This window comes from Hippoglossus stenolepis, chromosome 3 (assembly GCF_022539355.2).
Source record: "Hippoglossus stenolepis isolate QCI-W04-F060 chromosome 3, HSTE1.2, whole genome shotgun sequence".
Taxonomy (NCBI): Eukaryota; Metazoa; Chordata; class Actinopteri; order Pleuronectiformes; family Pleuronectidae; genus Hippoglossus; species Hippoglossus stenolepis.
This window is the reverse complement of record NC_061485.1, coordinates 19,476,101-19,619,022: the sequence shown is the minus strand read 5'-3', so window position 1 is coordinate 19,619,022 and position 142,922 is coordinate 19,476,101. Positions and strand designations below refer to the sequence as shown.

The 142,922-nt window shown below is 42.0% G+C and overlaps 7 protein-coding genes, 1 long non-coding RNA gene and 1 other non-coding gene across 15 annotated transcripts; 4 read left to right on the top strand and 5 right to left on the bottom strand.

Annotated features, from left to right (window-relative positions):
• Positions 1-12,748: 12,748 nt before the first annotated feature.
• LOC118105394 (keratin, type II cytoskeletal 8) lies at positions 12,749-16,870 on the bottom strand. The gene is made up of 9 exons (XM_035153112.2): positions 16,325-16,870; positions 15,050-15,258; positions 14,904-14,964; positions 14,704-14,799; positions 14,387-14,551; positions 14,170-14,295; positions 13,855-14,075; positions 13,704-13,756; positions 12,749-13,583 (listed from the first exon to the last, which is right to left on the bottom strand). The coding sequence occupies exons 1-9, from the start codon at positions 16,742-16,744 to the stop codon at positions 13,402-13,404; spliced, it is 1,533 nt and encodes a 510-aa protein (XP_035009003.2). The 5' UTR covers positions 16,745-16,870; the 3' UTR covers positions 12,749-13,401.
• A 5,031-nt stretch (positions 16,871-21,901) lies between these two features.
• LOC118105321 (keratin, type II cytoskeletal 8) lies at positions 21,902-25,859 on the bottom strand. Of its 2 annotated transcripts, XM_035152949.2 has the most exons (10): positions 25,549-25,859; positions 25,295-25,512; positions 24,209-24,417; positions 24,063-24,123; positions 23,863-23,958; positions 23,546-23,710; positions 23,329-23,454; positions 23,014-23,234; positions 22,863-22,915; positions 21,902-22,742 (listed from the first exon to the last, which is right to left on the bottom strand). In XM_035152949.2, exons 1-10 carry the CDS (start codon positions 25,712-25,714, stop codon positions 22,555-22,557), a joined length of 1,503 nt encoding a protein of 500 aa, XP_035008840.2. In that variant the 5' UTR covers positions 25,715-25,859; the 3' UTR covers positions 21,902-22,554. The 2 variants fall into 2 exon arrangements, with proteins under 2 accessions (XP_035008840.2, XP_035008839.2); XM_035152948.2 differs by having other exon boundaries at positions 25,295-25,857.
• A 17,623-nt stretch (positions 25,860-43,482) lies between these two features.
• On the bottom strand, positions 43,483-49,351 carry LOC118105478 (keratin, type II cytoskeletal 8). The gene is made up of 9 exons (XM_035153317.2): positions 48,847-49,351; positions 47,028-47,236; positions 46,346-46,406; positions 46,145-46,240; positions 45,890-46,054; positions 45,551-45,676; positions 45,181-45,401; positions 45,035-45,075; positions 43,483-44,596 (listed from the first exon to the last, which is right to left on the bottom strand). The coding sequence occupies exons 1-9, from the start codon at positions 49,282-49,284 to the stop codon at positions 44,043-44,045; spliced, it is 1,911 nt and encodes a 636-aa protein (XP_035009208.2). The 5' UTR covers positions 49,285-49,351; the 3' UTR covers positions 43,483-44,042.
• An 11,829-nt stretch (positions 49,352-61,180) lies between these two features.
• LOC118104825 (keratin, type I cytoskeletal 18) lies at positions 61,181-64,976 on the top strand. Of its 2 annotated transcripts, none has more exons than XM_035152043.1 (7): positions 61,181-61,743; positions 63,033-63,115; positions 63,404-63,560; positions 63,660-63,824; positions 63,908-64,033; positions 64,253-64,473; positions 64,672-64,976. In XM_035152043.1, the coding sequence occupies exons 1-7, from the start codon at positions 61,273-61,275 to the stop codon at positions 64,709-64,711; spliced, it is 1,263 nt and encodes a 420-aa protein (XP_035007934.1). In that variant the 5' UTR covers positions 61,181-61,272; the 3' UTR covers positions 64,712-64,976. The 2 variants fall into 2 exon arrangements, 1 of the variants encoding a protein (XP_035007934.1); XR_004695072.1 differs by having other exon boundaries at positions 61,182-61,743; positions 64,253-64,538.
• Positions 64,977-66,937: 1,961 nt separating this feature from the next.
• On the top strand, positions 66,938-77,033 carry eif4ba (eukaryotic translation initiation factor 4Ba). 3 transcript variants are annotated; one of them, XM_035152040.2, is made up of 15 exons: positions 66,938-67,062; positions 68,791-68,940; positions 69,609-69,811; positions 70,430-70,546; positions 70,808-70,862; positions 71,013-71,231; positions 71,443-71,574; positions 71,814-71,981; positions 72,088-72,415; positions 72,520-72,608; positions 72,783-73,044; positions 73,180-73,217; positions 74,888-75,017; positions 75,407-75,479; positions 76,501-77,033. In XM_035152040.2, exons 1-15 carry the CDS (start codon positions 67,050-67,052, stop codon positions 76,576-76,578), a joined length of 2,055 nt encoding a protein of 684 aa, XP_035007931.1. In that variant the 5' UTR covers positions 66,938-67,049; the 3' UTR covers positions 76,579-77,033. The 3 variants fall into 3 exon arrangements, with proteins under 3 accessions (XP_035007931.1, XP_035007932.1, XP_035007933.1); XM_035152041.2 differs by lacking the exon at positions 74,888-75,017; XM_035152042.2 differs by lacking the exons at positions 74,888-75,017; positions 75,407-75,479 and having other exon boundaries at positions 66,939-67,062.
• A 3,547-nt stretch (positions 77,034-80,580) lies between these two features.
• Positions 80,581-107,478, top strand: LOC118104822 (tensin-2). 3 transcript variants are annotated; one of them, XM_035152034.2, is made up of 27 exons: positions 80,581-81,330; positions 87,495-87,600; positions 87,735-87,772; positions 96,965-96,997; positions 97,113-97,162; positions 97,312-97,495; positions 97,709-97,759; positions 97,889-98,011; positions 98,104-98,168; positions 98,343-98,426; positions 98,512-98,624; positions 98,713-98,773; positions 99,047-99,122; positions 99,398-99,527; positions 100,444-100,509; positions 100,625-100,741; positions 100,901-102,307; positions 102,419-102,569; positions 102,669-103,504; positions 103,623-103,745; positions 104,136-104,228; positions 104,452-104,529; positions 104,721-104,798; positions 105,014-105,182; positions 105,766-105,834; positions 106,146-106,175; positions 106,353-107,478. In XM_035152034.2, the coding sequence occupies exons 1-27, from the start codon at positions 81,205-81,207 to the stop codon at positions 106,495-106,497; spliced, it is 4,602 nt and encodes a 1,533-aa protein (XP_035007925.2). In that variant the 5' UTR covers positions 80,581-81,204; the 3' UTR covers positions 106,498-107,478. The 3 variants fall into 3 exon arrangements, with proteins under 3 accessions (XP_035007925.2, XP_035007928.2, XP_035007927.2); XM_035152036.2 differs by lacking the exon at positions 106,146-106,175 and having other exon boundaries at positions 80,582-81,330; XM_035152037.2 differs by lacking the exons at positions 87,495-87,600; positions 87,735-87,772.
• Positions 96,516-106,487, bottom strand: LOC118104823. The gene is made up of 3 exons (XR_004695071.2): positions 106,304-106,487; positions 97,864-98,046; positions 96,516-97,465 (listed from the first exon to the last, which is right to left on the bottom strand). It is a non-coding gene; the product is annotated as an uncharacterized LOC118104823 (long non-coding RNA).
• Positions 107,479-108,095: 617 nt separating the features above from the next.
• trnaq-uug lies at positions 108,096-108,167 on the bottom strand. Its single transcript has one exon. It is a non-coding gene; the product is annotated as a tRNA-Gln (tRNA).
• A 7,326-nt stretch (positions 108,168-115,493) lies between these two features.
• Positions 115,494-142,658, top strand: LOC118104480 (vitamin D3 receptor B). The gene is made up of 10 exons (XM_035151380.2): positions 115,494-116,052; positions 116,332-116,406; positions 128,063-128,210; positions 129,140-129,270; positions 130,549-130,745; positions 131,652-131,751; positions 132,391-132,571; positions 134,291-134,442; positions 135,630-135,746; positions 136,729-142,658. The coding sequence occupies exons 3-10, from the start codon at positions 128,065-128,067 to the stop codon at positions 136,980-136,982; spliced, it is 1,278 nt and encodes a 425-aa protein (XP_035007271.1). The 5' UTR covers positions 115,494-116,052; positions 116,332-116,406; positions 128,063-128,064; the 3' UTR covers positions 136,983-142,658.
• The last annotated feature ends 264 nt before the right edge of the window (positions 142,659-142,922 follow it).

Genomic DNA, 142,922 nt, shown 5'->3' with positions numbered 1-142,922 from the left:
CACACATGTGGACTCAATTTTCAAGATCAGGTTAGTTTTACTAACTTTGAATCTTCTTTTCTTGTGTGTCTGTCTCGTACTTTACTTCCTGTCTGTGTCTGCTTTCCCTCCTTTGTCATTATCTGCACCTTCCAAACATAGACTGTATTTAGAGATTAAGGACGCGTCTCATCTTCCTCCCACTATCCTGAAATGAAGCCAAAATATCCCGGATTCAAATGTCACCTTTGAGATTCTGCGCAGTAGCGATTGGGCGATGGAGCTGTGGTGTCGAGGTCCCACTGATACATGTGCTGAACAATTCAAATTAAGTCTCAACTGTCAATCATCATGTTTTATTTAGTTTTTACCGCATCAAATAACTAATTAATACCAAACTTATCAGAAACATGAACTTTAAGTTTCCAGCCATGTACTAGGATTTACCTTTAGTCTTGTTCCTTAATCACTTTTGTTCCTCAGTAACTTCTCACGCTGGTGAAATGTTACTTGTGAATCTCCCTCTGTGTTTGTCAGTGTCGAGTATGAGAAAATGACATGGGGAGGTTTTTATTCTCATCGGTTGCCATGAAAAATATCTCGACAAGAAAGAGGGCAAAATGAAAAACCATAACTATTACCCATTCCTCCTCTATAGGATATCTTTGATCTGATATGGGCAGTGCTCATTCTTCTCCCTTAAACACCATGTCAGCTGTTGGTGAGCGGGGCGATCCCTGAGGTTGTGCTCTGATGATCAGACACAGGGAGGAACTGGACAGAGCCTGGTCTCTGGGGGGCCTTAATGAACGGAGGGACACTTTTTATCAGCACATGCCAGAAGAAATCCTCCATCGCCATCACACACCCGACTCACCTGAGGAGTGATTCTGAAAGGTTTTGAGTGAACTAGTAAGTGCACTGAGCACATCCTCTATGTATTCTTCTTTAATGTTGTTGTTGTTTGTTCATTTTACCTAATAGGAGAATTCATTATTTGAATTTACTGCTTTGATGGCTTGGAAATAAAAACATGTGAGTATTTTCACATGAAAATGTATTTTAATTCATGTTAGAGCCATTTATAAAATATTAGTAAAATAGATGTATATGCATTATTTTAGCATGTTTGATTTGCTGAGGATAAGCAGTATCATAGGTACCCCTCAGCTTAATGCTTGTTAAGTGTCAGTTATGACTGTATTGGCTTCTGGTTGGTTAAATGGCTTAATGTGCTGCCTGTGTTCGTTAGATCATTGAATTGAAGCTATGGAGTTTTAACAGCACATTGAACGTGCTTTTATTCCTACCCACACTTCAGGATGCACTTACTGCACTTATTATACCTGTGTCTTTTGCATTTGAAGAAGAAATTTCTTTGTAAACATTTTGAAACGAAGTACCTGGACTACAGAGTTTGGTTGAAACACTTCAGCAGCTATATGCTTGGACCCTATAGCTAAAGTGAGTGTAGTTCAAGAAATTGACTGAACCACACTGGCAATGCAGAAACCTTCTTAAGTAGAATAACATTATCCAGTTCCACCAAGAATATGGGGATGTTTACCATTTGGCTTGAGATTTTCACTGCAGACGATGTGATTCGTCGTGTTGCTGGACCTTTGTAGAATTATTCACAAAAAATAATGCAGACCTTTTCGTAAGATATCTAATGACCTGTATAAATGAGAATAAGTTCCCTTATTCATATGGTTTTGTAGAATGAACCCAATGAATTACTTGTATCTTCATTGTCAAACTGCATGTGGTGCTACAGATAAGATTTTCCTCACAACACAAGTCATAATCACTGTTTTACTGACATTTGTATGCGAAAATACTGAAACAATATTTTAAAAACATGTCCTGTTTCTCTAAGTTCTGTAACTTTCCCCCCAAAAAGCTAAAAAACTAAAGTAAGATCTCATTAAAAGTTAACAAAGCACAGTTTCCTTTTCTATTGCTTTCCACTCACTTAGATTCGTATGCATGGTCTGTTGCCACTGTTGCTCCAGGTTTCAATAGATTTTCACGCAATAGATTGCAAAGTCAAAGGCACCAATCAACATCAGCAGCCTCATTGATTTGTCTGATAATGAGTCCAGATAGCCACTTTACACAGGGTCCCAGGGCATATCACATCAATACTCATTGCATTTAAAAACCTTTCTTCATGCACACTCGTATTAGGGAAATCCATGGTGGCAGTCGAATCTAATGCTGGGAATAATATATTTCAAGGCTCAAACTTTATCAGTCCCTAAATAAAAGTGTTCAAGCTACTGCTGTATCTATGATTTTGATAATGTGTGTTCTTGCTCACAGAAAATAACATGGTCAAATATTGATGATTTATATTGAAATATTAATATTCAATCCTTGTACATTTGTATCATCCTTGGTGAAGTTGGGATGATGGGTAAGACCTCAAAGATTCAATTTTTAAAGTTAAAACGGCTTCTAATAAAGATGAGTGCTTCTGTCATTGGTACATTCTGGGAAATAAATCATTATCAATCATAACGATCAATTGTCCTTGAAGTCAAGAGACCAAATGAGCAACATTACAGTTTTTAGAGCAGAAATAATATAAATTAAGTTATTTAGTTCACCCTAGAAAAGAGTTCTCTGGCTGTTTTAATAAATTCTTCTCTGCAGCATCATTAGTAAATGTCTGAGGTCCATGAAAAAGGCCAGAATACACTGCCAGCACTGCAAATGCATTTGGCTGATGTCCACTACAGTGATGGCAATGTTGAAATGTTCATATCGCTCCTTAACATCTTTGCCTGTGTGTGATCCAATTAAAGGAATTTGTCTTGGCAGCGGCTCATAGCTCAGGTCCTTGTGCTGAGGTGTTGCACTGCAGGGTCTATATGTGAATGGTGCAATGATTAAAGGGTAAACACTCGACTGTACCACCACCAGGACTCAGATAACACTGTGTACCGGAGCCACTCTCACTAACTAATCTCTATTACCCAACTTTTTTTCTCTTTCAACCACTTTATCAGGCTGATTAAACAGCTGCAGATTAACAGTTAATCCCCTGTGATTAAAAAACCTTTAGAGTTGGTCTGTTTGCCCGAATGAAAAGTTTGATCTGCCCTAAACACTAACAAAAAAATGAAGTGTTAGGACATCATTAAACAAAAGAAGTGAAAGCAGCTCACAGGACGTCTTGCAGTTTTCACCTCTGATGTTATAATGTTTAACAAGGACGTTAACTTCAAACATTCAAACTGGGCCTGAAGGTGCTGATGCTGGCAGTGATACCATAGATCAGTCCTTCCCAAAGTGTGGGCCGCGGCCCCCTGGTGGGCCGTGCAGCCACTGCAGGTGGGCCGTGAGAGGTCATCAGAAAATAAATAGATAAAAAAGTTTCAGATTTGTAAGTAAGCAATAAATTACCACAAAACATTTATGATTGATTTAAAAAAAAAAAAAGTAATCATCACAGGTAATGAAACAAAGACATGAGATATAAATTCCACGTTGTTCTTATTTTATCTGACCTATATAGCAGGTGTCATTGTTTTTGCTGACCGTCACATTAACACTTGAACGCATCATTAGCGGGGGAATCACAGGTGAGGGAGAACTTTGTTGTGAGCTGGGTCGAGCAAGATGGAGCAGAGGAAAGCTGCTGATGACGAAGGGGAATCAGAAAGTCCAACTGAATCATTCAAAGCTAAAAAGAGGACTCAAGTGAGGACCTGTCGCTGGCCCAGAGGACAACCCCCAAACCTGTGTGTGTATGTGTGCTGTGCGCTGAGATGCGAGCTAACAAGACCCTGGGACCATGTAAAGTTTAGAAACTAAACATGGACAATATTTATCCAAGCCTCGAGCATCTTTTAAAAATACGCCGAGAGAGCATCGGAGCCAGCTACGCGGCAACACCACCCCTCTCATTGGATGAGTTACAGGTGACACGATGTCACTTCACGCGATATGTGATTCAATATCAAGTATATCGAGATAAACTGCTTGAGGTGTCAGACTAGAGGAATTCCAGTGTTAATGTCAGTTTATGGATATGTGATAGCGACGTTTTTTGGGGGGCCTTAAACGCCTTAAGTATATTTGGTTGCGCCTCAAATGTGTTTTTCTTCTCCCGGATATTCTTGTTGTGCTCTGTTATACAAACAGCAAGAATATATTTTTAACAATCCACTATTTGCACTTCATGTTTTTTTACATGGGTTGCTTTGCAAATTGTTACGCTTAAATGTGGATGTTATTGGATTTGCACTGCATATGCCTACGTTCATATACAATTATTTTAGCTATAAAATGAATAATATGTTTGGTAATAGATGATTATAGCCCTGTGTGTGGATCTTATAGTTGTGATTAAAGGTGTGGGTGGGCCGCACAAATTTTTCAGTTCTCAAATTGGGCCGCGACATTCTTAAGTTTAGGAACGGCTGCCATAGATCATCGTTCACTCATGTTCTCCATCCAAACATGAAGACCACCACCTGCCAAACTGACAACACTCAGTCACAAGTCTTTTGTGTGCTCCCTTAATTGTAATGTGGAACCAACACTAAGTTGATCATATGTAAACAATGGGACATAATCTACACTACCAGGTTCGGACGCTGTGCTATGACACACGTGCTTTGAAATAAATGCCAATATCCGCATGCCACCATGATGGGGATATTACTTGTTCTGGCAAACCTCAGTGATATGCATACCACCACCCAACTGCACCACCACAAGAACCTGTACTCACCACTCTGCAGTCAGGCCGATCAATCATTATCACCTCGTCTTTATTAAAGATTTTGCAGCGTGAGGCAGGTGAAAGGACATGGCTGGCGTGGAGACACAGATGAGAGCAGGTCTTATCTGGACCCTCCAGCTGTGCCCCAGTTACCCATCACTGCCTCCGATAACAGGAATGTAGTTCACAGAGTTTAAAATTAGCCCGTGCATCTATCACTTCCCATCAGCTGAATAGGTTGGTGTCGCAGCCCTGGCATAGGCAATCTGTCTCCTCACATCTGTCTGTCCCGCCTCAAAGCACCATCACTCAAACATACCGCCTTGTCACCGCGGACACAGACAGCGCCCACAGAGCAGAGAAATGTCGCTGCAGGACACGTAAGCAAACACTCAGCGGGGTTAGTGCATGGCGAGCATCTGCAACGGCAACGGAAGTATCACTCAACATGCAACAACACTGAATCGAAAGGGCAAGGAGAGTGAGTTAGTCAAAGATGTCGACAGGAAGAAATACAAATATATATGCTGTTTATACATGTTGCAACAAAGAGCTCCTTAAAAATGTCTCGTTCCTGAGGCCAGAGCTGCAAGAGCAGAGCCGACATCACTGTAAATCTCCCGGTGTTTAAGAGCGGGCGTGTCTGAGCACTGGACAAGAGCTACAACACGTCAGCTGGAGGGCAAAGAGCTGCAGCGCTAACTCAAGGCAGCCTATCACTCAGCTGCCGTCGGCTGTGTGGGTTAATGTGCTGTGACATTACACACGCACCTTATTTTGCAGCACCACTAGACAATGGAATAGCACACCTGAGGTCCAACACCTTTAAATGCAGCCCAACAGCAATTTCCTTTGAAAGTACGTCTTTTTCAAAGTGCCCTTTGTTCGATAAGAGCTTTACTCAATTTGCATATGTGAAAGTATTGTATAGCCTGTTCTTTTTGTGGCTGTTTGATGTCTTTTAGTCTCTTTGATTAACTCAAGCATCTATTCATTTCCTACAGGCTGTAGAAAACTGCAGAAAACTCTCTCTGTGTGTGCAGGCCTGTTTTTAACAGGCCTGCACACACACACACACACACACACACACACACACACACACACACACACACACACACACACACACACACACACACACACACACACACACACACACACACACAGAGATTCTGATATTTTACTTCTTTTCTTCTGTTAATTTCAATGGAACTAAACGTTTTCCTGCAGGAACCATACTGCAAACATCACACAGTGCAATGCTAAAATTATCAGTCATCGCTTTTAGTAATTTAGCACTGATCAAATGCACAGAATGATGCTGATGACCACAAAATAGCCAATTAAGATTTATATCTATGATTGCAGCAGGACTGCTTGATACATAGTATTTCTCCTCAGATACTTGACCATTAATGACATTAATCCACCAATTCACTGACCTTCAGTTAAGCTTCAAAATGTTTACCCTTATCAATGCTGCTAAAACCTTTCTCTTGATGATGTTCTCCTTTACAACACGAACGTGATAATTAGTCAATAGATAATAATAAGACCTCTGTTACACCAGCATTTACTACAGAGCAATCATGAACTAAAATCAGTTTGTTCCAAAAGAATCGGCGTAACTCCACTCAGCTTTGATGTGCTGTATACAAAATAAGGTAAATACAGGACAGTGACACACATGAGCTGTTTTGCAAAGAACTCAGTAATAAACTCCTTTGTGCCACTTGTCTGGTGTGACTGAGCGTTACAGGAGGTTGTGGTGCAACAGAAGAGAGAGAGAGAACCTCAGCCTCAGTCTGTACAAAGAAAATGTCTGATCAGAGTATCAGTATCAGTCTAATGATCTTTTTGAGAGAACTCAGGATGGGTGGGAATAATCACCCAGACAACAAATAAAATGTAGAGTTGATTCTGTTGAATGTTCCTATTTACGGTTATGGTTGTTGTTGTAATATTGCATTTGGTTTGTTATTTGTTTTATTCCCATTATTTTGTTTTATTTTCATTAATAATCTGGTGCGGCACAGTGGTACTGTGGTTAACACTGTCACATTGCAGCAAGAAGGTTATTGGTTAAGTTAATTGGAGACTAAATTGGCTGTGGGTGTGAATGTGGGTGAATGGTGGTTTGTATGTTGGCCCTGTGATGGGCTGGCGACCCGAGCAGGGTGTGTACCGCCTCTCTCCCAATGTCAGCTCCCTTTAAGGGTTAGCAGTATATACACTAGATTAGTCAGCGTGTTTTCATGGAAGGGGAATTCCAGTTTCACAATACTGCAAAGTCACATTCACATTCACCCCTGAAATCAAATAACAGAGCTACACCTAGCAAACAGGACACGCTATTAGACATTTAATGATATTTGAACATTGTGAACCACCTACGTCCCTCAGCACCTTCCACTGTTTGTTCTTCTACATAGAAACTATAGTTCGTACTAAATAATGTCAGGACATTCCATTATGGTAGATATTGCATGTGTCCATCAACTTAATCATGATGAATTAATAAATGATTCAATATTTCTTTAATAAAAAGTAGTCTTGGCTTAGCCTGACACACACACACACACACACACACACATACACACACACCTCATTACTACTTGACAAAGACACTAAGCGATTTGACCCTTACCCACTCCATACGACTCGTCAGTGATCCCAGTCGAGGCTGCTGAGATTCACCAGCATCGATCGAGGTGTCAGAGTTTGTGAAAGGTGTAATGTTTATTGATCGTGGTGCGGGGCTGGGGTTAAGGGTAGGGTCTTTTCCATCACTCCTGAGGATTTCATCCAGTCACTCCCCCCCACCCTCCTATACCCCCAATCAATAGCTAATTATTTTTACTTCTACACGCAGCCGTAAGGGCAACGAAAACAAAGGTCATTTGCTATTGGACACTCAGCCTCCTAATAAACTCTGCTCGGCTGTGCCGTGATTGAGATCTCATGCTCACTTGTGGGTTTTTCTGAAAACAGATTCATAAGAATATTTCAGGCTGAAAAATCTTAATGTAAAGTGACTGAATAGATAGTCTTTAGCATTTTAGAGTTTGTTTGTACATATAAAACATGTTGACACTCTCAAATGGAAATAACTGACCAACATGTCAAAGTAAACTAAACAATGAAAGCTGACTGTATTTAGTTTGGCCTGCAGTGAGTTTTTTATGCTTTTTAGTTTATTCTTTTTCCCAAAGTAATTTCACAATCATGTTGCTCTTGTTGAATACTCAGAAACTACTATTTGCATTCAACAGTATTTTCCTCCTTGCTTTGGTTTATAGATATTATCACAAATAAACACATCATCATATCAAGTTATTATGATGAATTCATGTTCTTACAATGAAAAAGAATAAAGATAAAAAACATGTAAGTTAGTAACACACAAATTGATTTTTTTGGTTTTTTCGAATTGAAGTTATCAAATGTGATGATATAGATTGTTAATTTTAGTTTAACAAATCTAATTCATTCATGTGTTACTGGGTTAGAACTCTGTCACTTGTATCATTGTGTTGTCTTTAGTTTTTTATTTGCCTCGTGTGTGTGTTTGTGTGTGTGTGTGTGTGTGTGCGTGCGTGCGTGCGTGTGTGTGTGTGTGTGTTTGTTTGTTTCAGTTAAATTAAGCCTCCTCAAGCAGTTTTCCGTAGGGCGTTGAATCTAACTAGCCTAAGCCTAAGTCCACTCAGCTACCTCACTGCTCTACTTTATGTCACATTACCGGTCGATTGCAAACACTGACAAATCCTGAATAATTAAATCCATGAAGAAATTAAAGTCCATTCTAGCAACAAACTCTGGGGCTGTGTTTTAGTCTGGATGAGCAGAAACAGAGATGTTGAGAAACAATGATGTAGACAGACACACAGACAGATCGCTTGCTGACTGGGTCTTTCCTGGCATGATGATTCATTACACTCCTATCACATTTCTTCCAGAAGAAAACAGCTGGCATCAGCCTCGGCTACCAGTGTAGAACGCAACATGGATAATTAATTGCAAGCGTTGTTGACCCTGTGGTCTTTGCCGACAGGTGTTATACAGTTAAATATTTGCTTTTCTATAATGATACACCTATCGTGTCCTCTCCCTTCAAACCGTCCAATTAGAAGCCTTCATCAGACGTCCAATCTTCGTCCTCCATTCCTCATCACCAACACTCGTGTCCAGGCTCCAGGAGGAAGTCTCCATATCCAAAGGACCCAAAGCACAGGACTGTCTCCATACTGTCCTATTGCCCACTGGGGTCTAAACACCAAAGTCTGTTCCTCCGGTTAACAATACATTCAATTTCATTCTAATTAACTCTTTTTTCTCCTGATTGAAATTATGGAATGTTGCTTTTGTCCTAGTGGTGGCTTCTGTTACAAAAAGGTAAGTCTGTGTGTCTACTTCAATGCTTTATTTGTTGTGTGCTTGACTTCACACATGTCAATGCATTGTTTATGATGGGGTTCTATAATGTGATATGTGTGTTTGCTCCCCTCGATGGTGTTGTTGGTTCCTTGCACAGACTTTCCCACTATTTCTTTCATATTATCCTCTAAATCACAGACTGCAGGTTTACGTCCAGCCACCATGTTACAAGCTTGCAGGATCACATCAACTGTGCACATAGAACCAACCAGTCTTCTGTATTTGTTTAAGCATTTTAATATTCTTCTTCATGAGATTAACACGAATGGCAGGACAGAATTGAATAATCCAGGTTATTAACCCTGCAGTAAAAGCTTTATTTATTATGTGTACTCTCCTGTAAGGCTGTAGCTCTTTTCGGAGGGGGCACATTACCTGTTTTCTGAAATATATTGTCTGGTGCTGCGGACACAGAGAAATGGTTAAACATAGAACAATAAGACCAGTGATCCTCTTCAAGGACAAACTGCCTATAGACCATTAAACATCAGCTTCTCTGGGGTGTGTAATGACCTGCTCCCCTTTGTGCTGCCAAGCACAACATTATAGATGTAGCCTGACTCAATTACAGATACAAGTTCATTACTGCCTCCTATTCTGTATCAAGGGTGTTAAGACTCTCAATATCATCAGGGGCCAGTTAATGAGAGCTATAGTGTTTTACAGCAGAGCAAAACATCACAACAAATTCACTCTGAAGGAGATTGAACTTTCTAATGGTGCGTTCACAACAACAGCAAGCAAAGACATGGATAGATGACACTTGAATGATGGGATGTGATAGGCTCAAAGATGGGAAATTCATATCATAAGCTTCATCCAATCAAGTTGAAATATTTGAATTTCAGCCACAAAATAAAATTCATGATGCAATGTCAGGAAAGCCAATCAGCGTCGAGATTGAAAGTCACCACAGACACATCCTGGCACAGGTCCTAGCTAGTAGGTCATCAAACTGGCCACTGGTCAGCCCCAGGTAGCGCTAAACTTCCATGGACAAGATGGTAAAATCACCCAAGCTATTGGCGCCTCCCGATGGTCTCGTGGGCTCACAAAACGAAGCTGGCTTCTGCGACATTTCCACAACAGGTGCAACACAGCAATTGTAGTCACTTCAGCTAGTAGTCCTCCTCTCCTGTTTTCCAGAGGAGAATGGGTGAATATTCAGGGTCTGTGTTTAATCCCGTTGCTCATGTGAGGAAACACAAATCATCCTGCGGCTAAAGTGATGCAAAAATGTGCTTCTTGTTTGGTTCTCACATAATCCCTCTTTTCTAACAAAATGAACATGTATACGTGGTTAAACCCATGCAGGCGATTGACTCCTGTCCCATTGCCAGCAGGGGAGTTTCCCTTTCTGTGCTTTTTTCCCCCCGGTGAGTCATGTTCGACACATCACAAACGTGCTGGAAACTCTCTCACCTCGTTGTCTTGCCAGTGTTGCATCTTGCATGATATGAATAAAATATTGCTGTTTTATGTTGTCCCCATGATGTAAAAACAATGGACACAAACTTTCATGTTTCATGGTGATGCACCAACACCTGGAAATTCAATTTGTGTCATAATGTCTCGCAGAAAAAGTGCAGCATCAATGATAAGCATCAAAATAAAGAAAAGAAGAAGAAGATGAAATTAGCATGTCACCAAGGTGTAATGTCTCTGTCACTGTTGATTGGAGCCAGAGTTGGTAAAAACCTGTGTTGTCTGCAGAGTAATTTGACCCAGGAGTGAACGCTCTTTGTTTCCATTTGAGTTGCAGACAACAGCCTGACGTTAGCGTGGGTTTTTGGACCAGTGGAAAAGTGGCTTATGAGTGACAACAGGTCTGAGTTTGAATGAGAGCACTTGTTTCTCTGCAGGAGAAATGCAATATTTGTGAGAACAGCAGGAGTAATTATGTCCTGCAGGGAGAAATTATGCATTACTTGTGATTGCTGTCTAGTGGTGACGCAACTGGTTTCGTGGGAACATGAATGGCATGTGCTTTGCATCATTATAATGACTCAACCAAACTTTTAATTCATCTGGGACCAAATTCAAAAATGTACTGTACGACCGCTGCCAGCACTCTGAGCCTCGGGCGGAGATGAAGAATCTGCCAACAGGTGCCTTTAGAGTGCAATTTTAAAAATACACCAGACACACACGATGTCTTAGCACAAAGGCATGTATTTTACAAACACCCAGAAGTACCTTCTGGGTGTTTGTAGACACTCCCTCCCATCTGATAAAGAGAATAAGGGCACTATTAGTCTGAAGGAATCTGTGTCAGTGATTCCATTCAGGAGTGGAAGAGGGTGGAGGAGTGTGTACTGCTGGCTCTGTATGGTGGCTGCTTACAGTAACACATGCACATACACTTGGCATGAATGCTGGACACATAGTTTATTAGCAGGTATAATGAAGATGTTTCTCTTCAGCCCTCTTCTTCCTCTGTGATTACAGATCCAGTCAAACTTCACCTGCCCACCAGAGGCTTGTCCCTAAAAAATTCTCTAACAAACTTGACATTCTCATTTTAGTAACTGTACAGTAGCAGTAATAAGGGATTTTTTTGTTGGGCCTCTGGGCCTCCACCGTGTCTTGCAGATATCCTCCTCTGACACCTTGTGATGTAAGGAGCCTTTATCTTAAACTTCATCAAGTTGAACTGCAGACACTGGGGGCCACTACTCTGAAACTGCATGCACTCAACTGTGGATAATCTTTATTCTAACATTCTGTAGAGGGGCTGTATGTGTGACTGCAAATGTCTGAGTGAGAGGCTTCTCAGGACTTTCTCTGGAAGCGAGTGGGTATGTTGATGACGTTTCTAGCATGTGACACAAATTTGAGTTCAATAAAAGAACACAAATATCTGTTCAAGAGGCATTGCCATGCACGTCGAGACACAAATAAAGAGAGCTTTTCATGATAAAGGCCAATGTCCCTGTTGATGTAATTAAGTGTAATTAATACGTTACATCCTGCCTCTGCCTGCTGCCCCACCCCTCACCTGAACAGTCCAGAGATTTCTGTGTTGTTGTTAACTTGTCTGAGAATCTCCTGCTCCATTGTTCATGTGTGAAAGGCAAACTGCAGATCTATCGTGCAGACATTCACCAGAGCCCACATCTGAAACCGGCATTAATGCAACGCCCTAAATATCTAATTCTCGATGATCACTGCACTCAACAAGCACATAACAAGGAACATCTCTACATGTGAACATCTCCGAAAGCAAAACTCCTCTCAAACTGAACACGAGTCACTACATCTGAAGCATGTTTGGGATGTGGTAGAACCTGGAAACTCTGCAGCGATTATGTGACGAGATCATCGAATCATTTGCCAAGATCTCTAAAGCAATGTTTCCGACATCTTGTGGAATCCAGGCAACAGAGAGCTTAGTTTTGAGCAGAAGGAGACCCTGCCCAGTGCAAGTGTGATGTTCCTGATAAAGTGCAGGGGAGTGCAAAACCAAGCAGGGGGTGTAAAAGTGGCACACCACTGCCACCATGTGAAATCTCAGTGAGAAAATCTCATCCTGCTGTTAAAGCTTGAAGTAGACATCCTGCTGTTTCTTTCATTTATCACAACAATAATGAGAAAGAGTCAATCTTTTTGGTTCTCAGATTTATTTTATTCAGATTCATTCGATGTCATGTTGCTGATGCGAAGGCTTTTACAAAATAAATCTGGTTTCAACATAGTTTTAGCTTGAAGGCAAGGAAAGGCAAAACCAAGCAGGGAAACATTTGACAGAGCAGTAAAAGGGAACAAGCCAGTGACCAAACACTTCAAAGTATAAATGTAAACGTGTCACGTCACACAAATGTATAATTCTCCTATTCTGTCGTGATTGGAATTAGTCAATGACTTGCTCTTATTATTGATATCAGAATAGTACAGAGCACTGACTTTCACTGTTCTCTGTTTCCTTGCTTAGTTTCAACACCCTTGTTATTTTTGCAATGTTTTCTTATGTCACTGCACAAAAGAAAACAAGTTTCATCTTGCTAACTGACCTGGGCCTTGTGTGTTTAAAGTTTACCTTCAGAAACTCTTGTTAAATCATGCTGAAATACTTAAATACCTTAAAACACATGATGGCAGTGTAACACGATTTTATATATGTATTTCAAGGAATTCGATTTTTGGGATATTCAACCCACTGGTCAAACATTATTAACAGTATTGCTTAGCACCCTGAAGGACCACAGCTTGATGGATGTCAAAAGTTTCTGAAGGAGAAGAGGGACGACTCTCCTTTTTTAAAAGGGCCTCCTGCTGCTGGATGATGTTGATGTGGACTTGGTGATGGTGCCACCACTAACATATCCACCACCATATCCACCACCATATCCACCACCTTGTCCACCACCATAACTACTGCCATAACCAGACATGCTGCTGTTGCCAAAGTTGAGTCCACTATTGCTGGAGCTGAGGGATCCTAGAGCAGGAAAAACAAAAAAGACAGGAAGTGTTAGCATTCATTCCTCCATGACTCAGTGTGGTGTGTTTGATTGGGTGTCACTTATGACGATGATGATGTTTAAAATCTGACACTTACCTGCAGAGCTTTGCTGCACATGAACGGTTGCGGTGGAGCCTCCGCTGTTGATTCTAAAGGTGTAATGAAGTTCAGTTAGTGTTTCATTCAGAGTTGAAAGTGATGCTACAGCCACAAAACATTGAGTGTTAAAGATCCAAGTGTTTCCCACCTGTCCTCCTCTCCTTCCAGCAGTTTCCTGTAGGTGGCGATTTCGATGTCCAGGGCCAGCTTGACGTTCATCAGCTCCTGGTATTCACGCACCTGGCGGGCCATGTCCTGCTTGGCTCTCTGCAGAGCATCCTCCAGGTCCCTGATGCGGAGCTTGGCGTCCGTCACTGCCAGCTCACCACGTTCCTCGGCCTCTGCGATCTGAGCCTCAAGGTTTACCCTCTGTGGGCAAACATGTGAATTACTAACTGCACATCTTACACAATGAAGTGTGTTAATGATAAGGCGTGTTCCCGCAAAGGCTCCTGAAATGTACCTGTCCTTTGACAGCCTCGATCTCATTCTGAAGACGGGAGATCATGCGGTTCAGCTCAGAGATCTCAGTCTTGGTTGAGCGCAGGTCCTCACCATACTGTCCGGCTGAAGACGCCATCTCCTCGTACTATTAAAAATAAGAAACGTGTGTCATGATTATTCAGAAGACAGAAGAGGGGACTACATGGGGATTAACATGATCTTTGCTTTTCACTCACCTTCTGTTTGTACCAGGACTCTGCTTCAGCTCTGCTGCGGTTGGCAATATCCTCATACTGAGCGCGCACTTCAGCCACAATGGAGTCCATGTCAAGGTTACGGCTGTTGTCCATCTCCACAACGACAGAGGTGTCCTTGATCTGGCCCTGCAGCTCGCGAAGCTCCTACAGAAACAAAGGTTGATGTAAGAAAGACAATTATTTATCTCTTTTAGCTGCTTTATACAGCCTCTGCAGGATCATAAGCTGTAACTCAAGTGTTTTTTATGTAATAATGATATAAATATAGTAAATTAGACATAATAGATAATACATACAGCCTCATAGACAGCTCTGAGGAAGTTGATCTCATCCTGAAGAGCATCAGCCCTGGCCTCCAGCTCCACCTTGTTCATGTAGGCAGCATCGACATCCTGGAAAGGAAATTATGTACAAACAAGCATTGTTATAACTGGAGGCCATAAATATCCCGTTTTTCTTTTTTAAATTCTAAAGGAGCATCTTGATGTTTTCGCACCTTCTTCAGGAGCACAAACTCGTTCTCTGCACCTGCACGCTTGTTGATTTCATCCTCATACCTGTTGGAACACAAGGCGACACGTGAGTACATCTCTTTGTTTTGAACATCTGCTTATTATATTTTAGGGCAATGTTCAAACTCACTTTATCTTGAAGTCCTCAACCAGGCCTTGCATGTTCTTGAGCTCTCCATCCAGCTTGACTTTCTCGTTGCCCAGCCCATCGAGCTGTCTGCGCAGGTTGGCGATGTAGGCCTCGAACATGCCGTCGATGTTGGAGCGGGTGGTGGTCTGGTCCTGCAGGAGGCTCCATTTGGTCTCCAGCATCTTGTTCTGCTGCTCCAAGAATCTGACCTGTGCGGGTAAAAACCCAGAGAGGATCGTCACATGTCGCTCTAAAAGTTTTTTTATTGCATTTTTAAAACTGAATAAATGGAGATTGTTGTATGACTGGTGATATATCACTGAGTTGTGTTTGACTCAATGGTGTTAAAAGATTCTCATCATTATTAAAGAAGAGGATCAGCCTGAGAAGGATTTTAAGGGCGTGTCCTTTGTGGTATCTGGTCTTTAAATGCCTCAACTTTATCAGCATGCCTGCATTGATAGCTGTATATCTGGACAGCCACACCCAGAGTCACAACAATTGCAACTCATGAAGCCATATCTTTGTGCATACACTGTTCAAGCAGCTGTAATAGGAAAAGCCATTCATAGACTGCAGATTTTACATTTTTCTTTCTTACATCAATTGACAGTGTGTGTTCTGCCCAGATGTTTTAGCAACCTGTGTACAGTATGTGGCTTTAAATGTTTCAAATGCTACATGGGTTGTTTAGCCATGACTCATCCTACATGCTCTGCTGTACTATGAAGGCAACACAGTCGCTGCAGCCATAAAAAACAAAACAAGGTGTGGCAAATAAACCGCAGAAGACAAAGCAGAACAGTGTTGTGAAGGAAACGCTTTGTTTTCAGAGTTTTTGTCCAAGAATTTAAAGAGTCCCCTCCACAGAAAAGGTAAAGAGGTGCAGACCGTGTGACGTTTTTTGTATTTAAATTGAGTAAGAGCTGATTTTCAGCTTTGTATTTATGTTGCCCATAACAACTAGGTGAAAAGGTGAGGAGTGCAAACAGCAGACTTTGGACTCTGTGGGCAGAGCGTAGAAATATCTATGATCTCTAGCAGTATCTCTAGCTGTCTGCCAGGTGAGGGATTGGCAAGTTATTGCAGTATAATCCCCACCCATGTTTAGATAGTGGGCAGAGAGGCAACCACAGGCTTGGAGAGGGTACATTTTTCGACAGCTGTTAGAAGTAAAGAGAAGTAGGATGAAGGTTGTCAGTGTTAAGATAGTGAGGCCTACAGTTAACTGCACTTCAGACATAAGAAAGTCACACAGAGCTCTCAGAAACCAACCTTGTCGATGAAGGAGGCGAAGCGGTTGTTGAGGGTCTTGATCTGGTCCTTCTCCTGGGTGCGGACAACCTGGATGTTGGGGTCAATCTCCAGGTTCAGTGGGGCCAGCAGGCTCGAGTTGACACTGACAGCGGTGATCTGTGGTTGGATCATACCACCGCCATAACTGCCTTGGCTGGAACCAAAGCCACCATAACTGCCACCCCCTTGGCTGGAACCAAAGCCACCATAACTGCCACCCCCTTGGCTGGAACCAAAGCCAAAAGCACTGCCACTACTAAAGCTAGCACCCGGAGCTGAACCAACGCCATAGCTGGTTCTCTTCGACATGGTGTAGCTGCTGCCGCCTGGTGTGGCATTGGACCTCCTGGTGCTGGTTCCGTAGCCCTGGACAGATGCTGACTTTCTGTAGCTGGACATTGTCGATTCTTGAGCAGTGCAAAAGACTGAAGATGAGCAGGCTTCAAAAGGAGATTCAAGTCCCTCTGAGTGTCTGACTGCAGCCTCTGCCTGCTTTTATGGCTGCGTCGGGCCAGTGGGAGGACCCTCCTCAGCCCCTTCAACCTGTACTCTCACTTTTGCCGGCCAGCCTCCTCTCTGCCTCGGCTTACACGCCTCTGGCCATGAATGAGAGGAGTGGCCGTTCCTGTAAAACAGGTAGGGAGAGATAGTCAGCAGATAAGCAGAGACACACCCTGCACCAGGACAAGCTGAGGAGGAAGGGAGAGGGGGGGCTAGTGAAGTAGAGTCAACATGTGATTATGCAAGGAAAGTTTACTGTCATAAAATCTTTTACATTTAAAACATCCATTGTGGTCAAAGATACAACAAATTACAGACACAAACACGGGACGTGAAATAAAAAAATAAAAAATCCTCCATTCTCAAAATACACAAATACACTGCACTGAATTTACTCATCTGTCTGCACAAGCATTTCCACAGAGGAATTAAACCTATGACCTGTGGTAAAAAAAAAATATTTGTGTTAACCCTTGTGTTGTCCCTGCTTCCCCCGGCTGTTGGCCCCCTCACATAGCCCACCACATATTAGCACACACACGTAGGGCAATAGACAAGTGAGCAGCCCTTGCAGATGTATTTGTTACACCCGCGGCACATGGTGTGAGTTTACAGTCCTTTTCCTGGGGCATATCTGACACCTCTTCCTCTTACTCGCCCGGCCAGGGCTGCTGCTAGGGCTATGGAGGAGGCCGGACACTCGGGTCGGCGTCGTAGTCAACAGCTCTCTGTGCGGCGGCGGCGGCGGCTTTACAGCCTTCACAACCGCGGCGGACGCGTCCGTGCGGGGATCCTCCCTTCGTGCGATGAACGGAGTCACGAGAGCCTTTCCCACCGCTGCTCGAGGAACACCCTACGCTTGTTCCGCTTGCCCGGCATCCAGTCGGGTTGATCTCTCTCCATATCACGAAGGCGTTGTAGGAAGAGACGTCGAGGATGTTGTGGAAGACGACCAGGGGCAGGCGCCGGTCATCCTCCTGCAGCTGTGCGTTCCGATCACCTTGTGTAGGTTGTCCACGCCTCCTTTGTTGCGGTTGTAGTCCAGGACGATGACCGGTTTCCCGTCCTCGCGGTCGCTGACGTCGGCCTCCGCGTGCCGCGTGCTCAGGAGCACCACGTTCCTGTTTTTCTTTGGGATGTAGGACACCAGAGTGGCGGTGGGCGTGAATGCGAACTTGGATGAGAACACCTCTCTTCCCTTGACTGCGAGCAGCCCGTTTGGGAGCTCGGGCTTGTTCTTCCGAACAGTGCCGACCACGGTGATCTTCCTCTCCAGGAGCTGCCGCGCGAGTTCGTAGGAGGTGAAGTAATTGTCGCACGTGACGTTGCGACTGTGCAGCCCCTCCGTGACATCGAGCACTACCCGCAACCCCTGGTTCCGTTCTGGGCGTCCGCCGCTCAGCTTTCCGGTGTACACTTGCATCTTCCAAGCGTAGCTGGATTTTGCATCGCAGGCCACCCACGACTTGATCCCGTATTTCGCCGGCTTGCTGGGCATGTACTGTCGGAAAGGACACCGGCCTAGGCAGAAGAAGAGGAGGAGATGAGAGGAGAGGAGATGAGGACAAGGACTAGCAGCCGCTATCTAGCTATAGCTACATAACATAATAACATAACAACATAACATAATAATAATATTTTAAAAAACGGAAAAAAAGACTAACCTCTGAACGGAACCAGTTGCTCGTCCACGGTCACTTCAGGCCCCGGGTTGTAGAGGCGCGGCAGCCACGCCACCCACATGTCCCAGACCTCTCGCACGGCCGCCAATTTGTCCGTCTCGTCTCGCGGTCGTCGAAGCGCAGCAGTCTGGAGTACGTGTGGAAGAGTTTTAGGGGCATCGTGGCACGAAATATCGCCCGGCCGCTCTCGGCGTCCCACAGGCTGGAGGCGGCCTCGCCCCGGGACCTGTACACGCCCGCTAAGATCAGCAGCCCTACGTTGGGCGCGCAGGTCGGTCTCGTCCATCCCTTTCCAGTCGTCGCCGTATTTTCGACGACCCTCCCGATTCATCATCTCCAGGAAGATGTTCTCTACCGCAGCAGAGGAGGAGGAGGAGGAGGAGGAGCGGCCCTCCTCTCGGCCGTACGCCCTCGAGGACCATGTTATTTCCCCGTTTCTTGACAGGAAAGTCTCTCTTTCCACGAGTCCGGTGATGGTGGTGGTGCCGTGGTCGTGTCCTTCTTCTTTTTCTTCCAAGGATGACGAATCTGCAGCAGCATCACCCACTGGGTCGTAGTTTTCGTCGCCGTCATCGTCGTCTTCGTCGTCGTCTCGGCCTTCTTCTCGGTCTGCTTTTCTGTCCGCTTCTCGGTCTGGCTCTTTCGCGTCCTCTTCGGGTTCAGAGGATTGTTGCTGGGAGAATAGCTGTTGGAGAACCTGTTGGCACACCGGCTTCTCTGTGGGTCTAAATGACCCCACAGAGCACCACAGCGCCCTCTCTGGGGGGTCTAAATGACCCCCCAGGAGAATCGAGAATGACTATCCATTGGTCTCAATGACCCCAGGAGAATTGGATAATGACAATCCTTGGGTCACCCTAACCCTGACCGGCCAGGGCTTGCGGATGATCACACGCACGCACGCACGCACACACACGCACACACACACACACACACACACACACACTCTGGGTCAATCCGACCCAGGAACAACACAAGGGTTAACCAACAAAGTGAGAATTTCATTGTACAGTGTGATGCCTGTTGTTACTGTGTATTTGAGAATAAAGATTCTTGAATTGAGAATTGGTAGAACAAACTTTTATTCTACATTTCAGAGAGGTGTACTACATGCCCTGAGTCTCTTCATGCAGGCACTCACATGCACAAACTAATGCACACCCACACACAAACACCCTCATGGAATCAGACATATCAATCAATCAAGCAAATTTTATTTGTATAGCCCATATTCACAAATCACAATTTGTCTCATAGGGCTTTAACAAGGTGTGACATCCTCTGCCCTTAACCCTCAACAAGAGTAAGGAAAAACAAAAAAAAAACAACCTTTTAACAGGGTAAAAAGAACGTAGAAACCTCAGAGAGCCACATGTGAGCACAGGAGTGCAATAGATGTCACGTGTAAAGGAGAACATCAGCAAGATAAGGGTATTTGCAGCATTGATTATAATAAACACTTTGTAGCATAATGGAAGGTCAATGAATTGATGGATTATTGTCATTAATGGTCGAGTATCTGAGGAGAAATATTATATATCAAGCAGTCTTGTTGTAATCATAGTCCATGGTCAGTAGCCACCACGATCATGATCCACCATCAAGATCGGATGCCACTATAGTCCACAGTCATTGTCCACTGCCGCCATCAGGTTCCACCATCAGCTGCCACCTCGATCGTGGTCCACCACCATTATCAGATGCCAACACGATAAAGGATCCGCCATTATTATCATGGTCAGCCAGCACGATACAGAATCCGCCATACAGGATCCACCATTACGATCATGATCTCTGATCATATGCATTGCTTTTCCTCTAAAATGTCTTATAGAATCGGGTTTGCTTTTTTTAGAACACTTCTCTTTAGAAAAGGTTTTTGTATCGCGGTGTCTTATCTATTTCATTTATTTATTCATTGTCTGTATGGACAATAAAGAATATCTATCTATTTATCTACTTTCTCAGCTATATTTATTTGACAGCTATACTTTTTTTTACTTTTAGATTAAAAATTTCATCCAAAACGTGAACATTTCCTATAAAACAAAATATTATTAATATTCATCAGAGCTACACAGTTGAAATCATCTCTGCCATATTGATAGAAACAAGCCATGATTATTGATATCAATATCAGCTCAAAAAAATGTTAAGTATTATTTGGACGGTATTATTAATTCAGATATGTACTATGTAAAACAATTAGTTCTGCTTCTACAATATCAAAATGCTGTTTAGATGTTAAAAAGGAGCATGCTGCATAATAGTTCGTTAATTGTTTGGTATTTATGTAATGAGACTTTTAATTCATGATGATATTGCTTCTTTCATTCAATGATTCTGTATTTAAATGAGTTACATTTTGATGTGCAGCTTTCTAAATAATGTGTAAATCATGTTAAAAAAATCTATTTCACTTCATCGCCTGCTTTTGCAACATCTCCACTTAATTGTAGTAGAACCTGTGAAACAGAAACAGCATTTTTTCCCTCTTCTCATTGAGGAGGAGCTCATTCAGATATTCTCTGAATGAGCTCCTCCACAGGATTCACCGCAAGCGAGTGGGTATGTTGATGACGTTTCTAACATGTGACACAAATTTGAGTTCAATAAAAGAACACAAATATCTGTTCAAGAGGCATTGCCATGCACGTCGAGACACAAATAAAGAGAGCTTTTCATGATAAAGGCCAATGTCCCTGTTGATGTAATTAAGTGTAATTAATACGTTACATCCTGCCTCTGCCTGCTGCCCCACCCCTCACCTGAACAGTCCAGAGATTTCTGTGTTGTTGTTAACTTGTCTGAGAATCTCCTGCTCCATTGTTCATGTGTGAAAGGCAAACTGCAGATCTATCGTGCAGACATTCACCAGAGCCCACATCTGAAACCGGCTTTAATGCAACGCCTTAAATATCAAATTCTTGATGATCACTGCACTCAACAAGCACATAACAAGGAACATCTCTACATGTGAACATCTCCGAAAGCAAAACTCCTCTCAAACTGAACACGAGTCACTACATCTGAAGCATGTTTGGGATGTGGTAGAACCTGGAAACTCTGCAGCGATTATGTGACGAGATCATCGAATCATTTGCCAAGATCTCTAAAGCAATGTTTCCGACATCTTGTGGAATCCAGGCAACAGAGAGCTTAGTTTTGAGCAGAAGGAGACCCTGCCCAGTGCAAGTGTGATGTTCCTGATAAAGTGCAGGGGAGTGCAAAACCAAGCAGGGGGTGTAAAAGTGGCACACCACTGCCACCATGTGAAATCTCAGTGAGAAAATCTCATCCTGCTGTTAAAGCTTGAAGTAGACATCCTGCTGTTTCTTTCATTTATCACAACAATAATGAGAAAGAGTCAATCTTTTTGGTTCTCAGATTTATTTTATTCAGATTCATTCGATGTCATGTTGCTGATGCGAAGGCTTTTACAAAATAAATCCGGTTTCAACATAGTTTTAGCTTGAAGGCAAGGAAAGGCAAAACCAAGCAGGGAAACATTTGACAGAGCAGTAAAAGGGAACAAGCCAGTGACCAAACACTTCAAAGTATAAATGTAAACGTGTCATGTCACACAAATGTATAATTCTCCTATTCTGTCGTGATTGGAATTAGTCAATGACTTGCTCTTATTATTGATATCAGAATAGTACAGAACACTGACTTTCACTGTTCTCTGTTTCCTTGCTTAGTTTCAACACCCTTGTTATTTTTGCAATGTTTTCTTATGTCACTGCACAAAAGAAAACAAGTTTCATCTTGCTAACTGACCTGGGCCTTGTGTGTTTAAAGTTTACCTTCAGAAACTCTTGTTAAATCATGCTGAAATACTTAAATACCTTAAAACACATGATGGCAGTGTAACACGATTTTATATATGTATTTCAAGGAATTCGATTTTTGGGATATTCAACCCACTGGTCAAACATTATTAACAGTATTGCTTAGCACCCTGAAGGACCACAGCTTGATGGATGTCAAAAGTTTCTGAAGGAGAAGAGGGACGACTCTCCTTTTTTAAAAGGGCCTCCTGCTGCTGGATGATGTTGATGTGGACTTGGATGTGATGGTGCCACCACTACCATATCCACCACCAAATCCACCACCAAATCCACCACTTTGTCCACCACCATATCCACCACCATATCCACCACCTTGTCCACCACCATATCCACCACCATAACTATTGCTGGAGCTGAGGGATCCTGGAACAGGAAAAACAAAAAAGACAGGAAGTGTTAGCATTCATTCCTCCATGACTCAGTGTGGTGTGTTTGATTGGGTGTCACTTATGACAATGATGATGTTTAAAATCTGACACTTACCTGCAGAGCTTTGCTGCACATGAACGGTTGCGGTGGAGCCTCCGCTGTTGATTCTAAAGGTGTAATGAAGTTCAGTTAGTGTTTCATTCAGAGTTGAAAGTGATGCTACAGCCACAAAACATTGAGTGTTAAAGATCCAAGTGTTTCCCACCTGTCCTCCTCTCCTTCCAGCAGTTTCCTGTAGGTGGCGATTTCGATGTCCAGGGCCAGCTTGACGTTCATCAGCTCCTGGTATTCACGCACCTGGCGGGCCATGTCCTGCTTGGCTCTCTGCAGAGCATCCTCCAGGTCCCTGATGCGGAGCTTGGCGTCCGTCACTGCCAGCTCACCACGTTCCTCGGCCTCTGCGATCTGAGCCTCAAGGTTTACCCTCTGTGGGCAAACATGTGAATTACTAACTGCACATCTTACACAATGAAGTGTGTTAATGATAAGGCGTGTTCCCGCAAAGGCTCCTGAAATGTACCTGTCCTTTGACAGCCTCGATCTCATTCTGAAGACGGGAGATCATGCGGTTCAGCTCAGAGATCTCAGTCTTGGTTGAGCGCAGGTCCTCACCATACTGTCCGGCTGAAGACGCCATCTCCTCGTACTATTAAAAATAAGAAACGTGTGTCATGATTATTCAGAAGACAGAAGAGGGGACTACATGGGGATTAACATGATCTTTGCTTTTCACTCACCTTCTGTTTGTACCAGGACTCTGCTTCAGCTCTGCTGCGGTTGGCAATATCCTCATACTGAGCGCGCACTTCAGCCACAATGGAGTCCATGTCAAGGTTACGGCTGTTGTCCATCTCCACAACGACAGAGGTGTCCTTGATCTGGCCCTGCAGCTCGCGAAGCTCCTACAGAAACAAAGGTTGATGTAAGAAAGACAATTATTTATCTCTTTTAGCTGCTTTATACAGCATCTGCAGGATCATAGGCTGTAACTCAAGTGTTTTTTATGTAATAATGATATAAATATAGTAAATTAGACATAATAGATAATACATACAGCCTCATAGACAGCTCTGAGGAAGTTGATCTCATCCTGAAGAGCATCAGCCCTGGCCTCCAGCTCCACCTTGTTCATGTAGGCAGCATCGACATCCTGGAAAGGAAATTATGTACAAACAAGCATTGTTATAACTGGAGGCCATAAATATCCCGTTTTTCTTTTTTAAATTCTAAAGGAGCATCTTGATGTTTTCGCACCTTCTTCAGGAGCACAAACTCGTTCTCTGCACCTGCACGCTTGTTGATTTCATCCTCATACCTGTTGGAACACAAGGCGACACGTGAGTACATCTCTTTGTTTTGAACATCTGCTTATTATATTTTAGGGCAATGTTCAAACTCACTTTATCTTGAAGTCCTCAACCAGGCCTTGCATGTTCTTGAGCTCTCCATCCAGCTTGACTTTCTCGTTGCCCAGCCCATCGAGCTGTCTGCGCAGGTTGGCGATGTAGGCCTCGAACATGCCGTCGATGTTGGAGCGGGTGGTGGTCTGGTCCTGCAGGAGGCTCCATTTGGTCTCCAGCATCTTGTTCTGCTGCTCCAAGAATCTGACCTGTGCGGGTAAAAACCCAGAGAGGATCGTCACATGTCGCTCTAAAAGTTTTTTTATTGCATTTTTAAAACTGAATAAATGGAGATTGTTGTATGACTGGTGATACATCACTGAGTTGTGTTTGACTCAATGGTGTTAAAAGATTCTCATCATTATTAAAGAAGAGGATCAGCCTGAGAAGGATTTTAAGGGCGTGTCCTTTGTGGTATCTGGTCTTTAAATGCCTCAACTTTATCAGCATGCCTGCATTGATAGCTGTATATCTGGACAGCCACACCCAGAGTCACAACAATTGCAACTCATGAAGCCATATCTTTGTGCATACCCTGTTCAACCACACAGTCGCTGCAGCCATAAAAAACAAAACAAGGTGTGGCAAATAAACCGCAGAAGACAAAGCAGAACAGTGTTGTGAAGGAAACGCTTTGTTTTCAGAGTTTTTGTCCAAGAATTTAAAGAGTCCCCCTCCACAGAAAAGGTAAAGAGGTGCAGACTGTGTGACGTTTTTTGTATTTAAATTGAGTAAGAGCTGATTTTCAGCTTTGTATTTATGTTGCCCATAACAACTAGGTGAAAAGGTGAGGAGTGCAAACAGCAGACTTTGGACTCTGTGGGCAGAGCGTAGAAATATCTATGATCTCTAGCAGTATCTCTAGCTGTCTGCCAGGTGAGGGATTGGCAAGTTATTGCAGTATAATCCCCACCCATGTTTAGATAGTGGGCAGAGAGGCAACCACAGGCTTGGAGAGGGTACATTTTCGACAGCTGTTAGAAGTAAAGAGAAGTAGGATGAAGGTTGTCAGTGCTAAGATAGTGAGGCCTACAGTTAACTGCACTTCAGACATAAGAAAGTCACACAGAGCTCTCAGAAACCAACCTTGTCGATGAAGGAGGCGAAGCGGTTGTTGAGGGTCTTGATCTGGTCCTTCTCCTGGGTGCGGACAACCTGGATGTTGGGGTCAATCTCCAGGTTCAGTGGGGCCAGCAGGCTCGAGTTGACACTGACAGCGGTGATCTGTGGTTGGATCATACCACCGCCATAACTGCCTTGGCTGGAACCAAAGCCACCATAACTGCCACCCCCTTGGCTGGAACCAAAGCCACCATAACTGCCACCCCCTTGGCTGGAACCAAAGCCAAATGCACTGCCACTACTAAAGCTAGCACCCGGAGCCGAACCAACGCCATAGCTGGTTCTCTTCGACATGGTGTAGCTGCTGCCGCCTGGTGTGGCATTGGACCTCCTGGTGCTGGTTCCGTAGCCCTGGACAGATGCTGACTTTCTGTAGCTGGACATTGTCGATTCTTGAGCAGTGCAAAAGACTGAAGATGAGCAGGCTTCAAAAGGAGATTCAAGTCCCTCTGAGTGTCTGACTGCAGCCTCTGCCTGCTTTTATGGCTGCGTCGGGCCAGTGGGAGGACCCTCCTCGGCCACTTCAACCTGTACTCTCACTTTTGCCGGCCAGCCTCCTCTCTGCCTCGGCTTGCACGCCTCTGGCCATGAATGAGAGGAGTGGCCGTTCCTGTAAAACAGGTAGGGAGAGATAGTCAGCAGATAAGCAGAGACACACCCTGCACCAGGACAAGCTGAGGAGGAAGGGAGAGGGGGGGCTAGTGAAGTAGAGTCAACATGTGATTATGCAAGGAAAGTTTACTGTCATAAAATCTTTTACATTTAAAACATCCATTGTGGTCAAAGATACAACAAATTACAGACACAAACACGGGACGTGAAATAAAAAAATAAAAAATCCGCCATTCTCAAAATACACAAATACACTGCACTGAATTTACTCATCTGTCTGCACAAGCATTTCCACAGAGGAATTAAACCTATGACCTGTGGTAAAAAAGTTTGCTTCGTGTTAACCAACAAAGTGAGAATTTCATTGTACAGTGCGATGCCTGTTGTTACTGTGTATTTGAGAATAAAGATTCTTGAATTGAGAATTGGTAGAACAAACTTTTATTCTTCATTTCAGAGAGGTGTACTACATGCCCTGAGTCTCTTCATGCAGGCACTCACATGCACAAACTAATGCACACCCACACACAAACACCCTCATGGAATCAGACATATCAATCAATCAAGCAAATTTTATTTGTATAGCCCATATTCACAAATCACAATTTGTCTCATAGGGCTTTAACAAGGTGTGACATCCTCTGCCCTTAACCCTCAACAAGAGTAAGGAAAAACTACAAAAAAAAAACCTTTTAACAGGGTAAAAAGAACGTAGAAACCTCAGAGAGCCACATGTGAGCACAGGAGTGCAATAGATGTCACGTGTAAAGGAGAACATCAGCAAGATAAGGGTATTTGCAGCATTGATTATAATAAACACTTTGTAGCATAATGGAAGGTCAATGAATTGATGGATTATTGTCAGTAATGGTCGAGTATCTGAGGAGAAATATTATATATCAAGCAGTCTTGTTGTAATCATAGTCCATGGTCAGTAGCCACCACGATCATGATCCACCATCAAGATCGGATGCCACTATAGTCCACAGTCATTGTCCACTGCCGCCATCAGGTTCCACCATCAGCTGCCACCTCGATCGTGGTCCACCACCATTATCAGATGCCAACACGATACAGGATCCGCCATTATTATCATGGTCAGCCAGCACGATACAGAATCCGCCATACAGGATCCACCATTACGATCATGATCTCTGATCATATGCATTGCTTTTCCTCTAAAATGTCTTATAGAATCGGGTTTGCTTTTTTTAGAACAGTTCTCTTTAGAAAAGGTTTTTGTATCGCGGTGTCTTATCTATTTCATTTATTTATTCATTGTCTGTATGGACAATAAAGAATATCTATCTATTTATCTACTTTCTCAGCTATATTTATTTGACAGCTATACTTTTTTTTACTTTTAGATTAAAATTTTCATCCAAAACATGTGAACATTTCCTATAAAACAAAGTATTATTAATATTCATCAGAGCTACACTGTTGAAATCATCTCTGCCATATTGATAGAAATAAGCCATGATTATTGATCAATATCAATATCAGCTCAAAAAATTTGTAAGTATTATTTGGACGGTATTTTTAATTCAGATATGTACTATGTAAAACAATTAGTTCTGCTTCTACAATATCAAAATGCTGTTTAGATGTTAAAAAGGAGCATGCTGCATAATAGTTCGTTAATTGTTTGGTATTTATGTAATGAGACTTTTAATTCATGATGATATTGCTTCTTTCATTCAATGATTCTGTATTTAAATGAGTTACATTTTGATGTGCAGCTTTCTAAATAATGTGTAAATCATGTTTAAAAAATCGATTTCACTTCATCGCCTGCTTTTGCAACATCTCCCCTTAATTGTAGTAGAACCTGTGAAACAGAAACAGCATTTTTTCCCTCTTCTTCTTCTCTTTGCAACCTTCTCCACAAACCTTTAACCGCCCAGACAAGTTATACGTTGACAGGTTGCATCTCAGTCACTCACTTTGGAAGCCCGGCCTCCTCCCCATATCTTTTGCCGTGTGTGTGAGGATGTCACCACACTGCCTCCCTACTTTCACACTGAATGTAAACATGTTTACAGGGAGACTGTGTAACTCTTGAGCAGAGAAACAACACATTATTTCTATTACTAATGAAAAGTTACAGCCTTCCTGGGTCGACTCTTCTCACCAAAAGCTTTCTTGACATTTTTGTTGGTTCTGTGTGTATGGCACCGCTTTTTTTGTCCTGAGATATTTGTTTGTTTGGTTTTTGGTCATTTTTTGTACAGAGATTATCTGGAGTTCAGTGCATGCCTGAAGGCAGCCTGTCTTGTTTAAACTATTATACCAGTACTGTCATTTGTTGCCACTGTTAACTGCAAAAGTTAATCTCTTTAAACAACTGACCACGGCTGCTGTTTTAAAAGGTAATGCTACACAATGTCTCTTCCCTCCAGGACTGAAATGACTTTGTTTCTATTGGACAACTTAATATAAGCTCAATCTGCATCTGTCCACATCTAAACAAAAGTGTTCCATAATCATCTCCTCAACTTCGAACTGGTCTGTGAACCTTTCAGCTGCTTTGGACTGTTAGTGTGACGTAGCTGTGGCTCCAGGACAGGACCAGCACACACTGCCACGCCGGGCACAGCTCACAGGTCAACTCACACGACAGCCGACTAAATGCACAAACCTGAACGTGTGCTCAGCACAGTGGTCACAATACTTGATCCAACAAAAGAGTTCTAATGGAGTTTTCTCATGTGGATGCAAATCTGGCACCAGTGTCAGAGCAAAACTTCTAACTCATGTGCATAATGAACTCACTTGGAACATTATGCATGATCATTCCGACTGTAAGTGTTGGAATTTTAACTTTATCTGACATTCCTCAGCTTACTCACAGTCATACAACTCCGACCTCTGCACTTATCAAAGCAAACATTCACATTTAAAGTCATATGCGCCAGTACTACTCCAGTCAGCTTGACACTGCCAAGCATAGATTGATATAAACAAAAGTGGAACTACTAGTATGAAGTATTATTAAGGGTTAATCAAACAAATGCCATAGGCAGAGTTATGTCTTATTAAAGTCTTGTTATAACAGCAAGCAAATACACTGTCTTCAATGCTGGCTACTAGATCCCTCACAGAAACCATTGGCTTAACTATATGCGCATTATCATGCATAGTGCTATGTGTTGCTGGAGCATTGTTGTTTTGGTGGAAACAATTGTGCACATGAATCACTGATGCACATTACTGACCACAGATTTAGTGGGTTGTTTTCTCTCTGGATACATTTCACCACACCCAAGTTGTTCCACAATCAAACACTGCAGCACTTGTTTCTTCCCCCTGTACCTTTGGTGTAGGTGAGGCCTGCATTCTTTTTCATTCTTCCCATTCTTCACATGCACATGCCTCCAATTTCTACCATGGTGTGGAACTTTACTCTAAAGCTCAAATCTCTGCTGTCCGACTGCTATTAGAGGAGAATTTATGTGCTAGTTATATGCTTTTCTTATTAAAGTTTCAACCTATGCAACAAAGATAATTGTTTGACCTTTTGCATTCTCGCACAGACAAAAACTTGCATGTACATGCACACAGACACACAAGCAGAGATACCTGTATCTCTCTGCTGAGCCTACAGCTGAACAAGAGCCCTGAACAGTCACGCGATTGAAAAGTTTGATAAACACGGATTAAGTGTGCGAGGGGTTTCAGTAGGGCAGCAAAGAATCCAGAAGAAATGCTGCTGATGTAATCTGAAAAACAGGGTGGACACGGAAGACAATCATTAAGTGCTTTGTCTGTGCTCGTTTGAAATGTAATCGTTGCTGTCATAAAGTCATAAAGTCATGAATTCAAGCCAAGTCAATTTTAGCAGTACATGAAGCAAGTCAAGGAGCATTTAGCTTTTTTTGCAGTGGTTGGTGAAATTTAATAATATTTCAAAATGTGGTTCTGTGTGCGAGTACGTTCGGCAGGATGAAGATTATTAGCTGATGCAGTGTGCAACAAAGCTGCATCGATCTGTCCATGTGTTTACATTGTTTCTTAAAGCAGTTGCGAATAGGAAATCATCATGACTTTATTTGTAGTAACACTCAAAGGAAAAGATAGAAATCTGCAAAAGATGTCTGTAAAAACACAAAAGAATGTACAGGTGGCTCGCACAAATGCACACACACACACACACACACACACACACACAGGTTTGCTGAATTATCCTTATTAGGACTTTTTATTGACTTCCATTCATTGTGGACAGCCTAACCAAAACCAAAACCATATCCCTAACCTTAACCATGACCCACTCATACCTAATCACTAGTCACCTATTACCATGTTCAGTTGATTATTCTAGCTGATTCACAGTAAAGTAATTGGACAATAACAGTGTCTGAACCTTGAACCAACACCTTACTCAGCTTTTAAAGGGAAGTAAGTGAAAGTGTTTCCACCCCATTCGGCCGCTCACATTCCCCAGTCTTTGCTCTCATGTTGCTTCAACACCCACACAGATAGGATTTACCTTCCCCATACTTGACCTCTCAGTGGAGTCATAAAGTCATATCAGATCAAAGTTTGTGTAGTTGTCTGCATTGAAAAGACTCATTAGTAATGAGTCATTTCGAATGGAAAAAAAACATGAAACAATTCGGTTTCATGCGCTATTTCTTTGTTTTTGTTTTTATTTTTTAACCAAAATGTTTAACTGGAGCTGACTAAAAATTAACAAAATGTCATATGAAGTGATGTCATTTCATATTTGTATGTTTAACCTATGTGAGAGACTTTCTTTTGTGCCTCTGCAGTACGTGTAAACTAGGCGTGGGCATTTTACAATGTGTGAGGGGTCGTTTGGCAGGCCACACCGCTTGAGCATCGGAACGAGCAGGCAGGCGGAAAACCGAAATTCTTCAGACTTGTTCAGCATTACAAGGCATTACAGGTTTTCTGTGTGAGTGAAAGTCAAAAATCCAGGTGCACTGCATGGTACAATGACTGTGAGGGAAAAGAGGGACGCTTGTGTGGGCACAGATTCCAGGTCATGGCTGGAGTTTTAATATGAGTGGTGATTAAAGTGGCATCTGCTCTGAGATTGATGGGGAGGACGCCAGTGAATAGGGTCAGAATTTGTGGTCGTCAGCGCACATTTGATGACTCTGATTCTCGAGCGTTAGTGCGATATGTGAGATTCTCAGGTGACTGAGAATGTCAATGCAGGGCGTGATAAGACAGTGCCAGCAAAAACAGTCTGTTGATATCAAACAGAGGGAGGTATTATAGTGGAGTTACAGTGCATAAACCCCTCATTATAAAGATTACTGCACTTTTCAGAGGTTGGTGGTACCAAAACTACAGGCATTGTTCTGCAGGAGGACTCAAACATTGTGGTTTGAGTCCTCGCGCAGCAGCTGCAGGTTCGGTTCTGACCGGGTACAGATGAATGGTAATGGTGAAGGCTAGAAGTTCATTTTGAAAGCCAGTTCAGGTCAAAGGTCAAACTGTGGGACTTCTGCTCAACATAAGATGATACAAATTTACACTTGTAACACCTGTATATTGTTATGTGTTACATAACCAGACACAAATCTTTCACCCTCTAGCTCAGGGCATCCTTCGACACCTGTGCATAAGACACACTGTAAATGTTGTCAATGCACAGTTTCAAGAGCAAAGAAACAGTGTGCGCTGCAAAATCTATCACTAAACTTGCTGGGTAGCTTTTGTGTGTTCATGGACTATTACATCTTTCTTTAGTCTTTGAGAGACACACTGGTTGTTGAAGTGTGGAGTGGAGATGTTGTCTCATGTTTGTGAGGTGCCATCATGTCTAATCAAGATAATCTGTTACTGTTACACATCGGGCCGGGGTTCAGAGAGATGCTCGGTGCTGTCTCTGTGACTCTGATCAAGTTTAGACAGAAGTATGCGACTCGAGTCACACTCAAGTTAGTCAGTAGCCACACACCCAAAGGCTTCTGGATTCCACTTGTCAGGCGTTTAAATTCCCTCCTGTCTCTTGCCTTAGGTGCTGTATCTTAACTCTCCTACTCTGTTTTTACGGCTTCGCCTCTGGACTCTGAAACCTGTAGAACAGCTCCAGCTTCCCCTAGCTTGGGGGAATTTACTTTTGTTTCTAGTTTATTTAAATTCACTTCTTTAGTTTACACACGTTACATAAAACATGCTGTGTTGTTAATGCAGCAGTCAGGTCTGTGCAGTAACTATTATGCAGGTATTTCTACTACTATTTTAAACAAGAGCACTGCTACTACTACACCCGCTACTACGTACTTATAACAACAAGCATCACATGTACCCTGCATGATTTAAGAAGAACAGAGTTGTTGCAAATCTTCTTAGTCTATGTCGGTCCAGTCACCTTCATATCTGATGTCCACTGTGTTTGGGTGGAGCACATTCTTGTCAGAGGAATCTCCAGACCGTGAAAGAGTGATAGTCATCAACATGTGACACCAACTCTCACTTCTAGAGAAAACAGAGGATAAATATTTAAATCTAAGGCCTTCCAAAACAGTTGAATTTCAGAGATGCTTTAGTACCCATGTCTTATTATGAAAAAGTTCCACAACCACTGGACTTAACATGTTTTTTAGTTACTAGGAGGTGTAGGAACTTTCCTCTGCTTTCCAGAGAATCCCATAAAAATCCATTACCTTCAAATAAACTGAAGTATATAATAGAGTATTATATTAAGTATTACTATGCCTTCCATATTTATGAATTAAAGCTACTATATAATAATAAGTACAATGACACTCAGTAGAGCATATACCTCCAGTAAGGCCCGACAGTCCCCTTAACTGCAATCAAACTGCACCAAATATCACACACTTTGATATCAGTTCCCTAAATATGAAAATGTCCCAAAACACACTTTATTGATATAATTTATTTTTACATTTTGTTCACTTGTTTCTAAATGTGTCTTAAACATGTCATTACTGCACGGTCTCGATCCTGTACGAGAGCAGCATCACGCAGATGCACGTAGACGCCGGCCATTTTGTAAATTTACGAACTCATTGCATATATACATTTTGGGGTTTGTTTGTTTTTATACTTCCATTATGCTGTACACCCTTTATTTTTACTGTTTTATAGGTACACATTACCATACCTGCTATGCTTGAGGTTGCTGTATTTGTTATGGAACCAATAAAAATCATAAGTAAAAAAAAAAGAACTACACAGCAATGTAGTGAAAAAATAAAAAACTGGATCTGCACCAATATTTAACAGGTTCTTCCCTGACCCATACCACACCCTTCCACCATGTTCTGTGGACATCTATTCAATTGTTTTCATGTAATCTAGCTAACTAACAGACAAACAAATGGACAGGGGTGAAACTTAACCTCCTTGACGGAGATAAGTATTATGAGAAATGTTTAATCCTAGAGACACACTGTCGTGAGTATTCATGGAATGTGAGGAATTCCTTCAACCAGCAGAGTGACTGGTTAAACTGGCCTCTGTGTGTATCGGTGCTTTGCCACTAAGGATAACTTTTTACAGGGTTGCTGTGGTACAATAGTCATATACTTGCAGACTGAAATATGCATTAAATCCTTTATTGTTCCAGCATTATGTCAGTGTAGAGGGTTTTATTTATGAGTCTCCCACTTGAATGGTCACTTTAACTCGCAGGGACATAATTGAGAAAAGTCATAAGGTCCAAAGTCATCATATCCGACTGAGTATAACCGGACTATTCATTGTGGACATGCACACAAAAGAGAAGAATTGACACACAAACACACCCCTCCGTGCTTGTTCTGGCATCCTCGTTAGGTTGTGGGTGTGTTCATCGCGAGGGAGTGGAGTTGGATTGCATTTTAATCTAGGCCTAGCAAAAGGTACACACCCTTACAACACAGTGGCTGCAAATGATGCATGGAAACACTGTGTGGGGGCCAAGTGAAGAGAATGTGGCTAACCTGCAATGGATGTGTAGATAAATGGGTTTAGTTAACATAACAATCTCATGAAACTCTACATGTCCCACTAGAATAAGCGCCTCTGCATTGTGGAGTACTGCAAGTACTGCCTCTACAAAGTCAACACACTCCCATACACATTCGCACTGTTTGTTTAAAAAGCACGAGGAGATATTACTTTACAATTCTGGACTTTAGCACCTCGCCACTAGCCCATACACACATACTCGCCGCCTCGCTGTGATTGTGGTCAGGCATGGGAACGCTCGCAGAAACTACTGACGGGATGACTCACCCTCAGACAGGGAAGTTCATGAGAGTCGTCTGGCTGAATAAAAACCTAGCAACCAAGTGGTTTTCTTGTGTGTGGGAGTTTGAAAACACCTGCTTTTAAATGAGGTCATGTACAATGTCTGTCAATGTCTGGTTTCTTGTGTTTGTTTTCTTTTTCTCAAACAGCCGTGCAATATTGGGCAACACCAGTTTTCTCTGTGCTGACAAGAGGATTAAAATGAGTCAGTTTCACAGCTAACCAAAAGAATGTGAGCAAACAGATTTCTTTGATAAAACCTGTGGATTTGATGGACAGGTTGTAATGATGGCAGTGGTACAGCTCAGTGAACAGCAATGTTGACTGGTTTATTGTCACTGTGTGTGAGAAAGCAGATGTCCAAGTTTGTAAGCTCCAGACATTTTAAGTAAATGTTCCCTCCACCTCCTAATAAATTATCCAGAAAATGATAGATTGAGCCCTACAGCAGGAACAAGTCTGTAAAGTGAGCAAGTGTTTCTAACACATGATGCTAAAAAGTAAGAAAAAAATTATATATCAAGGTTAAAAAAGCGGAACCTACGTGTAATAGAAGAAGCCGACAAATATGTCACCTTGAGAAGACAATGAGATTCGAGAGATTCTGGCGAAAAGGGGCGACGCCCGTGTTGATGTGCAGTTAACAAGTACGTGAGATCGGTGCAGTGGAATTTATACGTCATGTCCTGCCTGCATGCTCTACTCAGATGCCACCCTTCACCCCCACTGAATGCTCCGGACATTTTCCTGTACACGTCTGACTCTGACAATCTGCTGCTGTCTTCTTCATATGTGCAAGGAAATGCATGTCCAGACCCAATTTTCGAGACATTTGCCGCGTTTCATGTCTGAAAACAGCTTTTGATATGTGAACATGCCATTTTGTACAGATATTAATGTTCCCCAATACAGAGAATCCTACGTAGGATCCTTCTAAGGATTATTCAGTGCTGAATGCGCCTCACTACCAAGTTTGGTGATTCCTCGACTTTTCATCTTGCACCATAATCAGGCCAATGTTCGAATGCCCGGACCAATACAAAGCCCACTGGAGCTGTTTTTGGTCCAAATACCTGCTTAGTTTTGTTGGACCATAGAAATAAACTTTATTTCAGTGCTGGACAGTCTAGATTACACAAAGGCAATTGTCTAAGCAGGTCTGTGTGTTCTGCCGGCAGTGAACACATTCCTGGGACACCACCCATCCAATCAATCAGAGGGCTCAGCACCACACAGCGCCCACTGTGACTCGGTGCAGCACACAGTCGTGCACTCATGCCTACTCATATATCACCTGCTTGAATAGAAATCAGTTGTATATGCAGATGTAGCTCTTAAAATAAACGGAGGATCTGTCTACAAATCAGTAGTAGCTGCTCATATATCACAGACGCTCCTACAGCGAGTGTCAGAACTGTTGGTTCTTGCAGCCGGTCCTCTCATTAGATCTGGGAGAGTTACAGACATGACATGACGATGATGTGGCTGATTATGTCAGAAGTGCATTAATATGGATGTTTGACATTGCATTTGGAAGCATGTACACCATGCCGATGTCACGTAGCCAATACACATCATGTTGAATGTATTTAAGGTGTGTTTTTTTTTATCTTTGCTTTAGAGTGGGACTTTTTGGGGTAGAACAAACCTTTAAATAGTCCTGTTTCCTGTTATCACATCGACAGATTATTTTCCCACCATTCATTCTGACAATGTCTTACAACCGTCTGTTATTGTTGCTGCTGTGCCTAGCAACCACTATCATGTCATTACATTTACTCACCACCTATATAAATCCCTGTGTGTGTGTGTGTGTGTGTGTGTGTGTGTGTGTGTGTGTGTGTTTGGTCAGATCATTAAAACTGCCTTGATAAGTTGTGTAATAAATATTAAGTTTTTGTAAATATGGTGTAAATGAGACAATATAAATGGAAAAAGAAACACTGGGAAAAACAATTGCAGCCTCTAAGAGCAGACTCCTTGGCACATACTTGCATACTTGCATGTTTGAACAGGTAAAGAAAAGTGAGTACATGTCACTCCACCCTTTTACACCTTGCACACCTCCACAGCTCCACATTTGATTGTAGAAAATGATTGATTTGTGCTTGTAAACCACATTCTACCTACAGGAGGCCAGGACATTATAGCTCATCAGCACTCCAGTCTCCACAGTGTGACACTTTACTCAAAGAAGGTATGAAAGAGCAGATCAGCAAACTTTTAGAAATTCACACTGTAAAATAACAGTAAACAGAGAGGTGTTAAAGACATTTTCTTTTTAACGAAGAGAATACTATGACATGAGTCATGTTGAATCATGAGGCCTTATCTAAAAGCCCACTGAACCCTGCCTTAAAGTTTGTCACCAAATTCTGTGGAAATACCTTCATTAATCCCAGCATAACCCTGCTGACAATCAGACAAATGGTTGAAAAACTAAAGGATGGAAATATATGGGCCTTGGTGGAGGTAACAAAATAAACATCCTTCTATCTACAGAAACCTAGTTTTAGGGAGCTGCCATCAACATATTGTTGGTTTAAATAAAAGTATGTTGTGCTTAGTGGAGGGAAAGTAAATACAAAAAAAAACTGGGTGTAATTTCTTGGTACATTTTTAAAACAATCTATTAATTACAACTTGGTAAGAATCTAAAAGAATCATGGAATTGTGTAAAAATAAGTCAGTTTTTACATGAAAACCTACATGCAGGACCAGAAGAATTGGTTTGACACACCCCTGAATTCTTTACAGTGACAGCTATGTGTAAAAAACAGATGCTAGTCAAAGCTTTTTTGTGTTTGAGTGATTTACACACAGATCACAAAATGGACAAACCCAGAGTTGTGTAGTTCTCTGCATAGCTTTCATAGCATGTTCAGGCCAGTAAACATCAGTGGCCATGTTACCTGCAGCAATGACTGGGCTGCACCCTGCAGTGTCACTCTCAGTGTATTATTAATGTCACCTGCTGTCATTTTAACACATACCTTTGTTGAGAGTGTGTTTCCTGTTGGCATACAATTGAACAGAGAAAATATTTGACACTGCAAACACACCGTGTCAAAAGATACCAAGGAAACATTTATGCTGCAATGCAACAACAAACTAATTTAATTAAATCTAATTACAAAGGAAAACATATGAAGAACAAAGATATGATGTGACTTTTCGACTGTGTCATTATCATACCGGAGGAATGACAGTCGATCAATCCATTTCATCGACATATTGTTTTATTGTGATTCCAAGTAACCTCATGTTACACATGTAACCTAATGTGGTTGGATACGATCTAACAGCTCGAGCTACACACCCAGTGCTCAGGGCAGCTCAGCCCTGTCAGATCATAGCTTAGATACAAAGCTGGAACCAAACAGGTCCAGCTGACAGGTTTCCCCAGCTGTTGCAGTACTGAGATATGCAGTAAATTCAGCAAAAATGTCTTTCCACACCTGCCCTCAGGAGATAACCTGTAGGGGCTGAACGACCTGTCAGTCCGTTTGAGAGGAGACAGACAGATAGCATTGCTAAACCAGCTATCTCCACTGACAGGTCGGAGAAACAAAGAGGGAAATGTTAAGAATTACTTCTATTCACACCGATTACAGAGGTTCAACGGTGTGAATAACACTTGCTGAAGGTTTGACCTTCTAGACCTTCATTTGTTCAAATAATCTCTTGTTATATAATGGACATGCATTTGCTGAAATCAATATTTAGGCTGTGCTACTGTTGCTGTAGCAGACTGTACATGGCCGTGTCGTCACCAACAGCTACTCCCATGATAAATGAATTGGCTCCCAAGTTTCCTGTTTGTCGATTCGTGGTAATTTGCTTGTACTCAAATTAAATGGAGCTTGCAAACATGCGAGGTCAGATGGCAAGTTGCACGGCTGCAGCCACATGTGACACTCCCTAATTCAACGCACCTCTCCGTTTGAGCATTTAAAAATGTCCACCTCTCCGATGGCCATCACTGCCGTGTTTCACAAATTCAACCATAGTCTGTGACTCTAGACTTCCGAGAAATACTACAAACATTAACCATGCGGCATGTGCTCTTTTCCCTTGAATGCACTTTCTACCTGAGTTGACTGACTGGACTTGATCAAGGAGTATACATCATGTGAAAGCAATATAAACTCAACAACTTTGACTCAGAGCCATGACACATGTTTGGGGAAGAATGTAGGACCTGCCTTACTTGATGTGGTACTTCGGTGGTGCCGATGGATGACCTGATATTTGCAGGCTTTTATGTGATACTGGATGTCTTTCTGACCTGTTTTTCTTTTCATATCTATTGCCTATGGTATTTCTCTTGTTCCCATAGTGCATCTATTGACTTTGACACTCCTTTTGCTAATTTATCAGCTGCACTACATATTTCAGTGTTTTGTATTTGAATGGCTCCTAAGCCTCACTAATAAAACACATTGTTACTTTCCCTCATGTTGTGCAAAATGGTTTATGTGTTGTAGGAATAATTGAGGATTGAAGATGCTCTTGAAATTACTTAAGAACTCAACTTACAGATAGCATAAGAGCACAAAACATGTGGTGTGTGACAGATTTGAGAAGGGGTGGTCCAGTCAAGACAGATCTCTAACTTTCTTAGTCCAATGTTTGAATATGATTTTAGATTTTACTTCTGCTTTTGATCGCGTAAACATGCTCAGTTTAGACAAAACTGCACGAGGTAGGGATTAAAGCAACACTATGCATTTGTTAACCTTAAAATAACTGATTTAAGATGAGTTTTGGGATTTGGGAGAATGGTGCTGCTTTGATTCCCACTCCTCAACCTGAAAATCTTGTGTTGCTGAATATAACTTTAGTGAGCAGAGACGATCTCCTGTGAGAGGTGTGTAACTGACTGATAGCCACAGCAGAATCAGGCCCAGCAAGTTTAAGAGAAATGCTGCAGTGTAGATCAGTTAACAAGATCTAAAAGTCATTAAAATCAAGATCGAACTCCAATACTCAGCAAGCAAACTTTAAATATACGTAGACCAAGTAGTTTGGTTTATATGTTGCAGTGTTAGTTCTTCTCATTCAGGAAGCCAGGGATCATGGGTAATATCCTCTGTTCAGTCATCAGAGCTCCTGATAACCATGAAAACCACTAAATCACTCACAGCCCAACAGAATGAATCACCACGTGTGGCTGTAGAGGGCGCTGCTGCTTGGTAAAAATTACATAGAGTTGCTTCAGCAGATGATTCCTTTTTCTGAATTAGAGATTTTCTTTCACAGTGACGGTGGACAGTCAACATTTTAGATTTTCTCTACAGTTCTATACCACCCTAGAGTGAGAGCACTCATCACGTGGCCTTTATTCTGAACGAGGATGTACCCGTCAGTGTTGCGAGTACAACTTAAAGAAACTTTAAAGCCAAACCAATTCAGCAGTTGTGTCATTATAATATGCAACCTGTGAATTCAGTGACAGCTTTGGATGTGCACTCAGTGGCCATTTTATCAGGTACATCTGCACAATACAGTCATCCAATATAACAGCTTTGCCATGAACTCTACTTTTATGCATTCAAGCACTTTTTAGATTGTTTTATATTAGCTGTAACCCTCAAATGTTACTATAATGTTCATTTAATTAATGCTAATAATTTTTTTTTTTTTTTCTATTTATTTTCTTTATTTTCAAATGAGATGTGATTGTCGTGCAGCACAATCTGAAGAGACTGACATTTTCAGAAAGCAACAGCTGCTGTTGTTGTTGGTTTTAATACAGAAAAATGGGCACACCTTCAGCAGGCATTCACAATGGTAAATACTCCACTAATCCTCATCCGTTGGTCACCTTCGCTCTAAGCCAGCAGAGGAATTCAGACCAGTTTGTCAAGTTGAGAGAGCAAAGTCTTTTCTTTTTCATGGTGTAAAAACACTTGTCAGTCTTGTACCGTTTTTATATCAAGCCCTGTATAGATAAATCCTGGATTAGACAAATTGATGCAGTGAATGAACGTATTGCCGCTGGTGTAGTTTAAGTGTTCAGAGGCTATTAAATCAGACAGTTTACATGAGTACCTGAATACCTGGAGGGACATCAAACACTAATAATTATATGCATGTCAATGTGTCTCTTTATTGGCAGTGAAGTTGAATGAAGAATTACTTCAGGATAGGATAAACATTTGTTACTGTACACAGTGAGAAAAGTTGTGAAGCACCTGGCAGCCAAAGTTTGCGTCAGACAATTTAATACGCTTGTTGAAACCTAAGTTTCTAGCTCATGAGCTCATGATCTGACTCACTTCCAGCTCAGTGTTCACTGTGCCCCTGTGGGAAGTTTCTGTAATCAAACACTATGTATTACAATCTGCCATACACACAAGCCTGCACCAACAAACCAAAAGCATTGTTTGAGTTTTAATTTATTAGTGCTGAAGATGACTGAGAGTCTTCCGAGGTAACTTTTATCATAAACTGTGGCCTGCACGCACTTACACACACACACTGACACACATGCACGCACGCACACACACACACACCTACACACGCACATACACAGAGACATCAACACACACATGCACACACATGCACGCATGCACACACATACACATATGCACGCATTTGCATAGACACACACAGGCACACACATGCACGCACGCATGCACCCACGCGCGCACACACACACACACGCACGTACACACTAGGACAAGTGCAGTGTTACCGCATTCGCCTGCAGGCAGAAGAATGAGGCAAGAGCATTACTAGATTTTCTTTTCTGATGGAGGTGTGAACATCTTTACTCTGCAGATAGCCGTGGGGAAGTCAACCATACTATATTAGACAGAGGCTTATTGTGTATATTACATAACTTTAAGTTAAAACTTCGAAGGTGGAATGAGAGTTCATGTGGCCTCCCCATCAATCAATCAATCATATAGGAATGCAGCCAAGTACATTCAATTTTTGTACTCTTTTCAACATGTCCTCACTCCGTGCACTAAAATATCTGTAAGCTTTTCCCCTACAGCATTTATTTGTTAGGCAAGGCAAGTTTCTTGATATAATCAATGCAATTTAAAGTAGAAATAGCACAACATAATATAACACAATTCTTGCCTTTTTAAGTTTTTCAACACAAAGGCCTGCAGCATTATCAGTGCTTCATGGCACAGCAAGATCAGGGCTCAATAGTTCTAATTCGTTCAGCAGAGACAAAGACATCCTGGTTCGGTGTCATCTGCAGAGCCTCCTCGGGGCAGACTGGACAACTGTCAGTGAATCAACACCTGCAATGTTATGATGAGTGAATATGAAACTATTGTAAACAGCAGACCTACTGGCAGCATGGAAATGTCTGCGTTACAGTACCAGTAGCTGAACTTGTTCCACAGCAACGCAAACAACCAACTGAGCTCGGACATGACACTTAAAGGTTCAGGCTCAACCTCAAATGGTTAGTTAAGGAGACAACGTCAAAAAAACGTTGGGTAACATTGTTAAACAAATTAGATCTAAACTAGAAAAGGTGCATTTTACTGCAGAGCATAAACTTCATGCCAAACTTTAGGCCATGCCAGGGACAAAGCTTACAAGCTATAGCTACAGTAAATGTAGTGGCTTAAAGTAGTTAACGAATAAACATGGCCACCGCTGTGGGTAAAATGCTCATAAATGTAAGTATGAAATCTTGCAAAATAACAATGAATCCAGCGGTATATCTTATTTTAATCTAGTAGCAAATGAAAATGTCGCTGTGACAAGCATTTCAGGAAAATCGCTATTCACGCAGTCAAAACAAGCATGTAAACATAAACAGTTCCTAGGTGAAGATTTTCTAGCCCTGTCCGTTGTGGCTCCGTTTGGAGGGGGACACTACCAGCGAAGGGCACTTCATATCTAGGGGTAGGGCCAAGGGAGAGGATTTGGGACTGGGCCAAAATTATTTGAAGTTTAGACCTTGAACTTTTAGCTTCACTGGATTTATCTGATGGCTGTAGTGGTTTTAAAGAAGAAGCTCAAAAATACGATGACCCATAAATTGACACAGCTGCTGCAACATTGACATGCTAACACAATAATACACAAACAATTTCGAAAGATTAACATTTTTGATGGATTTGACCTTTAAATATTACTATTCCAAGCCAAGTTAAAGTTACTCTGATAATGCTGGTGAATTTGTATTTTTACATTTAGTTGATAGAACAAACAAGATGTTGAACATGTCAATTACTGAGCTTGAGAGATGTTAACTTCGGACAGGGCCATGCTAGCCGTTGCTCCGTTTCCACTCTTTGTGCTAAGCTAAGCTAACGTTCTCCAGGTTGTAGCCTTAGGCCTATATTTAGGCCTAGACGGATACAAGAGTGGTGTCAATCTTCCCAAGAGGACAAATGAGCATGTTTCTGGTCATTTGAATTGAAATAAAAACTGAATGGGATTTTTAGTTTTTCTTGTTATGCAGTTATATTTATAATTCCGTCAAAGCAGAGTCAGAGTAGGTCACCACAGCTTTCACTACTCAACCTGTACAGAAAAGTGGAGCATGCTGAGACCATTGGCAAGGTTTTCAGCTTTCACTTTCACCACAGGTCACCTATTGTCTAGAACACTTGTATGGGTATTAACAGAATATGTTCTCTGTAATTATGTGTTTCATGCAATTAACTCAGTAAGTGTTCAGACACGAGTCATGTTCAGGTGAATGTCAGCCGCCAGACATCTGTTGAAAGCGACGGACGTTGGGTGGGATTTCTGCAGGTTTCTGTCTTCACAAGCCCTTGTACGGCCTTGGGTGTGGCACCACCACCCATCATTCATGTTCAAACCTGTTCCTCCAGGGCGGAAAGGGCCCCTAAAGAAAGCATTCACTCTAAGAGAAAAATAACCTATTCCTCAATAAATCACAAATTTCACATCGGTTTCTCACACAAACTCCTCCGTACAATTCTTAGCAATTTTTTAAGAATGCATGACCTTTGAATTATGTCAGGCTGTTCAAAAGAAAGTCCTGGAGCATGTACCTATAGGCCGAGGCAGGCTGAGGCCTGTCGGGTGTTCCAGAGCAAACGTTGATGAGAGGAAAATGAATTTGATTTCCATCAAATTCATTTTCTTTTTAGAACTGTCTTAAAAGTAAAATTTATTTTCATTCGTATGTGTGTGTTTACCTTACTACTTGAAAACTAGGTAAACACATGTATCCTTTTAATATTTTTCTCCAAATGTGCTGTTGCACATTTCCTCATTAAGTGTTTAAGTACTTGAAATATTTCAATGTTCATGGAAATTTCACTTCAAAATACAAAAGACCACGATGTAAATTACTTTTTAAAGAAGATTTATTGTTGACCAAACAGGACCCCAGGTGTTGCAGCAGCAGCACACTGAAAAACTACAAAAGTATTTCTAAGTAGAAGTCACGAAGAGCATTTTATTTATATTTTACTGTTTGGGTACAGAAGTTTTAGAACAAGGAGTTTAGCATGGTGATGTTTTATTTTACTCCAAAGTGCTCATATAAAATTTTATTTAATTTGAAGTTACAGTTTTTACAGTGCTACCTGTTCGTCAAACGATAAAAGGAAACAGCAGAGGAAAGCACATACAGCACTGCCACCTGTTGGCTAAACATGTGTGGTGCAGTCAGACCACAGTTACACTGATAAAACGCCCACACACACAATTTCTCAGCCTTCACAAGTTTCCAGAGACCAGAATAAAATCTCATCAGTTATCACCTCTTCATCAAAGTTATCTGACAGAAAGTAGTGTCTGTGTATTGAGTGCAGGCACTTTGGTGAATCTACCATTAAAAAACTGGAGGGAAAAGCAAAGTGTTTTTTCTTAACAAGCAAGACCAAAAACAATAAACCAGAACTCATCACTCATCAGCCACAGCCTCAGCTTCAGCCTCAGCTTCAGCTTCAGCTTCAGCTTCAGCCTCAACCTCAACCTCAACCTCAACCTCAACCTCAACCTCAGCCTCAACCTCAACCTCAACCTCAGCCTCAACCTCAACCTCAGCCTCAGCCTCAGCCTCAGCTTCAGCTTCAGCCTCAGCCTCAGCCTCGTCCTCCACATGTTCCTGCTCCTTCTGCTCCACTGTAGCCGGCTCCTCGATCACCGCCTGCTCCTCCTTCTTCTCCTCCACCTCTGTCTTCTTCTCCTCCACCTCTGTCTTCTTCTCCTCTGTCTTGATCACCACGGTTTCTGTCTTGGTGATCGTGGCGCTCTTCACCGCTCCTCCCTCCAGGGCAGCGATGGAACCACTGCTGGCTTTGACTCCTCCAAAGGAGCTGCTGGCTTTGACTCCTCCAAAGGAGCTGCTGGCTTTGACTCCTCCAAACGAGCTGCTGGCTTTGACTCCTCCAAAGGAGCTGCTGGCGTAGACTGGGGTGCAGGAGCTCTCTAGGCCGTAGGCACTGTAGTTCACAGCTGCACATGCACAAGTAAAAGGTAAAGATTAACATGGACATTAAAAAAAGGTGCCAATAGAGTTGATATTTTCATGTAATTGTCTGCACATTAGACCGTATTTTACATCTTTTTGTATCAGCAAAGGCTTTGGGGAAGTTTTTCTAATGTCAGAAATAATATGGCCACTCACACATTACATGTACATTATGTTTACTCACATTAACTGGACTTGCAATTAAAAACTGACTTTCCTCCATTAATTTAATGCATTTCAGCCAGTTGTGGTGTCATGCAGTGATGAACTGTTCAGGAATTTGAATGCACTATAGCTCTTTGTGATTTCCTTCTAACACACTCCTCTTTACATGTGGACGTCACATCACAGTCTTCTTTTCTCCGTTTTTCTCACGGTTTTTTCCTATAAAATGGCAAAAACATCTGTGAAACACAACTTACATGTCTGTTTTGCTACATTAACCTTGATTCCTGTTGCTAACCTGTAGAGACAAATAGAGCGAGACAAGAAAAAGCAAAATACCATGAGACAAAGTGAAAAATGAAAGATGCCGTTTTCATTACTTGCTCTGACAGCGACATCTTACCTGTCCTCCTCTCCCTCCAGCAGCTTCCTGTAGGTGGCGATCTCAATGTCTAGGGCCAGCTTCACATTCATCAGTTCCTGGTACTGGCGGACTTGATAGGCCATGTCGTGCTTGGCTCTCTGCAGAGCCTCCTCTAGCTCTCTCATGCGGAGTTTAGCATCCTTCACTGCCAGCTCACCACGCTCCTCGGCCTCTGCGATCTGAGTTTCCAAATTGGTGCGCTAAGAGATGTAAAAAGTGAAGTTGGATGTAATGTCTTTATAAGGACATGTTTTTCTAACTCATTCAGAAATAAAAAAAAGTTATCAAACAAAGCCCCTGTACTGTGAAACATGTCAAAATATATGAAACTGAAATCTGTGTTCCTCACTTGTGCTTTAACCATTTCAATTTCAGACTGGAGCCTCATTATCCTGCGGTTAATTTCAGCGATCTCCGCCTTTGTTGACTTCACGTCGTCACCATGTTTGCTGGCTGAGTGCTGCATCTCTGTGTACTGATACAGAAAGGAACAAGTCAGGCTAACACATGAAAAGGCATCATTATAACTTGGGTATCTTTTAGTTTAGTTTCTGTTCACATGAGACTTTTGAGAAATGAGAAAAAAAGTTTATGCCAAGGGGGCTGAAGAAGAAAAGACAAAAGAGGGTCATTCTACAACAGCCAGATCAATCAACAGCATGCTGTGGTAGTGGGGATCAGGTCTCACCTTGGTCTGGTACCACGTCTCAGCCTCGGCTCTGCTGCGGTTTGCGATATCCTCATACTGGGCGCGCACCTCAGCGACAATGGCGTCCATGTCAAGGTAACGGCTGTTGTCCATCTCGACCACAACGGATGTGTCCTTGATCTGGCCCTGGAGCTCACTGATTTCCTACATAGGAAAACATGTACCGGAGATGAACAGACATGCAAAGACAGATTTTGGAAAATTTTAAGAATCAAAACAAATGTAAGTTATTACTGCGTTGTAGATCTGCCTCAAGAAGTCAATCTTATCAGAGAGCCCGTCCAGTTGGGCTTCCAGGTCCGTCTTAATCATGAAGGCTGCATCTGTTTCCTGCAGAGGAAAAAAAGACGACACTGAGAGGAAAGTTGCCATTGTGTGGGCTCATTGTGCTCAAAGCCAAATCATATTATTTCAAGATCAAGAATCAGAACAGACCTTCTTCATGAGGACAAAGTTGTTCTCACTTTCGTTGCGCTTGTTAATCTCATCTTCATACCTGGAAAACAGAACATTTTTTGTGATGTAACATGCTCAATTTTTCTTTTTTTATTATTACAAAAATCAAGTCGTCAGAAAGTACATTTTCTTGAATTTGAATATAACCCTTGGTAAATATAAATATCAAGACAGTATAATGCATGAATGTGGCATCTACACTGACTCAAATATTCAAACCAAAGAATGCTTTAGTGTTAGACTGGTATTACCTTTTTATTGCAGATATATCAGTATCTGTCTATAAGCAAACCAATAAGTAACATGAAATTCCAGCAGACAAATTGTAAATTAGGTTTGAGAAACTTAGAAACTGTATCTTCATTACATAGTTTGTCCACCAGAGAGCACAGAAAAGTACAATTTTACATTGTAAAATAATCCTGTCAAGTTTGTATCAGTGGCATTGGTGTCAAATTTTTTAGTTTGTGTTTGTGTAAAAAAAACTACTAAAGGTCAAAATATCCTTTCAAATGTATAACGGCTGAATATTTATGCCGTATTGGTCTAAATCTGTCGGTCAGGCTACAAACAGGATATTTCCAATTACTTCCAATTAATTAATTAACTGATCAAATTCGGCTTGGTACAAGATGTTTGGTTCAGATTCATCTCCACTCACTTGGTTTTGAAGTCCTCAACCAGGCCCTTCATGTGATGCAGGTCAGATTCCAGCTTGACTTTTTCATGACCCAAGTTGTCGACCTGCTTGCGCAGGTTGGCGATGTAAGCTTCAAACATGGCGTCGATGTTGGAGCGAGACGTGGTCTGTTCCTGCAGAAGTTTCCACTTGGTCTCCAGTACTTTGTTCTGCTGCTCCAAGAAACGTACCTGCAAAGAGAGAGGTGTGGGAAGAGTATAGAAAAAGGCAAATGAGCACTTCTGTAACTTTGCTTCATTGACATTTTCCAAGTTTCATATTTGTTTGACGATATGCACTTCACCAGTCTGATCAATTAAAGAATGGATATATGATACTGAATAAATATTTCTTATTTTCACATAAAGACTTCAACACTGTGAACTTTAAATAGGCTGGAGGGTCTCATTGAGTGCAAAGAGGGCAGGAGTGACTCAGAAAATATTATTGGCCTCACTTTGTTTGCCTAGGGACATGGACAAAGAAACACGACAACTAGAAGAAACCTGACTGAACTTCTCCGACCTACAGCAACCTCTGGATGTCACATCAATAATTGGTCACCAAATTCGGACCCATACTTCTGTGTTTCAACACAATGTGGCACTGTTCCCCAATTGTGACACAGCTCGCCCCTTTACGAATTTCCTATTCAGCACCCTGACCCTGGGTTGGGTCGGCAAACATGACGGGAGACATGCAGTTCTGTGTGTGCATGTGTCATGTCAATAAGTCATGTGTGTTGAGGAGTGGCAGAGAGCTTTGTTTTAAGACTCTGACTCTGAAATTCCCCTCGCCGTGATTGATTTGCAGGTTAACTTGCATCACTGCTGGTAGCCCCCTAAACAATAGAAATGGTTTATGAGTAACAATGACAGATAACAGAAGAATCTGATGAATCTCAATTAGAGAACAGGCGAGCTGCTGTCTCTCCATGAATGACATGACATTTCTGCAATCTATGTTTGATGGTGGGTGTATAAAAAGGAGTTATGCTACAGTCAAGAAAATGGATTTCTTGAAAATGCATTTCTTGACTGTGACAGCCCCATGAAGTGGGTCTTATTCAGATTGAAAATATTTTTTAAGCAGATAATTATTTTACTGCAGTGATGTACTCCTCTGTGAATGTACCACGCTTATCTTATGTAAACCTTCATCCTGCCACTCCCTCTCTTCTTCTGTAAAAGTTTGTACAGTTTGTGACTATCCACTCAATGAAATTCAAAAACTCACAAAACATATTACAAAATACAATACCAGAGTGTAAGAGTGGATTTATGACATAAAGTACAAGAATACATCTGTCCTTTTGTCTACTTTCTGAAACTCTCTGTTGCAGATTATTGCTCACATGTGGCGGCACAGTATTCCTTCAGCCAAAATCATTCTGCTCCTCACATCAGCCGTGCATGTACTGTGTAGCCAGGTTGATCCTCTTATCTGAGTCCAAGGATCTTAACATATTAGGAGGATAATACATTTCTCATAACAGTCACTCTCCTACATGAAATCTCAGTGCTTAGCTGTTAGTGGACTGAACGTATGTTTTTTATTAGGGATTGTCTCAACAAGATCTCCATTGAGAATTTTGTCCATCTTTCACCTTGAGCTATTTTGGCTTGCAGTGCATTCATTTCCTCTGAAGCTCCTGAGTTATTTTCTACTCTGTGCTGGATAGTTTTTTTTTTAGTACAGAACAAAGCATCATGCATATGTGCTGGTTGTTGCAGTTTTCCTCATGTGGCTCTGACATAAAAGACTTCTGGTAGAATGGCACTGATCTATAATATGAACTGACCTTGTCAATGAAGGAGGCGAAGCGGTTGTTGAGGCTCTTGATCTGCTCCTTCTCCTGGGTGCGGACAACCTGGATGTTGGGGTCAATCTCCAGGTTCAGGGGCGCCAGCAGGCTCTTGTTCACGGTCACTGCTGTGATGGGGGCCACCAGCTCATTGGCCATGCCACCTCCCATACCTCCACCAAATCCCATGTAGCCAAACTCTACCCCGCCACCTCTTTGTGCAGCACCCCCAGCAACATACCCACCGGCCACCTTAAACCCCCCGGCACCCACACTGGCACCACAGCTGCCCACTCCCCCGTAGGAGCTGCGGACAGTATGGCTCTGCCTGGCACCACCATAGCCAGAGTAGGACTGGCTGCTGAAGCCTTGAGATGGGCCCCTGTGAGAAGACGCGGAGGAGTAACTGGTGGTCTTCATGGCTCTGACGGACATGGTTAAAGAGGGAGTCTGTAGCACCGAGGTGGTGAGAGACTCTGCTGAGAAAAGGGCAGTCAGGCAGATAAAACCTCTCTGGTACTCAATGTGCTATTTATCAGAGCAGGGGAGGGACCCTGCTGAGGTGCCATTGGCTGCCTTTCTCAGCAGGGGAGTGAAGGATGGCGGGGGGGTGAGGGACTGTCAGGGAAGAAAATTGCATCATGTTACACATTTACAGCGCACAAACCATGGTGGAAGAAAAAAAAGGAATTACATAATAGTTAACGTGCCAGTTTCTATAAAACCCCTGCAGAAATACTGGAAAACTTGTTAATGTGGACAAGTTTTGTCCACATTAACCATGTTTGGCAAACTTTATTTTCCATGCTTTACATCATATTGGCACACAATGCATTCACAAAGATACACTGTACTTTAAACAGGGAGACAAACAGTGTACCTCCATGTTGTACAGCACATGCACACACTGCAAGTCAAAGCTGAGCTATAATGAACAAGCAGATGGTTTTATGACCTTCTCCTCTCCTTTGCTACAGTTCTCACAGATGTGATATATTGCAAAGTAAATTGCAGTTGCCCTGTGGGACGGTCTTTACGTGTTTGTGGGCAGGGACTGTCAGTCTCGTAAATATAGGAGAACCAACTTTACCCACTGAATATATTTCACTATCTATTTATCTTTCTTTACAAGCTTTTTAAAAAAAGCAAATACAAGTAAATTGGACCTTTACAGCTAAGACTTCAAAGGAAGAAAATAAATACTGCCGTTTGCAGTTTGCTGGATCTATGATCAGCAGACCAAACCCTGCTAATACACACACACACACACACACACACACACACACACACACACAGATTATTGATGAACATTCCTTCTGTATCAGCCGAGTAAAGAGCAAACAGAGTTTGTCTTTTATATTTTCCATTGGACGCCAAGAGTAGTTTTACACAGCCATAAAAGTACTGATACGTACCCATAAAGCCAAATACTGAGACTGCACAAGATAGATAGCTACATAGCTGCATAGCTGCATAGATAAATAGATAGATAGATAGATAGATAGAGATAGATAGATAGATAGATAGATAGATAGATAGATAGATAGATAGATAGATAGATAGATAGATAGATAGATAGATAGATAGATAGATAGATAGATAGATAGATAGATAATTTGTGAAAGAAACATGTACCTCAACAATCATCTCAAACTGTGGAAATCATGATTCGGCCTTGGCTTGACACAGTTGACAGATTCATGACTCATGATCTTTTCTGAGTAGTTTCATGGCTGATGCCTGGATTGTACCAGAGAAACACCCACTTGGCCCCTCAGGCTCCAACGTTTTCACACAACACCTCTATTCTTTTCTTTTCCAAGTTCTAAATGGTTTTGGGGAAAAAACTCACCTATTTATCAGCTAATGAAAAGGCCCAAATCCCAGGGTTCTCTGCTGCACGGCAACTAAATGTGATTTAAAAAACCTGACAGGTACATGCACTTTTTTTTATACCACTCCAAAAATGCATATTTGCTTGATTAGCCTCAAGCAGTGACGTGACTCTTCACAATGATGCTGCTGTGCTAAACTTGGAGGCAACCATATAAGTACAAGTCGGCCAGATTTGTCATCTCAGTAACTCACTCTTTCCGACAAACTGTTGAACAGAGCTGCTTTCATTTTTCTTTGATGGTTGAAACATGGTTAAAGCTCTTTTACTCTACATGAGACAACTCATCATTCTTTGTGCGTGAGGAGAGTGAGGGGGGTCATTTACAAAGCCATCACCCCCCGGCCTTCAGTCTCTTAAGAGGCTGGTGATGTTTTGTATGAAGCTGCTATATGACACACCACGTTTGGAATGTGCTGAGAGACACACATACATGCTACAAGCTGGAGAAAATGGGTGGAGGGAAGATTTGTTGTTAGAGGATATGAGAGAGGACAATTAGCAAAGATAAGAAAAAAACCTATTTCACAACCACCGACAGACTGAATGCAACATTTAGTGAGGACAGGGTGGGATACTTGATGGTGCACAGCAAGTTAAAAGTAGAGGCATAAATCAACAAAGGATAGATGTCATCACTCCTGCACACATCTTCATGTTTATAACATGGCTGGCTACCTACCTACCTTCTGACTTACCTACCAACCAATATATCTACCTACCTAGCCACCCACCCACCCATCCACCTACTTATCTGCCCACTTACCTACCTATCTACCTACATATCTACCTACCTACCTATCTACCTACCTACCTTCTGAACCTGGATTTTAATTAAAATAAACTTTGAATTAATTATTCTGTCGTGTTTTGTAAAAACGTCATGTCATTACTAAAAAAAAGTTTTTGTTTGCATTATTCAGCTGTAACATACAGTGATAATGATCATGTTAGGCAGAGGTTACTTAACATGTTTCTCTTCTGTAAGGGAGGGGAGAGGCTTATTTGAATTTCTGCCTGGTAACAAGTTAGGACACATCCCATTTGAGGAGCCCGTGGCTACTGTCTCCAACAGGGGTACTTGACTGCATGGGAGCTGTGTGAGTTTGAAAGCATCAACACCAAATGGAACTTGTGTAAAGCTGACTTAAGCAATACATTTTCTGTTGGCTCAGAGACGGCCGCCGAGTTGAGCTAAATGCCGAACTTAGTGTCAGTATGTGTTAGCATGATGTTAGCATACATGTAGCCTGTGCTTGGGGCTCAAGCACACTGTTCAGACAGATTCAAAATGTGCACTGTGATTTGTTGCATACATGGCATTATCAGTTTCATTTAACTATTTAAAGGAATTGGTCATAAAGGGGTTAGTGGAGTTTTGCAGAGGAGTTCAAGTTGGGTTGGATATTAATCATTTTAGTTGCTTGTGGATGAAACAATGAGGGTCGTTAATGAACTGCTCACAATTTTAAAGTCAAATGACTGCGATTGTAGAGCTGCAGGATGGTATTGAGATGAACACACAATACAGGTAGAGTGGAAAGGAAACAACTTGAGCAGAAATTACTTGCAATGTAATACTGTAACATTCTCAGTTTTTTGTTCAGGTGGACGTGGAGTTCAACAGGATTGGAGGCAAGAACCTCAAGCAGAAATTCTATGGAAGCATTGATGGGCACAGTCCGTGTCCTATTAAAATATTTTGATCCAAAAGAGGGAACGTTGGGCAGCTATTCACATTTCTCACAAGAGACCAAGGCTGGTGCACACCCATCATGCACTTGCATTTTTTCACAGCTTATGTTGTCATGAGCCAGCTCAAGTGGCCGCAACAAAAAGGGAGACACACCAGTATACTAGTTAACGTACAGTATATTTTATTTATCAACCACATCAACCCAATTTAACATGCCAAGTCAAGAGTAAACATATGAAATGTGGAAGTCAGTAAAGTCAGTGGTGTAGGGTGTGCGTGAGTGAAGGGTGTGGCTGCAAATGTTGTAGGGTGTAAAGAACACATGAAGACAACCTAAAAGAACAGAACCAAAATGGAACGTGAAGTGCCTGGGGAGAGGAGCAGAGTGAGGCTGATTAGGCATGCAGAGCTTATGTAACCTTCACACAAAGGGCCACAGGTGCTCCAGATCACATCAGTCAGCCACCTGCAGATCAGACCGACAGTTCACTCCCAGATGTCATGAAAACATTTTCCGAAAAGTTCTACTTTCGTAATTGTGCAATCGAATCCAAATTGTGCTCGGTTGTTTCAGCTTTCATTTATGGGCATAGTTTAAAACATACAATTAAAAGAATAAGATATTGTGCCACTTTTCATGTGAAAATGGTTGTTTTTAATCTGCCAAAATCTGCCATGTTGTGGTCCTTCTCTTAGTACCCCAATCCACTGAGGCTGGATAGGTGGTCTATTGTTGAGCTCAAACTGTTCGATATTAACACTAGTACAACTTTTTTTTTTAAACAACAACTTTTTGGGGCTATATTGCTAACATTTGTGATATTAATTTAATGAGAATTTAATTGTGCTCTTGTGTTTATCTTCTTATTTAAGGACTCTGATGATGATGACTCGTTCAACCATATTGACATTAGGATGCTCCTTGTTGAGCATGAAGGTGCTGTGCTCTGATCTTCCCTGCATCTCAGTTCAGCCTCAATAAAGATCATCATTGAGGGAAAAGTTTTGATGGGCAACTTTCAAGACTTATATGCATTTAGCAATCTCACTTAAAACTTAAAATGATAATTTAATTCAACTAAGAAATAATTTATGTTAACTAATGATTTTGAGTGAAGGTGGTTAATGTAAACTTGAATATGTGCTCTGCATTAATTAAGGTTTTTTGTTAATACAACTTGACCTGTTTAGTTATACCTTGAGTAAAAACTTAAATAGTGTAGGGCAACAGGTTTCCACACAATTCTCTAGTAAAGTCAACAAATTTGGGAAAAGAGTGCTACAAACCTACTTGCCTACCCACCTTCTGACCTACCTACCTAGCTACCTACCCACCTACCTACCTATCGTCTGACCTACCTACCTACCTACACCTTCTGACTTACCTATCTACAAACCAACATATCTACCTACATCCTGCATAGCCAATCCACCTTCTTACCTGCCCACCAACCTACCTTCTGGCATACCTACCTACCTACCTACCTACCTACCTACCTACCTACCTACCTACCTAACTAACTAACTAACTAACTAACTAACTAACTACCTACCTACCTACTTACCTGCCTACCCACCTATCTACCTTCCTACTTCCCATCCTACCTGCCTACCTTATGACCTACCTACCAACAAACCTGTCTATCTACCTACCTACCTTTAAAGCTTTCAGATATATCAGCGATATAAATGACCTCCTGCTGCACTCAGTGATGCCTGTGCAAACTGATAACCTCAACAACACATGAATGAAGTCTACACTCAGAGCACTGTGTTACACAAACTAAATGCAGATAACTCTGAGAAAAGAGTGCAAGGCGTGGTTAGAAACTGCAGCTGTGAGCCGACTGCAACACGCATCTCACAGTACACGTTTGTTTGCTTTGAGACTCACACCCTCTACTGACTGGAAGATGGAAGTGAATGTTGAGCAGCCCTAGAAACTGCACAGGAGTGGCATCACATATAGTACACACACACACATATATATACATATAGAAATATAGTGTCTCATAGAACATCAGCAAATCTACTTCATTAAACTTGAGTCATTTTGGATGGATGACAACCTTGCTCAGTCAGTTGGTCCACCACTTTGGTCTGGACTGAAGTATCTTGAAGTATTGTATAGACAATCATGGTCCACATGAGAATCAGAGGGCAGGGTTCAGCAAGTCACAGCTCCACATGCAGCTCTTCAGCTTCTCTTTTTTCACAGAAAGGTGCCAATTCCATTTTTTACATGTTGCTAGCATTCTTGTAGGCCTAAACCCAGTCTAACCTAACATTAAAAATGTTTTAACATGTTGTGGTCTAAAATATGCATTATATAATAAATTGCAGACTGGCTCATCCTGTTTGATGAACTCAATACTCTTGGTTAAAGTAGATTTTTTGCTTTCATCACCACTACTGCTACTTTACTGGAATTAAGGTTTGATCTGCAGTGAGAGATTAGAAAACAATGAAAAGTGTAACGGTGAAAAGACATAAAAAAAAGGAGAGCAGATTTGAAACTGCGGACTGAATTAAGAAAACTGAGATAATTCAGACTATAAAGATATACCCCTCTAAATAGAAACTGACAAAGAAAGGGTCATTTTCATATATTCACCAAAAGATCGCTTTACTGTTGTGGAGGTGCAAAGTAAGTGCTAAATTTTAAACAGCCTACCACAGCCACCTAGTGGTAAGACAGATGACTTAATCATCATTTAGACCTGCAGGACTCAAACGTTTTTAATGCAAGTTTTTCCTTCTACTAAAGGTTATCAACTTCTGACTGTGGGGATCCCCTGTTTCTTTCCTCTATAGTAAATGATTTTGCTTTGGGGAGAAATCTCTTGAAAGCTATTGGATGGACTGGTTGGGTATTTGCCACAGAAGTTCAAGGTCCCCAGGGGATACAAAATCTGGGGATCCCTGAACTGTTCATCTGAGCTATGTTCTCTGTCTTTTCATATTGTTTGCTTTTTCCCCAGACATTTGCACATGTACCTTTAATATAACAAAAAAAGAGGAATTTGACTCAGAATGTATCTAGATACCTAAAAAGTATATTCTGCACTGAAGGTCTTACTTCCTGAAATTAAATGAATCTCGTCTCCACATGAAGAAATGAGAGTATAGGTGATTCTGCAGTGTTCCAGTTCTGACTCACTGTTCCTTTTATGTCTTCATGTGAAATAACTTGGTGCTAGAAATGGACATGACATCCCACAGAGAAAAAGTCTCTTAGTTGACACCTCTGATGTGTGACCCTTTCACTTTTCCGAATGTCCTGGCCATTCAACTTGAAAATAGATTCATATAAAAGTTAAACAAATTGGCTCTTAGCGTGGCTTTCAGTGATGTTGGGTAAATCAATGAGGGAGTGAAGAGAGGAGGGAAGGACGTAAGGAAATGATTATGAATGCATCACACTTGCACTCACATCCACATTCCTTCCTGCGTCTGTCAGGGTGCACGCGAGTATGAATATGCATCTTTGCAAACAGACATTTTTAGCTTTGTATACAAGTGTGTGAGAGCTCTCAGTCTGCAGTGAAGCTGGAGAACGAGGAAGGGGAGGGAAGTGCATTTAAGGTCGCAGCAGGCTGAGAGTGGTAATAATCTGACAGTTGTCCAAGATTTGTGAGGCACATAAACTCCTGTGGTATAGTTCCCAGCAGCTTCCTGCTGTGTGTAACTATGACTCACACACTCGAGCTTCTCCTCTGTCCCGCTACTTTTTTCTTCTCTTATCTGGGGAAGATGTGTGTGGTTAAGATTTTATTTGTGGAAAATAATAAATAGTATGGTATCAATACAATCTCCATATGCAACACAAAAATCCTCATTTAAAAGCTGGTACATGTCATAAATATGTATGTATGAATTAAGTTAAGTACCTCTTTCTTTTTGTACGTTTCTTGTTTTTCAGGTTGTTGTGGGCGAGGTAAAAAATGTTGCCAACACAACGTTCAAACAAACAGGACTGTCATGAGGCATGACTCACGCTGATTTAATTCATGGTTCCTCTTCTTCTGCCTGTCCTCATCACATGCCAGACTCATTGGCGTTCCCTTTGCTTCTTGCGACCTCCCATATGCTGTTTTCCCTTCTCATTGAGTATTACTGAAAGACATTGGTGAATGAATGCAAAGTGAAGGTGAGAAACAGTGAAACTTGATCAACCATGAGGATGAGGTAAGATCAGGAGAGGAGAGAACTGTAGATTGTACTGGAGTTCAGGAGGGTGTTGGAGACTTGTACCGTTTCCCTCCTGGGGGCTGGTTCATTTGGTTTTATTGTCCAGTTCTCTGGGGGCCAGCATGAAAATCCTCTCCGACCACAACTTCAGCCTCAGATAAACCTTTCCAGGGTCAGAACACTACACACTGAGGCAAATCACTTACTTCCCCATTCGTCTCATTTGCCTTGTTTATCCTAATGCACGTGGTTATGTAACAAGCAGGAAACCCAAAGCAAAATACAACTCTGAAAAGGATCAAGTTGGGAATTTGGGTACAAGCATTGCAAATTTGCAATTAATACTGACTATTGCCAAACAGCCCCATCTGAGTTTATTTTGAAATGATGGTTTCCACTATAGGGTCAACAAGCGGGATCATAAGGGAATAAATAACTTCACTATGGGACTCTGTACTGTATACAGCCATCCCCCTTCTGTTTATACTGGCCCATTTCAAGTTTGAAAGCCCCAGACCTTGTTTTAGTCTGGAAGGGCCCAAACGGAAAGGTTTTTTAACGATGATTCATCAGGCTCCTATCACATGAAAACAACCAGCATCAGCCTTAGCTAACAGTGAAGAATGCAACATGGATAATAAATTACAAGCGTTGCTGTCTTTGGCCCTTTACACACCTTGTGTTAACATGTGATTTTTTTGATGCAATCTCAAGTGGACAGCTCTAACTACAGGTGCGAAAGCACTCAGGATTTAGATCCAATCACACCAGTCCACATTCGAAGGTGGTCCAGGTCATTAAGCAATGTGAATGAGTGCTGGGCAACATGAAGAAAGGACCACCTACTCAGTTGTCGTCCCCTGACCCGCTGCAGTTTCACTATGAACCACTATGTGACCACTGCCACAATAACACTGATCACCACATAATGATCAATATCTAAAAAAAAATGTTATTACCCAGTCGGCGTACACAACATATCTTTCACTGCGCAGAAAGATATGTTGTGTACACCGACTGGGTAATAACATAACTTGGTGGTCGTGAACAGAAATGATGGACGTGTTTTGGTTGTATGGAGCGAGGAGGTGTTAAGCCCCACGATTATGTGGCCCTATGTGGCAAACAACATGTAAGATCAGTGACCACCACTGACACGAATCAACAAAAGAAAGCCTTTAAAAGCAGCCGAACCGTGGGATTTATTAACATCAAACGACACACAATGTTGAAATCCCAGGCTGTGGCCCAGCAGAACCAGAAGTCCCCACACTGAAAGCGTCCCTTCTGATCCTGACAGTATTATTTAAAGAACCTCAATTCACTGGCCAGGTGCACCTCATTGATGAATGGTTTAATCAGGATGGAGCTAGAGGAGAGACGAGAGAAAAACAGGGACACAGTACAGGAACACATACAGCCGTAACACCCACCCTTAAAATATATAGTTTAATCAAAATTCACTCACTAAGGACAAGATACTATTTCTTCATTGCAATGCATTTTACAATTACTGAGGCTGTATGTTAACAAGTCAGCTTGATGTACACCAGAAAACATCTGCAAAACTCTGAAGTACCAATTTTTCTTAGCATGTGGGCCAATGCTGACTGCATTTATATATGGCTCTCAGCACACAAGACTTCAAACCTAAAGTTGATGTAAATATGCATTTAATGCAGCAAAAAACAAATGCTGGTGGCACAAACAAGTTGACAATACAGATGTGCCAACTAATTACTGCTGCTGGATTAAAAGTGAGCAGCAGGCACACAAGTGGATGCCACGCCCACTTTACACAAAATGGCTACCACTATGAGGTGGACAAATCACAGAACAAATGTTACTCAATCTACCTTAGCACAACACAAACACAGGTGACCAACACACGCGAGGAGTGCAACAGCCACAAACCAAAAGGGTCACAAGTAGACCTACAAAGTTATGCAATTCACAAACAGCAGAACACAAAGACCCAACAAAACTGAGCCGCCACTACCACAACCCAAAATGGACACCCAGTGGTCTTCAACCATCCACAGTTACTGTCATATATGAAGTAAACCAGCAACATACACCGACTTCACAAACTAGGAGGTCACACCCACCACACTAAGATCCAATGATCTGTGGAGTGACTACATCCCACACGAACAGGTCACAACAATTCTGTATAGCTGCTGTTCAACAAAACAGTCACACCAAAGTGACTGCAACAACCACAACACAAAAGATCCAGGTTGCTAACACACATGCAACCAAGAAGTGATCCAATAAATGCAGAGAGCAGTTACCACAACACAAAAAGGTCATACACACAAGTTACTGGAATCAAAAGCATTAATCACAGCTCCACAAGACAGTGATCCAACAAAATGAAGTCATCGCACAAGAGATCACAATCAAGGTGCTGTGCAGAGGCATCCCAAACCTTACCGGCCTAACTAGCCTAGCTAGACTTCAGTGGCTCCCCAGGAGGCTCCTTTAAACGTTTAACTCAGTAAGTGGGCAGCAGACCCAAGATAAAGTCCCCTGCCACACCCTGAAAATGTACCCACACCCGAGTATACCACAAAAAATAAGAACGGCAAAATAATAAAGTGGCAAGACTCAAGTATGCCCGATGGCTAAATAATTAGGAGGCTCTCAAACACCCAGCATGGAATCCAGCACCCAGTCAAAAGCATTTGCACATAGCAAAAATCACAAGTGATCTACAAAAGAGATGACTTCACTTAAACAAAGGTCATTAGACCACTTCATGGATGTTCTATCCCTGACGAGCCCCCAATTGTTACGCCCCACGATTATGTGGCCCTATGGGGCGAACAACATGTAAGATAACTGACCACCACTGACACGAATCAACAATAAAAAGCCTTTAAAACAGCCGAACCATGGGAATTATTAACATCAAATGACACAATACACACAATGTTAACATCCCAGGCTGAGGCCCAGCAGAACCAGCAGTCCCCACACTGGAAGCCCCCCCTTCTGATCCTGACACAAGAGCTTTAAAAGAACCTCAATTCACTGGCCACGTGCACCTCATTGATGACTGGTTTAATCAGGGTGGAGCTAGAGGAGAGACGAGAGAAAACAGGGACACAGTACAGGAACACATACAGCCGTAACAGAGGTGGGATCCGTTCTGAGATCCGAGCACGAGACATGGGGCCACATTTTAAGTGTGAACACACACACTCAGAGCGGTCCACTTGTGATCGGATCACAAAAACTACATGTTAATGCCAGGTGTGCCCCTGTTGTCTTTTCTACCAGCTGTTACACAGTGAAATTCTTCATTTTACAATAATACAACTGTTTACATGTATAGGAGACAAGCTATTATTCAAACAATTCCTGTGTACGCAAGTGGTCACGTGATTTACATTGCCAGGTGTGTTGGCATGGATGGAAATTAAACCTCATTCAGAGCCAAGATGCTTGAGTGGATTTTCAAATTATAACATATGGAAGTAGCCTTTGTCTATCTTTTCTTTAAAAAAAATTATGGGAAATTAAATAATGACTCCTGCTTTAATTGGCTTTTTTTTTTAGTAGTTCACAAAGCATGAACAAAAAGAGAAACATCTTTTCATACTTAAATATCAAACCTAGTTCTCATGAGCACCAAAGATAAGGCTTTAAAGTTAATTGTGCAAACTCCTCAATAGAAGTGACGTGTTCAGTTCGTCGTGTGCTGTGAATGAGGGCAGCTTTTCTTTCCTTACGATTGTTTTCTGAATCAGGTATCAGTTAACAATCTACGCTTTGGGTAAGGTTGAAGCCTGGTTTTTCTTTGAAGGATGCAGGTTTCATTGTTAAATACGGTACACCCTGTTGACTTGAAATTTGATTGCTGTTATTCTGACAAAGAGTTCAATGTCATGCTGAAGATAATGTTTCCTTGATGATTTTACACTTAAAGAGAATAGACCAGTTGGAAAAATAAGTCCTTGCTCTCTGTTTTAAAAGAATCTGTGCTGTAGCTGCTGTATCTTGCTTTTAGTTTAGTCTAGATACGAAGGCTGGCAAAATATCTCTATTTTGGAACGTATGTGACCACAACCTTAGAAACTATGCAGCAAGTGGTAGGCATCATGCCTTTTATGGGCAAACCAAAGGAATTTGGCTGCATGCTTGCAAAGTAAGACTAAATTTGCAAAGACTATTCTAGCATATAACATTTTGTTTTAATCTTTTTCGAGCTTCTCTTTGTTGAAGTGTGTATTTTATGCTGGACAACATGTCTGCCACGGCTTTCTTTCCTTTGCTGTGAACTGCCGTTTATGTGATCTCTAAAGTTCAGCCAGTTAAACTGATTTGCTCTGGTTGTTTGAATGCTTCCACAGCAGATAAATGCCTCAAACGTCTCCTTGGAGATGAAAAACACAGCGTATGTTGAAAAAAAAAGGGGAACATACGAGTGAATGAGAGCAGGGAGGGGGAGCAGGACAGGAAGACTGGGCCGAAGTTGAAGTGGGCAGGGTCTGAGAGACCAGCTGTGATTGAGGGAGAAGCAGGAGTATAAAGTTCCCCACTTCCCACTGCCAGCGTCACTTTCTGAGCCAGGCAGCAGCGAGCTTCCACATCTCATTTTTCACTTCATTCCCTGAGGCGCCGCAACTTCTCCAAAATGAGCTTCAAATCAACCCGCACGACTAGATCTTCTCCCCACATCTCCATAACCCGCTCTTCTCCCCAGTACAGCAGCACCAGCCTTTATGGTGGTGCTGGTGGACAAGGCACCCGCATCTCCTATGGCTCAGCAGCTTCACTGCGTTCCGCTGGACCAGTAACCTCTTCTTCGAGCGCCTTCAAGCTGAGCAACAGAATGGGTGGAGGTGCGGGTGCAGGTTTTGGTGGTGCTGGTGCATCCATGGCAAGTGGTGGCGGTGCTGGTGCTGGTTCTGGGATACTGGGCAACGAGAAGGGGGCCATGCAAAATCTCAACGATCGCCTGGCCAACTACCTGGAGACGGTGAGGAACCTGGAGCAGGCCAACCAGGAGCTGGAGATGAAGATCAGGGACGCCCTGGAGAAGGGAGGACCCGATGTCAAAGACTACAGCAAGTATGAACCCATCATCGAAGACCTACGAAGACAGGTGAGCATGGAAATAATGAATAATCAATAAAATGAACAGGCAAAGGTTGAGTAGGAGGTTTTATCTAAAAAACTGAAAATGTTGAGTGAAAATCATTGACAAAGCTAGCTCAGACAGACAACTAGATAAGTGAGGATTAGTGTGTTTGAGATTAATCAATGAGAGCATGTGACAGCACTCATGCCAGTAAATTGCATCAGTGTGTTAATGATTTATCTAAAGACTGAAGTTGGAAAACCAAGATTGGGGCCGTTTACAGTGAGACTCACAGTTTTCTTTTGTAGATGATCAAATTTCAGGCAAGAGAATGAAGGGTGTGGTTGCCAAGCTTTTCACCCTCCCCCCCTGTAAAAACTGATTCGTGCCACAAACCAGCCAGAACTTCCTCTTATGAATCACCAGCACGAGGGTGTCATCGTGAGATACAGACTGGAAAGCTCCCAAACTACCTACACCAGACAAAGGCATTTCAAATGGTCCCATACTTGTAAAGAGTGATTCTGCATGCATGCTCTGGTGTAGGAGGACCTCAATGTGAAACAGATGTGTGGTAATGACACATGCACACACACACAAAGGCTCTGGGACTACCAGCGGGAGAGTGTGCGTGTGTAAATGAATGCATGTCCACTGGTTGAATAACAATCAGCTCTAGTCAGCAGAGTCAAATGTCACATTCTTCTCCAGACCCCACTTCTTCACTGTCACAGACTGACACACTGATGTTGGCACTTTGTCTCGATACATAAAGGGACTTGTATCTCCCATTTCCTCTGACTTCAGGATACCATCAAAAAAATACAGACTCACAAACACGCCCATGCACAAAGAATTTTCCACATATAAACACATGTATACAAAGAGAAAAGTGCAGCTGGGTGGAAATTAGAGAGAAGAAAAATTCTCTTTATGACTCGTCAGACAGGAAACCCTTCTTTCCAACAATGCTAAAACAAACCAGATTCAGGTTTGGCACGAGAACACCCTCTTTTCCTGTTCTTCAGTTTGTGGTTCCTCTTTTTTCTCACTCTATGATACACGATGGATTAAATCATGCTGCGGCCCTGATGTGAAACCTGAATCTGGGGGTAGCTTTTGTTACATAATGGAAATACTGATTCAAATCACATGTTCAATTCTTTAGCTGAGTGTAAAAAGGGGGAATTTCACAATATAAAGTGAGCAAAGGGGTTCTTTGTTACAAATGGGATTCTTTCTAACCAGTTAGATTAGAAAAATGCAGGTACCACATAAAGATCATTTTGTCAAAATTTATTTTTTCTACGCAGATCTTTGACAAAATATCGGAGAATGCTCGTTTTGTGCTCCAGATTGACAATGCCCGTCTTGCTGCCGACGACTTCAAAGTAAAGTAAGTTGTTTTATATTAAATTTCAATGTAGTCTATGTTGTTTTATATGAATTACAAATCAAAGCTGACTCTCTACATCCTGTACAAACAGAGTTATAGCAGAAGTCCATACAGATTTTGTACAGTTCATGTGGTGTAGTATCTATAATGTCTGGTAGAATGAGGTTTCTACAATAGCAGGGCTGTATCTACTCAGCTGTGGCTTTTTGCAACATTGCACCACACAGTGCAGTGTGAACAAGAGCTGGTTGTGTCTCTAATACAGTTTGTGTCTGCACACTCCCACAGGTTCGACAATGAGATGGGAATCCGCCAGTCTGTGGAGGCTGACATTGTTGGCCTAAAGAGAGTCATTGATGACACCAACATGACCAGGATGAACATCGAGAGTGAGATTGAAGCTGTGAGGGAGGAGCTCCTTTTCCTGAAGAAGAACCATGAGAATGTGAGTTAATGTGATCATCAGCACACTTGAGTAGAGCCAGAGGTCTTTAAACAACTTTGTTAATTTCTCTATTTCTGCCCTCCCCTGTCTGTCCTGTAGGAGGTGATGGAGATAAGGAGTCAGATCTCCAATTCCGGTGTGCAAGTGGACGTAGACGCTCCTAAAGGTCAAGACCTGTCCCAGTTAATGGAGGACGTGAGGTCCAACTACGAGAAGATCGCTGTGAAGAATGCGGAGGACCTCAAACAGTGGCACGAAAATCAAGTAATGTGATGTTGAAAGGGCAATCGTGCAATTTTTGTGAAATAATTTTTGGGGGATAACTTATTTTCCTGTCTCTTTGTCAGATTTCAGATGTACAGGTGCAGGTATCACAGAACACAGAAGCTCTCCAGGGGGCCCAGATGGAGACGAGTGACTTAGCCAGACAGTTACAGACCCTTGAAATTGAACTTTCATCCCAACAGAGCTTAGTAAGTATTTTACGAATATATTCTGTCTTTACTTATTTGCAAATAATCAAATCTTCTCATTATATCTAAATTCTTGCTGCAATAACTGTCTTCCTTAAAATACACTCACGACTACATATCACCTATTCCAATTGTTAAACATCTTTTTGTGTCAACTTTCCCGTGTTCTCCCAAAATAGACTTGCTTGCCCAAAAACTTTCTCTTTTATCCTTTATCAGAAATCCTCACTAGAGGACACACTACGCAATACAGAGCAACGAAACAACATGGAAATGGAGAAGTACAATGGCTTTATTATTCGTCTGGAAGAGGAGCTGACTAACTTGCGAGCAAACATTCAGCAACAGACCCAGGACTATGAGGCGCTCCTAAACATGAAGATGAAACTGGAGGCAGAGATTGAGACTTACAAGATGCTGCTGGATGGTGGAGACTTCAAGTAAGAGTTAAAAGTGGGGAAGAAGAAAAAAAACTGATCGAGGCAAAGTGGTGATGGTGGTGGAGGTGAATACTAAAGTAACTTGTTATCAGTTTGCATGGTCACGTATAACAACATCATAAAGTGAGGCAGAGTGCCACATGACCAATTCAACATGAATATTTTGAAAGTGAAATTTCCCATTTTTGTTTGGCACAGGCTCCAGGATGCACTGGACGAGCTGGCGGCCACAAGCTAATTTGGAACAAAGGATCTGGGACCACCCCAACGATGAAATCAAAGTGACCCACAATTATAAATAATGGAAAAAATGTCCTGCTGATCCAATCAACTGAAGCCATTTTTGAACCGAGACCACATGCGGTGTAAAATCGTGAATGATTTGTGTAACTCTGAATAAAGGCATTCTTCCACACCACAATGAAACTTGCAGGGCTGTTTCAACAGCAACCGCTGCCTGCCACTAGTCAGTAAAATAAAATAAAACCACTCGTTGACCCACAGCCATGATTCTTGCGTATTGGTACATAATGAAAGAATGTGCATTCTATGTTTCTTTATAAGTTGTTGTCATACATAATGCACTACCATAGCATCCACTACATGAAAAACTAAGTTTAAACGAGATGAGTAATTCATTTATGTTGACAGAAGATCCACATTTTTAAAAAGACATGTTATTACAAATTATATACTGTTGTTGTAGTCTTTCATGTACACTTCCAGGATGCTTAAAGCTGCCTTAATTTATGTTTAACTACAAGGAAGCATGAGAACTTCCAAATGAGACTCACAGTCCTGAAATATTACAACCCTATTTGTCTGTTATATTTGTTTGCAAATGTCCCATAAAAGCAGGGCAATATTGTATTTCCACTAGGGGCATATCTGCTGTTGCAGTTGCTGTGCCATTACTGATTGTTCTCGTGTGTGAATGGATCCTATAGTAACAATATCAGAAATAACAAGTATTTTTTAATGCTGACTGATAAATTGTCTGTACACACATATGGACTTGTCCCATGAACATGTGGAAAAAGAAAAAAATATTTAGGGTTAAAAGGGTAAGGGGAGTATTGATGTCATCTGAGCAGTTAAAGAGATTTTTAATCGATTGTAATTCATTTTAAGCTTAAGCTTAAGCCCTAATAAAGCTGTGGGTCATCTGCTTATGTGCTTCTGAAAAATAGAGTCATAAAATTAAAATAAAACTGGGCCTTAAATTGAGCCTTGCGGTATACCACATTTTATGGGTACAGATGATGAGGTGCACTTTCCTATTTAAACTGAAAAGAACCTGTATCTTTGATACTTGGCAAATTATTTTAATACTGGAAAACCAACTTCGACCTACACGTTTAAGAAGAATGTTTTGGTCAATATTGCCAAAAGTTGCGGTAGGGTCGAGCAAAACTAAAATGGCACGAAAACCACAGTCAACAATTAGAAGGGTATCAGTGACAGAGCTGATTCTGTTCTGTGCTTAGCTCTAAAACTGGACTGGGACTAGAGTGGGACCTGATAGATGACCACTTTTTTTTTAATCTTAGAAATAAATCGCTGCTTGGAGACAGGCCTGTAGTTATTAATGTCACTGGGATCCAGTGACATTAATAAGCATTCTTGCATTCTTGGAAGAGGCTGCACAATTGCATGTTCAAAGGTAAGAGAGACAGCAACATTTATTAAACTGCTGTTACTCATGGCTATAATAACATATTTTACTGAAACCTACTGAACGAGTTGAGATGGTAAAATATCTGATGAACAAGAGGTGGGATTTAATTGAGAGACAAGGTCAGTGAAGTGGGAGGAGGACACAGGTTGAAGAAGACTGGGTGAGATGGAAGATCTAATTTGATCAGTTTCATGGAAGAGTTTTACGATGCAGTTAATTGTCTTAAACAGCTCTTTCTACTAAGTTTTGGTAGAGATTTCAATTATTTCACACAAAAAACAGCATATGAAACCTGTAAAATATCTATATATTTGCACTCAGCTCTGCTGCATTTGAGAGCACATACTTGTTAAGGCAGGGGGATACCAGCAGTGTTTACCTTGGATGTTTTTTAATTTAGGGGTGCTAGGTAGTTCATGATGTCAGAGCAGGATAAGGTAAAGAGAGTAACTAACTGTTCAGTATCAGAATATGAGGGAAGGGTATTTCTAATATGGTAAATGTGCCTGTTGGATAAGTGTGACTGTGGCAAAATTTCTATCGTATAAGGGAGTAGGGTTAGGAGGGACTCGAGAAAGGGGATTCAAATATAATCAAGAGGTGGTAAAAGTAACCGGCATCGAAAAATTCAGGGACAGGGAAGAAATACAGAATCTAAAGTATCGCTCCAAACCTTTTTTTGGGTGAGATGAAACTATTCCAAAAGACATAAAAGAAGTAAAGAGGAACAACAGTGACAGATATGAAGTAAAGTTATGAAACAGCAGCCACTGGGCAGATGTGGGTCAGTGAGCAAACAAGGGAGGAGACAGACAGGCCCCGCTGTTCACGATGCGCGCTCCCGATAATAAACCTCTGACGCCTTCATCCGGGAATTACTACGAACTCGCTCTCCAACATGGCGGCGTCAGGTGAGGTTTATGTGGGTGAACGATCTTGGTCGGCCGGTGGGGATTTCAGCGGTTTATACGCCGATATATTTAAACATGTTACGTTTCGAGGTTGTTAATACATCGCCTTGTCGATCCGCGTCGGGGTCCCGCTCGTGTAAATAGGTTTGCTGGTTGTTTTGGGGCCCGGTAAGGATAGTGGCTGCCGGAGGAAGGGACGAAACGACTAGCACATTCCGAACATTTGAACCGACTCCATACTTGCTGTTCTTCCCGGGGGCTAATGTTACCGCGGTGTTAGCATTCGTTAGCATGTGATATAGGGCACATTGTGAAGTGTGTGCCACGTTATGAAATGTTTGCTAGTGCGTGCAGAGCTGGCACATTGTATGTCTGTGGCGGAACTCGCCGTGGCGCTCACAGCAGAAAGGCACCGGGCGCAGGCGCGTTCTGTGGAGGAGGGGTCGAGCCGAGCAGTCCGGGCTGCCCGAGGAGTCTCCCCACGTGTGCAGCCCCGGCTCTCCTTGCATCTGTGGCGGATGAAATGTCGCACCTGGGCCCGGTTTGGGTCGCCTCCTAAACACTTCCCATGGCAGCTCGACAACTCCGAGCTCTCCCTCCTTTCCGGCCGGTCGGCCCAGTGTAGCCCCGCTGATGGCGCACTTGGAGCCTGGCGCTGCATCGTGCGCTACTAGGCCCTAAAACCTAGCTAGCTAAGCAGGGATACTTCCCCCGTCAGCAGTCCTTTGCTGACTAAGCCCGCATAAAGACAAAAGCGACCTGCGTACACACCAAGCAAACAACCAGTATGGTTAGCCTCAACATTAAGCTAGCAGCCAATCTTGCTTTAACTGCAACTCCCTAAAGTTAACGTTACGCAGCTTCCAGCGTGCTAATGTTGCATGTTAGCGTAGCTCCAAGAGGGATGCTAAACAGTGCTTGTTTTTCGTTCATCAGCTCAGAGTCAAGGCCGGGTAGCTAGGCCTGTGTTTAATGTAAGCAATGACTTAGCATTATTTTCTCAGGAACACTTTGTGCTGCTCCGTGTGTTCGTGCAGGTTTTTTAACGACGTGTATAAAATGTCCTGACAGCTTGGATTTTCAGAATAAAGCTCACAGCCATCTTTATAGCTCACCTCCTTTTTCTGCCTCAGATTAAAACAAACTAGAGCTGGTCTATGAGCTGTGTGTGTGGGGGGGGCACCTAACAACAGTTTATCATTCAAATACACACCACGAGGAATGTTGTGCAGTTTATACAGGATTCATTTTAGAAGTCATCCATTCATCCTTGTAGTTATAAGAGAACACAACTTCACTCCTGAAGCTGAACAGAGATGAGCCTTCTCGGAGCACCTGCACACTGTCAGTTGGATGTGCAGACCACTCCTTGTGTGTTGTGCTTTCCAGTAGAGAAATAAGTCTGCGTTTTTGTTATCGCATACACGCTGCAGTCTCCTTATCTGGCTTGGCTGGACTACATCTTGTTTGTTGTAGAGATGGTGCTGTCAACAACAGTGGACACACACAAGTCTTTTTAAACTACGACTGTTTTTGTGTTGCATTTCACAGCATTGTCTATTTTCCAATTGAATCTTTAAATAAATAATCATAGTTCAACACAGCATCTAATAAAAGCCAGTGAAGCGATCATAAATCATAAAAAAATCCATGTGTGCAATTAATCCATGACTTGGCATGTTTTGTTCATCATGGTTGACCATGATCTGTTTGTTCATTACCCCTTAGCTAAGAAGAAGAATAAGAAGGGGAAGACCCTCACTCTGACTGACTTCCTGGCAGAGGACAACAGCGGAGGCAATAACAACCCTGCGCCGCCCAGCTACCCGGCAAAGTCAACTAGCTGGGCTGATGAGACTGACGACCTGGAAGGAGATGGTGAGTATGCAGTGAAATACTCTGCATATGCTGGTTTTGCCATCAATCTATATAGTTTAACATTTGACTGAATGAAAAAAAATTGTCTGTTCGCCCTAAGGCGTAGAGCAGTAAAAAATATGTCAGATGGATTAGAGGTGCATGCAGTGCAAATGGCTAAACTCCACAATTTCAGTTTAGGTATGACAACACATCAGTCTCTGCTGATATAAGGGTGATACTTGTGTTTCATGTCCACCACTACCTGAAATACATGGTGATGAAGACTGATTCGATTCATACATTGTCAAATTCACAAAATGATGTCAGTTAAACTGTCTGCTGCTCTGTTTTTTTTCAATGTTCAACTTGAGTCTAACAAGTTCTGCCAGAGTTGGTAATGATTTGATGACATTTGAGCTCCATATTTCGACTGATGACTGTTGCATCACCAAAACCCTATATTATCAATCTCGTACTAGTTTTTTGACATTCAGGGATATTTGTTTTTCACTTTTGCTTTTTGGGGTTTCTTGTGGGACTTGTTTGAATCCTACAATGTTTTTTTTGTAATTCTCAAATATTTAAGGAGTGATTTATCGAGAACTATTAAAAGATTAATTGATAATGAAAATAATTGCTCGTTATGCCGTGTGTGACACTGGTATGTGTAAATTTTCTCTCTCCAGTCTCGACTTCGTGGCACACAGATGAGGAGTCATACCGGTCATCAATTGACCGCTCCGTCCTGCCCACAGCACCTCGCTCAGCCCGTGAACCCAACGTCGACCGGTCTCGACTGCCCCGTAGCCCGCCGTACACAGCCTTCCTGGGCAACCTGCCCTATGAAGTCACCGAAGAGTCAATCAAAGATTTCTTCCGCGGCTTGGCAGTAGGTGTAACAAGCACATGCAGTGTGCAGGCTATAACAGATAGCACTTGGTGGTAACAGTTACTGCTTCTCTTTGTTTTGCAAAGCAGCACAGTCAGAAAAAGAGACAGTTTCAGATAGTTTATTGCTCCATATAGCACCTGTAACCTGAAAAAGAACATCTAGTCTCATCAATTACCATTTTCCTCATTTAGTCAGGAATGTTAAAGGAAAAACATTTTTTCACAGATAACAGAGCCTCCAAAGGCCAAGCTGATCAGTGTCCTTTTTCAGCAACAGCAAAACAGTCTGAGTGGCCATAAAACATCCAGTTTTTTAGTTAAAATATCACCTATATTAATTCTGTCTCGTCTGCAGATGGCTCATCATATCTCAGTAGTACATATTGCTTAAAACTTAGTGACATAACTGAGCCCATCTGATTCTAAAATGACCTGACCACTTATTATCTATGGGAATGACAGAAATTGAACACAGGACTCTGGAATGTCCTCCATCCCTAAGTCAGCCCATTTCTTCCAGATTTTGTATCCTCGTAGTGCTGGATTTGTAGCAGTGAACTGTACAGTGCTGAGTCCAGATCATCACATTCTGTTTTTTTATTGTCTTCATCTCCAGATCAGTGCAGTGCGTCTGCCTCGAGAGCCCAGTAACCCAGAGAGGCTGAAGGGCTTTGGTTATGCTGAATTTGACGATGTGGATTCCCTTTTAAGGGCCCTCAGTCTCAATGAGGAGGTGAGATGATGCAGCAAAAAATGGATTTCAAATCTCTGCATTTTGATTTTTACACCCAGAACTATTACTATTGTCATGTCTGTACAAGTTTCCCATAATTGAATTACACAATAAAATGGACTAGTGTTTTGAGCTGTATTGCATTACAATTGTATAGTTTCATCATTTATACTTTTACTTTTAGATGAGTCAGTTTTTCTTTTTCATAAAAGTGTAATCAAAGAATCGAAAAACAATTTGTTTCCTTTATCTGTTCAACAGAACTTGGGGAACCGAAGGATTCGTGTGGATATTGCAGACCAGTCGAATGATAAAGGTACATGCTAACTTATATTTTTGTTGCTTTTTCTGTCCTTTGGATGCTGCAAGGCTCCTCCTTGTCTTTGGAGTAATTTATCAAATAGAAGTACACCCTTCAACCTTCATATTCTATAATTAAACTTGATGTCACCTTTTTGCACTTCAGAGAGAGACAGTGGAATGGGAGGCCGAGACAGGGGTGGACGGATGGCGGACCTGGGTCCTGATAAGACGGACAGTGACTGGAGAGCTCGGCCAAGTTCAGATGATGATGGACCCCCCAAGAGAGATGATTCCTTTGGACCCCCCAAGAGAGATGATGCCTTTGGACCCCCCAAGAGAGATGATGCCTTTGGACCTCCCAAGAGTGATGCCTTTGGAGAGAGTGAGTTGGAAATGGTTTAGTTTGTGCTTCAACATCTTTACTTTTTTCATTTCTAATAATTAAGTAGATGCAGTTTTGGATAGAAAGGACTTATAAGTCAATTCCAGTCTAACCAGATTGTAGATATATTACCACAGGACATTGAGTCATTGGCAGTTCATTGGAAGAGGATATGTGATTCAACTTTATCTTCCATTTTAATTTTTTGCAGGATCACGGGACCGCTACGAGTCGGATCGTTTCAGAGATGGACCACGGCGTGACGGTGATCGTTTTGAAGGAGGAAGAGACCGCTACCGGGATCGTTATGATGACAGGGACCGCAGAGACTACGACAGAGGTGGTGAGTAGTCGTGCATTTCTTTGGCTGCTGTCTTTTTTTTAAAATCTAAAGAAATATGTAAAAGAGTTTTAAAAAATTACATTCCCACCCTAATGGAATAATTGATATACATGACCTCCGGATTGTTTAGCTGCAATCCTAATCGCGCTTTTGACAGCATTTCCTGTTCTCATCATCTTTTCAAGTTCCTATTTTCATTTCTTACCTTTTTCTCCCTTGTGTCCCTTCCATCCTGTCAGGTTTTGACTCTCGTGGTGGTAGTGGAGGTAGTCGTCGTGCCTTTGGCACCGGCTTCCGCCGTGACTATGATGACAATCGGGGTAGCGGTGATCGTTTTGGGGACAAGGATCGTTATGGCGACCGTGATGACAAGTACGAGAAACGGGAGGAGAGGCGTGACGACAGAGGTGAGTTCAGTGTTGGTGTTTGCATTAGCATTATAGTTGCCACAAATCCAATTAATATATTCTTGAAAATAAAAACTATAATAATCATGTGCTGTGCTCACTCTAGCTCCTGTGCAGAGACCCAAGCTGAACCTTATGCCCCGCAGTATGCCCAAGGAGGAGGAAGCTGGTGGTGGCGGCGGCGGTAGTGGTGGTGGCGGTAGTGGTGGTGGTGGCGGCGGTGGTGGCGGTGGTGGTGGCGGTGGAGGTACTTCCTCCGCTGCTGCTCCAAGCTCCGGCAGCAGGACCTCATCCATCTTTGGCGCTGCCAAGCCTGTTGACACAGCTGCTAAGGAAAGGGAGGTAGAGGAGAGGCTGAAGAAGGAGGAAGAACGACTGCAGAGGCAGCTGGAGGAGGACAAAGGCCGGGGACCCGACAGAAAAATGCGAGACAGGTCAGGGACTGACATGGATGGTTATAAAGTCAAATTACATAAAGAAATTGTAGATATTTTTTCATGGTGCTTTTTTAAAAAACTTGCTTTTTCATTGTTTTCAGAGACCCAAGCTGGCGCAATGAGGAATCTCATACTGAGCGATCTCGCACAGGAAGTGAGTCTTCACAGCCAGGAAGCACTTCTGGAAGAGGTGAGATAACTCTAAATTTCATTTCTATATAGCTTACATTTAGAAATCTGTATTTCACTTGTAAACAGGAAGAGACTGTTTTGCACTTGCACATGAATGTGTCCTGTTTTCAACATTCGACTTTTATTCTATCAGTCCAGACTTAAAATTGTGTCCCTTTCTTTCTATTATCAGGGTCTCGGTGTGGAGATAATGATCGCTCTGGCGAGAATGAGGTTTTCAGTGCGAGAGAAGGTGAACCCTCCTCCCCTGGGCCACCCTCACGCCCCCCCTCTACCAGCTCCTCCAAGGAGCCCCTGAAGGTGATGCCTGCACCTCCTCCCAAGGAGAACGCCTGGGCCAAGAGAGGTGTCGTCAACACAGGCTCTAGTGACGGGGAAGGACAACCTCCAGTCTCTCCTGTCTCCCCAAGTGGATCAGCTCCTCCCAAGCTCAGGTGAGAATATAGTTGGGAACAGAAACTATTATCTAAAAAACATAAAGCAAAATGTTTTCACCCACACAAATTGTCTGTCACAGGCTATCGGTGTCCTAATTCCTCTTTCTGATTGTCCTCACTTTCTTTTTAAAGCTCCTCAAGTTCTGCGGATGAAAGAGAATCTGTAAAGGGTAAGGACGACTGATGAGTGCTAGGCACAGTGGAATTTCACCCTAACCAAACCCCACATTAAGCTTGAATGCAATTGAACAACCAAGAGACAGTGCAACTATAAAAGGACTCAACAAAAACACAGGAAGCTGAGGAAGGAAGATATTTCTGTAAACACAAACACTTGCATACACTTGCATCTGCAAAGCTATGAGATAATGGGACTTTAAATTTGAACAAGACAATATGTCAGCCTGCGATACTGTAAGGGGCATCACACAACATTGCTGGGTTTTTTTTATTCTTACCACCAATTAAGCAAAACAATTTGACACCAGTGGAAAAGCCATGTTATGTTTATCACAACAGTATATTCTGTGTACGGTGGCCTTTTAGGACATCTCAGACTCTTCTCATTAGCCTCTGCAGTTCTTTGAGCTAAAAAGCTCATGAAAGCATGCATGGCCACAGCTGTTGATGTTTTCATGCTAACAATGTGTAGTATGGTGACATTGTAATGTGAGCATATTAAACATCCGATTTTAGAGCTGATGGGAAGTCTATCATTGATTTTAGCGACGTTCTGTCATGAAGTGTTGGATGAGTGGAAATGTTTGACCTTTTATTTGGCTCCGTGACAAATGACAGCAGCCCATACAATCGTTTTTTTTGAGATATTAAACCAATGTTTTGGCATGCGCACCAACTGGCACCGCTATTTCTACAGCTCCACCGCTAACCTAAAAAGTTCTCTACTCAACCTGTGTAGATTGTATCTGAAAGTGTAATTTTTTTTTTAAACATCTGATTGCCCATATATAAAATTGCATTTGGGACTGTTGTCCACAATCTACGCAGTGTCCTTGTTTCTTTTCCTTGATGATTGCGGACTTTGCTCCAGTGGAGTGTGGCTGCACCAGATTGAATTTTTCTCTCATAAGGACCTTTTCTCACTCACTTCTTTTCATGATCATTCTCCCTGAAACGTAAAAATGAAGGTGGTTTAAAACTCCTGTGGTCCAGAGGAGGTGACAGGAATCTAACTTGTAAAGTTGAATATTTAACAGCCTCAATCGTCATTATACATTTCGAGTGATAAGTTACATCGGAGAATTTCAGTGTTTTTTAACAAAGTCAAGCTCCTCCACATCAGGTGTAAGAGCAGCTGTTATAATTACCTTTCACACTGTGAACAAACTGTCATAATGAATATATTGAGTAAAGGGCAGGTCACAGGATCATCTTCCACCTCAGTGTAAAGGGGAGCACTAAAATATGTCGAACATTAGTCTGTTATCATGGAAAAATCTGAAGTGATGAGTATGGTACTAAATATGCACCATATGCAAATCTACCATGATTCTGACTTGAACATAAACGGTATCTGGTCTAGAATTAAGCAGAAGGTCCATTATCTGCATTGCTGTATCAGAACTGGCCTTACTTTAACTAATTGTTCGGAAATCTGGTGTAGCGTGAGCCAGTATCAAATTTACGAGAATTGTCTTCTGTTGCACAGACTCCGCTTGCATTCAAGCAGTGGTGCACCTCTCATTTGGCCTGACATCAGTGACTAACAACTTTTGAATCAAACCCAGTGGCTTTTGACGCTGCAGTGTGTTGTGAGTGTAGTCGACTGTATCAAGTCCAACAACTTCCCTTTACTTACATGTCTGGCTTCTCCTTTAAGATGAGAACAAGGCTGACGGTGTGCGTCGGGACCGTGGGCCCCCGCGGGCAAGAGGGGGGCCTGCAGGGCCTGGAGCAGGGCGGGGCCGTGGACAGGGGCCTAACAGAGACCGAAGAACGGAGGCAGACAGGTCAGCCATTCAAAGCTTGGCAACTCCAGATCACTGAAGGCAGGGAGGACATTCACTGGGCATCTGTAAAGAGTGGCCTATGCTCAGTTCTATAACTGCTGATGCATGAATTGTTCCTGGTATTGTGGTCATTAGGGAAACAAGGACATAAGCATGTTTAATGTTTTCCCTTTTTACACCAAATAGTTACAATCCCCATGGTGTAATGCAGGAAACCTCAGCAGTAAGCTCAACATTTCAGAATTTTGCCCTTCGTCATGATAATGTTCAGATCATGAAAATAAGCTTAGTCTTTTTAACTGCTGGATTGAGGATTCTCAGAAAGGGAGAACTTTCCTGTATCTGGCCCATCCAATAAGTTTTAACGTTAGTGTTCGTTCTGATTGTAGAAAGGATAACAGAAGAGACCGAGAATCCAGACCACCTCCAGAGCCAAAGAAATACGAAGAAACCCCAACCCCTGTAAGTCCTTAACTGAGTGACACCAAAATCTGACAAATCTTTTTTTTTCCATCGTCAGTTTAGTGTCTCCACGATGCCTTGAGTCTCTCCCTTTTACACTGAAGATTTTAGAAAAAAGATCCTCTTGTGAACTAGATAAGAAGCCCACCCTCATAAAATCGTTTACCCTAATGTAAGGCTGGGCCGATTTATCAGCTGGCCAATAAAAATCAGCGGAGATGAGCCTTTCACAGACATCAGTATCTGCATTTGTTTTTGCTGATAGGAAAACTTTCATTTTACAGTATAAACGATGCAGAAAAGATGTGCATTTATGTTTACAGCTTATTTAAAGGTTCAGTGTGTAGAATGTTGTCACATCTAGTGGTGGAGTTTCATGTTGCAGCTGACCACCCCTCACCTCACCCTCCCTTCCAAACATGGAGAACCTGTGGTAGCCTTCAGTTGTCATAAAAACTCAAACGGTGTTTAGTTTTTCCAGAAAAAAAACATGGCTCCCATAGAGGACCCGCTCCCGATGTAAATATAAAGTATTTAAATATAAAGATCCCATTCTAGGCTAAAGAAACAACAATTTGTACAATTTAGATGAAACACACTAGTGAAAACAACACTAGGATTATTTTATATTCAATTTCTGCCAATAAATCCTTTCACTTAAATCGTACACACTGGACCTTTTAACAAACATTCTTAATTCAAGTTCTGTATATTTAGTTGTATTTGGGTTTTATTTATAGTGATTTTCAATAGTTTATAGTTGCACTGTAAAATATCAACCCTTTTTTCATAAGGCTTTGATAATGACATCTAAAAGAAATTCTATATATAAATTTGCCAAATTTATTTACACCCTAATCGGCATTCGCAGCAATCCCCAACAATCAATTTAGTTGGGCGCCACCATAATGTTGTTTCATGCTCCTCAAGAACATAACATCTTCTGTATTTGCCACATTTGTTCAACAAACATAATGTTCTGATCCAGGTTCTTTGTTTCCTTTGTTTGTTTCTCTTTCAGAAATTCAGCTCAGCCAGTAAGTACGCCGCTTTGCTAATGGACGGAGACCAGGGAGACGATGCCGAGGACGTTGAATAGAGGGCATCAATGACGACGCGTCCCGAAAGAGGAGAAACTGATGAATGCAGAACAAAATTAATCTCACATAGTTTATGATGATAAATCTCCTGGGAAGACCTCACTTCCTCCACCCTTCCTTCCTTTCCTCCTACAAACCCGTCCTCTGCTTTGAAACACCCCCCCGCTCCTCCTTCTGTCCCACCTTCAGGACTTTTCAGGTTCTAAAGAATAGTCACATACTGGACTTGTTTTAAAATGGAAAAAAGGAATAGACACATGGAAAATGATGGATAACATTGAATTAATTGTAATAAATAAATGGAAAAAGTGGGGGAATTCAATGAATTTGTGTATTTGTGGGTTACAGATGTGGAAAAGTCTGAGCACAAGACAAAAGATGTAGCTTCATTAAGTGGAACCTCTTTTTTTTTTTGTCTGTCATAATCCCTGTAGATTAAATGTCTAACGATTCATCGTCAAGCCTTTTTATTCATTGCTTTAAAAGAATCTAACAAATTAATTCATGAAAATAATCAAGCGAATCCTGTCTTCCACTACTAACAAGCATGAGTGTGAGACCTGGTCACTAATTAAAACGCTTCAATGAGTCATGTATTCACCATTCAGCAAACCATTGATTGAATTTCTTCTTTCGAGCTGAACTGATCGACAGATCATTAGAAGAGAGGAGTCTAATTTATAAGACAGTTCTGCAGGACTGATTTTCATGTCGACGCTGAAAGAAAAGCAGCAGCAACTTGATCCTCACTCAAGTGCCGTCAGTTATAATGTGTCCATTTCTCTCCAGCTCCTGATGAAATAATCATATTCATTAAAAGCTCATCATGATCTCATCTCCTGCCGTCTTAAAGATTCTCTGCAGCTGTCAAAATCACTTGCTCTTCCTCAAGTGAGGAAAACAAAATATTTGGGGAAAGTGGACTGTGGGGGTTTCCATGAGATTATGTCAATTTGTCATCCAATTTGCAATGAATTGGGAGTCATTACACATTAAAATAGTATGTTTTTTTAGCCATAGGCCAAAATGTACCTAGAGACATTTGAAGTACATTTTGTGATTGTCTCTACTAGTTAAATGTTCACAGACAGGTCAGACTGAACTCCTCACCTGCTGAGGCCTTACACACTTTTTGTGACAGCACGCCATTTTAGATTTAGTCAGTCGGAGTGTGGCGAGTTGCATTATCAGAAAGAAAAACAAAGTATCTTTCCTCTGCTAATTGTTCTCCTGGTGTGGTCTGTGGGGCTGAACATTACCTCAGTGTTTCTACAGTCGCAGCCTCCTGCTGAGGGCCTGGCTCCTGGTGACAGCTGGTCAGGATCCTGCTGAGTTCCACGTCTCACACACACACACACACACACACACACACACTGCAGAATAAGACTCCTGAGGACCTCTGAACAGCAGACATCAGCATAGTAGAGACTGACAGTAAACGGAACATTGAGCTGTAGCAGGTGTGTGTGTGTGTTTTAGACAATGTATCAAAAGTGACCATCAATGTTATGTGTCATGGAACAATTATACTCAATAAACTAGTGGGAGGTCGCTGACATTTACAATGTCCATTTTTTGACTGGGTTTGTTGTCAGCTATTAACTTTAGTGGCTATTCAGGAGATAGAAAGTGGGTGAGTCAGAATAAAGTGACTATCAGCTTTATGCATAAACCACCCTTGTGAACTGGGACTTAATTTCATAAGGTCATATAACGTTTATACACTCACATCTACAAATTTATATGACAATTCAATTGATTTAAATCTACATAGGGCAGGGCAATAAAATAACAGAATTTTTTTAATAAGCATCAACATTGCATGGTGGAAGCACAGTGAGGAGAAATACATTGATCTACCTCAGATTTGTAAAATGTTTTGCTGTTTGTCAACTGTTTGTCATTCTCTGCTCATAAAGAGATTGAAACCACAACCTTCACTCAGGAGCAAGTACCAGACTTTAAATGTTTAAAAAAATTATAATGTGACATTCTCCATGATAATTACTGAAATTGACTGATATGAACATTTTTATTTTTACATATTTATTGGTCATATTGCTCAGCCCTAATCACAACTATCACAGAGCTAAAAACAAATGCTTCAGCATCATTTTATCATGTGTGACTGGAATGAGCAGTTTTATGTTAAGTCCACCACCTTGATTCACCCAATCTAAGAGAAAACATTGGGTAAAAGAAGTAAGAAAAACAAAAAATCACAAGCTAATGTGCTCATGTTAAGTAGATATTTATTGTTTTCAATGTTCTTTCTCCTGGCATATTCAATAAGGCTAAATATGTTTGTACATGTAGTCATGAACTTATGTAAAAAAAAAAAAAAGACCTGGTAATGGTTATAAGTAAAACGCTGTGGGAAAACCAAAGTTTCTACAATTCATTCTGATGACATGAACATCAACCTGATGTGATTCAAGAACGACCATGTCCACCTGCTGGTGAAACTAAAGGAACAGTTGGGATGACCAGAGTCAGAGGGGTTCATCATCTGGGTACCATGAAGCTCTTCAGAGAAATTCATTGAAAAACCATGAATAGTTGTTGTGATATTTCAATCTGAAACAAAGCAGCCAATGAACCGACAGGCATCGGCTGCCCTAGAGTCGAGCTGCGAGCATGCACACAGGAAGTTGTCCCAAAGTTTTGTGTATACACAGCGTGGTCCTGCATTTGAGCAGATCAAGCACTACAAGGTAACAAGGTAACAAACTGTCTCAGTGAATAAAAACGGCGGCATCCTGTTGTGTCGCCCCCCCACTGACCCACCCCTGTTAACATGAATCAGCAGCTGATTCACACAGGAGGGTCCTTCAAGTCCCAACCTGAGTGGGAGGGTCTGTTCTTTAGACCCCGATATTATGTTTTAGGAAAATTAGTCATAATACTGTACAGGTTATATATTTGTGAAATCAGTACAGTAGGCCTGTGTGTGTGTGTGGTCCAGGTATTACTCATGTTGTGGGGACCTAAATCTGTTTACACAGGCACATTGTGGGGACTTGTCTTCCTCATATGGACAAAAAGCAATATATCTTAATGTAAATCATTAGTTTTAAGGATGAGGACATGTTTTAAGGTTAGATTTAGGTTAATGTTAAATTTAAGGTTAAGGTTAATGCAAGAATTAAGGGTTGGGGTCAGATTAAGCCCCCAGGAAATCAATGTAAGTCATTGTAATGTCATCAGTGTGTGTGTGTGCATCATGGACATCTACCCTCGTCGGCAGATCTCTGGAGCGCTAACACAGAGGTGGGTTTGAAGTAGCTATAAAAGTCCTCACTTACGGCCGTATGTCGATGGTTTGTCACCTCATTTAGCGAGCAGCGGCGGATTTGTCTCACTTTATTTAAACCAAAGGCTGCTTTGTATCGTCTAACTGGGGGCTAAAAACATGGCTTCAGAAAGAGCTTATTGTTGGGAGATCTTTCCCCTCACAACCCTAAAAAACCCTGCAGCTTAAAGCAGCATTTTGTCTGGTGAACCCAGTTTGAGGAAATACAGTTATGTGTCTCACAGAAAGAGAGAGAGAGAGAGAACTGTATAAAGGAATTTGACGAGGGGAGCGAGGATGGATTTAAGATTTAAGCACAGAGCCTATCATTGTTTTCATTTCAGCAGAGAGAGCAGCGTACAACTGAGGGAATAAAGACAGGACGTTAATGATGGTGTCATGTGTCCTATCAGTCACGGCTGTGGAGTTCATTACATCTGGGATTTTTACATCTGGGACAGATGTGGTGATATAAGAGATCCTGATTGACAAAAGAAAGTCTCAAGCTTGGGCCTATTTTCTCCAGTTGTTAACTTAAAAAAACAAAAAAAACAAGATGAGGGGCGGGAGGAGACAGGAAAAGTGAGATCAAAACTATCAAGTCATTCTCATGTCAAGTCTAGAGTCTAGAGATTTTCAGTGTGTAAAAGAGGCTCTATCTGATTACTCCCCCGTGCGTAAGAGGAGAGTGAGAGGGGCTGAAGTGAAGCCAAGGGAGAGGGGAAGGGCCTGACATCAGCAAGCCAAAACAGCTGCCCCCTTCTCCCCCATGGAGAGACAGCAAGGGGAGACTGATGGAGCAGGAGAGAGAGGGGAAGACTGGAGGGTCTGTAAGTGCGGAGCAGGAGAGAGCGGCGTGCGAAACATTTGAGGGTCTGTAGAGGAGAGGAGGAAAGGAGGTATTGGCGAGGGTGAAAGAGGGGAGGTGGTGAGTGTGTGCTTGCATGCTTTCAGAGTGAGGGAAGCCAGGGAGCAAAGGGACAGGGGGAGAGTGTAAGAGGAGAGGGTGCGTGAGGAGGTGAGGGTCTGTGCTTGGTTTCACGTCTTGGTGGTGTGGTGTGTGGGGGGGGAAGGGGTTATCTGGAGTGGATTTCAAGGCAGGACGAGCTGTCAGATAGAAGGGCAGGGGGTGGTGGTGAGGAGTCACTGGGGGAAGAAGGGAACATGCTGGAGAAGACATTGACAACATAAGGGGGCCCTTCACGACGTGGACAGGGATCGGAAGAGAGGAGCGACCTTCTGGGGCGAAAAGCACTTGTCTGGAATCAGCGGATAAGAGCTGAGGAAATCAAGGATACAAGGTTGAGAAGAGAAATAGGTGTCCGCTGAAAGTATGGGGTGCATTCACAGCAGCCCGGGCACTGGCCAGATGAAGACACATGAGCTTGGTAGTGACACAGGAGGAATCCCTGTGACGGCAGAGCCTGAGGTACATCCTGAAATCCTCCATCTGGCTGAGGTGAGTGAATGCCTGCTCTCTGGTCTACTGTAAACATGCTGGTTAACACAGAGGTCATGTGCCGTCATCCATTATGGCTTTTACATTTTGGAGATAAAAGTTTGGCTTTGACTCCTGAACTTTGCAATTTCGTAGTGTTCATTTTTGTTGTGTTGTTGTCTGCAGCTGTACAATTACAATTCAGAATCTTCAAACTTGGACAATTTTGACCGCATCTATGCTCCAAGATGTTTTTGGACATATTTGACTCAGGAGGAGGAGCTGGACTTGAATTATTTGATGCGACACTCATCATATACGAGTCATAGAAGTCAACCAAAAGAATCCCCCAAATTAACATATTAGATCCAAAGTGGTTCTGTCTCAAATATTTCCTCTGTGTTTTAGAACAGAAGCATCTCATGCTCGCATACTGAAGTCTGAGCGTGGTTTGTGGGTCCCTTTTACACCTGCACAGCGAGCATGGTTTGCATGTGCGGCTAATGTTTGCATATGAGCCAGTGTCAATATTCAGCAAGAAATATGTCATAAAAACAAAGCATGAGCAATGAGTGGGGTTGGAAAAAAACACATTCCCACCGCAGCAGCCGACTGTCTACTTGATAGCAGTTAATCATGTCCCTTTGGAGTCAAGGTTCAAGAGGAAGTGGTTTAAGTTACCGTCCGGTTTCGACCCGCCGTCGCCCTGTCTGCTGCCTCTATTTAGGAACATGCATGGATTTAGGAGCAAGCCGCATTGCTACACATGTAAAGCCCCTGGAGGACGTTTGTAGAGTCTAAAATAAAAAGCGTCTGAGGTTTAAGTCCTACGCACCAGAATGTGTGCATTCTCACATGCCAGACTAAATCCCACATGGACATGCTGTATGTCAAAGTTATAAAACAAAGAGCAAAAGAACTCCAAAGGGTCATTTGTTCCATCTTGGTGGAACAAAAAACATTACACAGATCACATGGGGCTTCAAATCCCCTGAAGTCCTTATTGTTAGTGTGTGTATGTGCAAGTGTGTGTGTGTGTGTGTGAGTGTGTGTGTGTGTGTGTGTGCCAAACTATGACAGAATGGTCCCAACTGAAAGGGTGGACTCTGCAGTGAAGAGGAATGAAATGTGTCATACATGTGAACTGTCCAGGAGTTCTTCTTTCTATAGGTTGTTTATAATCTCTCTCTCTCTCTCTCTCTCTCTCTCTCTCTCTCTCTCTCTCTCTCTCTCTCACACACACACACACAGACAGACACACGCACACACACTCATTCCCGCACCTATTTTCAGCATTTTCATGAGTGTTTGGAGGTGACAGTCTCTGCTTATGCAGGTTATAAATACCCTGCCAGAACTGGAACATACCCCTGGCCTGCCACCTGCTCCCGTCCCTTCCTAGCCAGATCATGTGTGAGGTTGTGTGCGTGTGTGTACGTGTGTGTGTGTGTCACAAAGAGCTTGAGTTTGTGACTCCTGCTCTCCAGCATGTCATCACTTGTGAGGTGTCATTGAAAAAAACAGACGAGGTGTGAACTCTGTGTTCATTTACAGTGTGTGTGTGTGTGTGAGTCTGTGTGTGTGTTGCAGCTGTATATTTTAACCATTTCAATGCATTAGCACAGTGAATACATTTCATTACATTTATGATTTGTGCATGTGCATGTATGTTTGGTGCATCACCATGGTAATGACACTGATAATCAGGATCATCTAACTGTAATTATATCACGTAGTTTTTCTAAATGCTCTGTATCAGTTTATACGAGTTGTTTTGGAGTAACACCCTCAAACCGCCTCTGCTGCTGTTCTCAAAGTAATAAACAGCGCGTGCAGCCACAGTCATAAAGAACGCCATTATTCTTCTACACTGGTGTCCGACCCTCTCCTCATCTCCATGTGAGAAGAGCTGCGGGCTCTCTGCAGTGGTCAGAGATGCTTGGAGAATGACACAGACTTTGGCTGCAAAAAATCTGGGTAGGGTGGGGTTCCTGTAATACTGCAATGCAATGCTGCAACACTGCTGATAGTCACGGGAGCCTCTGGAGACCGAACGTCCGCTCAACCAAACTGCTGCTGAACGTACATGAACGCTGGCAGACACAAGCTCCTGATCACCTGAACCGTCTTCTACAAAGTCAAGAATCCTCAACAACAGATTCAAATGCTCACGTTTATCTAACGTCAAACTAATGCTGTCATTGTCGACATAAAAGTTTCTCATTGATAATATTTAGCTATTAAATTGCAGTGTAATATGTTTTGTGTTTTGCTGTTGTTTTCTCTCCCTCTGCTCCTCCACTGTTCACGGATCGACTCAGAGAGAAATGGAGGAAAAAGAACCACTGGAAAAAAAGTGTCAGTGCACCATTACCTTAAAAAAAAACACACTGAGAGAATCATGAGTCATGTCATCTGTGTCGGTTTTAAATGTAATGACTCTCTTTCGTCTCATTTTTCATCATTTGACAGACAATTACCAAAAAATCTCCTTCACATTTAAGGGCTATTCACTAATGAAAACAGATTTTTTTTTTGTAGAACAATTCCCATCTTTTCATCACCTTTGAGCAATCACTATAGGAAAGAGAGTCCATGTTTATACAAGTGAAAACTTTCTCACACAAGTTTAAAGTGAAATGTGAATATAATAGGCAACTATTATAATAACCACGTTTTCAAAGTTAAGGAAATTAAGTCGAAGAATCTAATTAGGTCTGTGTTTTCTTTAAGTAACGGTCCAGATATTTTAAGTAGAATCAGAAGAAATGTACATGAAACCACGAGGATCTGCATGTATAGTTTCTGACTATGTTAGTGAGTCTGAGCCTGAGCTGCACTGATACTACTTCACCACTGAGAGGTGCCCTTGACTCATTCTGCTTTCTCAAAAGATTTCAACTTCAAACAAACACACTGGCATTACAAGTTAAACAATGTCAGTGAGGACTGACTGTGGAAGTAATGAAATGTTTTTTTGTCCAAAATGAAAAGTTACATTTTCTGTCTGAGATGTTTGTCTCTTGAGAGAATTCACAGTATTTTCAGTATAGAGAGGGACTGCTCCATAAATGATGAGCCGTAAATGCAGAGGATGTGTTAGTGAGTTGCCATGTATTAAAGACATATTAGTGGGGATTTTATTTGACTGTGCCACAACATGGAAAAACAACTCAATATTAAATAGACACATGCCAAAAAACTGTGACTATACTTGTGTTTTATGGTGGTTTTTTTTAACTCCAATGTACATTTATCATGGTTTGAATGTTCACATGTGTGGACATGTGGACTGGATGTTCTTCCCATGTGTGTGTGTGCGTTTGCTCCAGGTAGTTAGGCTTCCTCTCACAGTCTAAGACATGCTGCTTAGGTTAATTGGCCATTGATGTGAGTGTGAATGGTTGTTTGTCTCCGCATGTTGGCCTTGTCATGCGTTGGGGACCTGTTCATGTTGTACCTTGGCTCCACCTCCCCCCTACACTTTAAGGATAAATGGCATAGATAGATAATCGATGGATGGATGGATGGTTTATATAAATGGGATTTTAAACATCAACATCTCTCTCTCTCTCTCCTTTGTCTCTCTTTCCTAACTCATTGCATTACTTCATGCTGCTTTATTATTCTGGATGTAGAAGTGATTCTTTACAATGAGTGGGATCTAACTAACCTCTCAGTGTTGTTACTGTCCTGCAGGTGAACTCTGGTCAGGATTATAAAGGGACAGCGGCTCTGTAGGTCATTACATAAGTCAAATCGATGCCCCCTCCAAGACTTATGTAATAACATTTGAAATTTGAATGGTGAGGTGGGGTGATGATCCACTCCTCCCCTCGTTTGACCCCTTTTTGTCAGGTTCATCAATTCTCTCCCTAGATCCCCCCACTCTCTCTCTCTCTCTCACACAAACACACACACATATTCAACAAATGAAGTGGATGCCTCAGTTTATAGCAGCAGCCATTCATCATATCAGCAGAGGACATATGTCAATAGTCCAGTGGCTTGTTACTCTGCTGGTTTGATTATAAGATCAATAGCTACAGCATCATGGTAATGTCAGTCCAGGTCAGTGACCAAAATAAACAGTTTTTACACCTGAGGGGGGTTTTGTGGTTAGATGCGACATGAAAATTACAAAAAATAAACGCACAACTTAACTCATTAAAAACTGAACTATTTGAAACACCCTGCCGCACCCGAATATACGTCATACCCTAATTAAACTTTAAACATTAAATATATGAATATTCTTCATGTCTTAAGAATCACAGTATGGTTTATGATATTATTCTCATTATTCTCTACCACCTTTGTAACCCTCTCTACAGTTACAAACAATCATGTGGGAATATTTTGTTGTCACTATTTTAAAGAACATGTTTGACATTTAGGTAAATATGTTAACTTGCTTACTTGCTCACTGTCCACAGTTATCAAACCAACATCTCACCAACATAAACCAAAATAAAACAGACTTAAGTTTTCTAACTCACCTGTAGCCTACACATTAATGTGCACATAAAACTCATAGACTGTACGCTTTATAAAGATGGATGATAGGATATCTCCCCAAAAGTGAAGCCAAAAATCTCAAAAAAGGCAAAAAGATATCATCTACAAGTACAACTGTAAGTGGATTAAACAAACATGAATAGAAATTGAATGTTAATGTTAATGGAAAGAACATTAACTGTTTTTAACAAAGCCAGTCAGAAATTCTGTTTTGTTGTGGGTTGTGAGGTGTAGTCGGAGCCAAGCCACCGCACTATGGTCACATTATGTAACCACGCTAAGCTCAAGGTAGGGCAACATAAAACATAATTATACATTATACATTTCCATTAATAAAGGATTTAGACTGCATACGCTCCACTTGATAGACAAGGCTGTTTCATAATACATCACGTTGAGTGTATGTTTTCTTCCACTCACAATTCAAGATGGAGAAATGAGAGTGATGTCAGAGAGTCAGTGAGTGTTTGGTTGTGAAAGTGTATAAAAGGTGGTGAACAGGCACCTTCACCTCTCAGAGTAACATTCAATGCTGCTCCTGTTTGGAAAAACTCAGGGATTGGAAAAAGCAAAAAAAGTGCCAGAGCTGAAAAAATGTTTTTTTAAGACCGGAAAAATGCATTAAGTCAGGGAAAGAAAACAGGAAAAAGAAACAGCAGTGTGAGCAGGTATGTTGTTCGTGGCGCTCCACAACTCTTCCATTGACTCACACACCCACACACACACACTCAGTCCAGACACCACCTCCCACTTGATGTTTCCACTCACCCTCTCTGCTGTAAAAGATGTAATGGTTGACTGCAGCTCTGAAGGCGTCACTTTGGGATAAGCATAACTTTATATAAACATTGTCCTATTTCTTTTCACCGGTTTCACTGGAGGAATTGAGTATTGGTTTATAAAAAGATGAATCCATGTGTGTGTGTGTGTGTCTACAGTCAGAGTGCTTACTTTCCCATTATGAGACACAGAAACCGTTAACCGAGTAAGTCTGTGTGTTTCAAATTTACCTTTGGCTCTTTTCTTGCTTTGCCCACAAAAAGCTCATGTAGGATTTATGAACCATATTGCAGCCAGCCACCAGGTGGCGATCAAGTTACTTTGGCTAAATGTGTCCATGTTTATACACAATCTATGGATGTGACTGATTCCAAGTCCGTATATTCAGTGACTTGTGATCATGTGGGCTCGTAGCACTGAAAACTGATTATAATTTATGCTCTTGGCCGCACAGACTGAGACAGAATAAGGACAAGTTAAAAAAAAGATGATAAACAGGATGCCTTGAAACACAGCATGATATGACAGGTGTTTTTAGTGGAGGAAGCTGAAAGAACAGCAGGCGTAGGACACCAGTGATCACGCTGGTGTGTCACTGAGCCAGAGTGTATCCACACAGACAGCAGCCATGCAGGGGACTGTGGACGTCCAGTGCTTTGTTTGGAACAATGCTGAGATCACATGCCTTACAAAGCAACAAGAAAATGGCTAAAACAAAGAAAATATTGCATGCCATTTTAAAGACATGCAGAGACTGTTGGGTTTGATCTATCTAAAAGCCTTCTTCTGACTTCCTCTGGCAGTAGCATTCATTGTCTTCACCTCTTGAATACCTCTTATCATGCTACGTGTGGATGATCGGATTTCACTCTCCTGTGTGTCTGCAGCTCGCCAAAGCTGGGAGCCATGACTTCACAGAGAAGAGCTTCAAGAGGAGACGTGTGTGTGATGTGTGCAAGCAGAACATCGACAACCCCGGGTCTTTCTGCAAGGGTGAGTTGGACATCTCAGTTGGGTCAGGTGGCAGACCCAGAGCACGAACAGCAAGCGCCCATACACACCGTCGTAGACCTCAGCTCATCCTGATGTCAAATCAGATTTGTCCTCTCTCTCCCTCCTCTTTGCAGATTGCAAGGCTGCAGTTCACAAGACTTGTGAAGCAAAGGTAAGCGTTATATTCATGTCCCTCTGACCTGAGCAAACTGTGCTCCTGTGACAGAGGTTGTTGGGCTGCAATGTTAATGTGACGTGAGACCTAAGCGGAGTAAGCCATGTGCACTGACCTAGATGTCTGGTTGAAGAAGGCCTCCCCCCTGAACAACAACCAGCCATGTCACTATGAGTAATTCAGTCCTGTGCTAACGTGGTATAGCAGGACCCCCCCAAAGTGTCCTCAAGCACCCAGGTAGTCGATGTATGAAGAGCATTGTGTGTGAGGAGTATTCTAGCTCTCAGTCCTGAATACAACTGGCAGGGATTAGTGAGGACAATGTTTTGTAAGTGCAGGTTGGAAGGAATAGGTCAACATTTTGGGGACATTTTGATCTGATCGAAGATCAACCAGAATTGCGCTTGGTAGAGCGTATACCACCGCCGCTACCCAACAGTCCACCTAAATTCAATCAAGCTGCACCAAATCTCACACACATAGACATCAGTCCCCTAAATGTGCTTTTTTTCATTAAGATCCATGAATTATTTCTCAAGAAATTCACAAAAATGTAAAAAAAACTGCCCCCTTAAAGGTATAGTTCACCCAAAAATGAAAATTCACTCATTATCTAGTCACCACTATTTAGATGGAGGGGGTCCATAAAACACTTTTGGAGTTTGAGAGGTAAACAGCGTTGCAGCCAAATCCAATACAATTGAAGTAAGTAAGTAGTGGTGAGTAGATGATGAGTGAATTTGAAATATAAATAAATTTGAAAAACAAATGATAAGCAAAATGATTTCATGACCCTAATGGGAAATTATGATAAAATTCAAGATTTCAAGGAGGGAAAAATTAAACACATTTCAGTAACTAAAAGCGTTAAATTAATTTAGCTCATATAGACATATTTCAAGTGCAGCTACAAAGGAGCTTAATTTTTTTAATTCACTGCATCATTGGCCAGGTGTTGTTGTCAGTCCCTGGGCAACAAAGAGAAATGATTCATATCACCATATTGCAGTAAAATTTAAAAATATCATAAGTTTAAACTTGGGGTGAAGGAGGCAGAGATACAGTTTTCTCCACAGACAGTTGCCCTGATGGTTCAGACTGCGTGCATGTCAAAAGATTGGGTTTTAGTAAAGGTGCTTAATCTTTGTTGTTTTTGCACCAGGAGGGGACTCTCTGTCATTGCACTGTGCAATAGAGACGATCTCTCTCTCTCTCTGTCTCTCTCTGTCTCTCTCTCTGTCCACATCTGCTTATGTCAGAGCATTGGCAGCCTCCGCTCTCATGTGACCCTGCTCACAGTAGCTCAGCATCACACAACACTGACTGAGCTCTTGACCTTGCTGTAACTGCACTGTCCAACAGCAGAAAACACACACACTGCACACTTGCTCTGTGTCACGCAGAGGGACCCATTGCCTTTATTCTTTGGTCAGATCCAATCCTGCAGGATTTATGGGGGGTTGGGTGTTCCTGCCTCCTCCTCTTCCGCTCACAAACACACACGCACACACCGTAATGGTGTATGATTGGGCCCTACCAGCTGCTGTGCCTTAGCAGCATGCATTAAAAGAGGATTATTATTTTTGTCATCCTCGTCCCCCCCGGGTCACCACAGCGATACGGCCAAAAACAACTCGCTGGCTGCAGAGGCCTTGGATTCGAGTGGACATTGTCACACGGGACGATGATCAATCTGCATAGGGGAAGTCTGAGCGGGTAAATATAGAAAATAACAAGAGTGCCGTAGATGCCTTCCAGTGGGTGATCAGCGGGAGGACACAAATAAGTGAGAAGCAGCTGGGAAGGCATACTGTGTTTATCTGTGTGCGTGTGTGCGTGTGTAATCAGTCCATTTCGGGGTATGTATAAATAATAATGGCTGCAAGGCTTCATGTCATGCTATTTATGTTTTTCTATGTGCTTCCTCAAATTTCAACATATTGCTTTCTTTCTTATTCCTCTTGTCATCATGTTCTTACCTTTAATCTCTGTATTGATATTGATGTTTTATAGTCACAGTTAAAATTCCTCCCTCCCTCTCCCACTTTTTTCTTCTGTTCAAACATTCCTTTCATCAGTGTGTCTGCCATCTCCATAACAGTCACTACTAAAGTTCCAATTCGTTTTTTGCATCCCTTGTGCATCATCTCTCTATGCCTCTTGTCCTCTAAACACTATCTCTCCATCCAACGCTACCCCCGCTGCCACTTTTATTCTGCCTCTTGTCATCTCTCGCTCAGCCTCGGGCCACTGAAAAGGTCAGTGGACATCAGCGCCCTGTGACTGTGCAGGGCTGCCCGGTGTCTGCATGCGGGGTATTGATGTCTGTGCTGTGCTGCACATGTGCAAGGCAGAGTACTCTGGCTTTAACGTCTCTGTGCGTATGACACGGGCAGAGCGAGAGGGGAAAGTTATGTGCTGCATGCGCTGCCGGCTCAGTGTGTGTGTGTGTTATCATGAGAGAGGGAGGGAGGTAAAGTGAGTCGTGAGAGGGATCGAGCAGAGTTTGTAAGAAAGCGAGAGAGAGGGAGCTGGTGTGTGATAGTCAGCGAACAGGACTACTCAGAGGCAGAGGGACAGACTGAAGCTGCTTGTTCAGAGGTAAAAACACGCTCTGCGCTCTATTTATTTGGTTTACTTCATTCATATGTACTCAGCACGTCAGTTGTGACTTTTAATTTTCTTCTGACTTGCAATCTAAATTCCTTAAACCCCTTTCCACAGTGTTTGCTTCGATAACGCAGCATGTGATTGTGCAAATTATTCCATTAAAGCTGTAGCCAGGGTGCTCTTGATTTGCCCAGAAAAAGGATTTCATTGAGTGTGATGTGATTAAGGCAAGTGCAGAAAATGAAGTGCAGACTCCTGCTGTGACCTACAAAAAAATACACCGATTTTAATTTTTAATGACACAGAGTGAATTCGAAAGATTTACTTTTTAATGAGATAGTCGTCTCCAGGTCCAGGGCAGCAGATTATGGAAACTGTAGCCAACCAACAACCCAGTTCTATACCATACTATATACTGTACAACCCTGGAAACGTGACATTTTGTGGGGTTAGATTGAATGATGTGATGTCACAATGCAATTTCCTGCAGCATCTATTCACTGGGTCTGTTTCAACGCTGTGTATACACCATCTGTGTTGTATGTTGTGCATATCATCTCTGTCCAAAAGGGCACCTGACAGAGACAAATGGCTGCACTGCAGACACACTCAGCTTTCCTATCATCATCATCTGATGGATGTTGATGTTGTGTAGTGAAGAACAGATGGTCACAGTTCATTGCTCATATACACCAGCTGTTCTGCTAATGTTTCATGCTGATTTATGAATTGATTATGATGCTATAAGGAGCATGTGCTTGTATGCTCACAAAAATGCGTATACTATATATTTATATATTAATGTTGTCAGTTTGTCCTGAAGTGCTAGTGAGGCTGGAACCTGCAGATAAACAAACTCTACTGCAAAGTTGCAAGACACTTTTTGCTAATATAAATTCAGCAATGCTGTCCAGAAGTTGTGAGGCTCTGTTTCTTCTCCTTTATCAGGTGCTCTGAGCAAGTCACGTTTTGCAACCTTCTCTGTTGTTTGTGTTGCTCCACGGGGAACATGTTGTCCTAGCTCCTTGCAGATCAATAGGAAGGTAAAAACAGAGTCAATAGAGAGCTTAATACAGAAAAACACACTAGGATTGTGTTTGAAGTAGATGTGGACAGACAATCCCGTCAGCTGAACATCTGTGTAACTTGATTAAGGTGTTGACTCATTAGTGTCACATTGTTGTTTCCTTTTATAATCACTGCTGGCATGGTGCACTGTGTCCAGATAACTATCATGGTTGATTTAATTGATCTGCTTTATTGGCCTTTTTTCAGTAATGAAGTATTACAACGACAATGCACACACACACAGACACACACACACACTCACACATTGTCCTGCTGTTGTCGTGCTGCTGCTGCAGTAAAGGCAGAAAGTGGATTTGTGAGATGACTGATGGACAAATATACAAAATGAGCCCTTGAGTGTTCTGAGAGACGTGTGGTCTAAAATAAGGAGCTTTATCAAAATAGCTCAGTGAAATCTCTGCTCTGTGTCACTGGTCAGCAGGCATGTTCAGCTGTTGACATCTCTCTCCCATCCAGCGCCCGCTCTCACTTTCTCTCTGCTTGCCTCTCCTCTTTCCTCTTCCTGTCTTCCCTTTTTCTTCTAAGCTCTGTGTGTCTCTGCTCCCCAGACAATTTGTCTGTTGCTTTTAGACCTTTGTCTGTGCTTCCTCTTGTTCCCCTTCTCTCCTTCTCTCCAGGCCAGTTACATAGCAACTTGCCCCAGCTCTGGGTGGTGCTTATCAAGGGCTTGTTTGTCATCAGACGTTGTTTATCCAAGGGGAGCAAATACTTGTATCTCACCGCAGGGATGATTATCCTGTCCGCAGGCACTGAGAGTCAAGTGAGGGAGAGGGTGTGAGGTAGTAGGAGAGGAGGAAGTGGAGGGGAGTGGCAGCAGTAGGGGGTAGGAGATGGTGAAACAAGGCTTCAAAGAGGAGGAGAGAAGGTTGTGAGGTAGAGCGATAATGACACAAGAAATGGAGGGAACTTCACTCTTTAATGTGAGTCTTCCAAAATAATAACCGCTTCTAAATTTGCCCTCTGCTGCCCTGGTTAAAATATTCAGCCTACGCAAAAAAAGTTACGAGTTTTATTTAGCTTTCAATGGACTTCAGTGCATCAGTGTCTTTTAATGAGACTATGGAACTTCGACTAAGCCACAGCTCTTTTTTTCCTTTCCAGGTTGAAATGGGAAAGCTTACTCACTTCTCCCTCTCCACAGCGTGACGTAGTGTCAGAATGAAAGTCAGTCCTTCTATGATGGCACACCGACTACGCCTGTGTCTCAAAGTCTCACATTTATATTCCGCTACCTCGTAACTGACTCAGCTGCTCCGGCAAAGCTCTGTGTTGGATTTCCTCTCCCTGGAATAGGAGTGATTCAATGATTCAAGATGTAGCAGTGAGAACGTTTGAGACCTGTGTCACAACTGATGTGTTGTGGAGGGGACTGACAGCCAGGAATCTCTCAAGGAAGATGTAGTCTAAAGGCTGAGAGCAGATTCATGTCAAATTTGATTGGTCAGATCAAATAAGAAGATTCCCTGTTCGTATCCCAGCTTGGTGCACACACACACTTTCTTTCTGTTGGCATCTTTGTGTGGTTTTCTCCAGCTTCCTCCCACAGACACTCAGATTGGGCTTGGGTTAATCGGAGATTTAAATTTGTAGGTGTGAATGTGACTGTCAGCTCCACGATGCCCTGTCAATCTGTCCAGTGTGCACCCCACCTCTCGCCTAATGTCAACTGGGATCAGCTCCAGTGCCCCCTGTGACCATCAAATAGATAATGGAAATAATCAGATCAGAAAAAAGTGCTAAATACCCAGTCCACTGCCCACACAAGTATAGATCTCAACTGCAAGGCTCCAGAAGTAAAAAATCATTCATTATCTGAATAAAGATTTTGATTATCAGCCATAATTTCTTAACCATCCAATGTAGACTTACCACAGGCTACAAGATCGTGAAACAATGTTTTATGTAATGTCAAGGAGAAATACTACACTACCCACAATCCTCAGGTGTAATACTGGAAATGTGTATCACAACCACGGAAATCATGTCAGCGTTACATTACGTTTACCACAGAACAATCATGATTTCTCTCTAATATGGCAATGGTTTATGGGATGTGTAGTTCCTTCACTCTTAAAGTAATGTACTGAATCTTGTACCTTTGCCTTTATTTCGTTATTTTTTTTTAACATTAGCTTTGCCCTGATTTAAATGTTTTATGATCACGAGCTGGTCGGCCTGGATTCAGACTTTGAATAGTTTTTATACATATTCTCAGAAAAGCCAATAGAGAATATTTATGGGGAATTTACTCCTGGAACCAGAGCACTTCTCAACGTAGGTGATCACTGTTACAGTCTATTCACTTGACCTTTTTCCAGTCTTTATGCTAAGCTAAGCTAACTGTCTGCTGGCAGTGGCTTCATATACCTGCTTCAGGGACTGACTGAAGACTGGTTGTCTGGCCTGTTTTGCTTTCCCTTGTTCTTCTTGAAGCAGTTTATCATGTATCAAGCAACAGCTGTCTTCATGCAGAGCAAAGTCCAGTGGCTGCTTCTGCAGTTTCACATTTATTCCACAGACAAGGAACGAAAAGGAGGAATGACAAGTGCACTTGACGAACAAGGCGAGCCCAACCACTGAACACACCAGGCATCCAGTCCACTTGCAGTCACTCACGCAGTCACTCACGCAGTCACTCACTCAGTCAGTCAGTCAGTCCCTGGGGGCAGGATCGAGCGCTGTCACTGGCACCTCAGTAAATGCAAGCTGATGAACAAGACAAACTGAACCAGATGGCTGCTTTCCCAGTGGCTCCAGCGTACACACCGCATGTATTAATGAAGAGCCTGAGGCTGGCAGGAGCTACCCAAAACACGTGTATACACCCTGCATGTGTGTGTGTGTTTGTATGTGTAAACCCAGGTTGACCAGCGCTGACATCCTGTTGCAAATTGCTTCCTGTTGACTCTACCGTCCTCCTCCTCTGCCTTTATGCTGCATGTCGTTGCTCTCTGCCTCTAGGTTCAGCCCTGCTCTTCTTTTGTGTGCATGTTTGTGTAAATACGCGGGTTCACGTGTTGCATCTGTCTCCTACTGTTCCTTCCTGGAGTCGACCACTTTATCCACTTCACTGTTATTAAAGCTATTAAGAGACGAGATCTCCCCTGGGGCTTGATCGCCATTTCATTTCCTACTGTAGGCTTTATTACACGTTTATGATGCGTCCTTGTACACTAACACAGGAAAGTAGAGATTAGCAGCGTGTGGTACAGCATGTGAAGAGAGATGATCGACTCAGAAGTTGTTCAGAGACCACTCATGATTCAAAAAGTCCTTGACCAATAATCAACTAGTGAGGCATGTTGGTGATGAATATTGGCCACATCATTCCGTCAGTTCAGCTGCAGCATATTTTGCTGTGTTGTAACCAATTACAGCCTGTCCTTTTCCCTGCACTCCTCCTTTAACTATTCCTCTGTAGATCACATGTCTATTTATGTCCCTTTACTGTGGCCCCCTCTCTCCATTTCATGTATCACCGACTCTGTGTGTCCTATAACAAAGAAAGCTTTGGTTTCATGCCATAGAAAACACATTACAAAGCTTTTTGGACTATTTTTTAATAAAATAAATCAAATGTTATGGTTCAGATGTCATTGTGTCTAGTTTTTGGTAATACACAGCACTAAAACAAGTGCTAAACTCAAATACCTCTGACAAAGCCCAAAAGTCGCCTTTAATCAAGCTGCACACACGTATATAAATATATATACAGCTCCCTAAAATGTGCCTGATTTTATTGATCTAGATCTATGAATTATTTCCTAGGAAATCGCGCAATGTTAAAGACAGTGATAAAAAAGTCTTGATCCGCACCGATTCTTTTCTAACCCATAACACCTTTCCAGAGTTTCATGGTAATCTGTCAAGACATTTTTGTGTGATCTTGCTTACAAATAAACAAACCAACCAACAAACAAACGGACAGGGGTGGAGACATAACCTCCTCGCTGGAGATGTGAAGATATGAACCGAAGATGCATGATACGTCTTGTTCTGTTTCTCTAGAGAAAGAAATGGTTTGTATTAAGCAGCATGGTATTAAAATTAATGAATTATTGGTTGACTCAGTTTTGTCCTAATGGTAATGTTGGCATGATTACGTTCTGTACCCACTGAACACAGTCAAAAACAAATCAACCTCGACTGTCAGAGGAAATCAAACAACCCCAAAATTAAATTCCGCTGGAGCTGGAACTGAAACACTTGAGAATCACTTGTAATGAGTATGAGCTGCATTTAAGTTTATTTTATTCTATTTTGATAGTTACTCTGAGTGTCAGAGCAAGGACAGTTTACAAAGTAGTGCTTTAATCTAATACAAGATCTGAATGGAAGAAGGTATAAAACCTGTCTCGTCTTTAACACAGTGCATAACTACCTGACTGCTGTTGTTGTCCTGGGGGCTTATCAGTCGTAGATCATTGTGATTGTCAGGCATTTGACTTGTTAACCTGTTGTCTGACACCTGTCAGCACTGGCCAGCACTCAGAGGGCAGCTCAGCTGTCAGTCATCCTCGTGGGATGGTTCAAAGGTCAAAGGTTGACTAGGTGTCACCTGCCAAGGTTTACAGTCAGCGCACATATACATGTAGCTGTGCCATAATACTGAATGTTTGAAACCATTTCTTGGCTCAGTTCCTTCAGTTTTTTTGTTATAGTAGTGGTTTATAAGCGTGATGTTTTCATCATAAATTACTAACTTTACCTTGTGACACCATCAAATGACCACGAAAAGTAACACATGCCCCGACTGACATATCACTTTCTCCCCACACATCACTTCAGCTCTATTATCCTCATGATAAACAATCCAGAGCAGAGGAAGCCACAGAAACCCGATCAGGTCTATTTGTAGCATAATGGCTGTAGTCTGTTTGCATGACCTCTCTCTCTCTCTCTCTTTACGTGTGTTTGTGGTTTTGGCTGTTGGCTCACCAGCAGAGTAGAAGAACTGCACGCCACATGTCGAGTCGTCCTCCAGTAAACTTGATCAAGCTCTCCCAACTCACTCTTCTTTACGCGACAAAGAAAGAGAAAACACAATCAATCATTTTTATTGAGTATCTCACTTTATTCTGAAGACTTCTGCTTTTTCTAATGTCTGGTCAACACATTTCACACCAGCTGGTTGTTCCACAGTGTGTGAAGGGAGAATTTTGTGTGTGTGTGTGTGTGTGTGTGTGTGTGTGTGTGTGTGTGTGTGTCTGAAATAATGTGACATGTGGAATGAGAATCTGCGCTGACAGCCCCAGCTGCAGGAGGAGAGTAGGAACGGATCTCACCATCCTCTCCATCAGCTCTTCATCCCTCCCTCCATCCCTCCATTTCTTAATTTGCGCTGCTGGAGCAGCACCAAGAGCATTAAACCAAACACATGACCTGGCGTGTGTTGGTTCATTCCCAGTGTGTGTTTGTGTGCCTGTATGTGTGTGCATAGGTTTGTGTGCTGCTGGACAAACTAACCATATTCTCCTGTCTTCCTTTCAGGTGTCTCCCACCTGCACCTCAACATCAGATCTGGTAAGTTTGTACATGCACTTGTTAGAAAGTAGTTTAAATTAATGGTAATTTATAAAGTGATCAATAAAGTGATCAATAACTGCAGCATAGTTACTCTTTTACATTTGTTCCTCAGAGAGGTTCCACTAAATCTACATCCCAGAAGAAAAGAGGCTCCTTACCGAGGTAAGAAAAATCAACAAGACAAAAGAAAATTATATTTGATATATGAAAAACAGAAGTAAAATCAACATTATGGACACAGAGCTTGTCAATCTTTATCTCCTCATGGATGTTTTGGCTGCACTGAAAGCACGACTTCTCTCAATGTCCAGGAGTAAAAGTGTGGAGCAAGTGATGGAGCATGTGATGGAGCGCCACTACGACTTTGACCTCACCTACATCACAGAGAGGATCATCTCCGTCTTCTTCCTGCCAGACCTGGAGGAACAGCGCTACCGCAGGAACCTCCAGGAAGTGGCCTCTATGCTGAAATCCAAGCACCAAGACAAGTTTCTGGTCAGTAATCAAACTGAAGTGGTTGCAATTTGTATCGTAAAAGGATGAAACTTAGTAATGGCTGCAATGGAAACAAGACCTATGTAAACATATTCAAACCCTCAATATTGTAATGTATTTAAGAGTTTTTAAGGGCAAAAATTCTGATTATTACATTTGAGACTTTTTATGTGTGATATCTTCTGAAATCTGTCATATCTCTGCCTTTTTCAGCTACTGAATTTATCAGAGAAGAGACATGACATCACCAGACTAAACCAAAAGGTACATATTTTGACATCTGTATGAAAAGATAACATGTAACTGAGACACTAATGAGATGCATAAACTATGAGATCACTTTGTATTGACAAGTTTAACAAACTCACTGTATTTTCCTCTGCTTCTTCATAGGTGCAGGACTATGGCTGGCCTGATCTCCACGCCCCACCCTTGGACAGGATCTGTGCCGTCTGTAAGGCAATGGAGACTTGGCTGACCTCTGACCCCAGTAACGTAGTGGTCCTCCACTGCAAGGTTTATACAGCCTGAGTCCACATCAACTTAGTTTGCTGTTAAAGTGGAGGAAAAAAACAACATCATAGTTACCCTGATCTGTGTTCTGACAGGGAAACAAAGGGAAGACGGGGGTGATCGTGTCTGCCTACATGCACTACAGCAAGATATCCGCTGGGTAATCTCTATTATTACTAATATGATAAGACACGTGTAAAAATCAATTATCCATGATCCTATCAATACTCCTGCCATGAAAGATGCAGGAGCAATCCCTACCTCGTACATTGCATCTTTTTTCTTACACAAATCTGTATAAGATTCATTAATACATGTGTGTTTGTGCCCACAGAGCGGACCAGGCTCTCACCACACTGGCCATGAGGAAGTTCTGCGAAGACAAAGTGTCCTCCTCGCTACAGCCCTCTCAGAACAGGTCGGACATATTTCCTCCTCCTCCATACACCACTTCTTGCGAAGCTGCTGTCATCACATTGTTTCTTCACCTCATGTATTTTCAGGTACATCTACTACTTTAGCGGCCTGCTGTCAGGCACCATCAAAATGAACAGCAGTGCTCTGTTCCTCCACCAGATCATCATTCCCTCGTTACCAAACTTCCAGACTAGAGGAGGTCAGTGTAATACGAACTAAGGCTTGTGTGAACAGAAAGTGTTTAACAATGTCAAAGGCAAAAAAAACTAATCTTAATGTCTTTGCAGGTTTCTTTCCCTTCCTGAAGATCTATCAGTCTCTACAGCTGGTCTACACCTCAGGCGTCTAGTAAGTACATGGTCAGTTGTCGGGTTGTACCCCTGGGTTTTTGGTTCATGTCCCGCGGGCAGACGTCTTTCCCTCCCTCTGTCCCTTTGACAGATGTTGTCTATACAGGCCGGTGTCTGTGTTTAGGTGTAGGCTGGCCTGTGCTTACGTTAAAGTGAATGTTGTTTGCCAGCATTTTACTCGACTGAGACATGTTTTTGACTGGATTTATATATGGTTCTGTGGCTGTGTTTTTTACACTGTGTGTGTGTGTGTGTGTGTGTGTGTGTCCAGTGATCCTCAGAGCTCCAGGGCGAGGAAGCTGTGTGTGACTATGGAGCCTGCACTGTTATTAAAGGGGGACATTATGGTGAGAAAAAAAGCTTCTTGTGAACTGTTTGTCTCTAATTAGAAATCTTACTTTGATTCTAATCTTAGGTATATACGCACATCCTATACACTGCAGTACATCTGCTGCTATTACCTAATACCTGCTTATTGCAGTCAGTTTTACATACATTTCTTTGTCCGGTCTGTAATACACTTTTATAACTTTATAACATGCTTGATTATTTTCAAAGATGATGATGTAATATTTGATCACACTTATAGCTCTGTTACTCTCACATGCCTCCTTTTCTGCAGGTGAAGTGCTATCACCGGCGGAGTCAAGCAGCAGAGAGGGAGGTGGTCTTCAGAGTCCAGTTTCACACCTGCACCGTGCACGGAGCCCAGCTGTGGTTTGGCAAGACTGAACTGGACGTGGCCTGCACAGGTATAAAATAGAGGATGGTTTGAAAATGCAGGGACTAAGAAGTCAGTTTCAGTTTTGGAAAGACATGAAGGAATCACAGAAGGGATTAGAGAGAAAACTATAGTCATAAACTAGAATGGCACAATTCCTGGTTCTTCACCTTTGTCCAGATCTGCACCAAAGATTATCAACATAAAAGGGCCTGGTAAAAGCATACCGCCCTACAAAACCCCATCCGCTAGATCCAGATGTTTATTTAGATAGGCACCGAATTCCACAAACTCATAGACATCAGTCCCCTAAATATGGCCAATTTTCCCATCAAGATCCATGAATTATTCTCTGGGAAATCAGTGAACATGTCAAAAGAGGCAAAGTTAAATAAAGTGATAAAAATGTTTGGATCCATCCCTTATTTAATTCCCTTAACATGTTCTTCCTTGGCCCATTTCCCCTTCTTCCACCAAGTTTTGTGGAAATGGGTTGAGTAGCTATGAAAATATGGCCTCTACAGGTAACTATAGCACTATATCATTGAAGTAGAATACATTGTACTGCAGTGAAATCTAAACATCATAATGAACAAATGGAAATCTGTGTATTTCTACTGTTAAGATATCAATACAATTCAAGAGCCACTTAAATCCACTGTGGTGCCTTTTGAGACAAACAGCAAATGACTGTCACATCACATGAGACAAATTCTTGAACCCGGCTCAGTAAGCAGCAGCCTCCTGACAGTTGCTCTAAGTGCTCCGTGCTGTCAATGTATAAATGATATTACCCACACTCATGCATGAAAGTAAAAATAAATCTTGGCTGGTGCGTTTCTTTGAAGCGCCGTGCTCTGTTTACTTTAGTCATGTTCTGTCTTATCATTGTATCACTCTCTCCAGTCTGGATATTTTAGTCTGCCTGTATATCCATCTGTTTATAGATGACAGGTTCCCTCCCGATGCCACAGTCGAGTTTATCTTCTCTAATGGGCCAGAAAAAATGAAAGGTGAATTTTATCATTTTATTTCTCTCACACTGCATCTTGTGGTGCATTTTAAGTTCCTAATCCCTCTCTTTATTTTATCTTCATGTGTGTCACATCATAACGTCTGTTTTTCAAGGTCGAGAATGCCGTCAGAATGATGCCTCTATCAAAGTGGACTATAAGACCTCAGACCCTGTGGTCAGATGGGATTCTTATGAGAACTTCAACCTGCATCACCAAGACAGCATGGAGAGTAAGACACACACACACACACACATACGCACACACACTATGACCTCTAACCTTAACCATAGTAACAGCTTGCCTGACCCTTAACCTAACCCACAGGTGTATGTAAGCTGCGCATTAAGAAGGAAAAGTTTTTCTCACACTCCCTTCTCCTTTCTACCAGATATCTGTCATACGAGGGGCCCTCTGGACGGCAGTCTGTACGCACAGGTGAGGAAGAGACGTGGGCCCGGTTCGACTGCTTCACCAGCGTCTACCAACGGTGGCCTCACCAGCAGCCCAACAGTGAAGCCCCAAACTCCCAGCCAGCCCCAGCCTCCCAGCTACACCAGTAACTCCAGTCGCTCTTCACCACCCACTGATCATCTGCAAGATGCCTCTCCATCCACAAACAGCCCTGAAAGAGAAAACACTGAATGTGCGTCGAAGAGTGGACATGGGGAAGACAGAGCAAGAGAGAAAACACGAGGGAAAGAAAAGGATAGGGAGACGGCTATTTTAGATGACGGAGACCTTGTAAGTTCTGGAGGTTTGAGGCGAGAGCACTCATGTTGTGGTCGTGGAAAAGCAAAGTGTGGCGATGTGGGGTGGGAAAGGGAGAGAGGGCCCTGCCTTTCTAATGGTCATTGTCTCGGCCATTGCAACAGCATTAAGACTCATCCAAAGAGTCAAACGCTGCCTGCTTTACCAACCAAATCTGTGTCCCCTCCCCCAAATTCAGCTCATATGGAACTCTGCCATCGCCACAGTGCCCATCTGTTACCAGACTTACCATGGGAACATCCACCACCACCTCCGCCCCCACCCCTGCCCTGTCTCCACAGGCCCTACTACCCTTATTCTCCCCCTGACCACACACACCCACATAGCAACTCCCTCCCTCCCAGCAACAGACTCTGCAATGCGGAGGAGTGTCACTTCTTCCATTATTCCAAACACAGCCCGTCTACTCATCTGTCCCATCAGTCACTGCCCTCCAGCCCTTACAGGGAAATGTTCTTCAGCTCTCCAACACCGTCCTCTGGTTGCCTCTGTCGAGAGTGCTCCAGCAGGCGAGAGCACCAGTCAGACTCAGTCAGAACATTCCACCCGTTTCACCTAGACCAAATACAGACCCCGCACTGGTCCCAAGGAGCAGGGGTACAACAAACAAGAGAGGTGCCTACGCTGTGGGAAAACGAAAATCCATGGGAGCTGGTGAGAGATTCCGAGTTTTGGCAGTGCAAATCAGCCACCCCTGTGTTCCGGGTCTGCCACTCCACTTTGGATCAGGGTCCAAACCAGGAGCAGCCGAGATTTGGCCACGCACCTCACCAGACCTACCACGGTCCCCAGTCTCTGGTGGACGTGCGGGATGGAGCCAGCAGTGGGTACCACACCCCTCCACCACCCCGCCACTCCTGCCCCTGCTCTCATCAATCATCCCCAGCTGAGAGCCACGAGAGCCGGGGTTACGTCTCGGGATACCACTCTGGATCGGCCTCGCCTCTACCTGCTAACAGCCCGTCTCCTGGGAGAGGCAGGCTGCCTGAGATGCCGTCCAAATCCAGAGAACAGCAGCGTGCTGAAGGTGAATGAGGGATACAGTGAGAATTGCTTTTTTAACTTCTTACTTGACAAATTTTTCTGATTGTTTTGTTATAAATGATACAATCATCTTACTTCATCTCGCTTCTCAAAGTGGAAAAGGCAAAAACTGATGCAGAGGATGACGTATCCCAGGATTCAGAGGGTAAATCAGACTCTAATGGCCCATCAAGCACTCCCGGACTGGACTCTGATCATGACTACACAATAATTGGTAGCAGCAGCCCCACACACACTGAAGACAGGTGGGTTATACTTCCTTTTTTTGATTCCTACTCATACTAAAATTGACATTTATCCATATATGTGGATAATTATCTCATTTTCTCATGTTTTGTCCCCAGTGTAACAGCTGACAGCCCTCCTCAAAGCCAAGAAACCCCCGCACAGCAAGAACCCAACACAAATATTAACAAAACTAGCACAACACCAACAGAAACACAAACTTCCAGCATATCTATAATCTCATCACAACCATCAATTGAGCAGATAGCAAGTTCTGATGGTGCAGCCAAGATCACAGGAAGCACCCAGGGATCTAACAAGCCACATACTTCAAGTTACACTGCTGTCATCATCACTCCGGTCGAAATGCAACTCAATGGTGCTGCTCTTCCCAGCGATACTCCATCCGATAGTGTAGCTGTGAACCCGTCTGCCAGTCTCAGTTCTAGCCCCTCCACCACTTCCCCAAATTCTCTTATTGGCTCCCCAGAGCTGCAGTCTTCTCCCCATCACTCCCCATTGGCGACAGACACGGGCCATAGACTGACTCCAGACAGAGACAGCTCAGCTGAAAACAAACCTCCGTCACCTGTTCCTGACGGTTATAACACACCCACATTTCCCTTAGCGTCCTATTACTACCCAATACTGAATGTCCCCCATGTCCCGTACACGGGGTACACTGCAGTCACTATCCCCGCCATCCAGCCACCACTCCCGGAGAAGAAACGCCTCTCCTCCTCCGCAGGATCCCTGAACGCACACAACTCTCTTCTGAGAGTCTCCTCAGCTCCTTCCCCAACACACCATGTGAGTTTCTCCTCCGCTGTGGGACAGCAGAGACGAGGGTCTGCACAGTGTAGTTACAAGGACGATGCAGACATCAGGGTTAATGCTAAGTTTGTCCAGGATAGTTCCAAGTACTGGTACAAACCAGGCATCTCCAGAGACCAAGGTGAGGATTGTTGAGAAAATGAATGTTTGTATTTATCATTGCCAAGTAATCCAGTCTTCTGTAATTACTGGAGAGTTATTTTACACCCCCCCCCCCTAATCTGTCCTCTCTACCATAGCTATAGCTGTGTTGAAGGACAAGGAACCAGGAACCTTTCTTATCAGAGACAGTAACTCCTTCCAGGGGGCGTACGGTCTGGCCCTCAAAGTGGCCACCCCCCCTCCTAATGCCAACATCACTGGTATGAATGTATTGTTAATACTACAAAGGCACTCGGTAAAAGGCTCATACCTTGCTTACCTTGTTTATTTGCCTCCTATTTAAGGCATAGTTACCCAAATGTATTTTATCAGTCATATTCATTATTCTCATGCATTCAAACAGCAAATGTTAATGATGGATCAAACCTTTTCATGTACGTCTGTTCTATTCTGTTCATGCATGAAAGGAAAAACAAAAGCAGTGACAATATGGTTTATGTTGTCACTGGCTTCTATTGCAAACATAATCATGCATCCTAAAGACATGTTCTCTGCTGCAAGACAGTCAGCCTTATTTTTTCATCATCACTGCCTCTCTCCTCTCCTCTCTCCTCTCACCTCTCACCTCTCTCCTCTCTCCTCTCACCCAGGGGATCCTCTGGAACAGCTGGTGAGACATTTCCTCATCGAGACTGGGCCACGAGGAGTGAAGATCAAGGGCTGTCAGAACGAGTCCTACTTCGGTCAGTTATGTGGTAGACTCTAACTGCCATAATGCGTTTCACATATTTAGTTCTGTATGAGATACTGACACTGAGAGCTTTAACCAGTAAGAACTACAAAAAGTTACTTCCTTCCCTGACCCTTATTTTCTATTCTTTACCTATTTCTACTCTGTACTATATACATGCATACAAAATATATTTTTTTTAACCTATTTTCTCTCTTTGACTTCTTCTTTTGCAGGAAGTTTATCTGCCATGGTGTACCAGCATTCAATTACACCTATCTCTCTACCCTGTGCCCTCCGCATCCCAGAAAAAGGTCCAATCAGCCTCATTTATACATTGTCTTTACAATCAAAATCAAATATCAGTCTTTTCAGCTACATTTACTACGAGAGAACATATAAATGACTTCTCTTCAAAGCCTAGTAGGTTGTTACAGCAGCTGCAGTCTGGATCCTCAATAATTGAGACAGTGCTGTTATCTAACCGGAGACTCTGATGTTTCAGATCTGGTCGGGGAACTTCAAGAGACACAGAGTGCAACAAACACCAGCACAGCAGCCAACCTCCTCAAACAAGGAGCAGGTATTACATGAGCTTGTTTAGTTTTTGTTGATTCTGTTGTTGGATGAACTTCAACAGATGCTGAATCACATGTTGAGCAGTGGTTGCAGTTCTTTCATTTGACCAGCAGAGACCGCTGAGGCCTCATATTTATGTAGCACCGACCAATAATACCACACACTGTACTGTATGTTTATGTGACTTATATAAGTTTTCTCATCTGCTTGTTAACCCAGGCTGCAACGTGCTTTACCTGAACTCAGTGGAAACCGAATCACTGACTGGGCCGGAGGCAGTTTCCAAGGCAACCAAGTGCACTTTGGCTCTGAGTCTGCGTCCAGTGGCGACGGTGGTCCACTTTAAAGTGTCCTCTCAGGGGATCACTCTGACAGACAGCAAAAGAAGGTGCACCTCAGACACAACAGCCTTGCTTGGTAGTGGGGCTGGGCGATATGGTTAAAAATGATATCAAGATAAAAATTTTCATAAATAATATTTCCATCTATCATTAAAGGTGTATATTATCTACATATTGTCTGTAATTTTATCTAATTTAATTTTCCATTTGAATCAATTTTTTTATAGTTTCACGTATAATCTTGTCTACCTTGTTCTGACTATCTGCTGCTGTAACGAGTGAATTTCCCCATCATAGGATCAATAAAGCTCATCTTATCTAGGCTTATCTTATCTTATAAGCATTATATCCGATATATATTAAACTTTTTTCATATTGCAATCGATGAAATTATATTGATATTGTTTTATTACCCCATCCTACTTGTTAGCCAGTATCTATAACACATTTAATTCAGTTAAATAGTTTGTTATTGGTTAATCTATTTAAAAAGTGGTATTTGTTATTGCATCAAGTTTCTGGTGCATGACACAGTGTGTGCATCAGTTTGACAGAAAACCTTTCAGATAGTGTTCATAAAACTAAACCCAAAGACAGATGAGCTATAGTGTTTGTTATTGTTGTTTGCAGACTGTTCTTCAGGAGACACTACCCAATCAACACTGTCACTTTCAGCAGCCTTGACCCCCAAGACAAGAGGTAAAAAACAAACCCTTTTGATTTGAATAAAAAACAAACCTGTGCTTGAACATGTTGCTGCTGATTATCGTCACCAAAGCAAGTAATAAACGTGTGGTTTCTGCTGCTGCAGCATTCATCTTGTATTGGCTTATATTTTATGAATATAAGTTCCCTCTGTTATCTGCTCGTCTGTTTTCTTTTACTCTGAGAAGTGAATGCGTATGAGAAGTGCCAGTTGTTGCTTAGTTTGACAAAACAGTCTCCTTGTCCTTGTTATTCATGTCTTCCTGCATTTTGTCTCTGTGTCTCGTTGGGTGCCCGTGCTTCAGGTGGACTAATTCTGATAGCACATCAAGCAAGTAAGTGCTTGTGTCTCTGTGTGTTCTTCTTGGTTGTGTGATATCAGCTATAAATTGTGCTACTTTGCATGGCGATTACTCACAACAATGTGATGTTTTACTCTGGGGTTTCTCTCAGTGTCAAATACCTTTTACTCTCCAGTCGTTTGACTTCTCTTGTCTGGTTTCTCTCTGCAGGATGTTCGGCTTTGTGGCCAGGCGGACGGGCAGTTCCACGGAAAACGTCTGTCACCTGTTTGCAGAGATGGACCCTGAGCAGCCAGCAGTCGCCATCGTCAACTTTATCAACAAAGTCATGCTGGGACCGCAGCTGCGGAGATGAGAGAGTAGAAGAATCTGACAAGCTGGACTAGTGGGGATGTGGGAGAGATCCTAAAGAGATTATATATGCCAGTCTACAGAGGAATCGTTTGATAAACCAAAGCCAAAATGTTGTAATATTTGCCAAATGAGATTCAAACACCTGAAATTTGTTTTCATGTTACAAACTGTTTATATGATGTACAACAAACTGCACGACAATCCATTTGCCACAATGTCCTTACTGTTTAAGTTTCTCTACATCAACATTCAAAGCTTGAGAAGATTGGGCGCATTAGAAGGAGAGGGCCATGTTTTAAGTGAAAAGTGGGGCAATTTTGCTCCTCATGCAGGGTGAGAAAGGTAAAGAAAGTGATTAAATGAAAGATGTTGTGTAAAAAACTTGAAAAAAAAAACGGTAAACTTTTATACCAACAGACAGTGTATTATGCTGAACCAACCTACAATTTAAAACAGACAGGTAGATGATATAACAAAATGTGGTGTGGTTACCTACCACATGAGAAAGTAAAAGGGAGGTTAGCCTGAACACAGAATTAACTAATTAAAAAAGTCATGGACAGGACTTTAATATTTATATTGAATATTTTCTACAAAACCCCTTTACTTTGTAAAAGTAAAAATGCCATGGAAGCAGGGGATGTTTTTTTATCAATGTCTTTTTGTTGATGAGTTATTGCATTTTCTATAAACTGAGACACTATTTAGATTACAATTTTTTTTCACAATGGATTTTTATGTAAAAGAAGTAATATATTTTAGGCCTCAGAGGTGGGGGTGGGGGGTGGGAGGCTATGTCATATTTGAAAAGAAAATAAAAGCAATAAAAGGACATCAGTTACAAATGTGTGCTTCATCATTTAATAGCTTTGTGTCAAATATTTCAGTGCTTATTTGCAAACTGGTTGGTAACTATTTCCTTTTTGTATTGAACTTATTGACTAAATAAAGATGGATGACGCGTCTCCACTTTCTCCCACTATCCAGAAATGAAGCCTAAATAACTCAGATACAAATGCTGCCATTTTGAGTCGAGTGTGTTATTTTGGAGCCAGAATCTGCGCAATAGGGATCAGGGGGTGAAACCATGAGATCCAGGTCCGAGTCAGTCTCAGCTGTCGATCATGACATTTCCCCCCATTTTTACAATATCAAATAAGTAAAAAGAAAATGAGCGGTCAATGCTGTGTTCTGAAATGCTTTGTTGAATCACATTGAAATGGCAAGTTCTGACCATGTCATAAATATGCAGAAAAGGCTGCATATTTCAGAAAGTCTGAGGAATTGATAGAAAACAAATTACAACAAAAATGTACCAAACGAGCTGAACATTTTGAGGTTTCTATGTTTAAAATCGGTTGACGCATGTATGCAGGAGTTGTTCGCGACTGAAACCAAAATAAATGCTGAATAATAAACAAGAAGTGAATGCTGTGTCATCTTTCACACAAATGAAAAACAAAAGTGAGTGTGATAAGATCTAAAACCTAAACGAAAATGACAGACACCATCTGTGAAAAAAAGGAGGAGGCCAGTGTATCGTGCATTTCAAACAATGACTGAAAATGCACAGATCGAGAAGAGGAGAACAAAAGGGTGAGGTCCCACCGAGATTTGAACTCGGATCGCTGGATTCAAAGTCCAGAGTGCTAACCATTACACCATGGGACCACGTGTAGTGCATGCACAACGTCAAGATAGTTAATTCTATACTCTGGTGACGTATGTTAAACTACCGCTCCATTACAACACGTTTTGTTGAATTCAGGATTATGAAGCTTTACCTAACCGTGTTTCGGCAATATTAGTTAGCTAACTAACTAAAGCTGACCCGGATAACGAAACGTAACTCGACACAAGCGGCGTCAGAGAGTGGAACCAGACTCGGCTCGTTTTTAACGCACACATCCACCTACTTGTACAGAAAGCCGACCACCTGCTGGCAGACTGGAGATTTCTGTAGTCAAACACACAAGTCGACGTCACAGCCAGACTCCTACCATCGCAGAAAAGACTCGTAGTGCCTGAACTTTCTCTGACCATCATCCAGTGTGCATCCTTTCCTTCTTCTTCCTGCCAGTGACTAGCCTCTACACCGCCAAAACTCGTGCAGCGCCCCCCTGTGGCAACACACCTAGGCGTCACAGGCAAGCGCCCAGAGAGATGCTGTCTGTGTGGATTCACGTGGCCTCACTCCAACCACTGACCCTGCATGGGTCAAATGTAACTTTTTATAATACCTGTAATAACCCTGTTCATTATTGGGGCAGAGAATAAAACCCACCATGTGAACCCGATTCCTTCAGCCACTCCTTTAAAAGCGCTGTATGCCAGGTCACAGGCGTGGTCATACTACAGGAGTAGTTCACCTGGTCTGCTATAGAGAAATCAGATCCTGACCTCACTGAGGTGTAACAACAACTAGTATCTTAAGTGTATTATTTGCTTAGTAAATCATTTAGAGATTGTTTACTTCACTAACTCTATTGTAGTTCAATTATTTTAGTCTTTTGTGTTTACATCATGCAGTTCATCCAAATCCAGGGCTTGCATGACGAAGAAACAATGCATCATTCTGACCAGAACAGAATTCAGTTGAACTTTTACTCGTTGACAAAATAAGCAAATCTCTTTAACTGGTTGAACATATGGAACCACCTGCAAACCCATGCTCTCTTTGGTGTTTGAACTATTATAAAAACCTTAGACGTCTGAAGTGATACTGTGTTTTGTGAGATTACTTAAACCTCAGTGATGTTGGGTTCACCTATAGAACAACTCTGCTTGAGGAGATTTTGAACTCACTGCCGGAGAGGTCTGTGGAAACAAACACATACTGCACACACAATTATTTTCTACAATCACAAATGTATGGAGCAATCAATTAAGGTTAAAAACATTTTACAAATCAAACCTATATATCTTGCTGCAGCCAATCCCAACCCTTTTGTATGTATTATTCCCTGGGAAATTAGTGCGAATAAAATACAAAAAAAAAGAAGCTTTATCTCGTCATGTTAAAGAAAGTGATCCGCCTCTTTGTCTGGATTGGTGCCAAAATTTGATGTGTTCTCTCTCGGCTCATCCTTCCAACAAGTTTCACTGTTTTGTTGTTGGGGCGTAATTTGGCTAACAAATAAACAAACAAATAAACAAACAAACAAACAAATGGAAACAAGTGAAAATAACCTCCTTGGCGTTGGGAATGATGTTTCCTCCATTTAGTATAAAATCTATTTTTAGAGTTTTAATCATAGGCCACATTACCATTCTTGCAAGTTTGCACAAATATGTAATCGCTTGGGACTGGCTCTACCAGTTGCATTGCATTCATTGGCAGGCACTCAGTGATTCATGGCTGACTTCCTCCTGTGCCATTTGGAAAACTGTAACACACTGCAAGATTTAGCTGTGTGGTGTTGTTAAAGCTTGTGTGCTCCACTTAAGGCATGAGCGGTGTCCCTCATCCTACCAGAAGGGGGAACTAGAGGAACTCTGATGGACCACGCTGGTCCTCATACAGTGAGTCAGGTCTCCACGTTGCAGCTCCCAGCGGAGAGACTTGTAGAGCCAGTGTGGGGTTTTAATATTTCTCTGTGTGTGAATGAAATATCACTGTCAGTCTCACTGCATCATTAAATCTGAGAGCTGGTCCTGTAAGGGTTATCTGGTTTCAATAAGTCTTGTTATGTTTGTGTTGTACAGAGTCTAAAAACAGTAGGAGTCCAGGAACAGCGTCCACCTCCGTCTTGGCTATCGGCTGAGGAATTATAAAAAAGAAAAATAACCACTGGTCTCTAGAGTCAATATTTGAAGACGACAAAGGAATTTCAACAATGCTCCATATTTTCTGCAACATAAAACTGTTTATTTGAGCAACAACTCACCCAGCATTAATAGTATCACTACCATAAGTATTTAAAACAAAATATGTTGTGTTTATTTGTACCATTTAATCTTATAACATACTCTTAACCTACTACATACCAATTTATTTATGCTTTATCTGAGAATAAATTCTTTTATCAAATGACACTTCATTACTTAGACCTTAGGGTTAAACTTAAGTACATTTACAGGAATGCTTAATAACTTTTTTGAGGTACTTCAATTTTACATGGATATTTCATTTTCATGAAGAGAACAGTTCAGTTCAATACTTTAAATTGCTGCAGCTACATATGTTATGTCCCTGTAACATAATTAAAATAAATTAAACAAGCCAACCAATTTTTTAAGTTTTTAATCATTGTTGAAATGGGAAAAAATGAACCAAATGGACAGTTCAGGATAGTAGGAGACAGTAAACAAAGGATATGGGTGAGTGAGGGATATTTGGATGCTGATGGCTTTGAGGACGACACTGTCCTGAACCTGCCGACAGCTGGAAACAATATTTTGTTCATGTTTTTCCAGAGGGTATGAGACTGCAGGGTTTGAGGTTGGGACGAGTGTGTCCTGCATTTTTTTTGTGGGCCTCCCTCGAGTGTCTCCTGTGATAAACATCCCATTTATTGCCTGTTAGAAACTATGCTGTTTGGATCACCTGCTGCACAGCTTTACGGTCCAGGGTGGTGCAGCTCGGACGCCACACGGTGATGCAGCTGCTACTGATAATCTCGATGCAGCACATGTGGATGCTGCTGAGGATCTGTGGAGCCGTGCTGGATTTCTGTGTTAACATTACCCCCTGTCGCTGACCCAGAGGAACTGGAAACTGCTGACAGGCTCCACTTAAGGCATATTGATGAGTTTCAGGGCGCTTCCACCTCGTCACCTGCTTCCCTAAGTCTACAATCATCTCATTCACCTCCTGGCGCCATATTAAAGGGCCTCACCTCCACCTTGTATGCAGTATGCATGTTTTTAAGAACATGTGAAACCAGGTTACATGTTTGCATGATTAAAACTACTATTTATGATTAATATGATATTTTAATATGTTTTCCACAGAAAACTTGTTATTTTTAACAATAACTGGTATATTCAATGTTACATAACAAAACTTGCTGTCATGTGCTTATGTCTGAATTATACAAATAAAGACATACTGATAGATAAATATTCTGCGGATGATGTTTCAGGCTACTGATAAAAGCCAGAAGAATGTTTTCCTTTGTCTTCCATGAAGATTCAATGTCTGTGGTGTATTGTTGTTGTCAAACTGATGACAGTGAGAATGTGCTGGTCCACTGTTAAGTGTGAGCAGGGGGGGCCTGGGTGTCCGCAGTGCTGAGAAAAAGAGTGACAGAAATGCCTGTCTTCACCACCAGCAGTCTGCCTGTCAGCAAGCACAGGATTCAGTTGCACATGTTCAGACATGGTCCCTGAGTGTGATGGATTTAAAATGAACGCCGTAATCAACAGTATTGTGGGGTTAAGAAGATGGCATCCACAGCTGATCAAATTTCTCCATTCAATCTACAGAGAATCTGGTTTGGCCTGGAGGAAGTGAGTCTGTGTAGGTTTTGACCAGCAGCCTGAAGGCTGAGCTCATGATGACAGATGTGAGTGGAACAGACCAGTCGTCCCTTCAGCAGGATATCCTTGGTTTCTTCAGAGCAGCAGGAATGCGTGTTGTATTGCAGTGAAACATTACAAAGTGGAGCAGGCGAGGACTGAGTGTATACATCAGGACATCTGCCCGCTGATCAGAACTCATGCTCTCAGGATATGGTCAGAGATGGGGGGGAGAGGTGCACCTGAGGGCTCTGGTCACTATAGCACTGGACACAGTGAGTGCTACTGGCTGGTTTTCTCTAACATGTGTAACATGTTTGGTTCATCGTGGAGGCACACGGATACATATGATGTCCCTCTGTGGCTCACACTGCCAAGACTGTCCCTCTGTTAATTTACTTCATGTCGTCATATTCAGTGTTACAACACACATCCTACAACAGTATTAAATACAGTATTTCCCACAATACTCACATGTGTAATCTCACTCTTCACAGAACATTGCATCAACAAATGATTTTCCTTAATATTTTAATTTACAAGAATTAATTTAGTTTGATTATTGTGGCCAGTGTTCCACTTTAAATGGATGTCTTTTAAATCTGCATCCACATTACTGCTTGGATGTGCATGTTAATATGTGAGGTTCACCTATCCCTTATTGTCCCTTTGCACTGTAAAATAGACTTAAGACAAATCAGGCTGTCCTTAAGACATGTGTCAGTATGAGATCTGTTATTCAAGTAATTTATATTTATGCACCAGTGCCAAGAATACTTATTTGTGCAGTTTTAGTGGGTCAAATATTTCCACTCTCCTTGTTTCCAAACAGCAAGCCAGCTCAGGTGGGAAGGGCCGGAGCATCTGAGGACACAAAATGGCTGGGCCCGGATACATGTCTGACATGGGTGTTGTGGAGCCAAATAAATCCCTGTTAGCAGAACAGCTTGATCCAGCGCAAGTGCCAGACTTGGAGAGCGCCCAAGCCACAGGACAAGGATCAACTCTCCATGAGCATGCACCTAACACCCACACACTTTACTACCAGTTACTGTACATGAATCAACAGTTAATAAGATTATGACACACGTCTAAGGTGCTTAAGGGCTCGGGATATGCTGATTCTGAGGTTGAGACAGAATTCAAACCGGGACATAAACTTAAAGTTTGTAGCAAACAGAGACATTTGCCCATGCATGCTGGGTTTTTATGGTGTGACCTTAATTGTTGAGCGGTTTGTATTGTTTAGCCACAGCGTGGGTACAAATTGTATAACTGTCTAATGTGGAATGAGCTGGAATATTTAGGGAATGTATGTTGTGCAAAGTTTTGAAGGCACTAGAAAGCAAGGATTGTAAAAGCAGAAGCAGTGTAGAACTTACAGCAGCTCCAGCACTGTAATGACTGCAAGAACATAGCAGGGGTTAAACAACTGAGAATGTGACGGGAGGTTGATTGAAGCTGTGAGAGTATTCGACACAGTAAACTATGGTGTCTTTTTTCTTATTGTAAAAATCTGTATTTGATATTGACTCATTAGAACTTGGATGCATCACTGTTTTGAGCTTTAAATGTCTTAAAGATTATATCAAGACAGAACAAATAGATTAGATTGACCGGAATAGGAAAAGTACAATAGTACAACTGTGAAATGTATTTATAAAAGCAATCCTTTTATATGCCAAAAAAAAGGAAGAAAGATGTGAATAGGCCAGGTAAATGTCAGAAATGACATTTTATGTTATACCACCGGACATTCAAAAATACTTTCCAAGCTCAGATATACTGCGTGTACTCTCTGCAACTCCTGTGATGACTGTTCAGATTCATGCTGGGGATGAATAACATGTGAGAAAGCCCAGATCCTGTTCCACATTTGAACAGAAAAAGGTGACTATAGCTTGATCATCTATTCTGTAATGTTGTGACAGAATTGTGTGTGGCACAATTCAGCCTTTGTGTTTTTGCTAATTGTTATAACCTGTTTTAGGATTGATTATTGCATTGCTGTTTTGAGTTTAAAATGTGTTTTATTTTTAGATAAAATGGGGGAATTCATTTGTAAGAGCAGCTGATACTCAGAATCAAATAAAAAAAAAATCTAATAAAAATACAGAGAATATGTTCACAATATACACCTATCACTATAAACAGAAATATTATTTGTAGGGAAATGTACTTGAGCAAAGTGCAGTGGCAGAGTATGATGGCAGAAGGATGTACAATGTATTAGTGCATTGGCATAAGGACACATTGAAATAGATGTATATATATATATATATATATATATGCATATATAGACTGTATTTGTTCTGTATAAGATCATTTCAAGTAGGCTTGAATATAAGTAGTACAAAAGTAAAACTGTAAAATGTATTTATAAAAGCTATTTAAAAACATGTGAATAGGCCAGGTTAACGTGAGGAATCAATGTGTATTGCTAGAACACCAGTTATGTTATACTACAACAAATTCTAAAGACTCTGCAGAGCATGTTTTCTCTGTACAATGTGCTCAGTTGTACCTCATGTTTTCAGCCTGCAGCAGGCCTGGATAACTATTAGTTGGAAGAGGATACATGGGACCGGATGGGGCCCTGCTCTCTTTCCCCTCTCCCCTTCATATCTGTAGCCTTTACTGTGTTTACATTATAGACACACCCCTGACCTTCACCCCCCTTCTCTCCCCCCGCCGGCCCCAGCACAACTCACATCACCATTTCCAGCACATGGCAGATCTCCTATAAGAGCACATGTATAACCGGAAGCAGCAATTGAATAAATGAGTGGATGCAAAATAAATATTTTCATCCATGAGGAAGGTGCGTCGTGTCAGCATTATGCTGTAGTGGTGGAACTGTTTAATCGCCTATTTATAGCTCCCACACACGCCATGTCTCCTCATGCATTGCAAATGTATGGCAACATCGCCATGCAGCGGCATCGCCTCCCAGCCTACCACTGTACTGCAGAGCGGACACACCCCTCCGATACACCCGCCTCACTGCACACATCAGCGGAGCGTCAAAGGAATAATGGAGGCAAATGCATTGAATTAACAATCTAGGCCACCGCTCAGCTCCCACTGCTGCTGCAGCTGCGCACCATCGATGGTGTTGTGGTTTATTCGTGTTTTTTAAAATTCTGCTCCCAGTGTCTGCGGAACAAAGACGCTCTGGTGCGTGAGAGAACAGCGGGTCACTGGCACGGTCTCCCCCGCAATGAGCCGCCACATCGTGCGGGTGGTGTTCGCAGGGTGACCCCCCCACCACCGCCTCCCGTTGCTTCAGAGATCCGGGGGATAAACGGGTGTTGCTTTAAACCTCACGCGGTCAAAGTTGTTTACCTCTTCGTTACCTCTGACGTCACGACACACCCCTGTACGAGAGGGGCGTCGCCGCGCCGTACGAGCACCGCGGCCGGCCATTCAGAGCCGCGCTGGGCGGAACCGCCACCAATCGCGACGCGGGGGACACGCCGAGCTCGCCCGCGATTGGCCAGCAGAGGGGCTGGGTGGGAAATCCCTCTTTTCCCGTAGAGGTCCTCAGAAAGGGGCGGTGCATAACAAAGAAAGTAATGGCCATCTATTTGGGTCCTGAAGAAGGAGGGATATTGCTCGTCGGACAACCGTAGGTGTGATAGAGTGTTTCTCCATGTTGGCGTTCGCCCGCCGCTGACAGACGGCCGCGTCCCACAGCGCCTCGGTCGGACCTGCGTAGCCCGCGGTTCCGCAGGGCGGTGAGTAGAGCTGCTTGAACTTGGGGCCGCGTTTTAGGGTTAAAGCAGCCACGCTAACGTTAGCTACTACCAGCGCTGCTGCTGCTGCTGCTGCTGCGGGAGCCAGCGTCTGAAAAGGGCGGACGACTCTGACGCTTTCTCCGCCACAAGTCACATTTCTTGAGTTTTTTTCCCCCCCCCGGGTACAACAGCGTCCTCTCACTGGCCCCACAAGAAAAAAAAAAAAGCTGAGGTCCCAGAGCTGGCCCAGACAACAACATGGAGCGGACACACTTTGCGAGAGAATGAAGACGACGGCGGACGACGACTGAAGAGGATTACATGCAACTCGGTGTTGATGGGGGAAAAGTTGAGCTGAGGTATGGAACTCGCGTGCACGGGACTAATGCGAAAGTCGAACCTGGAGTTATTGTAATTCCTGTTGTAAAGACGGAGGTTCAGGAGGACAAAAGTGTAATTTAATCCCCAGATACTTGTCTGACTGCTGTGTGGTGATTAGCACTGAGTGTGTATGTTGCTGTGAAAATAGTTGAGAGTTACGTAAACAGAGCTGCAGCAGGTCAGGTACTAGGGTAAAGGCCCACTCGCTCACTCACTGACTTGCGACATGCCCCTTTTCTCTCTGTTGTTTTGAACAGGATTAACAACTTGGGATAAAGTGAAGAGAGGTTTTCGAGTCTCGCCTATTGTGCAAGGGCATGCGAGAACCGCAGGTGAGGATGTTTGTCTTCTTTCCCCCCCCCCCACACCTGCCAATGTGCACTTTGTTGTGTTGCTCTCATGCGCGGAGATAACCAGTGTTGTGCAGTCACAACCTGTTGTTTTCAGGTCCAACGCGATCCTGCACAGGATTTTGTAGGATGGCTGAATTCACATGTGTGTGTCACTCAGGTTGTGTTGCATCCAGTCACTGCCTTCACGCATGAGAAAAGAAACCCGAGGAGTGAATGTACGAGCAACTGTAAATATTCCATGAAAAAAAAAAGGGTTAGTGACGCACTTATGGGGTACTGCGACACGCACGTGAATACATTTTTAAAAGTTTTGTTGTCTGCAGAACTGAAAAATATGTATATATATATTGAATGCAATTGATTTATGTATAGTGTGTTTTTTAGCCCCAATTAATCAAGTATAATATAGCTTTTTTTTAAATCCCCCTAAATCATTAGTATCACTACAACCTCACCTGCGTTCTTCTTTTTTTTTTTTTACAACAGACTGTAACGCACTGATTTCATGCAATTACAGTCATCTGAGCATGTATCGAGTCACTTTCACTTACTCACACAGTTGTATGGCTGGTAGAATTAGTTGTATATGGGTATATGCATATACAGTTAAATATGTTTGTCGAATAAGTTATATTTTACTATATACATATACTAGATTATTTGATGGTAGAGATAGTTAAAAGTGTTTTTATTTATACACCTTAACCACGCACTTCATAGTCACGTAGACCGTAGCCATGGGCTGATAATGACATCATTAATTACTACAAGGGCCCTGTCTCTCTCATGGCTGAAATTTAAACAGGCTCCAGCTTTTCTCTCTCTGCTGCTTATCGCTTAAATAATCTGAAGGGACCAGATACAGTTGACAGCAAGTAGTATAAATATATTAACATATTCCTAGAGCCTGTATTATTTGGGAAGGGGCCAGAGACATGAGGCTAAGCATGCGTTTGAATAATTTTCCAGTTAATTTGTTTATAAACCTGCGATGGGGAAACTACGAAATGAGCTTGGTTGGTCTTTATTGACTATAACCATGGCAGCTTGTTTATGGAGCTGTGTGCTGTGGTGATGGTACAGTCCATTATGTCTCCTATACAGTGAAGTACCCGGCCCCCTACCCCCTTTCGTGACTGCAGTAATTGGTTGCTTCCTCTCACATGTAACCCTATAGAAAGAAAGAGGCTGCTGTACTTTACTGTAAAGACCCACTTGTATGTACGTTTGTGCATGCGTGCTGTTTGCCACATATGTTCAGCTGCCTTTGAGACTAATGAAGTGTTAAGTTCCCCCTAATGTTTTTGGGTCCTCATTTACCTCCTGTGGTTGATGGTATCGAAGCCAAACACATCACACAGGTAATGTTTGTTTGTATATGGAGCGCGACTAATGCAGAATTTTTTTTCTGGGAAAGCAAAATGTATGTCACTGTTTGATATCTAGGACAGTGGGTGTTTTTTGTGAATTTTTTTTTTTTCCTTTTATGCAGTATTGATATCTGTGTATAAATTGATTATGTGTGAACTTGAAAGCACAAGTGCCTTACAAAAGTTGAGTATTTCTTAAAAGTGCAAATGTCACTATTGTCCTGTATTTCCTGGAATGGATCTAGCAATTATTGGAGATTATATAACTTTTGGTTTTTGGGTTAAGTGCATTTGCATCCACCTCACCCACATGTCTGTCGTGTGTCCGGGAACTGTCCACATTTGGCTTTCCGTGTGCGCCGCTCCGTGTTGCTTGAGAATGTACTTTCTCTGTCAAATTCAGCATAGATATCAACAGGACTTTTGGTGAGTGTGTGTTTGAGTGGGCCTCTCCCTGCCTCGTCTCTTTCCCCTCTCCAGAGTCCAGCAAGGGGCCCAGCATAAGGGGGCAGGTTGCCGTCACTGCCTCTCTCGCTCCCCTTGCAGGCCAGCGCTGGGGCCTGGGCAGGGGGGGAGAGCGGGGCAGAGACCATAGGGTTGGACACGGGACATGGGACCCCCTCCCACCCCAGTTTAGCCCATCCTGTGTGGGGCACAGGTCACCTTGTCATGTGCTATTACTGCTGCTGTAATATGCTCCCTGTGATCATAGGGAAAGAGCATGCAATAGACCCGTGGAGGCTGCAGGAGGGTGAATGAGAGAGAGAGGGAAGCGAAGGGACAGGACTGGACTAGTCTGCTCAGCCACTTGTTTAGCTGCATTACAGACTCAGTTTGTTGTCTTTGTTGTTGTTGGGCCCACATTGTCTCTTTTTGTCCATTGTTCCATCCCCTCTATCTGTTTTCCGCTTGTATTGTCTGTTTTGTGTTAAACACAAAGCAGATTTGAATTAAACTTCTCCTCTCACTCATCTCAGATCTTGTTTGCTTTGATCGTCCTTTTTTTTCTTCAACCACACCTTCCTCCTTTTTAAAATGTTTCTTCTTTACCCTCACCTCTGCCTCTGTTGTGGGCTAAGATGGGCTTCTATATGTGTGAATCATGTATTTCTATTGTAGCCCAGTTCTCTGTGCAGCCCGGGTCATTCCAGATCTGATTTGTTTTATGTCTCTTCTGTACTCGTAGTGACCCGGCCTGAGGTATGCAGTAAAACACATCGTCTTATGTTTTCTCCCCTTTTCCCTCCCAACTCTCTCCAAAACGTCTCCGCGTCTTTTCCTCTCTCTCTCTCTCTCTCCCTTTCTTTTCCTCTGTTTCTCTCTCGCTCTCTCTCTCTCTCTCTCTCTCTCTCTCTCTCTCTCTCTCTCTCTCCCTCCCTCCCTGTCTTTTCCTCTCTCTCTTTCCTCCTTTATATCTTTCTCCCACTCACCCTCTTTTTTTTTCTTTAAGAGAAACCTTTGGCAGCATGGAACAATTTCAGAACCATTTGTGGGATTGCGTCATGTGATATTGATGGAGGGTGCTCATTGGACTGTCAGAGAGGGCCTCCTTCTCTCACTCAGGCGTTCCACAGCGATCCCTCTCTTTCTTCCAGTGCTGTTATAGGTCTGGATGTGATTCAGACTCTGACTCTTATGTGTTGGGATGTGGTCTGTAAGCCCATTGCTGACATTCTTGGGACGTGATGCCAGAGGTTTTTTATTTCCCGCTTTCCCTTCTCTCTTCTGCACGTCTGTGTGCAGTTAAAATGATCCCTCCTTGAAGCGCTGTCTAGATCCACCTCTTTACCCACTTTGTTTTATCTTGCCCTGTCCTCAATCACATTTCATTTCAACGCCCGAGCACTAATGGCACCACTTAATTAGGTTTGTTGGATGGTGGGCCTCGGTGGAGGGTGGGTTTTTATAATCGCTTGATATTGACTTTGATGAAAGTTAATCTAACATCTGGGCCGCCCTCCAAATCTTTGTCACGGCTGAGGTCTCATTTATGTCTCCTTTAGAAGTAATAGGGCACCTGACGGCAAAAAAGAAAAAAATACAATGGCCACTTTCCTGTTTGATAAGAACATACTTGGTTGCAGCTGGAAATGAAAATGCGAGTAGAACAGAGGGGAATAAGTGACCTTATGAGTGGCACTGGACTCCTGCCATGGTCTGTCTTTATGAATATCTTACAGAAGCACAAACGACCTGTTGATACTGTCAATGCTGCAGAAACACAGATTTCTTCATGCAACATCTCAACATGAAGTGTTACTATTTCTCACATTAGCACTTAACTCAGTTTATCAGGGTCACACCATCTGTAGTCAAGACTTCATTCAATTGATATCTAATATTGGATAATTAGAAGGTGCCAGTTAGAGGCATCCATTTGGGACACGTGTTAATCACTGGACTTTTTATTAGATGCTCTGATATAGATACCAGCATTGGAAATGCCTCCAATACTGCAGAAAATGCTGGGTAGGGCAACGGTGAGTATGCGACTTATCCGATTCCATGTCTTTAATGTATATTAGTTTCACCCAGAAAAAACTGCAAATTTTCTTTTCCCATAAATCACTTCTTCTTAGCTGCTCCACAGCAGCAGTTGCACTGTACTGCCAATGGCAAGTACTGTTTTGAAAAGCTTTTCTAGATAATAAAAATAATTCTATATGGCATTCATTCTCTATATGCATTTGTTTTTCAAAGGGTTTAACCTGAGCCTATACAGGCTATACAACAATGATAGCAACCCACACTTTAGGGTTAGTAGCATACAGCTGAATGAAACATTAAATTAGTTATTTACATCTCCAGTTTTGTGCAGGTTAAATTTCAGGTTTTTAAAGATATTCTGTCATATGACAAGATAAGTGTTTTTTCAGACATGTTGATTTTTAATTCAGTCCAGACCACCAACAGCACCACCAGACCATTTATCATCCGAATCGATGACCTATCCACTCTTAAGCTTTGACACTTTTGACAACAATGTTACGTCTTTAAATCCAACCTGGGACCGACTATAACGTCAGTCCTGGGATTATGAGACGCGTGCATGTCATGATGTGAATAAATCAAAGAGGAAAAGATGAGTCACTGCTCCGCTGCATGCTAAGTAGCATGTGTTCTTTCTCAGCTCGTGTGTTGAGGTAAAAGAAGGGGAAACTCCCTAACCTCTTAGCCAAACTCTGCCACTGAAATTTGGGTAATGTCTTTATTTTGCAGCTTTCACCACCCAGTTAAAATGACAAGCTGCAGTCAGTTTGTGGTGGTGCACATAATTACAGCAGGCCTCATCTCTTTGCTCATCAGCCACCGCTGCGTGTGTCTCGCTTTGCCAAACTCCAGTCGTCTCATCTGCTTCTCCTTTTCATCTCTTTATCGTCTAATGGTTATTTCTTTTGTAACTGACTGATTCAGAAAGGGCTTATTTTACACTACGTGATCCATTCTTATTTTCATTCTGTAAAGAATTGTCCCTTTTATTGGAATTGAAATGATTAGCCTCAAATGAATGACTCAATCAATTGGAAATGAGTGAGAATCAATAGTTAAGTCAAAAATGCGAAACATTTCCTAGTTAAACATTTTTTCTTATGAGGTTTTTCTGTTTAATGTTACTGTAATTGAATACCTTTTTATTATTTTAAACAAGGTTGAACAATACAAGACATTTAAAGATGTCAGCTTGTGCTTTTTGAAATCACGTTGGGTGTTTTCCCTACTACCAAAATGTTAATGCTGAATGCAGACAATCATCATTAGATTAATCAGAAAGGAGAACATTTGTCTTAGTTATCAAATAGTTAGATTTTGTTTATCCTCCACAACAAACCATAAAAAAACAATGATTAACTGTCCCGTACTTATTTATTGGGTGAGCAGGAGGGTGCGGTGTTGTCTCATGTGACCCGCCCATTTGTGCCACCCCCATGTGTTGGAAGTGGCACAGATGAGCCTTGAGCCTGAAGGTTTCTGACAAATAAAAACTTACGTTAAGATTAAATGTACAAATATCAAATATATAAAAATTTAGCCGGGCAGCCAACAAAGATTTCACTGTGACAATGAAACGTGGTCACAAACAACGTATCGTGCCAAAATCGTCTCCTTGATTTAAAAATGGGAGTGAAGCAGCAACGCCAGAAATAAATCACAACTATTCTAACATGAAGAGCTAATTGCTTTTTCCACTGATGCTTTTCAAAATGAGGGCCTGTCGGAGATGAGACGTGTATTGAAGTTGCATATTTTTAGCCATGCTTTTAAAATAACAAAAACAGACTGTTTGTGTGGACGGCCTCACTCGGGCCCACTGCTGCGTGCAACCTCTACTCACACAATTTTTCTGTCGTATCTTTGTGACAAAGGAAGTCACTGTGAAAGAGGTCACCCCTCCCCTACTCGCTGTATCTATGTATATATTCCTATCGGTTTTACTCCATCTCTCCAGCCAGCGTTCCCTCCTTCCCACTCCTCCCTGGCTGCAGTCTCTCCGGCCTCCCTCACTCACTCGCCCGTTGGCTGGCATTTCCTTTCTCTCTGTGACCACAAACAGCAAGCGGGCCATTCACAGAGCGATGGAGGAAAATATATCCGAACTCGTTTTGTAGTGAGGTGTAATTGAAAACATGTATGACCTTCTCAATAGCGAAGTGGTGAGAAGATAACAGAAGCCAGAGTAAATGTGCTTCTGCAAAACGGTTACATTAGCAAAGATAACACTAATGTAGTTTATTTTATTTATAATAATAATAAAGTTAATTTATCTAGCACAAACTGAGATCACATAGTGTTAATCAGGGTGGAATGAAAACATACATGTTAAAAATGAATTTCATGCATAAACCAACCTACACACAAATATATACACACATTTTCTTATTGTGGTTCAGGGCATTAAGAAATATTGATTTTGCAAGTCTGAGGTCAAGAGTTTCATAATATTTGACATAATCCAAACCTGACAGTCCTAATGATCTTGTAAAGATTGTTCATGTTCAAGAGGTTTGTCTCCTTAAGCGTGTGGAAGCTTATTCCTACTCAAACGAGTCATGTGGCTGAGATGAACTACTTTAAATACCCCCAGTAACTCTGCTTTAATGTACATACAACCCTGCATCAGTCACTGACTGTGATCATTCATTTTGACTAAAACACACCTAATGTTACAGTCAATCTCAACGCCCCGTATCAGTGTGTTGATGCACATCATAACCATCTTCAAATCTTACTTAGAAATGTTCAGCCTTCAATTTTCTGGTAATGTTTCTGTTTTTAGTTTATAATCACATTTAATTAAATAATTACATTTTAAAATAATTATTAGCAAATAGTGCTATATGTAGTTGTATGACCCACTTCTCTTTATCTCACTATGATTTTAGTATCATTGGAAAGATAACCGTGAAGTTCAAACATTAACAACGCTGTAAGAAATTCCCATTGTTTAAATCGCATCTGGATTAACAATGTATGTAAGACCATGTGTGCGAACAAAAGTATTACAAAATTCAGATGGTTGACATGACAACAGTGACGAGCATCATTGGACTTAACCAGCATCATATGTTGGGTCCTTTAGACACCTTCTCTGTTCAAATAGACTGTGCAGAGCTTTTTTTTGCATTTAGAAATAATAATGACTTTATTATTGAGATATTTACAGTGTTTACATGTTTTAAGGTATTAAACACATGTAAAGCTGCAATAATAAAAATGGTGCACATTTTGTAGTCAAACAAGTTGAATAAATCAATGTTTGTAAATTTCTTTGCCGTTATTAAGGAAAAATTGGTTATTTAGAGATTTCATTGCTCCCCTAAAGCTCATGTTCTCCTGTAGTTTAAACTACACCCCAGTAGTTCCTGTTCTGTTAGAAAGTATCAACTCATAATCAACTCAGGATCAGGGATCTTAATAGAAAAAAAGTCATCAAATAAAAGTTAATACTAATTTATTAAAAGCATTTTTTATAGCGGCTACCTGAATTTTACTTTGGAGATATGACTTAAAAGATGATGCATTTTTAGTGCCATTGATAACCTTATCTTATGATATTACTCATTAACAGTTACATATTATGGTTCTTTCTTATCCAGTGGACCAAACGCATCATCCTGTGAAATAGATCCTCAGCCATCTGTCTTTTGTCATCAACATAATTCAGATATTTTAAACATTTATTAGATTGCTATATATATATATATTTTTGCTTTAGTTTGGCTTAGTATTAATTCAATTGGAGAAACATCCTAATAAATGCTGAAAGTGTCGGCAGTTGCTTGACAAATCTGGTCTGGAGAAGTAAATGTGGAAAAGGTCAATCTGATGATTTGCTCCAGTAAAACATCCACAGAAAAATCCAGTGAGCTAATTTCTTGCTGTATCTCTGTGAGCTCAGTGTCTTCTTAACGTCACGTTTGTACTAAAAAAGATGCCGCTTCTGTTTGCAGCCAACGACAAATCCTGTTTACCACCTGAGGGTTTCAGTCCAGACACGGTGGAGTTTGACAGTCGTTGCTCCAGAAGTTGTTCAAATCCAAGTTATTAAGCCATTACAGTATAAGGCAGTTGATAACGTCCCTCCTTCTGCATTGGCTCAGTCAAAACACATGGCAGTGATTGCTACAATAATCTAGTTACAATATACAAGCATATTGTTGTAGATGCTTCTTATAAGAGGTTGAAATGATAAATTGCAACTTCTATTAGCTGGCCGTCAGGTAAAAAAAAATCCATACTCTGTTTGCCTGTCCCTGGTAAGCAAATTAGAAATCAGAGTCCCTGCTTTGTCCTTAGGCTTTCTGCCAGTGTAACACACTAAGATGAGTAGTATTCTGATCTGCATTAATTCAACAATGCCAGATTTGATCGATGCTTTCGAACGCTGTACACAGTATGTGTGTCGCCCAGGAGCGAGACGTTCAGTCGAAGCTCAAAACCATCTCCCTGGCTCTGCGTGCCCAAGTCCGGAATGAGCACAGATCTGGTCTAATAACCTGATGCATTATTTAGAGCTCTCTCAATACCACTGTGCATTTACTGTAATGGCCTGTCAAGGCTGAATGCAATCACAGAGGACCGACCTCACTGATCAGTTGATGATATAGTAAGGTGATTGGGTGTTTTTCCACAGTGAGTGATGAGCGTGGACGCCTGCTGGGATTAGTCCGCCTGCTCGTTGGAGAACAGATGTCATACTTTCTAAAAGGCTGTCCCTAATTATATTGTGCAACATTTCACTACATGGTAGCATTAGGTATTTTGTGGCTAATGTGTCAGACCTGCCTAAAGGATTTAATGTTTTAATTCCCAAATACTTTTACTTTTAAGTGCTTCGGTAGGATCACAGCTCTCTAGTGGTTGGTAATCTGGCACCAGTCAAAATGTCCAGCAGCACTGAAGTACTCCTTGTTTTAACATTGTACATGAGAATGGACCTCATGTACCAGACCTTTTTATTTTCCTCAGGATATCTCACATTACCTGATCCATGATTTCCGTGTTCGTGGGCCAGCCCCTCACAACCACACTCACCACTAAACCACCAAAATAATCATTTTCTTGGAAGAAAGAAGGCAGATAAGGTTAGGAGCATATGTTGAAACAGCAGAAGGGAGTTGTTTTTCCCACAAAAACAGGTTTTTTGAAATACTGTGATACTCAAGAAGTTGCAACTGAGGAAGTTTGGTAGACACCCCAATCACAGAAGACAATATTTTCATGGGATTATTTGGTTTGCTTTAGAAATGTTCAATTCAACTCTGTTCCTTTTGGGCTAAGCTTTATATAGCTGTGGGCAGTAGGGCATCTAAACAGAGTGTGAGTGTTTTGAAATCTAAAACCTGTGCCCATTCATATTGCATCACCTGCATGGCAAGTTTGTTATCATATAGTAAACAGCCTTTGAGGCCTTATCTTGATGTGTCTTTGGATAAACTCTATTGTAACACTGTCATAAGGACAAGGAATTACTTTAAAGCAATTATCCACTGGTATGCCATTTTCAAAGACCTTTGACCCGACATGTGCACTTTACCTCTGCTCTCAAGACCAGGGATGTGTGAAAGGTGGGAGAGAGAATCGAAGACAGGGCCGGTTGGGGGCAAAATGGGAGAGTTCAGGACACACCATCACCTAATCTGTCACTAGAGGCAGTTTGTACAGTAAAACAGAACATGGCTTCTACCTATTTTAGCACATTCTCTGTGCAGAGATGCACAAAATGTATTTATAGAGGCCACAGGCCTTTGTCGCTGTTCCGCTGTATGTTGTTTTGTTGCAGGGTTTCTATTGGCTGGAGCTGAGGAGGAATGATTGTATGCTAGAACACTTTGTCAATGTCCCGCAAGATTAGTTAAACCCCACCTGCCCAGCATTGTGTTCTGGTTACGTTATCTTATGGTTGTGTTATCATTTGTTTGTGTCATCTTTTGGTTTGGTTTTGCACTTACAGCATACTACTCACACATGCTACATCACAGACTCTTACCCTTAAGCTCCATATTTCTTTATCTAAAGAAACTCTCCGATTTTTGGGGGTTTGTTTGCATGTTTGTTTGTGATAATGATTACACAGAAACTACTGAACGGATCCAGGATTTTCTTTTTTAAACTTTCTGTAACATTGAGAGATTGGATGTTTTTCAACATATTCTTGATTTTTCAAAATGATTCATGGATCTTGATTTTTAAAAATCAGGCACGTTTAGAGGACTGATATCTCTGTGTGAAATATGATGCTGCTTTAATGAATTTAAGGGGACTGTTGCACAAACTTGGCAGAGGTATGTGTTCTACTGAGTGCTATTTGAGTTTGAAGTGCATCTCCTTTATTTATTGTGGCTTGCAAAGCGGTGCAAACACTTAACACTGTCGATTTAACAAACTACATCTGTTTTTTTTCTATATATATTGACAAATTAACTCCTGCTTTGCTTTACAACAACATGCTAATGCTCACTGCTTCCGGAACCCAAAGACAAAGCGAAACGATCTCAAGTGTTTTCCCCATGACCTTTTGAGGTTCTCCATGTTCTGTCGTTTATCAGAGGTCTGTGGGACCCATCTGCTCAGTTCCCTTCATAAGTATTCGCTGCCAGTTGGTGCTACTTCCAGTTGCATGCATGCATACTGTTTGAGCGTACCACAGTGGTGGTTGTATCAGATGTTCTGCATTGAAGCATGTGGTGCTGCGATACAAGACGTCCACATGCTGCAGATGCTTGAGCCACCGCTGTCCATGATGCCTGCAGCGCTGAGGCAATGACTGGAGCCTCTTGTTTCCTTTCTTCTTTTGACCTTTTGTTTTAATAAGGACTACATATCCCGTTAATGGAATTGGCCAGGAACAGAATTTGTTTTCGAGGCATACTGGTCATGATGATGGTCACTGCTGTAGAAAAACAGCAACAAGAGAAATAATCTATTCTGTTGAATTTACAAGAGTGTGTACACGATTTTTAGGTAGAACAGAGTTTCATTAATTACACATGAATTATGGAAAGCTCTGTCAAATTCATTTAAATTATTCAACTGCATGGGCCCTCACCGTATTGGCTGTTGATTTGTGAGTTTGTTGGGGTTTTTATCGGTTTAGTTGTCCTCGCTTCCCCTTTCTCTGCCTGCCTCCATCATTTGCTTAGCTTTGACTGTACAGTGGAAGCAAAGACAGGAATAAGAAAGGAGCTTTGTGAAAAGGACAGTGATTGTTTGTTTATGAGGATGCTAGCCGTGCGGTGACATGCATTTTTTTCCCCTCCCTCTCATGAGGCTGTTAAGTGAAATAGATACTCGGAGCGCTATGTAATCAATTGTAACCCAGATCCAGCATTTTGGAGTGGAACAAGGGTTTTTCCACTCGATTCATAAGGCTCCGGTTCCTTGCTCCTGGACAAAAACACTGGAGTAGAGTTCACCTCCAAAGGGTAGACCGGGACGGAATCTGTTCTGCAGGAAGGGGCAGTGTTTGGTTGGCATGGAGACAGATGAAAAGATATGCGTCTCACTTCTGCGCAGGTTTTTTACACAGACAATCACAATAGTTTAAATCCATTTTAAAAACCTCATGATAGCGTGTGAAGTGCAGCATTGAACGGATATAACTTAATAAAATGTTCTAAAATTTTACTTCAGATGTTAGAGGCTGGTAGCTTCATTTAGATTGTCTCCTTTTTTTTTTTTATTGGTGGCAAAGTAACTGAAAATTTCTATAACCTGGAGCTGATTTAATAATATTTTTTCTCCCTCTCTCTTTCTTATCTGTTCAGTGATGGAGCCCACGGTTGTGAGTACATCCTCTCTGGCCACTGAGGAGTTTGACAGGAACATGCCGCGTATCTGCGGCGTGTGCGGGGACAAAGCCACCGGCTTCCACTTTAACGCCATGACCTGTGAGGGATGCAAGGGTTTTTTCAGGTACGAAATGCAAAAGTGAAGTCACAGATGCAATGCAAAGCAGACACATATTAACATATCTAACCCACACTAAGTCGACTGTGTAAAGCACAATAGCTCATACAACCCAGATGAAAAAAAGATGTATATTGACCAACTTATTGACACATGTACACGTTAGCATACAAACACTGATGGGAACTTGCATATATAATGGCCACCCACACACTCACACACCCATTAAATGTGATTGCCACCCACGGTTATGTAAGATTTTACACACACACACACAGACAACCTGGCAACATTCCTGTCCATGCTGACGCTCAGGCACCAGGTAGAGAATACAAATGAGCTCAGCCCTGAAGTTAATGCCTTGGCCTCTACCTGCTCGTTGAGAAACACACATTTCCAATTCAAACCAAAACCAAACTGGAGCAAGTCGTGATGCTGCCGGCTTGTGTGCGGCTGATGTATTCATCCGTTTGTTTCTGCTCCTCTCAGAAGAGTTGATATTTAAAGTGAGAGGATAAAAAAGACGGATGTTTAATAATCTCCTTCCTCGTCTCTCAGCTGGCCCTTATTTGGACTCTCACCAAGCGTGTGTGTGTTTGCTTGCTCACATCTGTGTACTAATGTTCAAACATACATGTCCATCACTGACTAAATCATTGTGCTTTGCATCACTGTTTGGCAAGATTCATCACTTACCGCTAGATTCCTTGGCGCTCATCCATATGTTCGCTGCTTCACTCACTTCCAGGCTTAAAAATATTTATCCAGTTCTACCTTGATTATTATGTTTGTGCAAAACAATGTCAAAGTTGTCACGTTGTTATTTTTTTGAAAATCTAATTATATGCACACATCTGTTGTCAACACTGTTACAAGCAGAGTTTTATTTTTCTGCGTTTCTGTGTCTTTTAAAAAACTCTACATGATTTTCTCAGGCGCAGTATGAAGCGCAAGGCCACATTCACGTGTCCATTCAACGGCAGTTGCACCATCACCAAGGACAACAGGCGCCACTGCCAGGCATGCCGACTCAAGCGCTGTGTGGACATTGGCATGATGAAAGAGTGTAAGTATGACAGGTGACCCACATGTCCTCAGGGCAACAATTTAACCTTACACCGTGTGATTTACTGCATGCATTCAATTAGTGAAGTTATTGATGCTCTCTGTCCTTGTTTGGCCCTTTGGGTTCAGTTTATGACTCTTATCATAAATCCCATGATTCATTTGTAAATGAATAATTGGACCAGTAGTTTTCTTTTAAACTGGAGGTTCGGAATATGAGTTAACGTTATATCCTGAACTGACCCAGGATCAGCCTCCCACTTAGTCAGTTTACATGTTCATTTTACCTACTGTATGTGCATTATTTTAATTTGCATTTGTGTTTCTTGTTAAAACTACAATCTAGTTTCCTTCTCTGGGATTAAAAGTACGATTTACACAACTGTTTTTCGCAGTTTCTTGGGGACCTATTGTCCCTCTTGTAAATGTTATGTAATTTTTGGACTGGGGTCAGTGTCTCTGGGTCTTTGCCCCCATTAGAGTGTTTACACATTCTGTTTGAACTAACGGAGGCTCCCCATATTGTATACAGTAAGTATACTCCATCTGAAGTTTAGACACCTGCTGTTATGTACAATCCAGTGAGGCCTCGTCTTTCCACACTGCCTTGTTTATTTTCATGGTCTGTAAATAGCAGGTCCATCTTTTCTCGTTTTCTCCTGATATCCGGATATTGTCCGCGGGCCACTTCTGAGCAAAGGCCTCTCACTTCCAGGCGAATGTTTTTTCCCTTGGGTGTTTCTGGGAATACCGCAAGAGCAGTGGCACAGACGCTGCGATTTACTGTTCGTGATCAGCGCTCGCTGTTGCAAAAACAGGAGCATGTTGTTGAGACCCAGTTCTCTCCTTCTCTCCCTATCTCCGACTCTATGAGCTAATTCAGTGGCTTGAACAACAAGGAGCGGGCAGAACACAGACAATGCGTTCATTTGTTCAATGCAGCGGGGTCTCCATATGGACCTGTCCCCTCCCATTCTCTTCCTCCAGAGAATAACAACCCCCCTCCACCCAGCACCACATTGACATAGCTGTCATCACAATGTTAAAGACAAGTATGTGCAGAGAAGCTTTAAAGTCTAACCAGTATCCACGCTACACCAGTATTCTGTCATCATCGCTGTTTTTGTATCTTCCGCTTGTTTTCCTGTGCCTAATGTTTTATTATTGACCTTCTTACACAAAACAGTTTCCTTCACCTCTGTTTTTTTCCTGAAAGTTTATTTTTCCTGTCTAATTCCAACACCCTCTCTCCCTCTTTGACTCATTATGACCCCCACAGTCATTCTGACAGATGAGGAAGTGCAGAGGAAGAAGGACCTTATTCAGCGGAGGAAGGATGAGGAGGCCCAGCGCGAAGCGGAGAGGGAGGCACGGCGGCCCCGACTCACTGAGGAGCAAAGTCAGGTCATCGCCACGCTGGTGGAGGCTCACCACAAAACATATGACGACTCCTACTCTGACTTCTGCCGCTTCAGGGTGCGTGTCTCAATGTGGCCGTTGTTGGCGTCAATCAACACAAAAATTTAAACATGTGATGAAAACATAAACACTAATGTAAGATACAACAGTGCTACGTTTACTAGACAAATATTGACAAATGTATTGCTGCTGAAGTCCCATAAAATAACAATAATTGATATTATTTGAATTTGTACATCTTCATGTGGTGCCCTGTCTGGGATACTCACAGCTTTTCAATGTTCTGATTCCTCACATAAGAATTTATTTCTGTATCACCTTTACTCCTCTTCCACAAATCTCCCATCCAGCCGTCCCTCAATCCATTTCTGTTAGGAAATTCATTTTCTAGTTTCCATCTGCACAAATTTCACACACAGCCACACTTAAATTGGGCAATTCAATCCCATTTCTCGATCAGATATTTCGTCAAAGCTGCAGGTTCTGTTTTTAAATGAGAATCACAACAATGAACACTATCTTTGCATGTTAATAGACATTGTGAAGATACTTGTTTTTACTGTGTAAATGTAAATGTTCCAATATCATCCAAGATCAAAATTCACTTTATTGTCCTTCACACCACACACAAGACAAGTGCACAGTAGAACGAAATTAAATAGCATCCGGCTCAGGAACGTTATTTATAACACTATGGTTTCCTGAGTGGGTATTAAAACTAAGCTGTAAAGTAAAAAATAGTAATAATATAGGTTTAAGAATAAATAGATAAATATGGGTGGAACAGACCTTGGGATATTGTTGGCAACTGGATGAAATTACAGATATTGAATGAATAGATAAATAAGGTATGTAAACAGACATGAGAAATATTGCACATATTTGATGAAATTGCAATTAGATTATATATAGTTTATATCTATACATATAGAACTTTAGTGACTGTATTTCTTGTCTGACTAGCCTCCTGTGCGTGAGGGTCCAGTGACGCGTAGCGCCAGCAGAGCCGCGTCCCTCCACTCTCTGTCTGATGCCTCCTCTGACTCCTTCAGTCACTCTCCAGGTAAGAGACACACGGTGTGAGCGCTTCACTTTAAACTCAAGAGAAAACGCAGCCTGATCACTCTCATAATAAACCTGTTTTCCTCCAGTGAATCAAGGGTTAATACTCGACTTATGACGGCTATTTTTTTCCAGTTCAGCTCTTTGAATATTGGCTTATATAATCTGTTATGTTGCTTTACTGAGAATCCAGTGGAAATCCTGTGAATAACCTGTACCCTGCAGACACCTGACTAGACACCACCACTAGTAAACATCAGTTCATTAATGCATCCGTCACTAATGGAGCGAACACAGCGAGGGACACGGTCACGTGGCCTGCTTCCAACACTCAGCACACACAATTGACTCAAAACAACCCAATCTCGCTCTGCCTGCTTCACATGATGCCAGAGCTGTAATCTGAGCTTTCATCTCACTTCTACTGACCTGACACTCACGTATTTTCAGATCATCCTGTCTGCCAACAGGCCCCCTCTCTATGTTCATGATTTCCCTCACTATGTGTGTGTGTGTGTGTTTTCCTGGAGGAATATAGCATGACTTTTTTTGGGCTTGGTGTATGAAAATGTTTCCCTCTTTTCTTCTCTCCTCTCGTCTCATGTTTTTCCCTCCCTGGTCTCCACTCTGCTCGCTGCAGAGTCAGTAGACACCAAAGTGAACTTCAACAACCTGCTCATGATGTACCAGGAGCAGGGCAGCAGCCCCGACTCCAGCGAGGAGGAGGGCTCCAGCTTCTCCATGCTGCCTCACCTGGCTGACCTGGTCTCCTACAGCATCCAAAAGGTCATAGGATTTGCCAAGATGATCCCTGGGTTCAGGTGGGTCTGCGTGCATGTGTGTTGTTTATAACTGATGTCCCCCAGAAACAGCATGTCTTGTCTGGACTTTTTACTTGTAGGCACACAGGCCAGCAACATACCCTATATAAGTCGGCAAGAAAAACATGTTGGTTAGAAGACATACTTACTATGCATTACTATACATCAATGGGAAGTTGTCAGCTCTGTTTTCAGTCTTACTCTGGACTGGTTTGCATTAAAAGTTAATTTCCTGACTTTCAGTTTTCATTGAGCAGTCTACTGCTGCTCATAGCCAACATAACACTGAGAGGGTGAACATTTGATTCTCTGCATCTCTGTTTTGGCAGAGAACTTCCTTTCGATCAGGTTTTTTGGTTGCATTCAGAATACTGCTGCTCATGCAACCAACTGTTGTAGTCTGACAAAATCTTTTTCTTGCCCAAATGTAGGCGATGAACTTTCAGACCTCATGTATTTTTTATTTGCATGTCTCAGAGTTACTCTTTACCTAAATGTCTGCTGAAGACTTTGTACACCGACTTGTTTTTCTGCCTGATTAGTCGATACTGTGCCACAGTGATGGCTGTGGTCTAAAGGCCATAGATCACTGATAGACTTATTATTGCAGATAGCTGACACATTGTGGAAAATTATTTTATGTCGTCTTGTTCCTTCACTGGACAAGCTTATATGCCCTGGTCATGTTGTTTTTGTGAAATTTGGCCCATAAAGTATGTTAGTAGGTGATTGCCTGACCTTCTCTCGTACTGAGCAGTAACCTGCTTTGCACGTACACTGCCAAGTTGTTTATCTGGTGATCACACATTTTTTAAGACCATGTGATAGCATGTGATCTTTGTTTAAAAGTCTGAGATATTTAGGAGAAGGCAATACCTCTCAGATAAAAAGCAAACACGTTATTTGTGACTACTAACTTAAAATTGCAATGGGTGCCCCAAGGCTTTTTTTCATTGTTGCCTCCCCACCTTCCTCCCTGACACATGGCAACCGTTGCCCTCCAACATGTTTGTCTCTCACCGTGTTGACAGAGACAAAAGCTTTACGTGTCTCAGGGGTCACCCCAAAGTCAAGAGTAAAACGAGTAGGGGCCTGTATTTCCTGAAAGTTGTCATTCCCACTCGCAGCGAGTGATGGACGTGGTCGGATTACCATTGGAATGTTCTTCCACTTATGATCTGCTCCCAAAGCCCTGAAAAACACCACAGACCTCCCCCGGAGATCTGCAGGTTCCAGCTCATGGCTCCTGCTAATCCACTAGTTTCACGTCATGAACATTTAAAGACATTTCATAACATTGCTGGATTTTAACTGTGACAGTGAAGATGCTTAAAGCGGCGACGGTTTCACTGATGTTGATCCAATGAGAGATCTGTACATGCTAGCCCATCACAACCGGGGGAAGCAAACAGAAAAAACATTTTGGATGTTTTTTTTCTTTCTGCCCGCCGTATATCTGACAACGTCTGTGACTGGCCTTGAACCTGCAGTGGGTAAAACATTGATGAACACAATCCTTTGAAATGAATTCTACAACTGATAAACTGACACATTTATGCAGAGTGGGCAGGTTCCAGGTTTGAATCTTCTCGCTGTTGTTTACCTGCTGCTCTATCAGTTTCCTGCCATGTCTGACAATGAAAACAAGATTATTGTGTTTATTTTAAGAGCTGTTTGTTTATAGTACACCAACATAAAAGATGAATTCTTTCCCTGCAGGGATTTGACTGCAGAAGACCAGATTGCCCTGCTCAAGTCCAGTGCCATCGAGGTGATCATGCTGCGCTCAAATCAGAGTTTCAACCTGGAGGACATGTCATGGAGCTGCGGTGCACCTGACTTTAAATACCAGATCAGTGATGTCACCAAAGGTCAGTGTGAAACGCTGCCACGTGTACAGTTTAGCTGTTGTGACGACATGCCAGTGTTTGTGGCCGTGCACATTCATGCTTGGCAACTCATTCTGCTCAGCTGATAATTGAAGAAAAGATGCTCATGTTACACATTAACGCTTCTGATCACAGCTCGAAGGAAGCGGCCAGGCGTTAAGGAGGTGACAGGATCATTACTGTGAGAGGACAGATAATGTTACTGCCTGTGGGCCTGTGTACACACCCGTAGGCAAAGAATGCTAATGCAAGTATTTCTTCAAAAAAACAACTCCGCAGAAGTCTTAGTGGATGTGGCCTTCATATGCCTTTTTTAAACAAGAAACCCCTCTTTCTGGGATTAACCAAAGAATGTCACTCCTGACCTGCTTGCGACACAAAACAACCACTGTCTGGACAAGGAGAGGCAGCTCTGTCACGCTTGTCCTAAAATACATGTCGATGACATCAGGCATGATCCTAATACAGAGGTTTCTCGCGCGGTAATAAAAAAGTTTTATGACATAATTTTTTATGCTCTTTCACTTGGGATCCTTTCCCTCAAACTTTCATAAGGAAATGCTTGTGCTAGTGCAGTTTTAATTTTAGCTGTGTTTCTTTTAGAACATCCCTGCACTGGTCAAAGTGATTCTTTGAAATATTCGAAAACATATTTTTCTATAAAATCTGTGCTGTTAACCCCAACTTTTTCAAATCAAAACTGCATCACTGTCTAATATTAAATAACTGTACAAGACCATTGCCAATTATTCAATAAGAATTAATAAATCTGTTGTCAGTTCTCAGAAAGCCTCATGGTTCACCTCATAACCAGCCATAAAATAACAAAATGGAGGCATATTAATGATAAACATCAAAGAAAACTTCTGATCAGTATTCGCGTGCCTCTCATTTACACATCTACATAAAAGCAACCCTGCGTGAGAAATTGAATATAAATCGATCATTATTCAAATTTTCCCAACAAAATTCCCAACCAGTAGCTCCTAACAGACCTGAGAACACGTTCAAAGGAAAACCCTCACCAGAGATGATTCCATGAGGCTCAATGAAATATTAATGAGTAAGTGGGATGGTAGCATTCCCTGGAGGGCCTTTCTCTTGCGTTACACTGTGGAGCCAGTTGTACGAGCTGCACAGGCAGTAACGATGTGTTGTTTCCTCCGCAGCGGGCCACACTCTGGAGCTGTTAGAGCCGCTGGTGAAGTTCCAGGTGGGCCTGAAGAAGCTCAACCTGCAGGAGGAGGAACATGTGATGCTGATGGCCATCTGTTTGCTTTCTCCAGGTACTGTGCATCCGACTGTGTGGAGGAGGGAACGGTCGTCATGAATTGTGCATGAGTGAACACGTGTGCCTCTTTTTTTTTTTCTCCAAGTGGAGAATATGTTCATTATGATTTTTTTTTTATTGCAAAAGATCAACTGAAACCTTTTGGTTCGATAATATATGAAGCAGTTTTACCATCTGTCACTCAACATCAATCACAGTGACGTGCAGGCATAAGCTGCGAGAGGGGTTTCATGTTTCATTGGTTTAGCTTCTATGTGAACACGTAGTTGTGTATATAGTATCCATTTGCAGGAAATACAGTGTATATATTAAACATGTATTGTTATGCAAGCTGCAAGCAAGCATGTGTAACCGAGTGTATATTTGCATCCCTCTCTGTATATGAGGCAGCTCATTAACAATACATAGATGTGCTTGGCCTGATCTAAAATTAGTATGCTACCTCACCAGCATGGTAGGAATACAAACACAAAGATCATACAGTTTTATCTAAGTTACTACTGGACTCCAGGATAAATATTATTATTGCACAGTCAACACGGATATTGAAATCCTTGGTTTTACAGCAGCGTTTCAATTCTACACCTGTCCATTTGGTTGGTTTGTTTTTATGTTTTTAAGAAAGATTTCACAAAAACAGCTGACTGGATTTCCATGAAACTTAGTGGAAGGATCAGGGAAGAACCCTTTACATTTTTGGTGGGGGTCCGGATTAAGGGGCGGATCCAGGAATTGTTTTTTTTAACATTGTGATATAGAACGTTTTTCTACATGTGCACCAGTTTCTCAGAGAATGATTTATTGATCTGGATGAAAAAAATCCATCACACTTAGGGGAATGATATTAACGAGTGCGTGAAATTTGGTGGAGCTTGATTGAATTTAAGGGACTTTTGGGCCTTTACTGAGTGGTAGTTATTTTTTACATTTTATTTGAACCATAAAATTTCACAAGACTGTCTCCTCCTCTGCTGTAGACCGCCCAGGTGTGCAGGATCATGCACGGATCGAAGCCCTCCAAGACCGCCTGTCGGAGACCCTGCAGGCCTACATCCAGCTTCACCATCCGGCGGGGCGGCTGCTCTACGCCAAGATGATCCAGAAGCTGGCCGACCTGCGCAGCCTCAACGAGGAGCACTCCAAGCAGTACCGCTCGCTCTCCTTCCGGCCTGAGCACAGCATGCAGCTCACCCCGCTGGTGTTGGAAGTGTTCGGCAGCGAGGTCTCCTAGATGCCCGCCTCGATCAAACCTCCGTGGGGAAGCTGGAGACGACACCCCTGGGGGTAAAAATGGAGGGAGGGAGCTGAGAATGTGCTGAGTGGACTAAATGGAGGTGTGGAGGGGGAGTGTGAGTGTGTGCGTATGTGTGTGCATGTGGGGTGTGTGGTTTCATGTGTGTGTGTCATGTCTAAAGAAGTCTCTCTTGGTGTAAAGGCCAAGGTTGTGTGGAGAGCGAGCAGGTGTTAAGAGACTCAGTAAACAAGGGACCTTCATATAATACAAATGAACCTATACATACAACTTCTGCCTATATACAGTATTTTTTCTGTATATAAAAATCAACAAACAGCTGCTTCAAATGCCAGGACATTTAGTGTGCACATGCCGTGCACGCACCACCACAACATACATAACTCAGTTATTCATCTAGCCATTCAGTTGAGCTACCTCTTGGTTTTACTGGGGTTGTTTTATATTTACATCACCTATGTGAAACAGTAACTTTTACATGGATCAATTTAAATACAGTACAGATGACATTTCAGTTTATCAGTGCAAAAGCAGTGCCTGCACATTACTTTGACATTTTTGGATGTTTTCAAAAGAAAAAAAGTATATATATATATAAATATATATCTGTATTTTGTTTTTCATTTGCTTCTCTCAAAAGGCAGCATATGTAAATGACTCTGTATACAAATCAAACACATGCCTTTCACCTTTCACCAAAGGTATGGTCAATTACTTTCTCAAAAAAAGCTTCCAGTACCTAAAACTAAAAAAAAAAAGTGTCGCACCGCGCGTCGTTTCACACGTGCAGCCTCTCGACGTGTGAGCAAGTTGTCTGACTAGCCTCACAGCCTATGAAGGAAAATGTCATTACACAGGTTTATACCGCAGTCAGAGCGTAGTCTGTAATTTTAGTCAGGTTTTGATAGGAATTTGGGGTGCCAGGTTTTGAGGTGAGAATTAGCCACTAAGTGTTTTAGTTACTTTTACACTGCTAACTGTCAATCAAACTAAGCCTGCATAATGGCTTGTTTCTCTCTTTTGAAACTGATTTTCATTCTTCTTCTCTCCTTTTTGCTCAAATTGTCTATTTCCCTGTATATAGTTAATTGCTGCCACATGTATCCTAAGCACTGTTATACCACCTTTTACTCAAGCCTATGTATTGATATACAGCATCTATATTATCACAGATTTTTAAAGGGCTAAAATGCCAAATCTAACTGGAATAGTAAACGGAGGCCAAAGCAGGGGGTGCCTGTCTTAGTTGAAACAGTATATATCTGCATTACCTTACTCTGAATTGGCATAGCTACAGATGTAATGGCAGTTGTTTGCTTTTTTTGTGTTTTCTACGTTACTTCACCTTAAAAAAGAAACAATTCCATGAATTGTTCCTCCTCAGTAAACATTGAGCTCGGCGGGCTGAGGGCTTGGAAAGCTGCTTCAGACCTCCACAGATATCACACCCCTTTCGTTTCTGACTGGGAAGTGGTTTTTCTAGAATGTCTGGGGGCCTGGCTGTGGTGGCGGCGTGCGTGCACCTTCACACCCAGGCCCTCCTGTTTGATGATGTATGCTGCGCAGCCCTCTAGTGGCTGCATTGTGTAAATACCAAGTATATGTATATCTATATATATATATATATAGATATACATATACACAACATATATGTATACTGTATGTAATATGTCCGTCGCTGTACATAGGGCTACATATATATTTCTCAAGGCAAATTCTTTTCTAAAATATATATGCAAATACAATATTGACCCTTTTTTTGGATTCATTATCCTGATGTTCTAAAACACTATGCTCTTTGTTTTGACTTTGATAATGTCGTTTGGTGAGAGTGACCTACAAATTGCTTCAGATGGGATTGCTTGTGTATTTGACTCAGTCAGATTATTATTTGTGTTGTGGTGGGTTTTGACGTATATGACTAATTTTAATTTTTCCGAAAGAGGACAAGCTAAACATACCGTGCTGCTCTCTAATATAAGCCATATAGACCACTGAGCTAGTTATACACCTGATGCATTACAGTACATCAAACCGATGACTCCACAGCCTTGGGTAATCTCATTGTATAATCTACTAAACTCATGCTATTTGTCTATGGCTTTCCGAAGATAAGCTTGTGTATGATATGAACTCATATGCCTATACTCTCCGCTGTCAGTCATCTTTGGCTTATGCTTCATCAGACAGCATCTAATGGCTTGTAAACCAAACTGCCGAGAGAATTTCAATTCTTTTAGGTTAAGAGGCCAGTAATGTTTGGCTTCGTACACATGGGATTCTGGTAAAGTTAAATGAGATGATATGACTTTTTTTTTATATACGTATGAAGACAACTCCCCCCAAAGAAGTGTTGAGTATAATCCCTGCCAAGCGCTGGATGTTTTTTAGTTTTTTTTTACGAGAAGCAACTTGGCTTAAATGGAAAATTTCTCAGAAACGACACAAAAGTCTTAACAGATTCTTTGTCTTCTATTTGCTGCGTGTCAGAAGACGTGTGTTAAAACGGTTCCTGTGATTGGCCCCGCGGGCTTCCTGTGTCAGAACTAGAGCTTCCTTCATCTCCACAGCCCAGGGTAACTCTGTGATCTTAGAGGAAGAGAGAGAGTGGCAGAGTGTGCATATTTTTGTTGTCGAGCTCAACGTGACGTGTTCTCACAACTGCTTTGTGAGAAGTTGACAGTAGTTGCTTTAATCTGTTCAGTTTTTTTTTTTTAAAGTCCAGTCTCTGTCACTGGGGCTTTATTCCAACTCTTCGCTGTCAGTGATCATCAGCTATCACTGTGATTCACTGACAGTCTGGGTTTTACACAGATGATCTGCATAGCATGGATAGCTTTTTTGGGGGGAGGTTTCTATATTGATGAAATCATTATAAGTTAGATTTTCTCCCTGGAAATCACTGGGACTATATTGTGTGTGTTTGTGTATATACACATGTCCCACAATGTCCCTGCTGCGATTGAACTTAGCGGAGTCGAGTCTCGAGCGTCTGTAGGCAGTACCACTCATATGTATAGTATGTTAGTATGTTAGTTTGATGAGGGGTATGATGTGCTTGGTTACTGAACACTGACTTTTGAAGATTTGAAGAGTCTCCATGTGGATTTTTCTCTGAGTACATACTTCTTGTATGTAGACATCGGTTTGATTATGTTCTATTTTCTTTTTTCTTTTTTTGAGATAGTGATGCAGTGTTGATTTGTGTATTAATACAGTGGGAGCAGAGTTCCCGCCATTTAATGATAGGATAAAAAAAAAGAGGAGTTGCTCTTGGGGGGAGGGGGTTGAAAACCAAACAGGAAAGAGTGTTAAGGATGCATCATAAAGCTGCTGATTGAAAAAGTATATTTGTGACGCGCTGGGGGAATTCTGACTCAAGGCGTCGTCATAAGAAGGGAATTCCCTGTTTCCTTTTTAGACTGAAAATGTAACATGACATTTTCCCCATTAAATTCCCCCAAAACACAGTTAAATCTAAATATGGTACATTCTTGCAGTTTTCCTGTTTGTTCGTTTTTCACCCTGGTCGCCTGCTCAGCCTCCATGAATTGAATCGCTGCATCGTGTTTGTGAAAATACTGGAACTTGATAACCATATGTCAGTGGAAATTTACACTACAAATGAGAAGGATCTATCCGTGAGATTTCCTCAAAATCGGCAACTTAACAACAGTAACAATGCCTGCAGCAACTCATGGTACACTATCACCAGCAAGCTTTACAGTTTATCATGCTAGTAGACATTTTTGTATAACCGTTGCCATTACAAATCCTGTCTGTAGAAACATGTATATCGTTCATAGAGATCAGTCGGCTATCTCCCATCTTTTTCTTTTTATTATCATTATTATTTTTGATTATTTTGTTCCTCCCATTAGGACAGGGATTGTAATGGAATCAATTTAATGTAGTTCTTACAAAAAAGGAGTGTCCACAATGGATGTACACCATAATCTACCTAAAATACCTACCTCTCTTAGCTCAGATTTTTTTCAGTATTAAGCATTTGCCTCTGTTTTTACTTTTTGTAATATTTGTATTCATGTTGGTATTTATTGCTGTCTAATGAGTCATACTTCAATGATTACCTCAGAGATATCTCAGATTTTGGGAGAGTCCAGCTAATGAAGTCATTCTGTTTTGGTTTTTTTTGTATATTTTTTTTTTTCTCAGACTTAACATTGCCTTTTTTTTTTTACGCACAAAATACCAGGAGTGTTTTTTTAATATAGTGCCTGCACTCTGACCAACAGGGCTCAGACTGGCTAGGATGAGGCTGCATTAACTCCAGAAGTGACGTCCTTCTCTGCATTTTTGTCCCTCTGCTCCGTCTTTGGGATATCTATGTAGTGTTCAGCAACAGATGTTATTAATCTCGTTGCTGTGCCCCTCTACGCAGCCGTACTTGCTCCGCAAAGCTCTCCTGTTTGCCCTTAAGAACTATAAAGATAAGGTAGATGTCCCTATAGTTACTAAGGGTGAATGGAACAGGAGTGAATGCGGATGCGTGGACGGAACAACCTGAAAGACTTTGTGGCAGCAGGAGAAACGAGGGGTGTGTTTGCGCTTCACTCGGTACTGTTAGCGTGGTCTTTTTCTCTGTAGATCCTTCCCCTCGGCCTCTTATTTCCTCTGTGCCCTCTCTGTCTCTTCACCTCTCCTCCTGTCCTAAAGTCTGCTCCCACACCTTCATCATTCCCTGCCAATGTTTGGTCAAACGAGGGGGAATCAGGAGGCGGGTGAACTCCTCATTATCCATGCAATGCTGCTTTTATTATCACAAGCATCACCTAGTCGTGTGTTATTTGACACTACATGATGCGGGAATCATCCAAAGGTCGGCCGCCCCTCCCACCAGTGACGGCGGCGCGACCAACCTCATTGGACGATTGTGTCTTTTGAAATACACGCACGTAAAATACGTAACGTAGTGATGCTTATTAGGGTGAAAAACTAATTCCATTCAGATCCGTGTTTCATTTTAACAGAGCAACTACTCACTTTTGTTAATATAAAACCTTTTTTTTTTTTTTTCTATTAATGTCAAACTGCTTCAGGTAAACACTGAATGAAATTAGAGTTTTATTAATCAGTGAATACTACGGAACAATGTGGCCATGGTCACATCGACCCTGAGCTGTGTGCCATAATATGACCCTTTTAATGCAGGGGAGGGTGTTTAATGAAGCTGGCTTCAAATGTTCCCCAGCTCAATTTGAATGGGAGGGTTGTCTGAGTGTGAGGTCGGCTTCTCACTTAGTAATCTGTCAGACGTGTATTGATTTTATTTTTTTAAATAACGAGAATAAAATTTGAATTTGGCATTGAATTCTAACCCTGCATTGTGAATCCAAATCATGCCACATTCAATTAAAAGAAATGCCTGAACCAACAAAAAGCACTTAATGTAATGTTTGTAACACATGCATACTGATGAATCTACTAGCCATACACTGCCTGTGTATAGGTCAGCATGATATGGCTGCAATTATCAAAAATAAAGTCACCTAAATTCTATTGTAATTGCAATTTATCTTTTGTCTCATTTTTTTTCCTTCAAAGATCTTCTTTTTTCTATTATAAATTGGTGTTTATGTAATGTTATTTTTGTCAGATGTTTTGCAAATCAAAAATAAACAGTTGTACATAGCAGTGAGCTTCTGTGTGTTTTCTTTTCATCTTTAATTCAGTCTGATTTATTTTGTAGACGTGATGATCAAATGTTTACTTTTTGTCATTCATTAGCACTCAGGTAAATCCTGTACGGTAGAAATAACCATGCACTGTTTGCATTACATCCTTTCCACGTGAATCCACCCTAACAATAGCCTACATATAATTAGTAGTGGACTGCACAGAGGTATGGTAACGCTTCTTGAAAATGATTTATCTGATCATGATAAAATGGTAGAAAGT

What these genes read in the sequence shown, in the direction of transcription:
- LOC118104822 (XM_035152034.2), top strand. Translation starts at nt 81,205, where the DNA reads ATGGGGTGCATTCACAGCAGCCCGGGCACTGGCCAGATGAAGACACAT. An exon ending in TATTAAAGGGGGACATTATG is followed by an intron (nt 99,123 to 99,397) that starts GTGAGAAAAAAA and finishes CCTTTTCTGCAG; the next exon opens with GTGAAGTGCTATCACCGGCG. An exon ending in TCAGAACGAGTCCTACTTCG is followed by an intron (nt 104,229 to 104,451) that starts GTCAGTTATGTG and finishes CTTCTTTTGCAG; the next exon opens with GAAGTTTATCTGCCATGGTG.
- LOC118104825 (XM_035152043.1), top strand. Translation starts at nt 61,273, where the DNA reads ATGAGCTTCAAATCAACCCGCACGACTAGATCTTCTCCCCACATCTCC. An exon ending in GCCGACGACTTCAAAGTAAA is followed by an intron (nt 63,116 to 63,403) that starts GTAAGTTGTTTT and finishes ACACTCCCACAG; the next exon opens with GTTCGACAATGAGATGGGAA. An exon ending in TGAAGAAGAACCATGAGAAT is followed by an intron (nt 63,561 to 63,659) that starts GTGAGTTAATGT and finishes TCTGTCCTGTAG; the next exon opens with GAGGTGATGGAGATAAGGAG.
- eif4ba (XM_035152040.2), top strand. An exon ending in GACAGAAAAATGCGAGACAG is followed by an intron (nt 72,416 to 72,519) that starts GTCAGGGACTGA and finishes CATTGTTTTCAG; the next exon opens with AGACCCAAGCTGGCGCAATG. An exon ending in ACGAAGAAACCCCAACCCCT is followed by an intron (nt 75,480 to 76,500) that starts GTAAGTCCTTAA and finishes TTTCTCTTTCAG; the next exon opens with AAATTCAGCTCAGCCAGTAA.
- LOC118105321 (XM_035152948.2), bottom strand. Translation starts at nt 25,714, where the DNA reads ATGTCCAGCTACAGAAAGTCAGCATCTGTCCAGGGCTACGGAACCAGC. An exon ending in TCGAGGCTGTCAAAGGACAG is followed by an intron (nt 23,235 to 23,328) that starts GTACATTTCAGG and finishes GTTTGCCCACAG; the next exon opens with AGGGTAAACCTTGAGGCTCA. An exon ending in CTGGAAGGAGAGGAGGACAG is followed by an intron (nt 22,916 to 23,013) that starts GTGGGAAACACT and finishes TTACACCTTTAG; the next exon opens with AATCAACAGCGGAGGCTCCA.
- LOC118105478 (XM_035153317.2), bottom strand. Translation starts at nt 49,284, where the DNA reads ATGTCCGTCAGAGCCATGAAGACCACCAGTTACTCCTCCGCGTCTTCT. An exon ending in ACTTTGTCCTCATGAAGAAG is followed by an intron (nt 46,241 to 46,345) that starts GTCTGTTCTGAT and finishes TTTCCTCTGCAG; the next exon opens with GAAACAGATGCAGCCTTCAT. An exon ending in AGACGTGGTACCAGACCAAG is followed by an intron (nt 45,677 to 45,889) that starts GTGAGACCTGAT and finishes TTTCTGTATCAG; the next exon opens with TACACAGAGATGCAGCACTC.
- LOC118104480 (XM_035151380.2), top strand. Translation starts at nt 128,065, where the DNA reads ATGGAGCCCACGGTTGTGAGTACATCCTCTCTGGCCACTGAGGAGTTT. An exon ending in CATTGGCATGATGAAAGAGT is followed by an intron (nt 129,271 to 130,548) that starts GTAAGTATGACA and finishes TGACCCCCACAG; the next exon opens with TCATTCTGACAGATGAGGAA. An exon ending in CTCCTTCAGTCACTCTCCAG is followed by an intron (nt 131,752 to 132,390) that starts GTAAGAGACACA and finishes TGCTCGCTGCAG; the next exon opens with AGTCAGTAGACACCAAAGTG.
- LOC118105394 (XM_035153112.2), bottom strand. Translation starts at nt 16,744, where the DNA reads ATGTCCAGCTACAGAAAGTCAGCATCTGTCCAGGGCTACGGAACCAGC. An exon ending in GTTGAGGACTTCAAGATAAA is followed by an intron (nt 14,965 to 15,049) that starts GTGAGTTTGAAC and finishes GTGTTCCAACAG; the next exon opens with GTATGAGGATGAAATCAACA. An exon ending in AGTCCTGGTACAAACAGAAG is followed by an intron (nt 14,296 to 14,386) that starts GTGAGTGAAAAG and finishes TATTTTTAATAG; the next exon opens with TACGAGGAGATGGCGTCTTC.